This window comes from Oncorhynchus clarkii, chromosome 21 (assembly GCF_045791955.1).
Source record: "Oncorhynchus clarkii lewisi isolate Uvic-CL-2024 chromosome 21, UVic_Ocla_1.0, whole genome shotgun sequence".
NCBI classification, from domain to species: domain Eukaryota; kingdom Metazoa; phylum Chordata; class Actinopteri; order Salmoniformes; family Salmonidae; genus Oncorhynchus; species Oncorhynchus clarkii.
Window position 1 is genome coordinate 26664350 of NC_092167.1, and position 138189 is coordinate 26802538.

Here is a 138189-nt window from a genome sequence, read left to right on the forward strand (position 1 = left end):
CTATGGGGACAGCCGGAGAACCCTTTTAAGTAAATAGTACCATTCTTTCTAAGAGTGGAGTTGGCCTGGGCTACAGTTTATTGATATAGTCATAGACTGAATTGTATTGTTAATGATGGTTGATGAGTATTACAATTTAATTAATAGAGCATAATAAACTGTAATGCGGTAGCTATATGAGTAGATAGATAATGTGGGTGGAATTCAGGTTACATACACTATTGATCATTATTTCGAATTTTATTTCAGATTCTTGGCGACAGTGGACTCCTACAGGACCATAGGATTCAGCTTCCGAGTTGGACGGTCCACGTGGCAGGCATTGTCCCCTCTGTGCCACAAGCCATTTGGGACTGTCTGGTTGGTGAATACATGCCTGTCCCCAAGGAGGAAGACTGGAGGACCATCGCTGCCGAGATCCTGGAGAGGTGGAATTTCCAACTGTCTTGGCTCTATTGACAGGAAACATGTAGTAATCCAGGCTCCACTGTGCTCAGGTTCGCAATTCTACAACTACAAGGGTACATATTCAGTTGTACTCTTGGCTATAGTAGATGCCATCTATTGTTTCCGTGTTGTTGGTGCTTACAGCAAGGGAAGTGATGGCGGGACCCTCCGGGACTCTGCCTTCAGCCAGGCACTTCAGGATGGCACCCTGGAGATTCCACCACCTGCATCACTCCCTGGGGCTGAAGACCCTGGACCTGTTCCCCATGTCTTCATCGGCGACGAGGCATTTCCTTTAAGACCCAACCTCATGAGGCCCTACGCTGGATGTCAGCTGCCATTGCCAAAGCCTGTAAGAGTCTTTAACAAACGACTGTCCAGGGCAAGGTTAGTTGTTGATGCGCCTTTGGGATTCTGTCAGCCCGGTGGAGAATGCTTGGTCTCAGCCCCTCAAATGTCGATGCCTGCTTGAAGGCCACATGTGTTTTCAAAAACTACCTGCGGAGGTCATTCCAGGAGCCGCTCCGGATGGAGATGGGTACGCCAAGTGGTCACCTACCTGATGTCACCAGGGCAGGTGCCAACGATGCCCCCAGACAGGCACTCCAGGTGAGGGAGAAGCTGACCACCTACTTCATCGCCAGCAGGTGAAGTCCCATGGCAGTATGCCGTGGAGTGAAACAGATCTTTTAAGTGCCCAATAAAAGGTTATTTTAAGAACCATCCACCATTGCCTATAAAATTGCATTTCTTCCCCATCAATGTCTCTCTTTGTTTGGAAGCTATATTTAAGTGACATTTGGGAGTAAAGACCAGACTTTAACCACTTCCCTCTACCATTAACATCAGTATTATACACACCTGGCATGGTACATCAGGTGAGCGGGAGCACTAATTAAAGTGATACGACATACAGTTAATATGATGAAAGGGTAACCTAGGGTCCATACAAATAGTACAGTTTACCACCATGTTCACTGGCATGACAAAATACAAGTGGGAAAAAAACGAGTTGGGAAGGGAATGTTTTTACTTTCATCTTGTCTTTAGATCTGTAAAGGTGTAGGGAAGAAATAAGCAGATTAAGTCTAAATTAGATTAATAAACAACCGACTATGAAAACATAAGTATTCAAGTACAGGAAAGAACATGATAGGTATGTGTGTTGTAAAAATTTTAAAAAAAATAAAACTCTCTCTGTTTCTCTCCACGGCCAAATTCTGTTCAAGGTCCTCTGGTCACTTCCGTGAGGTTCATAATCTCAGGTGGTCCTAGATTCAGAGGTGCTTTCTCCATTTCATTTTCCATGGCTGCACCGGTCATACTTGTGGATGATGTTGTAGAGGGTCTCGCTGCACCGATTGTCACACTTGTAGATGACGTTGAGGGCCTTGAGGCACCAGTGGGGACAATACTTGTGGATGGTGTAGTAGAGGGTCTGGCTGTGAAATTGCCACTTGTTGCCATAGGCACAATAAATGGATCCAGAAAAGAAATAATGTAGCAGAAGCTCCAAGGCTGCTGGCCTAAAGGTGCTGACCCAGACCTCTTCTCTTTCTCTGCCCTTCTCTCTCTGATGCCTGTCCCTGAGTCCTCTCCACTTCTTAAAATCTTCTTCTACATAGACATGAACATAAGCCAAACCATTTATGCCAGCAGCATACCACCCTGCATACCACTGCTGGCTTGCTTCTGAAGCAAAGCAGGATTGGTCCTAGTCAGTCCCTGGATGGGAGACCAGATGCTGCTGGAAGTGGTGTTGGAGGGCCAGTAGGAGGCACTCTTTCCTCAGGTCTAAAAAAAATATCCCAATGCCCCAGGGCAGTGATTGGGGACATTGCCCTGTGTAGGGTGCCGTCTTTCGGATGGGACGTTAAAACAGGTGTCAATAAAGATCCCATGGCACTTATCGTAAGAGTAGGGGTGTTAACCCCGGTGTCCTGGCTAAATTCCCAATCTGACCCTAAAACCATCATGGTCACCTAATAATCCCCAGTTTACAATTGGCTCATTCATCCCCCTCCTCTCCCCTGTAACTATTCCCCAGGTCGTTGCTGCAAATGAGAATGTGTTCTCAGTCAACTTATCTGGTAAAATAACGGATAAAATAAATAAATTACCTAGCATAACTATAGTTATTAGACAGCTATCATGAACATGTCACCTACTGTACACACACGGTTATCTGACCAAATTATCAGGGGTACAGTATTATCTACCATTACTATTTATCTGACATTCACACTCTTTCAAACATGATTATTTGGTGAAGTTATCAGGGGTAGTAACTAGCAATTTATGACTATTCCTTTCACACACACACACACACACCTCATAAGCTAGGTTAGCTAGCTAACATCTAGCACAAGCTCACTACTAAACTGACCTGGCAATCCCACTATCGTGGACACTTGTCTCCAAGCAGCATTTTTGGGGTGTTTATGTCCCTGTAGCTGTCAGCAGTGTAATATTCATATATGTAAACAAATGACCTCACAGCGTCTCAGAACTCTGGAACCATCGTGATGAACTATCACAGATCAACGGAATAATTTTCAAAGGAGAGAAGTCATTATTCCTTCCCTGTCTCAGAGAAGAGATTTTGACAAAGATCCATGCTGGACACATGGGCATGGAAAAGTGTAAACGGAGAGAACGGGACATTTTGTTTTGGCCCAGAATGTGCAAACAAATAGAGGACATTGTTGGTAAATGCGCCATATGTCTTGAACGACGCCCCTTAAACACCAAAGAGCCAATGTTACCTCACTGTATCCCAGACCGACCCTGGCAGGTCATGGCAACCGATCTGTTCACCTGGAACAATGACGACTACATTGTAACTGTGGACTACTACAGCAAATACTTAGAACTCGACAAGCTTCACAGCACCACATCTGCAGCTGTGATACACAAGCAGAAAGCAACCTTTGCCAGGCATGGCATTGTAGAGACTTTAATATCTGACAATGGGCCCTGTTACAAATCAAATGAGTTTGAATCCTTCACAAAAGCATGGGGGTATACACGTCACCACAAGCCCGCATTACCCTGAAAGTAATGGCATTGCTGAAAAATCTGTGCAGATTGCTAAATCACTCATGGACAAAGCAAAAGCAGACAAGAGAGACCCCTACCTCAGTCTCCTTGAATACCGCAACACTCCAGTTGACAACTTTAAATCACCAGCCCAGATGTTGATGAGCCGCAGAATTCGCTCAATCCTTCCCAGCACCAACCAGCAGCTGCAACCTGAGGTTGTCAGCTACAAGGAAATGCATAAAATATTTGCACAGAGACAACAACAACAAAAGCGATACTACGACAGGTCAGCTAGACCACTGCCACCACTGATCGACGGAGAGTCAGTTAGAATCCAGGAGCATGGCCTCTGGAAGCCAGCAGTCGTCATCCAGCCAGCTGACACTGAGCGTTCATATCACATCCGCACCGCAGAAGGAGCGGTGTACCGCCGCAATCGTCGTCACCTACTGAACACAAAAGAACAACACACTGATGAGATGAACTGTTCCCCTGAAAGAGAACGTGATGGACTCACACACACATCACAACATACTTACCTGCAACACCACAAGAACTGTTGACTGACACAGAAGCATGCTCAGCATCATATCGCACAAGGTCAGGAAGAGAGGTCAAGGCCAGAGCTGTCCTAGACTTGTGAAATGTCAAAGGGTGTAGGCGGATTGCTGCCCTAAAAGAGTTCCAGACTGTAAACTTGTTATTGAAAGTTCACTTGAAATGCTTAGGTATTGTATTTGTTTGAAATGTGAAGATGTTATTTCTACAGTGAAAGCTGAGTTGCTGAGAATCCCTTGTTTGAAAAGTAACATCATTGTTTCAGAGTCTGTTGATTCAGTTGGTGTAGTCTGTAATATAAATGGTTACTTACCTTGAGTTCAAACTACAGAGCATGTATCAAAAGAAACCCTTAGAATATGTAAACATTTATTTTGTTTTAAAGAAGGGGGATGTAATATTCACGTGTAAACATACTGAATTGTAATTGGATGCATTTTACCGCCGTATCATACTGTGCTATGATTGGTTAAGACCACCCAAATGGTTAGGTCATGGGCAGTTTGATCCTGGTTGGCGATACGTGAACATGCCAGTTATAGCTAGCTAATAAAGAGCTACGTTAAGAAATATCCTGTAGTACTGCATTTTATTATTTTGTACAAAGTGTGCAAAACAAGACAAGCAGTTGTGTCGAAAAGACACGGTTTTGAGGATACTGCGAAAATTATGCCTGCATCAGTATAGTTGGCTAGCTGCGCAAAATGTTATGCAGCATTGATGTATCGACGCAGTCGGTGTATTCAAAGCGTAAGCGGCACTTTACCGCTATCTAGTGTACATTCACTGTTACAGTGAAATGCTTACTTACAAGCCCTAAACCAACAATGCAGATAAAATACCTTTAAATTAAAAAAAAATAATAATAATAATTAAAGAGCAGCAGTAAAATAACAATAGCGAGGCTATATACAAGGGGTACCGGTAAAGAGGGGGCACCGGTTAGTTGAGGTCATATGTACATGTAGGTAGAGTTATTAAAGTGACTATGCATAGATAGCAGCGTAAAGGGGAGGGGGGGCAATGCAAATAGTCTGGGTAGCCATTTGATTAGATGTTCAGGAGTCTTATGGCTTGCGCGTAGAAGATGTTTAGAGGCCTCTTGGAGCTAGACTTGGCGCTCTGGTACCGCTTGCCATGCGATAGCAGAGAGAACAATATGATTAGGGCCTTCCTCTGACACGTCAGCATGCTCTCGATGGTGCAGCTGTAAAACCTTCTGAGGATCTGAGGACCCAAGCCAAATCTTTTCAGCCTCCTGAGGGGGAATGGGTTTTGTCGTGCCCTCTTCATGAATGTCTTGGTGTGCTTGGACCATGTTAGTTTGTTGGTGATGTGGACACCAAGGAACTTGAAGCTCTCAACCTGTTCCACTACAGCCATGTCGATAAGATTGCATGCGATAAGATTGCATGTTCTGTCTGTAGTCTTTTTATTCCTCACAAATATCGTCATTAATTCAGCAGAATTTGTTACGTCTTCATCCCATAAGTATTGAAAGTAGCGTGATGTTACAGCTATGTTTAGACATGTGCAGTTCCACCACTGAGGTATATAATTATAACCCACCAAGCTAGAATACCAGGTAGCCTGTTGTGGCAAAGATGCGTCCGTAGCAGATTGCTAAACAGTACATTTATATGGATAGCCTAATAGTCCAGTCTCAAGTCGTCACATTTGTGACTTGTCAGACTCAAGTCCAAGTCATGTGACTCGAGTCCACAAATCTGCATGAAGTGCCTAATTTGGAAATCATAATTTATTTGAACAGTTTCCATCAATTTGTCACAAAGTGACAAAATAAAAATCCTGTCCAACTAATAAAAATGTTGATCTTAAACATTTCTCCTATATCTGCCCTTCATTACAAATGTCACAATGATAATTTTTTTGACATTGCTTTTATCGAATAAACCTGACGGGTATCCTTTCTGATAGAAAACAGAACACTGAATGCCTCTTCGTCTTGCCAGTAACAGAGCTGGAGAGGTCAGGAGGACCATCGTTCTAAATTGTGGTTGTTGGTTTTAGCAACAGCTGTGCTAGACTGGTCGACATGGATGATAGTATGGATGGGGATGATGAAAGTCGTGGACCTGGATGATCTGTGCTGAAAGGAAAAGTAAAAAGAAAGGCCATGATTTTAGCGCTGTTGACAGCAGTGGCACTTCTAGTGTTGAGAACGTGAACAGGGTGAAGGTAGTGAAAAACAAAAGTACTGTGTTCGATAGGACCACGGAGTCTCATCTACACCCTATTCGTTAAGAGATTGGTGCAGTCACATTAGCCTGGTTCATTCCCAGCTCTCAACAAGGAATTGGCCCAGAAGCTGCCCTGTTCCAGGGGGCTGGAACTGATTGAATCTGCCCAGAATCGGACTTTGCTGGCATCTTACCAGAATCTTCCAAGAAGCAGCCCGATGCAAATGTAAATAAATGTATACAAAGTTACCAGATTTAGTCATTTTAAATATTACTATTTAAAAGGTGCAGAGAGTGAAAGCCTGTCAGTACTATTAATGTTTGAGAAGGTTAACTAAGAAAGTACCGATGGGCTTTCACTGTTAGTTTGTCCCATCTCCATTAAAGGTTTTTTAAACGCCAAAGCATGGGACATGTAGCAGCTCTGTGCAAAGAGAGGAAGGAAACATGATTATGGTGAATGTGGGACAGTGCAGAATTTGGTGGACGCCAATCACAGAGAGACTAGAAATCTAAAAAATAACTCTTAATGTCTTATGCAGAGGCTGCAAGGCAGATTGGTGGAATTATTAGGCAGTGTTATGTACGCCTCTTGGAGAGAACACGCTACACTCAACTCCCCCTGGAGTGAAAGAGGTATGTGATTGTAGGTGCGGGTAAGGATGACAGAGGTAGAGAATATTACCATTTACAGGGAACTTATTTCCTTAACACAGTAATGTGGGGAAAGGGGCTGGACTAAAGCAAAGAAAGTAAAAGTTAGAGCCCCCCTCACCTGCCTACCCACTACTTACCTAACCTTTAAGCACCTCCTGGCACGCTAACCAAAATACAGGGGGTGGTCTGCCCAGGTCTTACCTACTGTGCATAGACAGTAAATACTACAGGTTATGCATGTCCACAGGCCTTTTGCTTAAGCACTCCCAAGATGCCTAACCCCTTCCTCCCTGGGAACAAAAACAGAATAATTACTAACATAAAGTGAATAATTACAATTATCAAAAACACAGTGCTTTTGCCATACACATAACTCAGAAGTAGTGGCTACAAAAGACTTTCAACAAAACTGTCACTCGCCTACAACCAACACAGGACATCAAAGAAGCTCAATCTTCTCCTGACAAAGGAACACTGGCTTTTATCCAGCTGGAGAAGGAGTTGGTAATTGAAAACAGCTGTTTCCCCTGACGAGAGGGTGGGTTCAGAGCGCCAATCTTCGATGGGGCCGACCAATCAGCTGCTTTGTATCCAGGACGCCATTTCCTGAAATACACACATACAAACCCAAAACAACACAGAAACTGGGGAGCATAACAGGCAGAATGATGGAGATAATAGTCTCCTGGAATAAGTGAAACTACTGTAGAAAATGTTGCTTAGGTCTAGACACAGATACGATACCTGTTCAGAAATCTTGCTCTAACAAATGTGTCATGTCAAAGGACACCTTAATAGGTCATCTTATTGACTTCATAGCCTTCATTGGAATGGATTTCAACCTGACTGCGTTTGTGGAAAAACTAACTGCCAATTTGAAGATCATTGTGGAAGCAGTAACAGAGTTTGTAGGCAGTGCAGAATTTGGCAGATGTTACTGTCACCAAGATTGTTGATATGTTGACTCCAAATAATACTAATTATGGATTGTCTCAGTATGATGACAAGAGCTTTGGTTTTTGTTATCCTTCCGTGGAATGCCAGTAGCCTTATTGCTAACGGTCAGAAGTTTAATATGTAATTGATTTAGAGATCAAACTTGACGTGATATGTGTTCAAGAAACATGGCTTAGACCACTTCTTGATTTTTTTATTCCTGGTTATTGCTCAATCAGATCGGTCAACTAGACAGGGTGGTGGGTGTGCTACGTTCATAAGGGAAGGTCTTGCATATCGTAATATACCTGTCCCATCTGAATATTGTAACGATGTGCTCTGAGAGTCGGGAAGCAAGTTCAGGGAGTGAGTGTTTTAATAAATAAACACAACATAATACAAAATAAAAAACACGGACAATGCACAGATATGACACAGGAACAGAAACATTAACGCCTGGTAAGGAACTAAGGAGTGACATATACAGGGAAGGTAATCAGGGAGGTGGAGTCCAAGTGAGTCTGATGACGCGCAGGTGCGCGTAACGATGGTGACAAGTGTGCTCCATAACAAGTGGCCTGGTGACCAAGAGGCCAGGCCCGTCGATCCTGCGGAGGCAGGGGAGCCCGTCGATCCTGGAGGCAGGGGAGCCTGACGATCTGGCTGAGACATGAAAGTCTGTAGCAGCTCTCGAACCCCACGTCATTCCACCTGACACAAAAAAAACACTCCCTGATCCTTCCTTTAGGTGAGGCGTTATTCTGAATCGATGTGCGCTGAGAGTCAGGAAGCAAGTTCAGGGAGTGAGTGTTTTAATAAATAAACACAACCTACTACAAACTAAGCAACACAGAAACATTAACGCCTAGGGAAGGAAGCAAAGGGAGTGACATATATATATATATATATATATATATATATATATAGGGAAGGTAATCAGGGAGGTGATGGAGTGATGACGCGCAGGTCTGCGTAATGATGGTGACAGACGAGCAGCCTGGTGACCAAGAGGCCGGAGAGGAAGTACACGTGACAAATATGAATGTGTGATCTTGGAAATCTACAGTGCAGGTAGTAATATTAAGTTACAACATTTTTACAACCCTTGTCGTCAACTATCTGTTGTGATGTTTGATGAAATACAGTGGGGCAAAACAGTATTTAGTCAGCCACCAATTGTGCAAGTCCTCCCACTTAAAAATATGAGAGAGGCCTGTAATTTTCATCATAGGTACACTTCAACTATGACAGACAAAATGAGAAAAAAAAATCCAGAAAATCACATTGTAGGATTTTTAATGAATTGATTTGCAAATTATGGTGGAAAATAAGTATTTGGTCAATAACAAAAGTTTATCTCAATACTTTGTTATATACCCTTTGTTGGCAATGACAGAGGTCAAACGTTTTCTGTAAGTCTTCACAAGGTTTTCACACACTGTTGCTGGTATTTTGGCCCATTCCTCCATGCAGATCTCCAATAGAGCAGTGATGTTTTGGGGCTGTTGCTGGGCAACACAGACTTTCAACTCCCTCCAAAGATTTTCTATGGGGTTGAGATCTGGAGACTGGCTAGGCCACTCCAGGACCTTGAAATGCTTCTTACGAAGCCACTCCTTCGTTGCCCGGGCGGTGTGTTTGGGATCATTGTCACGCTGAAAGACCCAGCCAAGTTTAATCTTCAATGCCCTTGCTGATGGAAGGAGGTTTTCACTCAAAATCTCACGATACATGGCCCCATTCATTCTTTCCTTTACACGGATCAGTCGTCCTGGTCCCTTTGCAGAAAAACAGCCCCAAAACTTGCACAATTGGTGGCTGACTAAATACTTTTTTGCCCCACTGTATATGGAGAATTGGGCTCTATGGAGCGATGGTGGGGTGACCATTCTACTGTTGGAAGTGAAGATTTCCCGATTTCGTGTACCATGACCTTTGATGTTACTATTCCAGATAGGGTATCATTCAGAAGATGGTGCTTTCATAAAGCAGACTGGGAAAAGTTTTGCGTTCATTACGTAAAGTCTGTAGGAGAGGCTGGTTGATGTACAGTATGTGCTGCCTCTGTGAGCTCTGATTTTGAGTGCTGTGAATTTATATGTACCAGTGAGTGAAGTGGGTGAGAAAATGATGGTGGCTCCAAGAGTGAAGAGTGAACTTAAGAGTGAACTCCAGCTATTCGAGTAAGATATAGGGCTTACAGAGTGTTGCGTAGGAATATGACTACTGAGAATCTACTTGATTTCCAAAGGATGAGAGCTTCAGTACGTAGGGCGTACTAAAAGAGAAATGCATCGAGACAGTTCTGCTCTACAATAGGCAGGGATACTGAGCTAGGGGATGTATGGTCTATTTTGAAGAAGATGACTGAAAGAAGCAAGTCCACTCAAATTGCAATTTTGGTTGTGGGTCAAAAAATGAAACAAAAATGAAAGAAAAGGCTAACTTGTTGGGGAAGACATTTTCTAGGGTACATAATAGATACATATAAGCGATGCAGGTATGATATTTTAAATGTGCATGTTAATGTGTATAAGAAAAGGGATACTGTTGACGTCTTTGGATGCTGGGTTTACCATTCATGAGATGCGTTCAGCCTAAATAGGCTGTGGGTATACAGCCCCAGGTCATGATCAGTTATGCTATGTAATGTTTAAGCATCTACCTGATGAGGTCATGCATGTTCCCCTGGGATTATTTAATACTATTTGGAGGGGGTTATACCTCCTGGTTGGAAACGTGCAGTAATATGGCCTTTTGTAAAGCTTGGTAAGGTCCCTTCATGTGCTGATAGTTATGGACCAATAGCACTGACTTCTAACTGATGGAAAAGATGATTGTCATATTTCCTGGAACATAGAGGTTTATTGAGTCAATGTCAAAGTGGATTCCGTAAAGCTAGATCTACTTTAGATGCATTTGTAAAAGTAAGAAATTGTCAGAAAGAGCCTTGTTTATTCTCTATTTGGTTAGATCGGGGTGTGACTTGGGTGGGCAAATCTGTGTTTCTATTTCTTTGTTGGCCTGGTATGGTTCCCAATCAGAGGCAACTGTTTATCGTTGTCTCTGATTGGGGATCATACTTAGGCAGGCCTTTTTCCCACCTTAGATTGTGGGATCTTGTTTTTGCATAGTTGCTGTCCAGCCCTGCAGAACGTTACGTTTGGTTTTGTATTTTATTGTATTGTCGGAGTTCAGTATTAAAAATCATGAACACTTTCCACGCTGCGCTTTGGTCTCATTCATCTAACGACGGACGTAACAGAAGATCCCACCACAAACGGACCAAGCAGCCTGGTCAGGAGGAGAGGACACGACGGAAACCCGAGAGGCAGCCCCGGGGGCAGATGACGTGGGCGTCGGTGCTGAGGGGTGAGTCCGAGACAGAGGAAGAATTCTTGGACCGTTTGAGCGAGGAGTGGTGAACAGTGGAGAGGGACGAAAGAGTTTGGAGGGGTTGGAGTCTGGAGCAAGGCAGTCGCTTTGAGGAGCGTGTGACCCTTCAGGCACCATGCTTTGCGGTTACACGTACTGTGTCTCCGGTACGCATCCACAGCCCGGTGCGCTGTGTACCAGCTCCCCGCATTTGCCATGCTAGAGTGGGCACTCTGCGCTCCAGACCTCTGGTGCGTCTCCACGGCCCAGTATATCCTGTGCCAGCTCCACGCACCTGGTCTCCTGTGCGTCTGCTCAGCTTGGTAAGCCCTGTGCCAGTTCCACGCACCAGGCCTCCAGTGCGCCTCTCCAGCCCGGTGCATCATGTGCCAGCTCTACGCAACCGGCCTCCAGTGATGATCCATGGCACGAAGCCTCCAGTGATGATCCATGGCACGAAGCCTCCAGTGGTGATCCATGGCCCGAAGCCTCCAGTGGTAATCCATGGCCCGAAGCCTCCAGTGGTGATCCATGGCCCGAAGCCTCCAGTGGTGATCCATGGCCCGAAGCCTCCAGTGGTGATCCATGGCCCGAAGCCTCCAGTGGTGATCCATGGCCCGAAGCCTCCAGTGGTGATCCATGGCCCGAAGCCTCCAGTGGTGATCCATGGCCCGAAGCCTCCAGTGGTGATCCATGGCACGAAGCCTCCAGTGATGATCTATGGCACGAAGCCTCCAGGGACGGTCTGCAGTCCAGAGCCTCCAGCGACGGTCTGCAGTCCAGAGCCTTCAGCGACAGTCTGCAGCCTAAAGCCTTCAGCGGGGGTCCCCAGTCCAGAGCCGCCTGCGAGGGTCCCCAGTCCGGAGCCTCCAGCGACGGTCCCCAGTCCGGAGCTTCCAGAGACAGTTCCCAGTCCGGAGTCCGCGACGACGATCTACGGTCCGGAGTCCCCGGCGACGATCTCAGCACCAGAGGCGCCACCAAAGTGGGGGGAGCCTCAAGTGGAGCGAGGTCTGCATCCCGCACCGCAACCTCCACCGAGAGGAGATGTTCACACGGACCCTCCCCTATAGGTTCAGGTTTGCTGCCGGAGTCCGCACCTTTGGGGGTGTACTGTCACGCCCTCACCTTAGGGAGCGTTGTTTATTATCTATTTGGTTAGGTCAGGGTGTGACTTGGGTGGGCAAATCTATGTTTCTCATTTTTTGTTGGCCTAGTATGGTTCCCAATCAGAGGCAGCTGTTTATCGTTGTCTCTGATTGGGGATCATACTTAGGCAGCCCTTTTTCCCACCTTAGATTGTGGGATCTTGTTTTTGCATAGTTGCTGTCTAGCCCTGCAGAACGTTACGTTCGGTTTTGTGTTTTATTGTATTGTCGGAGTTCAGTATTAAAAATCATGAACACTTTCCACGCTACGCTTTGGTCTCATTCATCTAACGACAGACAAATGGCTACTGTCTTTTTTGACATTGAAAAGGCTTATGACTCTATGTGGAGAGAAGGCCTACTAATTAAGATGGAAAGACTTGGTATTGGTGGGAGATGATATAACTGTTTTCTTTCTTTTTCTAGCTAAAATAGGATCCATTTTATCTGATGCCTATTGAGTTGACAATGTTATTCCTCAAGACAGTGGTATCACTATTTTACATCGCTGCTACTCTCTGTTATTATAAGTGATGCACCGATATTACATTTTTGGCCGATACCGATATCTGATATTTTCCTTGCCAAAAAAAAACTATACCGATAGCCGATATTAAAAATTTTAGCGGCCTTTAAGCATTCTAGTACAGTTAAATAGTTAACACGCAAACATGGACACAGCGGTCTAAGGCACTGCATCTCAGTGCAAGAGGCGTCATTACAGTCCCTGTTTCGAATCCAGGCTGTATCACATCCGGCAGTGATTGGGAATCCCATAGGGCGCTGCACAATTGGCCCAGCGTCGTCTGGGCCATCATTAGAAATAAGAATTTGTTCCTAACTGACTTGCCTAGTTAAATAAAAGGTTAAACACACACCACACTGACCAAAAACATATTGTTGGCATTTACATATGTCCCCATTACCAGTAAAACATAATCAAAACCTATTTATTTCACTTACTTGCTTGGTAAAGACTGCCACTCCCCCACCTTTGGAAGATCTGTCTTGCCGAAAAATGTTATAACCAGAAAGGTTAACATCAGTATTCAAAACATTTTTCCTTAACCACGTCCCAGTAATGACCAACACATCTGCATTGGAGTTGTGAACCCACACTTCCAATTGATCCAGTTTAGGTAATAAGCTTCTTGTGTCAACGTGCAGAAACCCAGGCTTTTACGAGAGCAGAAATCAGTGAAGCAGATATCAGAGCACTAGTCAGAATTGGGGCTAGCAACAGTAGATGGGCCAGGGTGTACATGCACATTTCCAGATATCATCAACAGTAATACAATCAAGGCACGGCATAGTACAGGGAGAGCTCTGCAGAGCTGATTTATGACATCTGCATGTGCATCAGATGGCAACAAGATCATATTGTACAGCATTTCCATCAGGTAACATGAATACAAAGCCGGCGAGTGGTGGTTAGAATAGGATTCGGAGGCCTAAAGTCTGTGTAACCAATAGAGAGTCAGAGTCCCGAATATGGGAACAAACAGTCTGTCCCACAGTTGGGTAAAGAAAGTTAGTAGTCAACAAAGTATGCAGGATTCATGAGGCAAATAGCAAAATGCACAATAAAAAATATATATATAATGACTTGGGCCTAGCTATAGAGTCACCCACCCCAACAGCGGGTGTGTGCTGGAGCCGAGCAAAAGCTCAGGAAAGGGGGGTGAGTGTAGTGGGGGTACCTGTACCAGACGGGGAGACAAGCCAGGGCAGACGGTGAACAGATCGCCGGGTGGAATCCAAATAGCAGTGCAGCAGGCAACAGAAGTAGGTGTCACACCCACTTGGGAGAAGCTTTTATTTCTGGAGGCAGATTTCTTGTAGAAAATGCCAGTGAATGGTCTTTGCAGGAAGGGGCTTCAGAGGATGCTTCAGAGGATGCTTCAAAGACTCCTGCCACTTGTTGGGCCCAAAGGCTTCAACACCTTTTACGTCACACCTTAGTGCTAATTGAAGTTATGTCTGGTCTGTCCTTTCAGTCCCCGTAAAATATATAATTGTAATGTACTTTATTTTTCTTTTTTTTTTTTTTCTTTTTGGATTTCAAAATAGCATCAGACCAAACACTACTCACAGTTCCAGGTTGGATGGTGTCCTCAGGTCTCTGCTGTTGTAGAGCACCCTCCGTATAGCTTGGAAAAAGGAAACCTTGGAAGCAGTAATCTCTCCTGTTAATTTTGGTTCAACAAAGGCAAACATGTCATATTCCCCTCAAGCCAGATGAAGTAGTTCTTGCTAAACATTACCTCTCAAAAAAATAAAGATGCTATGCCACTACTGACACGTCCTGTGTGGATAAACTGTTAGACCATGATATGTTCCCGTTACTGAAAGCAATCGTTCAGGATGCACTGACCATCCGAGTTAGCAGCTGTGAGAGATCTTTCAGTGCATTAAGACGTCTACATATCTGGTTAAGAGCCCAATGACTCAAGACAGAATGCATCATGACAATTGCCAAAGATATACAGTTGAAGTCAGAAGTTTACATACACTTCTGACCCACTGGGAATGTGATGAAATAAATAAAAGCTGAAATAAATCATTCGCTCTACTATTATTCTGACATTTCGCATTCTTAAAATAAAGTGGTGATCCTAACTGACCTAAGTCAGGGAATCTTTACTAGGATTAAATGTCAGCAATTGTGAAAAACTGAGTTTAAAAGTATTTGGCTAAGGTGTATTTAAACTTCCGACTTCAACTGTATATACTAACACACTTGGGAAAGAGTCATTGACAGGTTTGCACCGACAGTTTCATTTTGTTTCATTTCTAATCTTCATGGATGGACTAACATCCTAGTGTTGTGTAATATAACTCGCAAACATTGTGACTATTTAGTTGGAAAAAGGATAATATGAATGTGAAAGGATTGTATGTGTGTAAAATTGTGAAGTGTTGTTACTGCAGTGGGGTCGGAGGGGGTGTTTTTGTGTAATTAAATAGGTAGAAATATTGTCCTGTAGCTATATGACCTTGGAAACTGTGATGTGTTACCACAAATAGTACAAAATCATGATTTGTAAGAGTGTTCGGTGCCTGCGTTTGTACACATTATCTGCAAGAGTTATCTTCATGGAAAATTACGATATAGTTATGCACTTGTAATTTGTACTTGCTAATAGAATTTTTAGGAATGTTATTAACACCATATTCCATGCGTTTACTCACCACAATCCATTTAATTAATATTGAGAAGTGTTCATTATTTGGCATCATGAGAGCACAGTGCATGGAAGAAAGCAGTGAGATATGCAACATTGCATTATAGTGGAGATTTTAGCATGTAAATCTTGGAGGGGCAAAAAAAATAGTGGGATGCATGCCAGGAAAGCCACTACCAACACAACACTAAACACTACATAAATTGCACTATAACGGTGACAAATGGTGCCCACAAACTGTTAGGGCCTACATAAAGCTGTCTCAACAGCAGTCCCAACATTTTACCACTGCTACACCTGGCTATCATCGGAGCCTTGTCTGGCAGAGAAAAAGTTCATTCAGCCTCATTTAGTGCCTTTAAAAAAACAGCTGATATGGCTGACTTGCTTAAAACAAATGTGGTTTCTACTGACAATTGCGATGTACAAACTATGGCATAAGGGGACGAAAAGTGGATAAGAGGCAATCTGTCATTTCAATTAAGACAATGAGCGAGCTAGGACGGACGTAGTCAATGTAACTATTTGTTTAGCACTTTTGAAATGTACAGCGACAGAATTCAGAACATGGGCCATTCTTACAGTGTTCTCCCTGTACACCAAGTCAGAACTGTAAATAAAGGGGGCATATAAGCAGACAAAGAAAGCTCTTACAATATTCAATGATTACATTTCTCTAAAACAGGTTATAGGATACATGTGCACCACCAAGTCAGAACAGTAGGTGAAATTAAGAGGGGTAAATAGACCACAGTATTAGGGTGAGGCATATGGGCTCCTAACAAATCATGCTTCATTGACAGCATGGCCAATGTTGAATGTTTGTCATTTTAAACTTGGAAAGAGCCCCTTAATCCCAGATTTGGGACCATACAGCCACTCCATTGAATAGTAGGCTAGTGATTGCTTTGCAATGCTTGCAGTTAGCCACTGTCACTGATTCCTTCCAAACCACTGTTGTGACGTCACTATCATTAATGTGATGACTGCTATTTATCGAATAATTGCTTACTACGTTTAATTAATAATGTAACAATTAACTCATTAGGAATTTGGGGCACCACAGGAAAAGTTGTTTACAGAGTTACTATCTCCCGACTTAAACTCTAAAGATCTATAAATATCTCTTACATTTAATAACAGTCAATTATGAAGTATTACCTCATCAGTCTCATTCTGAACATCGCAGTATTCCTGGATCCGCAAGAACCCTAACCTAAGTGATGAATCAGCAATACACAAATTGGCTTATTTATTTACTAACTAAATAACCACAGAAATGCATAAACACACACACACACAGTATAGGTTATTGATTATTAACATAATGCAATGAAAACAGGTCCCTAGTGGACTAACAAAAGCATGACCATTTGGTTACCCAATGGAAAGGGAGGGGTGGTAAGGAGAGAGGGAGAGACAAAGAGAGTCAACTTACCATACATACATTTGGAAGCTACGCTCATGGGTATATGAATATAAGCACTGTAACAACCGCTCATTCGGATTAGAAATGCAATATATATTTATGCATAGATGTCTTTCTCTGTCGTCTCTGTTGAAACCTTTATCAGTCTATGGGGAGTAGTTCGATGTAAGTCTCTGGTTGTCCACCAGGGGTCACAATGTCCTTCTTAGTTGTAGGTTTCTTTGTCTTGGAGTGTTATTAGGATGGATACTTCAGGTGTCCCACATAGTGGTGAGAGGGAAACTTTTCTTCCCTCTCGTCTCTGGTCAAATTTTCCCAGACTACTTTACATAACCAGCTGCAGACTGTGAATGTTTGGTCTAGTCTTTACCTTCTTCACTCCTCGAGAGTTTCAGAGGGTCTTACCAATGAGGAGAGATGGGAGAGGCAGGACTTGCAGCACGATCTGCGTCAGAAATATAACTGACTTACATTTTAGCCCATGGCAACCCAGACGCTCATTGGCGCATGTGAGTAGTGTGGGTGCACTAATTGAATAATATAGATTTCTAAATTTATTTTGCAATGGAGCGTTGTAGTCAGCCTGTTACTCAAGAAAACAAAAAAGAGAACACGTTTGTATGCAGCTTTATTAACTCAATTATATATATATTTTTTGTTTTTACATTGTTTGCAAACTGATATGTTACACGAATTAATGTACTGAAATAAGTAGGACATGTGACATAGAGAGTTGTCTATTCATAGTATGAGGCTAGTTTAACGTCTCTCTCCATTGAAACATACGGTTGATGTCAACAAACCTACTTCCAAAATAGATTACAGTAATGAGATGTATCCACCAATCCAAAGAAATGGTAGGTTAGAGCTCGACAGCCCGTCGTGCCACTTTGTGGAGAACGACTCTCATTGTTAGGGCGGAGAGACATGTATATTGTCAGTATATCCATAATCTTTGGTTTAATGAAGCTCTAATTATTATTATTTTTTTACATAAGTTCCGGGTAGCACGGTTTCCGTTTTGTCCGGGGAATGTTGATAGTGGGACACCATCTGCATTTGTGCAGAAACTAGCTGTCTCATACACATGTTTATTTATTTCAAGCGTTTTATCCACAGAAGTACACTAACTAACATAAATGAGTTGTAAAGGAGACTCAAATGACTCTCCTTCCAAACGCAAAGTTGTGTATGTCTATAGTCCTCAATACACCGAGACATGCGACTCGCTATCAAAAGTCCCCAACCGGGTGAGTTGAATGGGAACGCTAGCTAGCTATGGATGCTCGCCAGAGAGGCAATACTTTGGTCATTATTTACAAGTACTGAACGATTTTTTTTACTCCGTGTCTCTAGGCAAGTATGGTGCATTCACTCATAGAAGCTTATGGTTTACTTCAACACATGAGGTAAGTTTACTTTGCATGTTTGTCAAAAATAAGGGATTGAGCTAGCTAACGTTAGCTCTGGCAGGGCGTTGTTCTGTTGCCCTCTACTCTCGCACTGGGTAAGTTTGTTAAATTATTGACTAGACTGTAGAATGCTGTATGGAGTGCACCTGGTGTCATTTTTCCAAAATAGGAAACGAACAACTTTTACCCCCAGTCTAGCGCTGGCCAACGCGCATTATATTAGCATGCAGCTCGAAGTGCAGAACGCATGCGTATGGACCAGAGCTAGTGCGCTGTCTAACTATGTTGGCTAACGTTAGCTAAGCCATTTCCTTTGTTTAACCAACTGAACTTGGTACTTGTTTTACCTACATTATATGGACGTTTGAGAAGTTATTGCTATTATTTTTCGGTTAGAATAAACCAACTAGTTAAATAGCTAACCTTACCATCCTGCTCCAATGCCAGTACCACATTCTGAACTCTATCAACAGTTCTCGAACAATATGGATTAGAATCCTGTGAAGTAACTAAATACAAACTCAAGAACAGTCCTTAAGTATCTATGGTCCGTTCATTCTTTCAGTGTTGTGAAGCCCCGTGTTGCGACCATTGAGGAGATGGCCAAGTTCCACACAGACGCCTACCTGGAGCACCTCCACAAAATCAGCCAGGATGGAGACAATGATGACCCCCAGTCTGGGGACTTTGGCCTGGGTAAGAGGAGAGGGGAGAGCAGGATTTCTTTTACTTACGTTGACACACATCAATCCAATGTATTTATAAAGCCCCCTTTTTTATATAAACAATTGACACAAAGTGCTTATACAGAAACCCAGCCTAAAATGCCAAAGAGCAAGCAATGCAGAAGTAGAACCACGGAGGCTAGGATAAACTCACTAGAAAGGCAGAAACCTAGAGGAAACAGGCTCTGAGGGGTGGCCAGTCCTTTTCACGGCTGTGTTGAGTGGAGATTGGAAGAGTACATGGCTATAAAGGCTATATAGTTTTTCAAGATGTTCAAATATTAATAGATAACCAGCAGGCTCAAGAGATGAGGGGAGGGGATTGAGAGAAGGGGGGGATGAGGGGGAGAGAGTTATGTACATAGTCAATGGTAGGCTTCGAGGGGACTTCTACAGTAGATTAACCTATAGCTCATCTCTTGGCAGTAGTACTGTAGACTACTTTACCACTGACCTCAACCGAGAGTTTCTGAGCATTCAGTCAGCCCACTGACACCCTTAACAGATCACAGCAAAAATCAGTCTACTTAAACAGAACAATACTCAATCATGAGGCATCAACGCCAAAGGAACGGAATAATATTAATAAATTCTATAGATGGAAGGAAAGTAGTGTAGAAACTTACTAAGAAACGATTAGGCAACAACAAATTCAATCCCTTCTAGACAATTTGCTGGACAAAATGTTACACTGTAAGAGTGAAGGTGTAGACCTTGCAGTATAAAACAACTCCCGAGTGGCGCGTTGGTCTAAGGCACTGCATCACAGTGTTAGCTGTGCCACAAGAGATTCTGGGTTTTGGGTCCAGGCTCTTATTTGAAATGTTTCTAAAAAAAATCCCCTATGGGGAAAAATAAATGGTAGAAAAACAATTGGAACCATTTCCCTGTTTGACCCCCCTAGGTTTTATGGGTATTATGACACCTCCACTGTGGGGGTCTGTAAGGAGGCCTGCGTCTTGTGACCGTAGTGTACCTGTAGGTATGAATGACGGGACCAAATTGGAGAGAGATGTAGGAATATGTCCATGTAATGCTTTGTAGGTTAACAGTAAAACTTTGAAATCAATGACTGAGAGGGAAGTGGGAGAGTACATTCATGCAATAGTCTCATGCTAGCAGTAGAGGGTGCTCTAAATCTGGAAAAGAAAACGACACACCACCAGGCGAAAGGTTTACACAGCTGTTTTTGGCAACACAATATGGTTACATAATCAATTTACATTAGAAAACCTCCATTGATGGTTAAATATATACAAATGACAGATTGGCATTCCTACTGACAGAAGACACTTCACAAATTTACCCCATATGTGTCTTTCAGAATTAAGATTTTGGGTGAATCTCAATAGTAAATATCAACCAAGGGTGAATCTCAATTGTTTTTCCTTTATTGTATTGGTTCCCTGTGTCCTCTCCTTGTCTCCTCAAAGCCCATTGGCGCAGAAGATCTTATGTGTTTTGAGAGGGAGGTGAGGAATCAAGGAAATTAATATAATTTAGATTCTCCCTAGGTCAGCATGTTATCAACACTCTAGGGCTGTGGGTGGGAGACAGGAAAGATGCAACCCCTTTCTGTTGTTATTTAATGGGTTAACACTCCTCTTCTGCTAACCTTTCTATTCTAAAAACGTCTTAATCTCACCTTATCTCCATCTTTCCATTGATCCCTCCCTTCACCACCTTTCCTTTTCATTGTCTCTATCTTCTGCTTCCTCCCTTTGTTTCTTCTCCACAGCTCTGTCTGGTTCTCTCTCTCGCTCGCTCTCTCCATATTATGTCAATATACAGTGTTTAACGATGTGCAAATAGTTAAGTACAAAAGCAAAAATAAATATGGGTTCTATTTGCAATGATGTTTGTTCTTCACTGGTTGCCCTTTTCTTGTGGTGGCAGTTCACAAATATTTCTGCGGTGATGGTACACTGTGGTATTTCACCCAGTAGGTATGGGAGTTTGTCATAATTGGGTTTGTTTTCAAATTCCTTGCGGGTCTGTGTAATCTGAGGGAGATGTCTCTCTAATATGGTCAAACATTTGGCAGGAGGTTAGGGAGTGCAGCTCAGTTTCCACCTCATTTTGTGGGCAGTATGCACATAGCCTGTCTTCTCTTGAGAGCCAGGTCTGCCTACGGCGGCCTTTCTCAATAGCAAGGCTATGCTCACGGAGTCTGTACATAGTAAAAGCTTTCCTTAAGTTTGGGTCAGTCACAGTGGTCAGGTATTCTGCCACGGTGTACTTTCTGTTTAGGGCCAAATAGCATTCTAGTTTGATCTGTTTTTTGTTGTTGATTCTTTCCAATGTGTCAAGTAATTATCTTTTTGTACCTCATGATTTGGTTAGGTCTAATTGTTGCTGTCCTGGGGCTCTGTGCGGTCTGTTTGTGAACAGAGCCCCAGGACCAGCTTGTTTAGGGGACTTTTCTCCAGGTTCATCTCTCTGTAGGTGATGGCTTTGTTATAGAACGTTTGGGAATCACTTTCTTTTAGGTGGTTGTAGAATTTAACAGCTCTTTTCTGGTTTTTGATAATTACCGTGATCGCCCTAATTCTGCTCTACATGCTTTATTTGATGTTTTATGTTGTATACGGAGGATATCTTTGCAGAAGTCTGCATGCAGACTCTCAATTCGGTGTTTCTCCCATTTTTTTTGTGAGTTCTTGATTGGTGAGCGGACCCCAGACCTCACAACTATAAAAGGCAATGGGTTCTATAACGGATTAAAGTATTTTTAGCCAGATCCTAATTGGTATGTCAGATTTTGTTCCTTTTGATGGCATAGAAGGCCCTTCTTACCTTGTCTCTCAGCTCGTTCACAGCGTTGTGGAAGTTACCTGTGGCGCTGATGTTTAGGCCGAGGTATGTATCTTTTTTTTTTTGTGTGTGCTCTAGGGCAGTGGTTCCCAAACGTTTAATGTCCCGTACCCATTCAAACATTCAACCTCCAGCTGCATACCCCCTCTAGCACCAGGGTCAGTGCCCTCTCAAATGTTGTTTTTTGCCATCATTGTAAGCCTGCCACACACACACACGCCTGCCACACACACACACTTTATTTAGCCATCTTACATAAACTTACATTGAATATTAACTCACCACAAGTTAATGAGAAGGGTGTGCTTGAAAGGATGCACATAACTTGCAATGTTGGGTTGTATTGGTGAGAGTCTGTCTTTAAATAATTTTCCACACAATCTGTGCCTATATTTAGTTTTCATGCGAGTGAGGGCCAGGAATCCACTCTCACATAGGTACGTTTTTGCAAAGGACGTCAGTGTCTTAACAGCGCGATTTGCCAAGGCAGGATACTCTGAGCTCAGCCCAATCCAGAAATCTGTCAGTGGCTTCTGATTTAAATTCAATTTTCACAGGACCGCTTGTTGCAATTTCGATGAGGCTCTCTTGTTCAGATATCGGTAAGTCTTGCACTGTCAGGGCAATTATGAAAAAAAAAAAAAAGATATGGAACAGTTGAAAACCTCACGGGTAGAGGACGCAAATGCATTTTGCCCCCCAGGATAGGGGAGGAGGATGGTGAGAAGCAACAAAATCCCCAAGAATCACTGAAATAATTGCAGGCCTTGGTGGCGTCTTTTGGAAGGGCTGCCACCTCCACAACCACAGGCTCTTTGGAAGGGCTGCCAGAAGAAAGTTGCTTCTGACCCCAAGACACAGAAGCAAGCGCTTGGAGTTTGCCAAGTGTTTTTTAAATTATGACTGGAAGAAGGCGCTCTGGTCAGATACAGCATCGGCACGTTTCACGTCGAAACAGAGCTGCATACAAGAAGAGGCACCTCATACACACGGTGAAATATTGAAATATGGTGGTGGGTCAGTGACGTTTTGGGGCTGTTTTAATTCCAGAGGTCCAGGGGCACTGGTTAAGATTGATGGCATAATGAATTCCAACAAGTATCGGGAAATTTTGGCTGACAATCTTTTTAACTTTTAAAAATGTATTTAACAAGGTAGGCTAGCCTTGTGTTACCTAGCCTCAGTGCAGTGGGCAGCTGGGAGGAGGTGCTCTTGTTCTCCATGGACTTTACAGTGTCCCAGAACTTTTTGGAGTTAGAGCTACAGGATGCAAATTTCTTCTTGAAAAAGCTGGCCTTTGCTTTCCTGACTGACTGCGTGTATTGGTTCTAGTTGGTTCCTGACTTCCCTGAACAGTTGCATATCGCGGGGACTATTCAATGCTATTGCAGTCCGCCACAGGATGTTTTTGTGCTGGTCGAGGGTAGTCAGGTCTGGAGTGAACCAGGGGCTATATCTGTTCTTAGTTCTGCATTTTTTGAACGGAGCATGCTTATCTAAGATGGTGAGGAAGTTACTTTTAAAGAATGACCAGGCATCCTCAACTGACGGGATGAGGTCAATATCCTTCCAGGATCCCCGGGCCAGGTCGATTAGAAAGGCCTGCTCGCAGAAGTGTTTTAGTGAGCGTTTGACAGTAATTCGGGGTGGTCGTTTGACTGCGGACCCGACTCTACCAGATACTGGCAGAAGCAGTGATCGCTAAGATCCTGATTGAAGACAGTGGAGGTGTATTTGGAGGGCCAGTTGGTCAGGATAACGTCTATGAGGGTGACCTTGTTTACAGATTTAGGGTTGTACCTGGTGGGTTCCTTGATGATTTGTGTGAGATTGAGGGCATCTACCTTAGATTTTTAGGACTGCCGGGGTGTTAAGCATATCTGGTTGCCTCTGCCAGAATGCTGGGACTTGGCCATAGGTGGACTTTCCAACAAGACAATGACCCAAAACATACCTCAAAATACACACAAAAATGGTTCAGTGACAACAAAATCAATGTTCTGCCATCTCAGTCGCCGGATCTCAATCCAATCGATAATCTGTGGGCTGAGTTGAAGAGGGCAGTTGATAAGCGCAAACCCAAGAATGTGAAGGATCTGCATAGAGGAATGGTCCAAAGTCCCTCCAAATGTGTTCCTTAATCTTGTAAAAAAGACTCCATGCTGTTATCCATGCCAGAGGTGGTTGCTCTAAGTACTAAATGAGGAGTACCAATAATTATGAAAGCTAAATTTTGGTGAAATGTGTTTTGTATTAAATATTTGTATGATTTTGGTTGGTTCCATTGAAACATTAATAAAGTATAGTATTTCTCATGTGCATATTGAGTTTCTCTCTAATTATATTGTTTATTTTTTAAATTATTGTTTGTGCTTTGCCAGTCAGGGGTGGCAGTACTTTTGGAGCCCACTGTAAATGGACTGTTTGAAAATTGTGAAAATTATTTAAAAAACTAAATGTGACTCGCATTGTTATTTGGCATACCTACGACGGGGGTACGTGTACCCCATTTTGGGAATTACTGCTCTAGGGCAGCGGTGTCTAAATGGAATTTGTATTTGTGGTCCTGGGAAGTGGACCTTTTTTTGGAACATCTGGGGTAGAGGTCGACCGATTATGATTTTTCAGAACCGATACCGATTATTGGAGGACCAAAAAAGCCGATATCAATTTAAATCGGCTGATTCAATACTGAAATAACACTTATTTTAACTTAATATAATACATCAATAAAATCAATTTAGCCTCAAATAAATAATGAAACATGTTCAATTTGGTTTAAATAATGCAAAAACAAAGTGTTGGAGAAGAAAGTAAAAGTGCAATATGTGCTATGTAAGAAAGCTAACGTTTCAGTTCCTTGCTTAGAACATATGAAAGCTGGTGGTTCCTTTTAACATGAGTCTTCAATATTCCCAGGTAAGAAGTTTTAGGTTGTAGTTATTATAGGAAATATAGGACTATTTCCCTCTACACCATTTGTATTTCATTAACCTTTGACTGTTGGATGTTCTTATAGGCACTTTAGTATTGCCAGTGTAACAGTATAGCTTCCGTCCCTCTCCTCGCTCCTCCCTGGGCTCGAACCAGGAACACATCGACAACAGCCACCCTCAAAGCAGCGTTACCCATGCAGAGCAAGGGAAACAACCACAGGCTCAGAGCGAGTGATGTTTAAAACGCTATTAGCGCTCGCTAACTAGCTAGCCATTTCACTTCGGTTACACCAGCCTCATCTCGGGAGTTGATAGGCTTGAAGTCATAAACAGTGCAATGCTTGAAGCACAACGAAGAGCTGCTGGCAAAACGCACGAAAGTGCTGTTTGAATGAATGTTTACGCGGCTGCTTCTGCCTACCACCGCTCAGTCAGATACTTAGATGCTTGTATGCTCAGTCAGATTATATGCAACGCAGGACACGCTAGATAATATCTAGTAATATCATCAACCATGTGATTCTAGTGATTCTGATTGTTTTTATACGATAAGTTTAATGCTAGCTAGCAACTTACCTTGGCCTGCTGCATTCGCGTAACAGGCAGTCTCCTTGTGGAGTGAGCAAGGACAAGTTACCTGTAAGCTTGCAAGATTGGATCCCCCGAGCTGACAAGGTGAAGGAAGATCTGTCGTTTTGCCCCTGAACGAGGCAGTTAACCCACCATTCCTATGCCGTCATTGAAAATAAGACTGTGTTCTTAACTGACTTGCCTAGTAAAATAAAGATTAAATAATGGTGTAATTTTTTTTAATGAAAACTTGAAATCGGCCCTAATTAATCAGTCGACCTCTAATCTGGGGCTATATGCTGCTGTAGGCTCTCCTTGGTTGGTGGCAGAAGCACCAGATCATCAGTAAACAGTATACATTTGACTTCAGATTCTACTAGGGTGAGGCCGGGTGCTGCGCACTGTTCTAGTGCCCTCACCAATTCGTTGATGTATATGTTGAAGAGGGTGGGGCTTAAGCTGCATCCCTGTCTCACCCTCCGGGCCTGTGGAAAGAGAGATGTGTGTGTTTTGCCAATTTTAACCACACACTTGTTTTCCCAGAAGTGGTTAGTCTATGGATTCTTAAATTACTTTGAGCTGATTTCTGATGTGCTGTTCATTTTTCCATAGTGTATTTCTCTCTCTCCTCTCATGTTTCCACTTCTTTTGCTTATTTACTTTTCTGTCATTTGCTTCTCTCTCCTCCTTTCATCAGGTTATGACTGCCCGGTGGTGGAGGGTATCTATGACTATGCTGCAGCGGTCGGTGGTGCCACCTTGACTGCTGCCCAGTGCCTGCTGGATAAGAGGGGTGAGGTGGCGATCAACTGGGCAGGAGGCTGGCACCACGCCAAGAAGTAAGGTTAAACTGTGTGTGAGGTGACCGGACAAGGACCAGGGTGACATGTTGATGAATGTGTTACCAAACCGTTCCTAACATTAGGACACACTGAATTATGTTAGACATATTTGATCGTCTACACAGAAGGCCTCTAAGTCATTGAAAAGACAGCAATGCTTTAAGTATTTTCTGCGTCTCTCTCCTCTCTTTCCCCGCTCTCTCTCGCAGGGATGAGGCATCAGGCTTCTGTTATGTGAATGATGCTGTGCTGGGGATTCTCAAGCTGAGAGAGAAATATGAGAGAGTTCTTTATGTGGATGTGGACCTTCATCATGGAGATGGTACACACACCCCTTTATCCTTTACCTGAATTCTTGCATCTAAATGTGCATTGATATTGTGTAAATATTATCGCCATATGAGTACTGTATGTGGATACAAATGTTTTGCTACGGTTAATTGTTTTGGTCTGTCAAGGAACAAAATCATTGTGTTTTTAGAGAACAATGTAATGTTTCTCAGGTGTGGAAGATGCCTTCAGTTTTACCTCCAAAGTGATGACTGTGTCTCTGCACAAGTTCTCCCCCGGATTCTTCCCAGGTCAGTGGCTACATCTAATACAGTACTAATGACCTTTCTACTACAGTTGGAAATCTTCTGTGTGCGGGCCTCTCATTACTTTATTTCAGTATTATTGTTTAGCTTAGCACTGGTATTCTCAAGTTTGGGATGTGCATACCACCCTCCATTTCATCATAAGCTTCCTTTACCTGTGGTCCTTACTCACTGGGGAACCGCTTGCATTAAAACTTAAAACTGTACAACTAAAATCAGTGTGAAATCTGCTAACAATCTGAAATCAACCAACTAGTTTGAGAAACATTGATACATTATACTCCCACTCTCTCTCTGTCATAGTAACCCTACCATCCTGTTTTAGGTACAGGGGATCTGTGTGACACAGGGATGGGCAAAGGAAGATGGTACGCTGTCAACGTCCCTCTGGATGACGGCATCAAAGACGACAGATATTTCCACGTCTTCACCAGGTTGTTAAAGCTAGTTACTTTTTATTTACGCTGGTTATGACATAAGATACAAGTCATCTTTTAATGGTTAACACTATCAGCAACATCAGAGACATGCTGCATGTCCTCTGCTTTCTCAGTAACGGAGATTTACAGACCTAATAAGCTAGAATTGCATGTTAGTAGTTTTGTTGATACTCTGCAACCGTTTTTCTTGTTGCAGAACCGTGATATCGTCTTTATATCTTGTATGCTATGGAAACAACCATTTTCAGAGTCAAATGAAAACATTGTGTTCAGTACATAGTCTTAACTGTAACCGTCTTCTATTATAATTGTTGTGTTAATATTTAACCTCTGTTTTGATGATTGTTGTACCCATCAGTGTGATGCAGGAAGTGCAGGCGTTGTTTAACCCAGAAGCAGTAGTGATGCAGCTGGGAGCTGACACCATGGCTGGGGACCCCATGTGCTCCTTCAATATGACCCCTGTAGGGGTGGCCCAGTGTCTTTGCCACGTACTAGACTGGCACCTACCCACACTGCTGTTGGGAGGAGGTGGGTCTGACAACACACACACACCAGGGTTTCTGTTAGCTGGTAATTGTCGGCTTTGGGCTGAAAAAATACATTTTAAAGAGGGAGAGATTGAGAGAGGGGCCTTGGGCTACTGTTGATTGCGATGATGGAAGCCTTTTTCATTAAAGTAAAACAAGTTAGAGAGTAGTCCCTTAGTGAAAAGCCTCCAACGGGACACGTTTTAATATTGAATTGGACAAAGATGATGAGAATGTTGGCGCTGCCAACATCATGCTACTGTGCAACTTGCTATTCAGGTAGGATGCCTTTTTCCCTCCGTTATTATTATTTTATACCATTGTTGTTATTGTAGGCCTATTTATTAATTTAATCCAGGTTTTTAAATGTACCAAACGTATTTTGTTTAGACTTCTTCTTTGGCTGAATTAAGTTCGATCTGTCTTTTTAATCATGCTCCCTAGGTTAGAAGTAGGCCTGTTGTAAAATAAATATTACCATATTGCTGTTGGGTAAGGTAGGCACTAGCCTTTCTTGGTAATTGCTGCAATATAGCCTGTTCAAAACTTTTGTGAAGGTTTAAGCCAGTTATCATGCGTTTTGTTTTATTCTGTTGAGACATTTTCTTTGGCCAAATTAAGTTCCAACTGTAATATTGTGATTGCCGCAATATAATATCCTGCTCATATTTCCCCAATGAACAATTGCTTGACTTTTGATATTAACGTAATAAAGTTTAAACTTTTGCAAAGGTGTGACTATTAGCCTATTATACTGCAGGCCTATTATATGAAGGCAGTGTGCCCAGCGCACTGAGGTGAGGATTTCTTTTTAAGTCTACCAAAATTAGTCCTGTAATCTAACAATATAATGCTTCTATTTTATTGGAAAAAATATTCTGAAAGAAAAATGAATGGCTCCTGTACGCCTATATCTGTATAACAGACGCAGTAGCCTATCTGACAAGGATAAATAAATGCATGTCGATGTCGTAGCATGCTGCTGGCATATGTTGAACTCTCTCTCTCTCTCTGAGGCTAGTCCTAAGCTTCTTTTTTATATTTAAAATGTTTATATCATACAGTGGATGCCTAAGCGTGTAGGCTTATGCATGCAATGCCCTGATGCATTTAGTGCTCAAATCTCCAACAGCTGACCGTGAGGTGGACAATTATTGTTTAAGGAAAGTAAAATCAAGAAAACAATAGGCTATAAAGGGCCGGCGGCCATCTTTTATTAGAGGAAATTACTCTATGCTACACTTCAAAAACAGTGTTTTTGTCATTTATTATAGGCTGTTTTTGAGGACACGTAAATGTAATTAATTTGGCCGATATCCTCGTTTATTGATGGCGCTGGCTGTGTGGGTGGACGCCCTTAATGGATTACGCACCCAAGGCATATATGTATGACCGATCTCAAATATCCGATAAATAAGAATCGCAATCCTAACGGAAACCCTGACACACGCACAGCCCCACACACACCACCTGAAACCACAGCCCAGTGTCTACGCCACGTACTAGACTAGCACCTACCCACACTGCTGCTGGGAGGAGGCGGGTCTCATATCAGCTCGTACACACCGACACAAGCACACTTACACAAAGACAACGGCACACACACATCTGAAACCACAGCCCAAGCTCCAGACCCCTCCGCCCTGTACCAGATGATACCTGTTAATTACACGAGTACAATGAAGCCTTTTTACTCACTACAATCCCTCTTTTTCCTCCCTCCCTCTTTCTCTCTTTCCTCTTCTCTCTCTTTAGGTGGGTATAACCTAGCCAACACAGCCCGTTGTTGGACCTACCTGACTGGGGCCGTACTGAGACAAACACTGGCCTCTGAGATACCTGACCATGAGGTGAGAGTAAACACACACACCATACATAGCCCCAAACACACACAGCTCCTCACACAGACATGCACGCACAACCTCAAATACGCTGACACACACACCTTTCAGTCAGTCTTCGCTGAGTCATTCCCTCTAATAAAAGATGGCCGCCGGCCCTCAAAGGGCTTGTTTCCAGGTGAATCAGGAGGGATGGAGGGAGTAGGAGAGGAGAGAGGGGACAATGCCACTCTGTCCCCTCCAGACCTGACAGAGAGGGTCTCTGTGCTTCTCTCCATCTCCATCCCTCTCTTTCTCTATGCTTCTCTATCAATCTCTGCCCTCATCTTTTTTTCGTCTTCTTAGAAGGACCTTGTGTGTTTTATTCCGGGGGGGGGGCTGGTTTCTTTTGGCGGAAAGGTTGGCGAATTCCCATATAATTACATCAGTAGAAAAAGGGAGCAAATGAGGGATAGAGCTACAAAGAGAGAGATTTGTGTTCCATGTACAGTGAGGGGTAGTTATCTTACTCTCCTGAGACAAAGAGGGTCTTTCTGTAGTGTGTGTGCGCGCGTGCGTGGGCCATGATAAAGGCACCTTTTGTTTCTCCTCCACCAGGTCGGGCTGTTACATCATGTGACCTTTAACCTCATTAAGAAGGGGCTTACAGCAAACAAGTCTAACCAGCTGCTACAACACACACAGCCACACAAAATCAAATACCCCCAAAAGTCTCCCCTATTTTGACCCTCTTGCTCTGGCCATCAAAGAGTGGTATCCCTTTTCCGTCAAACACATACTCTCCACAGCCAGCTACCTCCTGTTATTGTGTGTCTCCACTACTACCCAAACAAAACACTATTTAACTCTGGCCTGCTGTGGTCTGGAGAGGATGAGGTAGAGAAAAGGATGGAGAGGGTGAGCAGGAGAGAGAGCGAAAAATGGCCAGAGAGAGACTTGTAGTAGTATCGCCGTGTGTGTGCGTGCGCCGGAGAGGAATATTTATCCACAATGACCAAGCAAAGTGAGTTTCTGAGAAGGGAAAACAAAAAGCACTTTGTTGTACCTGAGGCCAGAGCTCCCCTCTCCTTCCCCAATAGGCTGCAGCTTTTTTGGGCTGCCAGTACAGCTCCTAACTAGAGGTCGACCGATTATGATTTTTCAAAGCCGATACCTATACCGATTTATTGGAGGACCAAAAAAAGCCGATACAGATTACTTGGCCGATTTTTAATTACGTTTTTTTATTTTTTATTAATTTTTAAAAATATTATATGAAATGTTTTTATTTTATTTATAGTATTGACAAATAGAACAATACTGAATGAACAATAATATTTTAACTTAATATAATGCCTCAAATAAATAATGAAACATGTTCAATTTGGTTTAAATAATTCAAAAACAAAGTTTTGGAGAAGAAAGTAAAAGTGCAATATGTGCCATGTAAAAAAAGCTAACGTTTAAGTTCCTTGTTCAAAACATGAGAACATATGAAAGCTGGTCGTTCCTTTTAACATGAGTCTTCAATATTCCCAGGTAAGAAGTTTTAGGTTGTAGTTATTATAGGAATTATAGGACTATTTCCCTCTATACCCTTTGTATTTCATTAACCTTTGACTATTGGATGTTCTTATAGGCACTTCAGTATTGCCAATGTAACAGTATAGCTTCCGTCCCTCTCCTCTCTCCTACCTGGGCTCGAACCAGGAACACATCAGACAACAGCCATCCTCGAAGCATCGCTACCCATCGTTCTGCAAAAGCCGCGGCCCTTGCAGAGCAAGGGGAACAACTACTTCAAGGTCTCAGAGCGAGTTACGTCACCGATTGAAACGCTATTAGCACACACCCCGCTAACTAGCTAGCCAATTCACATCGGTTACACCAGCCTAATCTCGGGAGTTAATAGCCTTGAAGTCATAAACAGCGCAATGCTTGAAGCACAGCGAAGGGCTGCTGGCAAACGCACGAAAGTACTGTTTGAATGAATGCTTACGAGCCTGCTGCTCAGACTGCCGTATCAAAGGTCAAATCATAGACTTAATTATAATATAATAAAACACACAGAAATATGAGCCTTAGGTCAAATCCGGAAACTATAATTTCAAAAACAAAACGTTTATTCTTTCAGTGAAATACAAAACCGTTACGTATTTTATCTAACGGGTGGCATCCATAAGTCTAAATATTCCTGTTACATTGCACAACCTTCAATATTATGTCATAATTACTTAAAATTCTGGCCAATTAGTTCGCAACGAGCCAGGCGGCCCAAACTGTTACTCTGACTCTGCGTGCAATGAACGCAAGAGAAGTGACACAATTTCCCTAGTCTAATATTGCCTGCTAACCTGGATTTATTTTAACTAAATATGCAGGTTTAAAAATATATACTTCTGTGTATAGATTTTTTAAAAGGCATTGATGTTTATGGTTAGGTACATTAGTGCAACGATTGTGCTTTTTTCGCAAATGCACTTTTAAGTCATCCCCCGTTTGGCGAAGTTGGTCTTCACACAGTTTGCAACGAGCCAGGCTGCCCAAACTACTGCATATAGCCTGACTCTGTTGCACAGAACACAAGAGAAGTGACACAATTTCCCTAGTTAAAATAAATTCATGTTAGCAGGCAATATTAACTAAATATGCAGGTTAAAAAATCTATACTTGTGTATTGATTTTAAGAAAGGCGTTGTTAATGGTTAGGTACACATTGGTGCAACGACAGTGCTTTTTTTCCGCAAATGCGCTTGTTAAATCACCCGTTTGGCAAAGTAGGCTATGATTCAATTATAAATTAACAGGCACCGCATCGATTATATGCAACGCAGGACAGGCTAGATAAACTGGTAATATCATCAACCATGTGTAGTTAACTAGTGATTATGTTAAGATTGATTGTTTTTTTTATAAGATACGTTTAATGCTAGCTAGCACCTTACCATGGCTCCTTGCTGCACTCTCATAACAGGTAGTCAGCCTGCCACGCAGTCTCCTCGTGGAGTGCGATGTAATCGGTGCCCAAAAATGCCTATTACCGATTGTTATGAAAACTTGAAATCAGCCTCTAATTAATCGGCCATTCCGATTAATTGGTCGACCTCTACCCCTAACCCCCCTGGAACAATGGAGTTTGTGCCAGGGCTAGGGGCTATTGGCCAGACACACAAGGACCTCCATTCAGACCATCACACACACACACAGGCAGAGAGAGACATATACACACACATACAAACAGTGACATTGCAGAACCTCCAGAGTCACCACCATATCTGAAAGTGTGGGAAGGGTGGTTGTTGAAGAGCGTAGAAGAGATAGCGGACCCGATTAAACTTAACTGTGAATACATGGTGAGTCCGATTATCAAATGTTACTGTCTTCTCCTTAGTCTATTCTCTTTTCATCAATGGAGGGAGAGTTAAAAATAAAAAAAGACATTGAAAAATCGTATACATGCATGGCTGTAAGTCGCTTTGGATAAAAGCGGCTGCTAAATGTCTTTTATTAATAGATGCCCATAGCTTTGGGTGCCCGTCTGTTTCTGCTCTTTTGCCAAGTCCTTATGGAAATGTCATGCAATGTTTGGCTTGACAATGGAGTAGGCAAAAGCACAAATCGGTCTGGGACCTGGCTACAGGGACAAGACTAGGTGACCTGTATTGTCTGTTAACCCCGATGTCCTAATCTCTGACTGAGTCTTTAACACCTAAAAATACTAATTAGGGTCGAAGGTCATCTAGCCGAGATTAGCTGAGTCGGTTGTTTTTGAAGGCTGTGGGTTTCTCCCTAAATGGCACCCTATTCCCTATGTAATGCACTACTTTTGACCAGGTCCCATAGGGTGCCATTTGGGACATGGCCTGTGGGTTTGTTCACATTCAGTTCTTATCTTAGATTGAGGAAACGGTTTATTTTGGACCCAACCCACTCTAGGGGTTCTATAGGCCTGAACTTGCCTCAGTGTGTGTGTGGAACCGGCCTGTCTCCAGCCATTCAACATCTTTATTTCCTCTCTTTTTCTCTTTAGTCTGTTTTTTCAGATTTACACTGAGTGATTCCCAGCACAGCCCCATGCAAAAACAAACACAGAACTCAGACTCCCCTCTTATACCCCTCCCTCTCACCCTCTGTCCCTCCCATCCTCCTCCTCCACCCTTCCCTCTCTCACCGCAGCAAGACTGTGTATGACCAAGGCCCCTCCGTGATACCCAAAACAGAGTTCAGTAGAAAATAAATGAAATGGGTAAGAAGTAGAAGGTATGGCTATTAGGCCAAAAAAAAATCCCAAGGTTTTTGGTATTTCTAGTACAGCGTTCTCCAACCCTGCTGTTCCTGGAGAGCTACCGTCTTGTAGGTTTCCACTCCAAACCTAATCCAGCGCACCTGATTCTAGCAATTAACTGATTGATAAGATGAATCAGGTTAGTTACAACTGGGGTTGGAAAGCCCTGCTGTAGTGAATAGGCTGTGTTCCATTATCCACACTAACAACATACTACTTAGTATGAAACCATGTATTGAGCATGCATTAGTAGTATTCTAGTATGTACATTTGAACATAGGATAAGTACTATAGGCTTAGCCTGTCCCCGCCCCTGTACTTCCTGTTTTCAGCCTTGGTACTTCCTGTCCTCTCTGGCGCGTGTCTCTTCCGTCTGCTCGTGGGGAAGTACTAGGCTCCCGGAATACTGGCCTCAATCACCGGAAAACTGAGCTGGGATGAGGATGTGAGTGTGAGAGAGAAACAGCCTGTTCTAAATAGAACAGAAGAGGTACATCACAAATGTAGTGCACTATAAAGGAAATGGGGTCCCATTTAGGATGGGCCGCCAAGGACAATGAGGATCAGTGGGCCCTGACCTGGTGACTGACTGACTATTTTCTCTGTTGTATTACCTTTTTGTAGAAGTTCAGGCCACTTGAGAAAGGGGTGGTTGGATTGGGGGGGTCATTTAGGAAGGACAGTGAGAGAATGGGGATAGGTAGAGAGAGACACAATGACTACAGAGAGAGCTTGACATTAGTTTCAGGACTGCGGAGAGGGGGAGGTGGGAGAAGGAAAGATGGATATTGAGACAGCGAGGGAGATACCTCCGTTGTAGGGTTGAAAGATAGACAAGCCTACGTGCGCTATGTGACTGGGTTGACATTTTATTTAGGAACTCTCTCGATTTTGTTTCCCCAGAGCTTTTTCCACAACATTGACTCTTTATATCTGGAATTGTAGTCATTTCTGAGATGTAGAGGAGAACAGGAACAATAAACAAGGGTTGGATTCCTTTTCTATTCTGGCCGAGGCTAGTCTCTCCAAACCACCAAACACAGAAAGATGGGAAGGGAGACAGAGGGAGGGAGAGACATACAGGGGAGAGAGTGTGGTGGGGGGGATTTAGTTACAGTATGGTACATTTATCTGGGCTATGATATGACATTTGAGCATGTTGGGTATTTTGACATGGAGCCTATAGGGTTTGGGCTCTCAGCCCATTCGTATTACCCTATCCCCTTATATACTTGTATCTCTTCACCCCATCTTTCTGCCCATCTTTTTGGTCTCTCGTCACCCTCATTCAATCCCTTTCCCCCTATCCCGATCTGTGGGTTATGATCCGTTCCAAACTGTCTGTCAGTCAGTCCCCTTTTCTGTCTTCCTTGACCCCCCCCCGCGCTCCAGTCTCCCCCAGTTCTTCTCCTCCAGTTTCCCTCTTAATCTCTCTCCTCTGTCCCCCCTCATCTCAGTACTGTAGTTCCATTCCAACCCAAATATCCTGACAGCAGGAGACACACACAGCAGGAGACAGGACTGTACTACTATGGGAGCGTTAGGTTCATGGGAAAATTGGTCATCTTTGTTTCCTGTTTTTAGTAATCCCTTGCATGTTGAGTTGCGTCAGGACTGGGGGGAGGTGTACCGGAGAAACTCAATGGGGCTAATTGGGAACAGACACACACACAAGGGTCTGCTAAATTACTAAAATGTAAACACAGACACAAACACACTGATACACACACACTCTGCCTGAACCACTATGAAACAGCTATTTGACAGAGACAAAGCACCCAGTGTGTTTCAAATGAGCAGGAACACACACACACAGCTGTGGGAGTGTGTGTGCGTGAGCTTGTGTTAAGGTGTGTGTACACTCCATGTCTCCTGGCGTTCCTAATGTTCCTTTAGCCATTATGTATTGTTCATTTTTTCCACCAGTGCTATGCCGGATTTACATGATACTTCACACGGGGGGGGCTAGGTGGCTAGCCAGGGTCTTATCGAGACTTTACACTGATGTTTGTCTCAATAAGATAGCATCTGTTTGAAATGAAATAATGTCTTGCTGCTTCATCACGTCTTTCACTTGCAAAGTTCCCTCAAAGTGACTCTGTTGTGGTTAATTCTGGCTCTGTGTTTGCTTCCGTTTTTGTCTTTCCTGAATCAGTTCTTAACTTAACATGTAACATTTTACTCCCTTCAGTTGTTTTGAAGTGGTGTTTGTAGTGTTTGGCTTCTGTTCCTAGACCAGATCTTCACAACTCAATGCGTGTTTGTGGATGTTTGATTCCTAGACCAGTTCTGCACTGTGGCTAATGCATCTCTTGTTTGTTCATTTCCTGGACCAGTTCTTACTAGAGGTCGACCGATTATGATTTTTCACCGCCGATACCGATTTAAAATGTACATTATTTTTTACATTTGTAATAATGACAATTACAACAATACTGAATGAACACGGATTTTAACTTAATATAATACATCAATAAAATCAATTTAGCCTCAAGTAAATAATGAAACCTGTTCAATTTGGTTTAAATAATGCAAAAACAAAGTGTTGGAGAAGAAAGTGAAAGTGCAATATGTGCCATGTAAGAAAGCTAAGGTTTCAGTTCCTTGCTCAGAACATGAGAACACATGAAAGTTGGTGGTTCCTTTTAACATGAGTCTTCAATATTCCCAGGTAAGAAGTTTTAGGTTGTAGTTATTATACGATTTATAGGACTATTTCCCTCTATACCATTTGTATTTCATTAACCTTTGACTATTGGATGTTCTTATAGGCACTTTAGTATTGCCAGTGTAACAGTATAGCTTCCGTCCCTCTCCTCGCTCCTCCCTGGGCTCGAACCAGCAACACTACGACAACATCCACCATCGAAGCAGCGTTACCCATGCAGAGCAAGGGGAACAACTACTAGAAGGCTCAGAGCGAGTGACGTTTGAAACGCTATTAGTGCGCGCTAACTAGCTAGCCATTTCACTTCGGTTACACCAGCCTCATCTCGGGAGTTGGTAGGCTTGAAGTCATAAACAGCGCAATGCTTGACGCACAACAAAGAGCTGTTGGCAAAACGCACGAAAGTGCTGTTTGAATGAATGTTTACGCGCCTGCTTCTGCCTACCACCGCTAAGTCAGATACTTAGATGCTTGTATGCTCAGTCAGATTATATAGCAGGACACGCTAGATAATATCTAGTAATATCATCAACCATGTGTAGTTAGTTAACTAGTGATTATGATTGATTGTTTTTTATAAGATAAGTTTAATGCTAGCTAGCAACTTACCGTGGCTTACTGCATTCGCGTCTCCTTGTGGAGAGCAACGATAGAGAGGCAGGTTGTTAATGCGTTGGACTAGTTAACTGTAAGGTTGCAAGATTGGATCCCCCGAGCTGACAAGGTGAAAATCTGTCGTTCTGCCCCTGAATGAGACCGTTAACCCACCGTACCTAGGCCATCATTGAAAATAAGAATGTGTTCTTAACTGACCCAGTTAAATAAAGGTATAAAAATATACAAAAATCGGCGCCCGAAAATACAGATTTCCGGTTGTTATGAAAACTTGAAATCGGCCATTCCGATTAATCGGTCGACCTCTAGTTCTTACACGTTAACTCTCCTCTCTCTGCAGTTGGACGTTTGGTTCCTAGATCAGTTCTAATCATTGATTTAGCACCATCTCTCTTTGTTTCCCCATACCAGTTCTTACATTTGAACCAAAGTCTTGTTGTATTTGATTTAAATCTGTTCTACATTGTGGTTAACACACTACTCTCACTGTTTTTGTTTATGTTGTTGTTTACTTCAGTTCTTCACAGAGTACGGTCCTGATTACTCTCTGGAGATCAGTCCCAGCTGTCGACCGGACCGCAATGAGACCAAACAGCTGGACAAGGTCATCTCCACCATCAAAGGTATTAGACGGCGTAACCACACTCTAAACTCACACACTCTAGCGTTAGCAATTATGTCACAACCACTACCAAAAAACATAACGGTCAGACACTTAGAGAAACCACTCGCAAGCAACAAATGGTCAAACTTTGACCACTCTCTCACACATACACCAAATGGTGTCTTTTGTTGACTGTTGAGTCCAGATGGGACTGCTTTAGTTTAAGGACAGGGTTCTTTTTATTTAAACGTCCAGGCCATCAGTTTATTTAGACACATTAAAAGACCAGAGCGCTGTGTGTGTGTTAGTGTTGCACAGTATACCAAAACCTCACTTATTTTTATACTAGAACATGAAAACGGTTCAGTACTAGAATTTTTTACTTTCAGTACTTCTGTCAAATGTCTCATATCTACTGATAGAGATGATCAACTATTTCTTATAGCGCAGCTGTCCTCTTATTGCGCTGTGCCTGCTCCACTTACTCATTGCTAGCTCTAGCCTGTCCTGAGGAACCACTGCACTCACTGGGAGTCTAGACTGCATCATGTTGGCTCCCCACTCATGCTGCTCAGAAGTAAACACCCTAGAATAATGCAATACGGCATGTATAAACTTTGCAACTATTAATTAGTTTGCAAAACAATGTCCATTACAGGCTAGGACACTTTACAATGCAAGAAGATACTGGTAGCTTCCAGCGTTGTAGGCTAAATTTCCTTGCTAGCTTACAGCTGAAGCTAGCTTCAGTTCACTACCCTCATACTTTGTAATTAAGTTGCAAAATAAGCTGATTTGAAAGCTGATTGTCACCAAAAACCAAATGTATTGCCGAAAACGTTATTAATTTACTTCTTCTCTCCTGTCTCTCTCACTGTGTGTGAATGATGTCATTAGGTCTTAGAGACAGTGCACACTTTAACAAAAGAAGAGATTGCTTCTATGCAAGTGTTGATCAGTACAATACAATGAGTCCCAAATGGAAGGAAAACAGATTGTTTTTAATCTGTAGCCCCATGAAAACAGCCAAAACAAGCTCAATAATTCAGTGCCTGCAAACACTCCTAGTGAATTGGTTTAGTCTGTCTTGATTTACCTAGTTTATCAATAAAGATTTACAATTGTGTAGTTAGATTGGTAAAAATTCAAATTGATTGTATTATTGATTGATTAATGCATACCTGGCTCTTTTGAAAAATTGACATCAAACATTTAAAATATAATTATATTGAACTCAAAAGATGTCTGGATCAAATAAAGGCACTTTAATTAATTATAAGATTGCATTGGTCCTCCTTTATGATGACCGATCTGTGACATTGGCTTTTTTCCCCCCATGAAATCGTGATGATATAGAGTGTCATGATACTCAACCTGGTATCGAAGTAAAAATGTGGTTTTCGTGACAAATTTTTGTGTGCCCTCATATGGCCCCCACATTTAAAACAGCAGGGGGTGTTGTCAGCACCCCAAGGAGACAAATATACCCCTCACCTAAAACTCGTCACCCGACCTCCAGATATACACACACTCCCTGACCCCCCTCTTCTTTGGGAGGGCACAGGCCCAACATTTGTCAGCCTGCTGGCCTGGTGTGTTCTGTTCTGGCTGTGGTGAAAACACGGATGTGTGTTTTAATGTTTCCGGTTAATCAGAATGTCAAACACTACTCTCTTTGTTACGACTGGAAAAGTGGGGGGTGATATGTTAGACAAATTCATCATACAGTCAAACGTACTCAATACTCAGATTGTCCAATTTTGATAGTACATCTGTATGTGGATGAACAAGTTTTGATGTACACACATTTGCACACGTGTTAGGGATTTGTCTGTGTATATGTGTGCTGGAGTGTTGACCCCTGTCTCACCCCCTACCCTGTCGTTCACTCTGGATAGGGGGTGTGTGTGGTGGTCTCTTGGTGTATATGTTGCTGACAGCCACACTACACTACTCCAGGGGGACCAGCAGTGGTTTGGTTGGGATAGACTATGGGCTAGGGAGTAGAAGCAGGGTGATTAGTGGAGGTATGGGGGTGTCTCTGTCTTCAGGGCTGGCTAGGGAGTAGGAGGCTGGGGAGTAGGAGCTAGCGTATGGGGTCTACGGACCCAAATGGAACCAGACCACTGACCTGTTGAAAACAACGCGGATCCATCGTGGATTGACTGAGGGATGGAGCGGTAAAATGAAAGGCAGACTGTGCGGTCGGTCTAGTGTCACATCTGCTCCTTCAGTTCAGAGATCCCTTGTTTCCTTTCCTCCTATTCTGATGGGATTTCAATCCATACATTTAAATGAAGGTGATGTCCTTCCTTCCCTGTGTTCCTTTCTTTTCTCTCCGCTCTTCCTAATTTTTTTCTGTGACTGGGGGTTCAGGTGCTCTTGGTTTTACCAAGTGTATGTGACGACAAAACACACCCCTTCAACCATGTTGTGTGAGAGAAACATACCACATACAGACAACTGTGGTACTAGTTGAGAGCAGGATGTGGTTGCTAGACAGCTGTGCCAGAGTGCAGACTGGAAGCTAATGTTTACCGCAGTTTCCAATCTAGGGAAACCAATGATTACAACCATTGGTCCCAAACAAGGGAAACCATTTGAACTGTGTCAGGCCTGGAAACAGACGCACAGCACCACACAGGCTTAGGTTATCACGCCATGAGCCGGGAGCTTGAGTCTTGACACACGAATGCACACTATGGCCTAACAATGTGGTCTACTGCCCTGGCATGGCATGCCAGCCGTGGCATGCCAGCATCTATCACCACCACTGCACAGCTGTAGTTAACACAGCATCAACAGAGACCATGTCTTGCCGTTTAGGTTGATTTGTTTTAATAGCTTTTATGTGGAGCGACCAGGGGCAGTTATGAGCCCCGTGGGGAGTCTGAATTAAAATGACTTGTTTGTGTGTGTGAGACTGACTGTCTCGCAGAAGTTTCCTTCTGAAGATGATTACCAAACTTTAAATCACACTTTTAAGTCTGTCCAATGTCCTTGGTGGCCATTTTGGAAAGATTTCAACAATCAGGAGGGAATAAAACCGTTTCCTTTGCCGTCTCTATTGGGCGCACTGCCAAATTACCGACTGAGATTATTTAATTAATTAGCGTTTTCATTAGAGTTCTACCGCATGACGGCAGCGGCAGGAGCCGTCTCTCCGATGTTTATCGGTTTATTTACCACATAGTCATGTTTATGAGCCTTCAAATTAGTGGATTCGGCTATTTCAGCCACACCCATTGCTGACGGGTGTATAAGATTGTACGTCTGTTCAATCTATGTAGGCAAACATTGGCAGTAGAATGGCCCTTACCAAAGAGCTCCGTGACTTGCAACAGGGCACTGTTAGAGGATGTCACCTTTCCAACAAGTCAGTTGGTCAATTTTCTGTCATGCTAGAGCTGCCCCGGTCAACTGTGTGTAAGTGCTGTTATTGTGAAGTGGAAACGTCTAGGAGCAACAGTGGCTACGGCGTCAAGTGGTAGCAGAATGGGACCGCTGAAGTGCATAGTGCATAAAAATTCTGTCCGAGCAGCTGCACACAAGCCTAAGATCATCATGTGCAATGCCAAGCGTCCGTGGTGGTGTAAAGCTCCCTCCATTGGACTCTGGAGCAGTGGAAATGCATTCTCTGGAGTGATGAATCACGCTTCACCATCTGGTAGTCCGACGGATGAATCTGGATTTGGTGGGTGCCAGGAGAACACTACCTGCCCCAATCCATAGTGTCAACTGTAGAGTTTTGTGGGAGAGGAACAATGCTCTGGTGCTGTTTTTCATGGTTAGGCCCCTTAGTGAAAAGTGAAGGGAAATCTTAATGACATTCTAGACAATTCTATTTTTCCAACTTTGCGGCAACAGTTTGAGAAACGCCCTTTCCTGTTTGATAAAGCGGGGTCCATACAGAAATGGTTTGCCAAGATTGGTGTGGAAGAACTTGACTAGCCTGCACAGAGCCCTGACCTCAACCCCATCGAATACCTTTGGGATGAATTGCAACGCCGACTGCACGCCAGGCCTAATCGCCCATTATCAGTGCCCAACCTCACTAATGCTCTTGTGGCTGAATGGAAGCAAGTCCCCGCAGCAATGTTCCAACATCTAGTGGAAAGCCTTCCCAGAAGAGTGGAGGCTGTTACAGTAGCAAAAGGGGGACCAACTCCATAAATGCCAATGAGGGGCGGCAGGTAGGCTTTCCACTAGATGTTAGAGCGTTGGACCAGTAACTGAAAGGTTGCTGGATCGAAACCCCGAGCTTACAAGGTACAAATCTGTCATTCTGCCCCTGAACAAGGCAGTTAACCCAGTGTTCCTAGGTCGTCATTGTAAGTGCCTAAATAAAGGTAAAATAAAAATATTTGTACAAATGATTTTGTAATAACATGTTCGACAAGCGGGTGTCTACATACTTTTGGTCATGTAGTGTATTTCCCAAGGCACGGATAAACCAATCCACCCTTTTCCCTATGTAGTGCACCACTTTTGACTATTGCCCTTAGCTCTGGTCAAAAGGAGTGCACCATATAAAGGATAGGGTGTATTTGGGATGCAGACATGTAGCCTACATTGGGGAGACTGGCAGGCAGTAGTGATGGTGGAAATAATCGATACAGATACATAGTAGTATGTTATTTTTTGACTATCTTTTTGACAATATCACAATATTATTTTGTCGCTAGTTGACTGAACCTGCACCAGAACTTGTTTTTCCTTCATAGCTTGTTCTCCATCTTTTTAAACAGGAGCCAATTTGGTTTTCAGCATTTTAATTTATAACTGATCAAAACTCATTTTCTCATGGCTCTCATCCCTCTGCAGCAGACATACAGTGCATTTGGAAAGTATTCAGACACCTTTGACTTTTTCCAAATTTTGTTACCTTACAGCCTTATTCTAAAAATTGATTAAAAAATTCACTCTTCAATCTACACACAATACCCCATAATGACAAAGCGAAAACAGGGTTTTAGAAATGTTTGCATATTTATTAAAAGTAAAAACGGATACCTAATTTATATACGTATTCAGACCCTTTGCTATGAGACTCGAAATTGAGCTCGGCTGCATTCTGTTTCCATTGATCATCCTTGAGATATTTCTGCAATTTCATTTGGAGTCCACCTGTGGTAAATTCACTTGATTGGACCTGATTTAGAAAAGCACACACCTGTCTATGTAAGATTCCACAGTTGACAATGTATGTCAGAGGAAGAAACGAGATCAAAGGAATTGTCCGTAGAGCTCCGAGACATGATTGTTTCGAGGCACAGATCTGGGGAACAGTACCAAGAACTTTCTGCAGCATTGAAGGTCCCCAAGAACACAGTGGACTCCATCATTCTTAAATGGAAGAAGTTTGGAACCACCAAGACTCGTCCTAGAGCTGGTCACCTGTTGTTCATCCTGATCAGTCAGGTTTTTTACATGGACAATACACTGGAGATTATGTACGACAACTACTAGAAATAATAGAACATCATGAAACGTATAAGATGCCTGGAATGGTATTTATAGCGGATTTTGAAAAGGCATTTCATAAAGACTGGATTTTATTTATAAATTCATGGATTTTTTTCAATTTCACTAATTCTCTTATGAAATGGGTTAAAATAATGTATAGCAACCCCTGGTGTAAAATGGTAAACGGCTACTTCTGAGTTTTGAATTGTCAAGAGGAGTTAAACAAGGGTGTCCACTGTCACCATATCTATTCGTAATGGCCATCGAAATGCTAGCTATTAAAATCAGATCCAATAACAACATTTAGAAGATTAGAAATCCAAGGCTTAAAAACAAAGGTATGCCGATGACTCAAGTTTTATATTAAGTCCGCATGCTAGATCCCTGCAATGTCTCGTTAAAGATCTAGATAACTTTTCTGTGCTCTCTGTGTACAATATTGCGTGAATAAGTGTACAATATTGCGTATTGGATCTTTAAAAAAATACAACTTTTACATTACCCTGCAGTTTACCTATAAAATGGGCTGATGGTGAAGTAGACATACTCAGCGTTCATATCACAAAAGAGATAAATAAATCATTTTAATTGAAAACTTGTAAAAATAGACAAGATCCTGCAACCATGGAGCGGTAAATATCTGTCTATTTATGGCACAATTGCCCTGATTTAACTCCTTAGTCCTATCAGTTTACTCACTTGCTTATGGTGCTGCCTACTCCTGATGATTCATTTTTCAAATCATATGAGCAAAAAATATTTAGCTTTATCTGGGACACTAAACCAGGCACGTTTTATTTTGTCTATCTATATAATGAATATGAATTTGGTGGGTTGAGATGATTAAATATAAAAGCACTTAACCTCTCTTTAAAAGCCTCACTCATTCAAAACTTTTATTTGAACCCTAAATGGTTCTCAAGTAGAAGGTTGCAAGTTCAAACCCCTGAGCTGACACGGTACAAATCTGTCGTTCTGCCCCTGAACAGGCAGTTAACCCACTGTTCCTAGGCCGTCATTGAAAATAAGAATTTGTTCTAAACTGACTTGCCTAGTTAAAAAAGGTTTAAAATTTTTGGGGGAAATTTGCCTTTGTGCAGATTGCCATGTCTCATTTTCGATTAATTGAAAAGGATACTTTTAATATTATGGCAGAACTGAAGTGTGTTGGTTGATAAAATACCTGTATTTATGGGAAAGATGTTTGAAAAGGGTATTTTGTTTGTAAATTAAATTGTAAATTGGAATGGTAGAGTTATGTCCTTCATGGAGTTATCAGAATTGTACGGGAAGGTCTGCTCAATCCAAGAGTACAACCAATTGATTACAGTATTTCCCCAAAAATGGAGGAGGCAGGTGGCAGCGGGAGGAGGTAGGGAACTGGTCTGTCTGCCCAATACAAAAGATAAAAATTGGCGGAGGAATAAAAATAGCATAAATAGGGAAGTATACCAGTTTCATTTGAGGACCAGGATGTTGACAACTGTGCCATACAGATTGCAAAATAGTTGGGAAGAGATTTTTGATGTACCAATTCCATGGTATAAGTTGATTATATAAAACTATGCAAGATTCATGACTTTGTGCTTTTCAGCTAAAATTACTATATAGAATTCTTGCCTCCAACAAAATGTTGAATATTTGGGGCATAAAGTCATCGAAGCTCTGCAGATTTTGAGGATACAGAATCAATAGACCCATTTATTTTGGTATTGCCCTCGGGTAGCCTGTTTCTGGTCTCCGGTTCAGGAATGGCTGAAAATGCATAGCATTGATCTAAAATTGACCTAAGAAATAGTACTGTTAGGACATCTGGAGAGATGTCAGTCAATTACTAATACTCTTAGTAAAAATATTTATCTTCAACTCGCAATCTGTGGATTAGATAGATTGAAATTGTACGTTAAACATCACGGCATAGTTGAAAGATATGTGTTGCGTAGAAACCTGAAGTGGGTGGCCAGCAGAGATGGATGGAATGGGCTGAGGGTTGGTATGTGGAACTGGAGACAAGTGGGAGTGATTCTGGTCAGATCCAGCTTGCGCTGTTCTGTGAAGGGAGTAGTAAACAGCGTTGTACGAGATCTTCAGTTTCTTGGCAATTTCTCTTATGGAATAGCCTTCATTTCTCAGAACAAGAATAGACTGACGAGTTTCAGAAGAAAGTTCTTTGTTTCGGGCCATTTTGAGCCTGTAATCGAACCCACAAATTCTGATGCTCCAGATACTCAACTAGTCTAAAGAAGGCCAGTTTTATTACTTCTTTAATAAGCACAGCAGTTTTCAGCTGTGCTAACATAATTGCAAAAGGGTTTTCTAATGATCAGTTAGCATTTTAAAATGTTAAACTTGGATTAGCTAACACAGCGTGCCATTGGAACACAGGAGTGATGGTTGCTGATAATGGGCCTCTGTATGCCTATGTAGATATTCCATTTAAAAAATCTGCTGTTTCCAGCTACCATAGTCATTTACAATATTAACAATGTCTACACTATATTTGTGATCAATTTGATGTTATTTTAATGGACAAAAACAATAACATTTCTAAGTGACCCCAAACTTTTGAACGGTAGTGTATATTTTAATGTTGTGAGAGCTCCAACCGCTTTCTCATTAATGTTGCAGGAGATGATAAACGTGTGTGAGATAACATGACAAACACTTTGCTCCCAGAGAGTTGTCGAATACGAGCTGCGATTGATTAACACACAAGTAGTAAATACCTCTGCTCAATGCTCGTCACTTTACCGGAATTTCCAAACAACATCTGGGGGACATTTACGAGACTCTGAGCTCTGTTTAAAAATAGAGAGGGATAGAAAACATGGTTGCTTTTTGCCAGGCGCTGATTGGAATGGATGCTTGGGTAGTGCAAGTGTGTGTGTGTGTGTGTGTGTGTGTGTGTGTGTGTATGCGCGCACACACACACTGCTATGCAAACCCCCTAGTCTGTTAGCTCAGGCTGGCTTTTAAGCATATGCAACAGGACGTGCTATAATGATGGGTTTACCACACACACACACACTACAATGCAAACAAATAGGAAACCAAACCATGCCTCTATAAAACGATTGTTTGTCAAAAAACAATCTATACGGTGCCTTCAGAAAGTATTCACACCCCTGAACTTTTTCCACGTATTGGTACATCCTGCATTTAACATTGATTAAATTGAGATTTTGTGTCACTGACCTACACACAATACCCTATAATGTCAAAGTGGAATTATGTTTTTAGATTTTTATTTACTTATTAATAAAAAATGAAAAGCTTTGTCTTTTGTCAGTAAGTATTCAACCCCTTTGTTATCCCAAACCATAAATACATCCACGAGTAAAGATTTGCTTACATGGACTCTGTGCAATAATAGTGATTAACATGATTTTTGAATAACTACACCACACACACAATTATCAGTATGGTCCCTCAGCCGAGCAGTGAATTTCAAGCACAGATTCACCACAAAACCCGGGAGGTTTTCAAGTGCCTCACAAAGAACGGCACATATTGGTAGACCGGTAAAAATAAAATAAAGCTTACATTTGAATATCCCTTGGAGCATGGTGAAGTTACAAATTACACCTTTGGAGGGTGTATCAATTCACCCAGTAAGTACAAAGACGCAGGCGTCCTTCTGAACTAAATTGCTGGAGAGGAAAGAAACCACAAGGATTTCACCATGAGGCCAATGGTGACTTTGAAACAGAGTTTAATGGCTATGATAGGACAACTGAGGATAGATCAACAACATTAGTTACTCCAATACTAACCTAAATGACAGAAAAAAATAAAAGGAATCCTGTACAGAATAAAAAATATTCTAAAACATACATCCTGTTTTGCAATAAGGCACTGAAGTAAAACTGAAAAATGTGGCAAAGAAATGGACTTTATGTCCAGATTACAAAACACTATGTTTGGGGCAAATACAACACATCACTTTTCATATTTTCAAGCATGGTGGTGGCTGCATCATGTTATGGGTATGCTTGTCATCGGCAAGGACTAGGGAGTTTTTAAGGATGAAAAGAAACAGAATAGAGCAAACACAAGAAAAATCCTAGAGGAAAACCTGATTGTCTGCTTTCCAAGAGACACTGGGGGACAAATTCACCTTTCAGCAGGACAATAACCTAAAAACACAAGGCCAAATATAAATATATACTGGAGTTAACTAGTGGACTAGTTTTCACTTAAATCGGCTTAAATCTTTGGCAATACTTATATTGCTGTCTAGCAATGATCAATAACCAACTTGTCCGTTTTTAAATAATTTTAATAATAATGTGCAATCCAGGTGTGCAAAGTGCTTAGGGACTCACAGCTGTGATCGCTTCCTAAGGTGACTAACGTGTATTGACTCAGGGGTGTGAATATTTATGTAAATTCGATTTCTGTATTTAGTTTTCAATAAATGTGCTAACATTTCTAAACCATGTTTTCACTTTGGGATATTGTGTAGATGGGTGAGAATCTATTTAATCCATTTTGAATTCAGGCTCTAACACAACAAAATGTAGATTAAGAAGAGGGGTATGAATACTTTCTGAAGGCACTGTATGAGTGTATGATTGTCATTCTCACAGCTTTTGTTGGTTAAACGTGAAACAGCCTGTTAATAATAGGAAATCAAAGCAGCATTGTCTGTATAGACACTGACGTGTTTGACCAGCCCCTTCTATTCAACACATATTCACCATCGCTATGCATTCACAGTGTTTACCTAACCATATTCAGACATGCATCGCTCTGAAACATGATATTGAAAGCTACAGATGGAGACCCAGGACAAAGGTTGTAAAGTGTGTGGCTGGTTATTCATTGGTTGGAAATAAGCTCTCTATCACCATGTTATGCAAGTGAAGTGTTACCTTTGCGTATTTACCTTTTCTGTTTCCTCATTTGCATATCTGCTCTTGCTGAGGAAGTACATCACTTATGCGTTTTGCATTTTGAATAACTGTCCGTCTGGGGAACTGCTGCAGTGTACACGTGCACACACATCACAGAGAGAGAATGCAGTGTAGACAGACAACACAAATCATTTGTTGCATCTGGAATGTAGTTTTTTCAACCCTGGTACTGGATGCTCACAGTCTCCACATATACTGATTTTTATTTTATTTTTATAAACGCAACATGTAAAGTGTTGGTCCCATGTTTTAATGAGCTAAAATTAAATATCCTAGATATTTTCCATACACCCAAAAAGCGTATTTCTCTAATTTTGTTCACACATTTTTTACATACCTGTTATTGAGCATTTATTGTCAAGATAATCCGCCCACCTAACAGGTGTGGCATATTTAGAAGTTGATTAAACACCATGATCATTACACAGGTGCACCTTGTGCTGGGAACAATAAAAGGCCACTCTAAACTGTGCAGTTTTGTCACACAACACAATGCCACAGATGTCTGAAGTTCTTAGGGTGCATGCAATTGGCATGCTGACTGCAGGAATGTCCACCAGAGCTGTTGCCAGAATTGAATGTTAATTTATCTACAATAAGCTGCCTCCAATGTTGTTTTAGAGAATTTGGCAGTACGTCCAACCGGCCTCAACTGCAGACCACGTACAGTACATTCAGGAGGTATTCTGAACCCTGGTCTTTTTCCACATTCTGTGACATTACAGCCTTAATCTAAAATGGATTTTTTTAAATGATAAAATCCTTATTCTATACACCATGCCACATAATGACAAGGCAAAACATTTTTTTTTATAAATTTTTGCAAATGTATTAAAAATAAACTAATCATATTTACCTAAGTATTCAGACCCTTTACTCAGTACTTTGTTGAAGCAACTTTGGCAGCAATTACAGCCTTGAGTCTTCTTTGGTATGATGCTACAAACTTGGCACACCTGTATTTGGGGAGTTTTTCCCCTTCTCTGCAGATCCTCTCAAGCTTTGTGAGGTTGGATGGGGAGTGTCGCTGCACAGCTATTTTCAGGTCTCTCTAGAGATGTCCGAGCTCTGGCTGGGCCACTCAAGGACATTCAGAGACTTGTCCCTAAGCCACTCCTGCATTGTCTTGGCCGTGTGCTTAGGGTCGTTGTACTGTTGGAAGGTGAATCTTCGCCCCAGTCTGAGGTCCTGAGCGCTCTCGAGCAGGTTTTCATCAAGGATCTCTCCATACTTTGCTCCGTTCATCTTTCCCTCAATCCTGACTAGTCTCCCAGACCCTGCAACTGAAAACATCCCCCAGCATTTTGCTTCCACCACCATGCTTCACCGTAGGGATGGTGCCAGGTTTCCTCCAGACATGATGCTTGGCATTCAGGCTAAAGAGTTCAATCTTGGTTTCATCAAACCAGAATCTTGTTTCTCATGGTCAGTCCTTTTAGGTGCCTTTTGGCAAACTCCAAGCAGGCTGTCATGTGCCTCTTACTGAGGACTTGCTTCCGTCTGGCCACTACCATAAAGGCCTGATTGGTGGAGTGCTGCAGAGATGGTTGTCCTTCTGGAAGGTTCTCCCATCTCCACATAGGAACTCTGGAGCTCTGTCTGTGATCATTGGGTTCTTGGTCACCTCCATGATCAAGGCCCTTCTCCCCCAATTGCTCAGTTTGGCAAAGTTTCTGAATACTTACGCAGATAACGTATTCCTGTTTTCCCTTTGTCATTATGGGGTATTGTGTGTAGATTGAGGGGAAACATGTGGAAGAAGTCTTAATACTTTGCGAATGCACTGTATAACCACGCCAGCTCAGGACCTCCACATCCGGGATCGTTGGAGACCAGCTACCCGGACAGCTAATTAAACTGTGGGTTTGCACAACCAAAGAATTTCTGCACAAACTGACAGAAACTGTCTCAGAGGAAACTCATCTGCGTGCTTGTCGTCCTCACCAGGGTCGTAACTGACTTCAGTGGCCAATGCTCACCTTTGATGGCCACTGGCACATTGGAGAAATGTGATCTTCACGGATGAATCCCGGTTTCAGCTGTACCGGGCAGATGGCAGACGGCGTGTACAGCGTTGTGTGGGTCAGCGGTTTATTGACGTGAACAGAGTGCCCCATGGTGGTGGGGTTATGGTATGGGCAGGCATAAGCTACGGACAATGAAAACAATTGCATTTTGTCAATGGCAATTTGAATGCACTTAATGCCATTCATCTGCCGCCATCACCTCATGTTTCAGCATGACTAATGCACAGCCCCATGTCACAGGATCTGTACTCAATTCCTAGAAGCTGAAAATGTCCCAGTTCTTCCATGGCCTGCATACTCACCAGACATGTCACCCATTGAGCATGTTTGGGATGCTCTGGATCAATGTGTAAGACAGCGTGTTCCAGTTCCCGCCAGTATCCAGCAACTTCACACATCCATTGAAGAGGAGTGGGACAACATTCCACAGACCACAATCAACAGCCTGATCAACTCTATGCAATGGAGATGTCGTAGTTAACGACGAAATGGTGGTCACACCAGATACTGGCTGGTTTTCTGATCTACGCCCCTACCTTTTATCTGTGACCAACAAATGCCTATCTGTATTCCCAGTCATGTAAAATCCATAGATTAGGGCCTAATTAATTTATTTCAATTGACTTATTTTGTTATATGAACTGTAACTGAGTAAAATCTTTGAAATTGTTGCATGTTGCATCCACATTCTCTTTCTTCCTCGTTACGACAGACAATGAATCGCTGAACGAACAAACTCAGCAAAAAAAGAAACATCCCTTTTTCACGACCCTGTCTTTCAAAGATCATTTGTATAAAACAAATAACTTCAGTGTGAAGGGTTTATACACGGTTTCCCATGCTTTTAATGCAATTAAGGTCACAGTTATGAGAAGTTAGGACACTAAAGAATCCTTTCTACTGACTCTGAAAAACACCAAAAGAAAGATACCCAGGGTCCCTGCTCATCTGCGTGAACATGCCTTAGGCATTCTGCAAGGACGCAAGAGGACTGCAGATGTGGCCAGGGCAATAAATTGCAATGTCCTTACTGTGAGACGCCGAAGACTGCGCTACAGGGAGACAGGACGGACAGCTGATCGTCCTCGCAGTGGCAGACCACGCATAACGACACCAGCACAGGATCGGTACATCTGAACATCACACCTTTGGGGCAAGGTACAGGATGGCATCAACAACTGCCCGAGTTACACCAGGAACGCACAATCCCTCCGTCAGTGCTCAGACTGTCCGCAATAGGCTGAGGCTGGACTGCAGGCTTGTAGGCCTGTTGTTAGGCAGGTCCTCACCAGACATCACCGGCAACAACGTTGCCTATGGGCACAAACCAGACAGGACTGGCAAAAAGTGCTCTTCACTGACGAGTCACGGTTTTGTCTCACAAGGGGTGGTGGTCAGATTCACATTTATCGTCAAAGGAATGAGTGCTACACCAAGGCCTGTACTCTGGAGCGGGATCGATTTGGAGGTGGAGGGTCCGTCATGGTCTGGGGCGGTGTGTCACAGCATCATCGGACTTGTCATTGCAGGCAATCTCAACGCTGTGCTTTGCATGGTACCCTTCTTGCAGGCTCATCCTGACATGAACCTCCAGCATGACAATGACACCAGCCATACTGCTTGTTCTGTGCGCAATTTCATATAAGAAAGGAATGTCAGTGTTCTGCCATGGCCAGTGAAGAGCCCAGATCTCAATCCCATTGAGCACGTCCGGGACCTGTTGGATCGGAGGGTGAGGGCTAGGGCCATTCCCCCCCCAGAAATGTCCGGGAACCTGCCGGTGACTTGGTGGAAGAGTGGGGTAACATCTCACAGCAGGAACTGGCAAATCTACTACAGTCCATGAGGAGGAGATGCACTGCAGTACTTAATGCAACTGGTGGCCACACCAGATGCTGAATGTTAATTTTGATTTTGACACCCCCCCCCCCCCCCCCCCCCATTTGTTGAGGGACACATTATTCCATTTGTTAGTCACATGTCTGGAAGTTGTTCAGTTTGTCTGTTGTTGAATCTTATGTTCATACAATTATGTACACGTTAAGTTTGCTGAAAATAAACACAGTTTACAGTGAGAGGACGTTTCTTTTTTTGTTGAGGTTACATTACATTTAGACAAGTGAACTCTTAGTCACCGCTAGGCTACTCCTCCCGCACACACATACCTCTTATCTAAACCAGGCTAACAGGAGGTTACATCTCCTTTCATCTACAGATAAATCTGAATTATCACTGACAGCACTTCTGTCCACACTTAGCGGCATGCTTAACGCTGTCACTGATGACGATGCTGAGGTGTGTGTGTGCGGGTACATGCTCTGTATGGACACTGAGAGAAATTAATGCATTTTTTCTGTGTGTTTTGACTTTGTGTCATGAGTGTTTTCATTGTGCTTATTTCTAAGTATCTATGATTAATTTAACCCTGTTTTTCCCTCCCTCCATTCCTCCCCTCTGTTGTTTACAGGGAATTTGAAGAATGTGGTTTAAGAGCGGAGTCTCATGTTTCCAATCAGGGCCTCCTGGGGTAATGAACACACACACCAGGCTGATGAAGACCGTATGTTGGAGCTCCATCCTTTGCCAGCGGGGAGGAGAGGGAGATGTTGGATTGTGAGGGGGGGGGGGGGGGGGGGGGGGCAAGAGAAGTGTGGAAAAACATGACTTGAATGTTTCCAGGGGGATGTTTTATTGTAGGGGACGAGGAGGAGGGTAGGGTGCTGATGTTGCCGGTTTGCTGTTTCCGTTTTGTCTTTGTATAGTTTTTTTTTCTAACTGTGGGGAGGAGATTCTGGTTCGACTAGCCATGGACCAGACTGAGAATATCTGCTCTAAAAATGGCTTCCAGGGCCCGTATACCCAAAGGGTCTGAGTATGAATGCTGATCTAGGATCAGAATTTGAAGATGATTTTAACCTTTTAGATCATAATGAATAAGATTGCATGGCCCAGAATTCCTACCTTTGTTATATTTTGCTTCTAAATTTTCAGTTTAGAACCTGGGCTATTGGTGGGTTGTAATATTAGACTTAAATGTGTACATATTTAGGCGAGGGAAACATTTAGGATGGGCTATGTTAAGATTTGTGCTAAACGAGTAAAGCAGACATGTCGGGGGCTCGTGTTACCTCTTTAGCTGCTTCCCTGGTGCTGTATGTTCATGCCTCCCTGGGGTGAGTTTCCCAAAAACAAAGATAATCTTACACCCCACCCCATATAGAGTATCCTGACAAGAACTTTGATGTTTTATGATCTTAGTGCTACAGGTGATCTTCACTACATGAGTGCAGTACTTTTCGAGAGCTTTATATGGGCATTTTTCTTAACTGAACAAAAATATAAGCGCAACTATTTCAAAGATTTTACTGAGATACAGTTCATATAAGGAAATCAGTCAATTTAAATAAATTGGACCCTAATCTATGGATTTCACATGACTGAGCAGGGGCGCAGCCATGGGAGGGCATTGGCCCACCCTTCTTGGGAGCCTGGTCCACCCACTGGGGAGCCAGGCCCTGCCAATCAGAATGAGTTTTTCCCCACAAAAGGGCTTTATTACAGACAGAAATAATCCTCAATTTCATCAGCTGTCTGGTTGGCTGGTGTCAGATGCTGAAGAAGTCTTATGTGGAGGTCCTGGGCTGGCATGGTTACAAGGTCTGCGGTTGTGAGGCAGGTTGGCTCTACTGCCAAATTCTCTAAATTGACGGAGGTCGGCTTATGGTAGAGAAATGAACATACAATTCTCTGACAACAGCTCTGGTGGACATTCCTGCAGCCAGCATGCCAATTGCATGCTCCCTCAACTTGAGACATCTGTGGCATTGTTGCGTGACAAAACTGCACATTTTGGTGGCCTTTTATTTTCCCCAGCACAAGGTGAACCTGTGTAATGATCATGCGGTTTAATTAGCTTCTATGCCACACCTGTCAGGTGGATGGAATATTTTGGCTAAGTAGAAATGCTCAGTAACAGGGATGTAAACAAATTTGTACACAAAATCTGAGAGAAAAGCTTTTTGTGCGTATGGATCATTTCTGGGACCTTTTATATCAGCTCATGAAACATGGGACCAACACATGTTTATTTTTGTTCAGTATATATTGTACAGACTAGACTGTGTGTTTTTAAGTGGCATGTCAATGATCTGATCTCTTGTCTAATGAAATCTTTTACGCAAAAGCATCGGGCAAATTTGATTTCAGTTCTGTTCAAACCGCATGTTTTACTTTCAACTGTAAGCACATTAGGAGTGTAGAACAGTTTTTTATAATTTTGCTTTTGGTTTCACAAAAGTACAACTTTTTTTATGGTTCACCTGTCTTTGCCTTCTATATGGTGTAAATAAATTTTTTTTTATTTTATACAAACTGATTAAAACATGAGCTTCAATCACATCCAGTATAGGAAACTCACCAAATGTATGTCTGTGTCCCAAATGACACTTCGCTATAGTGCACTACTTTTACTTTTGACTGGAGCCCTATGGGAATATAGTGCCATTTTGGGTGCAGCCTAGAGGTGGGGAATCAAAGTGGGTTCCATGTGTGGAACAGAAGTTCTGTGTGATCTTTATGGATTTCATTTAAACATTATGACCACAACCAGAACACACACACAGAGTACGCACACTCACCGACAAACACACACACTTTATGGATTCTGTGGTCAGAGTTGTGGTTTTCCTCAGAGTGCATGTGAAACTCATTAGTCTGTTTATGGGTTCGGAGGAAAGACGAAACTGATTGAAACTCCTATCTTGTAAACAGCTCTGTGACAGCCTATTGCGCAAAGACTCAGTAAAAACGGATGAATTTATACAGAGTAGGGTAGTTCTGTCTTCCACCTCCTCCCCCAAACTTCCCATATGACATTGCATGGAGACCAGAACAAGACAACTTCAGGGCCTAGGGAGCTGGATTCCCAAAAATATTTTAAGACATACTGTTTCTCTATTTAAAACATTGATAATTCCTCAGATTTCTTAAAGACAATTTTGAACATTTGGCATAGAGCTGTTGCATGGCATATCACTTTATTTTTGGATTGGCAATATGGCCAAATTATCAGTCCTTTGCCAAACAAAAATGTTTCTCAATCCACTTTATTTATTGGGCCTTTAATCATTTGAAGAAGAGCCCGTCCTCCACACCTCTCTCTCTCCCTCCCATGACCCAGAAACCGATAAGTGGTCAGGTGGTGATGACAATTCGTTAGTAGGCGACGGATGAGTGTCTTTCCCTCCTTGATAGCCACCTTTCAAGTTGTCATTTGTGTAAGAGTTTTGAAATCTGCCACAGCCCCTTTGATTTAGCTTCTTTTTTTTTTTGAAAAGCATACACACGTTTAAAAACAATATGGAACTTATTGTGCCTTTAAAATGTCCCACACAACTAATTTAATTTCTTTTTAATCACTTTTCACTTATTTTGGGCTCCACCACTGTAAATGTAATTCAACAGATGAAGCGCGGTCATGTCTAGAAGGGATGCCGCTAATGTGAAAGTGATGTCAGTTTACATATTCAAGTCAAGTCGGAAATCATTTTAGCTAACCCTAACACTTTTCCTAACCTACTACCTTAATTATCCTAACCAGCTGCTTAAGTTTTGCTGACTTAGGAAAAGGGAGGCAAGAGAGGGCAAGAGTAAAGAGGACGCAGGAGTTGCGCAAATCCAATTGAGAAAAAGCATGGCTTCCATACATTAACCATACACATCCTATCTGCCTGACGGCTTCACTAAAGAAACTCAGAGCCTTGTGAAGCCTTAAGAACGTTTACTCTCCTCCCCAGCCTGAAATCAAACTCCCAACTCTATTCATGCTGTTGAATAGCACACCTGCCTGCCATGTCCTGTATGACGACTAGACTGACTGCATCAGGCCTTCCCAACGACATTTTATGCAAAACATCATGTTTCCCTCCATAGGATGTCATCATTTGATTTGAATACGACATCAGTTGACCTTTTTAGATTATGAATTGTTTTGTCATAAGATACGTGTTTGCTTTAGGGCTCAGTCTATAAAATAACTAGGCTTGCAAAAAAAATGTATCAAAGGAGAGTTGTTGGACATTACAAGCTGACGTTAATTTGCGTTTATGTGGGTCGGTCTGTTTTTACCCGTTTTTTTCTAGTTTTACATTCAAGAGGGAAATTGAAAACCGTTCGTCTCATTTGCATAACGTTTTCTCACCGGGGAGAAAGAGGACTCCCCGTACTTCCATACATCATGCTCGAGCCTCATCTACATGAGAACTGTCCCCGCGCACTGACGGGACTTGACCACAATAAAGACAGATGCTCGCAAGCCTTTATGTGGTTAACTGAAAAGGAATTAAGGCGCGTGGTGTTTTAAAAGAAGGTGCCTTGGCATGTTTTCTTTTCTCTCTCTGACAATATTGAGACGAATTGTTAAAAATCAATGCATGAATGAACAGAGGATCTGAAAAAAAGGCTGTGTTATCAATGGGTCTGGGTTGATAGGACAACCTCGAATTTTGGGAAATGTTTAGGTCTGTCATTTTATTTCACGATGGCATGAGTTATTTGACCTATAGTTGTAACAGAGGACTTTAAAATATTAAATAGGCCTACCTAATTGATGACAGCATCCACGGTGTCTGTCTAAGTAGGCTAGTGCGAGTGTGTTGGCCTACACTGTTTTTCATTTTGGTGTCACATTTTATGTTGTGCAAATCATCAGTTATTGTTTCAAGTGCATTGAGGGGTGTTGGGGCTATACGTTCCCTCATGAATGATAATCAGTGAGATGGCTGTTGAGAATAGAATAGAACACTATTTGATCTGTGATTGTAGAGAAAGGCGCTCGCTCTTGAGAATAAAGAACATCTGCCTCAGTTGAGCGCTTTCATGACGGGCACACGGAAACTATGGAAACTGGAACACTAAGGTACTGGAATTAACCGAACCGTTTGTTGGGCGATAGCCCTTGTGCGTCTGTCCGATTCTCTTCATACTCTTGGCCGGGATTTTGATGCTGTCCAGCCACAAACGCACTTCGCCCGCCGCTTCTTGAGGGTCGAGTGTGTGTGCGAGTGAGTGAGCGAGCGAATGAATAATCCTTTAGATTCAGTAACAACACCATTGAGGGAACTCTGCCCGAGTCGTCCAGTCTAGAGAGAAATTGAGAGTGAAGGCGAGACGCTGCACGGGGACAATGTCCTGATCCACAACCGTTTACTTTATGGCTACAGTTTAACAGGACCTAACGGATGACTTGCTAAATATAGACAACTATTAACAAACGTTTTAGTTGATGACAACATTTACTTACTGGTGTGGTTTTGCGAATTGATTTGGGTTCATTAGACATCTCACCAATCCTCTCCACACACGGACCTTCTCTGCTGTGCTGAACGTTTTTTCTAAAAGGTTTGTTATACATTTTCTGTTAATGCTATTTGTAAGTTATGCGTTAGGCTAATGTTTATTTGACATTGCCCATGGTTTGCTTTAATATTTGTTTTCTTTCGCAGAGCAATAAGGCAGAGTGTGCACTTGTATTCGCCAAACACTTGTTTTTTTCATGTTTCAGTTTCCCGAATCTGCATTCTGAAGTTTGCCTACACCCTGAAATGAAATACATTTTACGCGCTATTTGAACGATTTATGACACTACTCAATAACATTCATCTCCTAAAAGCCTGGTTTTGAATAAGCTATTTAGTCAATTTGACCAAATTTGCAAATGGGGTCAAAAAATATTTGTCACAAACATGAGTTAGCCTATATGTGTTATGCAAAGTAGGCTGGCTATACGTTAATGGCATTTTGTAGGGTGATTAAATATCCTTTCTGCGTTGTTTCCTCCACCCCATAGTTAAATGTGTTGATTCAATTAAAACAAGTGGTCATGCTAAGCCTCAGCATATGGTGAAGGTGTGTGTGCAGATTGACGTTTCAATTTGTTCGTCACGCATGGTAATTGACACCGCCGTTGTTGGGAGAGATGAGACGCGTTTTATGCTCTTTCAGGTCTGACACTCAAGTCCACCGGGAGACCGATATGATTAACCATATTACTGAAAACCTGTTCCAAGTAACTTCTATAGTGATTGTCTGACATAATGTGATTAGTTTATATAGGCTAAATATACTAGCCTTGCTAATTGACAAAGGTAGGCTATTCAATCAACAGTTTGTATTCTTGGCAATAGGTTTTAATGAAGCAGTTTAGTGAGACACATAACACTTCAATAGGCTCTGTTGGAATACTTTCAAAACGCATTCTCCTTCCTTGAGGAAGGCATAATCACGGATATAAATGGAAGGATATTTGACAGTGGTTTAAAGTACTTAAGTAAAAAGACTTTAAAGTACTGCTTAAGTAGTTTTTTGGGTTGTCTTTACTATTTAGAATTTTTATAACTTTTACTGCACTACGTTCCTGAAGAAAATAATGTACTTTTTACTCCATACATTTTCCCTGTCACCCAGAAGTACTTGTTACATTTTGACAGAAATGGTCAAATCCACACACTTATCTAGAGAACATCCCTGGTCCTCCCTACTGCCTCTGATCTGGCGGACTCACTAAACACAAATGCTTTGTTGAAGTGTTCCCCTGGCTATCCGCCAATAAAAAAGACTACATTGTACCGTCTGGTTTAAAACCAAATACTTTGACTTTTACACCAGTAGTAGTAAACTTTTACTTCAGCCATTTTCTATTAAGGTATCTTTTTACTTTTACTCAAGTATGACAATTGGGTACTTGTTCCACCACTGATATTTGAACATGACCCAGTGTCTCTCCTTCCTCCTATTGGTCTGTCTGTCTTCCCGTCAGCATCATCAGTGTAATAGAAAGCTGTTGTGTTGAGGAACCATGTGCAGTCAGTCTGCCTCTGACAGTAATCATCCAATGAATAATGAACACAAAGGACCAGAGAACACACACAAAGTGGTGAATACCAAACAGCTGTCAATGGCAGGCCACAGAAGATGACGGGTGTGTGTGTTCTATAGGCCCAGTGCAGCTGCATGCATGCCTGTAGCAATTATCCTCTCCCTAAATATGGGCTGGGGCAGGAAGGGGGTTGGATGAGTGTGTGTCTCGGGAAGGGGGTTCCAGTGGATCAGCACATACAATTAAGCGATTAACTGCCTAAAATGACAGCCTCATGACTGGACGTGTGTGTCCCTCTTTCACGCAAACATGCACGCACCCACATACACACTCCTTTTCTCAGGGCGATATGTATGTATGTTATCATGTGACTCAGACCTCAATGGGTCTGTTGTCTTTTAACCCTATTATGAACCCCAGACATCTAACCAGACAGTCAATCAGTCCCCTCTCTCTGAGCCTATGGTATTTTCATGGTTAATTGACTTAATTGACTTAGTCTGTATCCCAAGTTCCCAAACCTTGGTTGGTTCTGGTCAAAAGTAGTGCACTATAAAGGGAAGGGGGTGCCATTTGGGATACAGACCTTTCTCTTTGCAATGTAAAAAGCAAAAACATTTTTTTTTTTGTTTGTTCGTGTGACCCACCAATTAAATTAGACAATGATTTTTAGCTGGGACAGTCTCCAGTCTCAACTTAGTGGGTAGTAAAACAATTGACTTCAGGCTGTTAAAGCAAAGAAAATGAGTCTTATCATCACTGTGATCCAGCCGCTATGATGTCATATCTCTTATCAGAACCTTGTATGTTTTTAGTACTCTCTGTTATCGCTTCCGCCTTGTGTAGTGTCCCTGTTTGATGACGTCATCGTAACATCTTTTCCTCTTCCTTATTCCCAGGCATCCCCAGGTGATGACCTCACTACTGTTCTCCAACCCCACCCACGTTGTCATGAAGGACCGCGAGCTGCCGTCATCCTCCCTCACCCTCCTCCACTACACCGGGACGGCAGTGCCTGTCAAGACACCCGGGGGTGGCCCCTTACCCTCCTCCTCCACCACCCTCCACACCTCCACCTCTCCATCCCTCTCCAAATCTCAGCCATTCTGCCTGCAGACCCTCCAGACCGGCCCTCACCTCCTCGCCAGCATGCAGCTCCAGAAACTCAACTCCCACTACCAGAGTCTGGCTGGCGGTATAAGTGGGGGCGTAGCCTCTGGGCCCACGTCAGGACCTCAGAGGGGGTTTGGGGCCTCAACGCTGGGCTCGGCGGGGCAGCTGGTGGGGGGTACCCCTGGAGGTGTTGGAGGGAGGAATCAGGGCTGTGGGGGGATTATTGACTCTGACCCGGTGGACGAGGAGGTTCTGATGTCGTTGGTCGTAGAGCTGGGGTTGGACCAGGCTAACGAGCTGCCTGAACTCTGGCTAGGACAGAACGAGTTTGACTTCATAGCGGATGTACCTGCCGGATGCTGACCCACCCAAATGGAGGGATGAAAGGAGGGGATCTGTGCTCTCTCATTCTTTCCTTTTCATTATTCTCTAGGTTGGATTGACATAAACTCTAATGTCCCGGCTGGTTGCTCACCCAAACACACGAAATTAGACATTTTTTGGGGGGGGGGGTCACCCTCTGTTTTTCTCTAAAGGACAAGTTATGGACACAACCTGACGCAAAAAGAGCATGCTGTTCTCTTGTTTTTCCTCTGTATCCCATTCTAAATTTAAAGGAGAAAGGATAGACAGACACAGGGTCTAATGTTTTTGTGTGTCTCACTGAAAATACTATGTTACTGAGGGAACCTGAGCCTCGGGCCTGTCTGTCAATTTCACTCTACTTCCCAAGGGCCCCCTACACACACACCGGCAGAAGGAGGGATGGATGGTATTACGATCCGGTAATGGAAGTAGCAGCCATGAAACAGGCACTTGTCACTTATTCAGTTACCCCAACATTCAGGAGAGTTCAGCAGGTTTGATGGAACACCAGGGTGTGTGTGTGTGTGTGTGTGTGTGTGCGTGTGTGTGTGTGTGTGTGTGTGTGTGTGTGTGTGTGTGTGTGTGTGTGTGTGTGTGTGTGTGTGTGTGTGTGTGGGATTGTTCAGGTCCCTGTGACATAAGACAGACATGACAGGAGGCATCAGAAGCCTGTGTAGTCTCAGTGGACCGGTGTAACCTGACCTGTATGGTGCTGTCAGTGTCTGTATCTAAATAAATGAATGAGTCTTAACGTCCGTGGTCTTCGTGTACCTGGTAACTCTGTAGGTGAAATGAATCATAGTTCCTCCCCCCTGCCCCATCATTCTCTCTGTCTATTATAAGTCCCCCCCCCCATCTCTGTCCCCTGTGGTCCTAGAGCCAAGATGCTCCATTACTACCTACTCTGCTGTTGTACCGTCAATGTGTATGTCCAAAATGGCACCCAATTCCTTATATAGCACACTACTTTTGACCAGGGCCCATGTACTACTTTTGACCAGAGCCCTGTGTGTCCTGTTCAAAAGTAGTGCTGTGTGTTTTTATATGTATATATGAGAGAATAGGGTGCAATATAGGACATGTACAATAGTTCCTGAGGGTTACAGGTAATGAGGCGGTTAAAGAAGGGTGACTTTAAAAAACATTATTTTTTTTGGAGAGGGGTTGACTTGTGAGAGCTGAAGGCTAATTAATTATAAACTAATGATTGCGTACATTAATTATTTTTTTGAACAGTACCTGTTCAGAAGACTACAGAAACAAGATTACCTCTTAATAAAGAGGAAAAGTTCCAATTGACTAAGTTCCCATGTTCCAAGTGTGAGTCACTTGGCATCATCATGCTTCTTTCACCATGTGATACGTTGGTGTTTTTACCTTTTCGAGTTAGTCAGTCAGTAGGCCGGAAGTAGACCAAAGCAGGAGTAGGCTACATATCTAAACAGGGTCCTTATTGTTTTGTAGTTTTAGTTGCTGGATCACTTGATCGTAAGAGAGCACGAGTGTGTGTGTGACTGCTTGCATGGGAAAGTATTCCTGTAAGTTTCCCTTTAAGTTTTGACTCCAAGGAAATGCAAGATAACTACACCAACTTATTTCCTAATCAGAAACCCTTTGAGCTTCCAGACTAGCAAGAACATTTACTTTTCAGTTTGTTTTACTTTCCTTATGACATATCTGATATTTTTGTGGTCATTTTCTTTTTGTTTTAGCTTGAGAAACACTTCTTGCTATTGATTTTGTAAAGGAAAAAAAATGTTGGAGAAAAAAAAAAGAATCACTTGTCTAGCTACTGCACTGATTGTATGGTCCTAAGTTTCTCTCTTTAAATCACACCTTTTTTTAAATTGAGGCCTTATTTTAGAAAGGGGGAGGGACCCATTTCTTTTTTCTCTTTTTTGTTTTTGAAATGACAGATGGAATCATAACTGATGTTGATTTTTGTTTTAGCACTTTCTCCGTTTGCATCTCATTTGTATCTTTATGAAAATATGTACTAGATCATATTTAAATGCTTGTATTTTTGTTACTTCTCTGCATTTGGGGGAAAATAAAGAATACCAACCTGACTCGTATTTGTCATTACGCCGACCAGATGCAACATTTGTACATATTATTTTAGTAAATTCATTCATAAACCCTTGATTGCTGAGAACTGTTAACATTTTATAACATGTCGCCATCTAGTGGTGACTTGTCAAATCAACAGGTCACGCAAGTCCTATAATGAAAGGAAAATGGACTGTTGGCCTATACAGAACAGAATATTCGTAGGCATGATTTTTAGAAAGATTTGTCAAACATATAAAAACACACCATTGATAGGCTACAACAGACACACTGTTGCATGTTTATTGAGGGCCAGGGGTCAAGCATAATGCGGTGCCTTTGTGTAAGTCTTTAACTTCTGTAACTATGAGAAGATAAATAGAGCATACACTTAAAGCATATGAAAGCAAGCTGCCAGAAAGAAGGACGTCACTAGTGACATTTGTCATGGGAATTGGAAACACATGCGCCTCAGAACAGCTTTATTATCTCGCGCAGCATAAACTGAAAAGCCCGCTGGCATTTCCTGAGAGATATGGACAATTTACATTTGAGAGGCTCGGAGAAGACAAAAACACATAGGCTACAGTACATACCAATATATATATATTTATTAGGATGAAGACATGTAGGCTAGACTTGCGAATCAGTATATTCATTTTAGGAAAATAAGTTAACCTGTATGTGCGTTGCTTAGGCATATTACAATTTGAGAATATAGTAATGAATGTAGGGCGCGGGAAGCAAACCCAGACCTCTGGCGTGTTAGGCAAACATCCTACACATCACGCCAATAGTGTTAATACACTTGGTGAGAATTGTAACATGGCTCATACACTGTAATTTATTTGAAATATAGAAAATATTTACAATTATATAAGAATCAGTGAGAGCCATATCAGTATTTGTACCATTCAATACAATACAAATACTGACGTATGTGTACCTGGCCTGCTAAAATAACCATCTTCCATATTTCTAACAAGTTCAAGGAACATCCAGTTGCAGTTACTCTCCGCGACACTAGAGAGCGGACCATATAAACTCCGCTCTGTTTGTCCCTCGTCAGCACAATACTTGGTCTTATTTTCTAAGGCCTGAAAGTGGGAGGTCCTTTTCCCCGCAGACTCCAACATGGTGAGCTGTGTTTCCGAACGATTCTCGCCAGAATCATCGTCAAACATCACTTTTTCTGAATATAATATCCCACATATAACTGTGATAATTTGAAAAGACAAACATTTGGCGATGGCTCGTCCCTGTATTGAAATAAGGACTTAAGTTTTGGTCTATGAAACGATATTCGAAAAAACGAATTATTTCACCATCGGCTAGCTAGCTAGTGTCAATTCTGCCCATTTGAACCACATTTTTCTGTTACCAATACTTTTACGTTCAAAAGTCTATTTCAAAAGTGTTTACCTGAGCACAAACTTTTTGCAGAGAGAATTGGGTCAACATAAACCCTGTTGTGTTTTTATTGAGTAGGCCACGGTCGGAATTGTCATTCAAGGACCGTGTAGGAAATGAATATATTGTACGCCGAACTCTGCTAGCCAGACAGGTCGCATTGTGTTTCGAATTAAACTGAGTTGTCTGTTGTTAGGCTGGAAGTTTAACTACATTAGTTGGGTTGACAAGTTATTTTTCTGGTTGCTAGGCACGAGGACCGAAGAAGCACCTGAAGCGCGTTGCAGCGCCCAAGCATTGGATGCTTGACAAGCTCACCGGAGTGTTCGTAAGTACATGATACTTCATACCTAAATTATAAAACCACAATGTTACTTGTTAGTTGCAGACTATCATGCCGATTATTAGCTAAATTGAGGGGCATATCTATGGCCGCGTCGCATAGGAACGACTAGTTCCTGCAAAGATGTTGGGAAATGCAAGATGTCAACAAGCTAAAATGGTGGGGTGACTTAACTCTCTTTCTTAATATTCTCTGGTGTATGGCGAACCACCTGCAACTGAACAGACCTTTATAAGACACACAAAGAAAGTATAGGCAATAACATGTTTGTTGAAAATTACTTGACACATTGATGTTTTAATTTTTATGTCTTCCTGTGTATACTTGTCTGCTGAACCAACGTGGTCTATAGCTGTCATTGTTTACTGCTCATATAGTAGTTAAAATAGCACATCCAATTTTATCTATGTAGGCGCCTCGTCCCTCCACCGGTCCCCACAAGCTGAGGGAGTGCCTGCCCCTCATCATCTTCCTCAGGAACCGTCTGAAGTACGCCCTGACCGGAGACGAGGTCAAAAAGATTTGCATGCAGAGGTTCATCAAGATCGATGGCAAGGTCCGCACCGACATCACCTACCCCACTGGCTTCATGGGTGAGTTGGGTTTAATGAGTGAGGAAGGGAAGGGATGAGTATGTTCTGAGGAAGGGAGAGGAGTATAGTTTGCAGTGATGTGACCTTCCCTTATTGACTTCATAGGGGAGAGGGGTGGAAGATGATAGGTGTGGGTGAAGGGAAATGAGAATGAAGTGAAGGACTAGAGGGAAGAAGGGGGAGGGTACTGTTCCACTCATTCACTCATTTCACCTAGCCCGTGACTAGAGCTGGAAACAAGAGCAATGAAGACAATATTTGGTTTTGATCAATGAGCTGAAAAAAATCTCACCAATACCTCTAAGAAGTTCTGAGCTCTGACTTAAAGTAGGGATGCATTTTGTAGTATTTGAGCAGGTTATATGACGTGTATCTCCTCGTTGCTGTGAAATTGCATATGTAAATGTTTCTCGTTGTGTGTCCCAGTCTAAGGATGGGATGTTGTTGTGATGAGCATATCACGTTGGATGCAAGGCACTGAACTGACCGAAGACTTCTTCTTTAAATATCTAAAGAGTTTTTCACTTAGCCTGATTTGGTAGATGGCACGCTTAGTGTTTGGGGTGAGTTTCATTTAGTTGTAGCTAGTCTGGGCTTTGGTGGTGTCTTGATCACGCTTGTCAAATTATTCCTCACTTGTTTTCTCATTTGGTCTTCATGGCTTCTGGTTAGATAAGTGCACAACACACCTCACATCAGATGGAGGGACATCTGTGGACCCACTTAAAGGAATTTAATCTCTTTTTGGATCTTCACCCATATCCTCCTAGGGGCTCAAGCAAACTTGTACACACACCAGTAGACATTCACTCTCATATTCACACGGTTTCTCAGGCACACATCTTCACATGTACCCCATTAGACTTTCATGCACACACCATCTTGCACGCACACACCATCTTGCACGCACACACACTTCTGTACGACTTTTATTCCTGCCAAGAGAGCTATGATTGTGTTGTGATTCATTTCCCGGGCTAGGTGAAACCTCACATTATGTAAATGCAGACCATGTAACACGTCTCCTTTAAGGCTAGCTCACACACTGCTGTTAGAACATACAGTGGGATTTTAGCCGAGCCATCTAATGTACAATGGAGTGGATTTGTCGCTGGACCATGCCCTCCCGCATTGGTGCACCACAAGGCTAGATCACATGCTTTGATGGAAAAACGGTGTGAGATGTTTTCCTCTGATACACAATTGAGTCTAGAGGATTTGTATAGTGCCCCTCTAGTAGTCTGATATTTTGCCTAGCTAACTGGTGTACAATGGAATGGGTTGTGTTGTGCTTTTTGTTAGTATCTGACCTGGGTGGTAGATGGGCCAGTAACCAAAAGGTTGCTGGTTCGAATCCCGAGCCGACAAGGTGAAAAGGAGAACTTGACCTTAATTGCTCTGTTGATAATGGCAGACCTTGGCCATGACCCCACTCTCCGGGGGTGTCGCAGGAGTGAGATATGCAAAAACAAATTTCCAGTTCACCTGTATTAATACACACTTGTACCTGTGTGAAATATGACGAATGTAAGCACCAACCTAATTATTACTATTATGAACGGACTAAATATTGTTGGGTTGACTGTCATTCAGTTGGTTTGACTGTCATTCTAACTACTGGTATCTGAAATGCGCAGTGTCATTTTGTTCCCAGTTATGAGAATTTGATCCTGACTGACTTTATTGAATTTGGTCTGATGCGTCCTATTTTGGTGTTGGCCTGTTCTGGATTTGATCATTGATATGAATGCGTGATGTCTGTCTGTAGATGTGATCAGCATTGAGAAAACTGGAGAGCATTTCCGTCTGATCTATGACGTGAAGGGACGTTTCACTGTTCACCGCATCACCGCTGAGGAGGCCCAGGTATGCCACGTTGTCACACATGGTTGCGAGTCTAGTTATTCACAGCTCAAGCCTGTCTTTTTAAACCAAGCAGTACAAGTACAATATGATCTTCTGTATGGAGGGAGCGATGAAGACAGTCTTTGGTTTTGATCAACGAGCTGAAAAAACCCTCACCTATACCTCTAAGAAGTTCTGAGCTCCAACCAAAATAATTGGATGAATCCTAATGTGAAAGGGTTACAAATTCAACCTTTTGTGTAAACGCCTGTCTGGCCTGGTTTCATTTGGAGTAGTTATGCCTGTTTATCACATTAGGATTTAGACTTCAAAACCAAGTGGGTAATCCATTTTTTAAAGTCATATCTTACATTTTACGTGTCAGCAGTAAAATGTTTTTGTACTATCAGCAGTTGACTAATGAAACATTCTAGTGGAGTTTCCCTTTTAATTAAGCATTTACACTTCCGAGTCTAGGTTTGGGAAGCCATGCCATAACAATCACTCACTCTCCCCCTCTCCTTCCCTCTAGTACAAACTGTGCAAGGTGAAGAAGAACCTCATCGGCACTAAAGGAGTCCCCCACCTGGTGACCCACGACGCACGCACCATCCGCTACCCCGACCCCCTCATCAAGGTCAACGACACAGTCCGCATCGACCTCGCCACCGGCAAGATCACAGAACACATCAAGTTCGACACAGGTAACATCACGGTTAAAAATATATACTTTTAAAGTGATTGAAAGGGAAATGTATACATGTGGGGAAAGGGGTCTTTAAGGTTTGCCTGATAGATTTTTGAAGTGTTACATATCAAATCTATTAAGTGTGCGGGGTGGTAGTAATGTTTGGCTTGTCTTGAATTTAGTCAAATTGAAAAATTGTTATAAAAGCAGGATAAGTTACAGTGCAGCTTGTTCAGTGCTGCCTGCACACATCAGCTAGTTTCCTACTATCCCTGTCTATCTTGCATCCCACGGCTGGCAGGGACCGTTGATCTCAGACACTTACACGGGCAGAGTAATTAAATTAAGATTTTGTGTAGTCTTGCTTATCCCATGGTAGAGGCGTTACATTTTCTTCAATGGTGAATGTAGAACTGGATTGTTGACTCATTTTGACACTTTGTAGGAAAAATAAATTGTGAAAAATGGTGGTCTGTTCATACAGCCCCTTGGATCCACTAAGCACCACCGTTGAAACTTTTTGCAGACTTGACTGATGCAAAGCAAAAATACTACCCAATCAAATTTGGCATACTTTTGAAGTACTGTCTTTACCCTCATCGCTCTCTCCCCTTTTGTCTCCCCTCTCTTTTCCCTGTAGGTAACCTGTGCATGGTGACCGGTGGTGCCAATTTGGGGCGTATTGGTATCATCACCAACAGGGAGAGGCATCCCGGCTCGTTTGACGTTGTACACGTCAAGGATAGCGCTGGAAACATCTTCGCCACCAGGCTTGGAAACATCTTCATCATTGGCAAGGTAAGTAGAGAAGACTCATACACGCGCACTCAAACACATACCTGCACATCCACACACACCTTCGCATACAAACATGAGCTATACTACACCCTGACGACACTGCTCATCCCCTCCATTTCTTGACACTCATGTAGTTGATCAGTACTCATGTGTGATTGTACGGAGGTAGAACAAAGCCAATGCTATGTCTTCGGTACCAGCGTGTTATTGTCTGCTGGTTCTATCCTCAATCGCTGGCACACTTGACAATGATGAACAGTAGCTTTACCAACCATCCCAAAACGACACTACTTCAGATTTGATAGGAAGTATGTTCTATAGACAGACCCGTTCAAGGGACAGTTCACCCAAATTACACAATTGGTCCTTACCATGTAAGCAGTCTATGGACAAGTTATGACAGCAATCCATGCTTTGGTTTAGTTTCCCTGGCACTGTTTCTACATGCTAATGTTTCAGCATTTGTGGCACAAATCCCATTTAATGTTAGCATTTTTGCACCTTTTCAAATCATCTGTAAGTGACTTTGAGCTTCACAATACATTTTAGTTCATCTATAAGTGACTTTGAGCTTCACAATACATTTTAGATCATCTATAAGTGACGTTGAGCTTCACAATACATTTTAGATCAATGGTCTCCAACCTTTCCTGGCATGAGAGCTCCTTTAAAAAATGAAACATGTTGAGTGTTGTTTTTCTAGCTTTCAAATGTTCATGTTCTCTTCCCTGTGTCTGTAATATACTGTGAGCTACTCCTAGGTGGGCTATGAGCTCGCGATCTACCTGTTGGAGACCCATGCTTTTAGATATTGACAGACGATTTGGACATAAGCGAAAAATGCTAATATCGGTCCTGCTAGCATTTGGAAACTGTGCCATGACAACTAAACCAAAGCATGGATTGCAGTCATACCTTTTCCATAGACTGCTGACAGGGTAAGAAAACATGTCATTTGGGTGAACTATCCCTTTAACACAAGTAAATACTACAGCCTGATCAATGTATCGGTCCCAAGCGTTATAGACAGGTTTTGGTTGTTTTTCATTTTTAATCCCCTCCCCAATTTTCAATCTTGTCTCATCGCTGCAACTCCAACAAGCTCGGGAAAGGTGAAGGTCAAGTCATGCGTCCCCCAAAACATGACCCGCCTACTCATGCTCTTAACACTCGCCAGCTTAACCCGGAAGCCAGCCCCACCAATGTGTTGGAGGAAACACGGTTCAGCTGGTGACCGGGGTCAGCCTACCGGCACCCACTTGCCACAAGGAGTCTCTAGAGCGCCATGAGCCAATTTAAGCCCTACCGGTCTAACCCGGACGACGCTGGGCCAATTGTGTGCTGTGCTATGGGACTCCCACAGCCCGAGAAATTAACCCGGGTCTGTAGTAATACCTATAGCACTGCATGCGATGCATTGCCTTAGACCGCTGTGCCACTCGCAAGGATGGTTTTGGTCTTTTTAGACTAACATCAGTATTTGTTACAGCTAAGATGAAATGTTCCTTTTTCCTAAGAATCAGCATTCACTTTAAATTGCATCATATTTTGCCCACTTACTTTTGACCACTTCCTGTGCCATGTCTGTAGATTCCCTCTTTACCGGCATTCTTTTGTAATATCTTCCGTTTACTCTCTCCCTCCCCCATCTCCAGGGCAACAAGCCGTGGGTGTCCCTGCCCCGTGGAAAGGGTATTCGTCTCACAATCGCTGAGGAGAGAGACAAGAGAATCGCTGCCAAGGCCGGCAGCAGCTAAGTCCTATATGTAGTTCTAGGCATCCTGGCTTTGAAATAAAAACAATGTTATTTACAACAAAATCCAACCCCTGACTTGACTATTGTTTTCCATGTTGTTGATTAGTGAATTATCGGGGTTGTAAAATTATTTGAAAGGGAAATGTATTTTGATGAAATGTTTATGTAGGTTTCTTGTCAACTAGTGAGAGGTGGATGAGTATTTTGTTACAATTAGGCCTGTTATTTACACAGGCTAGTGCTTATATGATCATCTCACTGAACATTACAGTATGTGCTAAGCATGTTGTGATAATTGCCATTTAACACTTCACATTCACTTAAACCAGTATTCGGGTCATTGTGTATATTGGCACTCAGTCTTTTATGAACATTGTCATGCACTGGAAGGTGTGGTTTGGGTGATGTGGTATGTTATTGCTGCTGGTCATTAGGGGGATGTCTTCCGTTTTTCACCTTGCAGAAGACCATGGAGAAGAGGGCTGCAAGCAGCAATGGTAGGGTTCAAGCTACGGCCCCACAGTGCCACCATCAGGACACATTGCCCTAGGGCACGCTACACAACAAAAATGTAAACGCAACAATTTAAAAGATCCTACTGCGTTAGTTAATATAGACACTGGTCAATTGAAAGAGGTATATTAGGGCCTAGTCTATGGATTTCACATACCTTAAAGAAGTAGGGGTTGTGGATCAGAAAAGCAGTCGGTATCTGGTGTTGCCGTCTGCCTCATACTGCACAACACGTCTCCTTCGTATAGTTGATCAGATTGTTGATTGTAGCCTGGAATGTTGACTCACTCCAATCGCTGGGCTGTTGCTGGAAATTGGCAGGAACTAGAACGCTGTTGTGCGCGTCAATCCAGAGCATCCCAAACATGCTCAATTGGTGACATGTCTGAGTTTGAAGGTCATAGAAAAACTAGGGACAGTTTCAGCTTTCAGGAATTGAGTACAGATCCTTGCGACATGGGGCTGCGCATTATGTTGAAACATGAGGTGATGGTGGCAGATGAATGGTGCGACAATGGCCCTGAGGGTCTCGTTACCTTTGTACATTTAAATTACCGTTCATGATTGTGTTTGTTGTCTGTAGTTTATGGGGCACTCTGTTCACAACATTGACATGTCCACACAATGCCATCTGCCCGGTACAGTTGAAACCGGAATTCATCTGTGAAGAGCGCACTTCTCCAGTGGCCATCGAAGGTGAGCATTTGTCCACTGAAGTTGACCCTGGTGAGGAGGATGAGCACACAGATGAACTTTGGTGAGATGGTTTCTGCCGGTTCAGACATTTTTCAGATGAACAAACCTGCAGTTACTTCAGCTGTGCCTTAGTGCCTGGTCTCCAACTATCTCCCAGCTGAAGAAGCCGAATGTGGAGGTCCTGGGCTGGCGTGGTTACACGTGGTCTGCGGTTGTGAGGCAGGATGGACTACTGCCAAATTCTCTAAAAGGACATTACAGGCGGCTTATGGTAGTCACAATTAACATTCAATTCTCTGGAAAGAGCTCTTGGATATTCCTGCAGGCAGCATGCCAAATTAACACTCCCACAAATCTTGAAATGGCTGTGGTGTGTGACGAAACTGCACATTTTAGAGTGGACTTTTGTCCTCAGCACAAGGTCCATCTGTGTAATGATCATGCTACACCTGTCAGGTGGACGGATTATCTTGACGAAGGAGAAATGCACACTAATAGGGATGTAAACAAATGTGTGCACAACATTTGAGAGAAATAAGCTTTCTGTGTGTATGGATCATTTCTCAGGAACTTTTATTTCAGCTCATAAAACATGGGACCAATACTTCACATGTTGCTAATGGTCAAACTCAAAATCGAACAGATTGAGCGATATGCTTTGATCTATTATGGACCCTTTTAACCCTAAGTGTCAATAAATACATTTTGACCCCAACTGGTCAAAAATGTCCATGTCCAAATATTATTTTGATCCTTCTGTAATTTTAGGAGTTTGTCAAGCAACTACTTACTGGACAAAAAACTATATACCATGATTTCTGTGTTAATATGGAAGAATTAAAAAATAATCTCTTGTATACTTAACTGAAAATGTAGACAACAGTAAATTTGTGATAAAAGCACCAAATTTGGCACCCTTACACTTTTCTTAAAGGGTCACTGTGTTAATGGGGTTTTTATTATATGTCCACACTACGGCATCGAAATAACACTGAAATAATGAAAATGATAGTGCCCTTTTTGTGTAAGAACTGGAATTTCCGCCTGTTCAGGAGTTTCTGCGCCAGATCATGACGTCACCATCTGATTTGATTATAATAGGCCAGTGACTGTTCATCTTGGTAAGGGGGTGGGCTCTAGACCATCCTATCAGCCAATCAAGGCTGTGCATGTACATTTATTTCCTAACTCCCACACAATCAGACAGCATTTCAATGTTCAAAGGAGGCTCAGGGAAATAAATGGTAAAAAAAAGGGAGTTTTTTTCATTAGCTCACAAAAAACTTTCAACATTGCAGAACCAATTTTGTTTTTTAAAAACTTTTTTTGTTGTTGAATTTTACCCCTTTTTTTTCTCCCCAATTCCGTGGTATCCAATTGTTAGTAGCTACCATCTTGTCTCATCGCTACAACTCCCGTATGGGCTCGGGAGAGACAAAGGTTGAAAGTCATGCGTCCTCCGATACACAATTCAACCAAGCTTCTTAACACAGCGCGCATCCAACCCGGAAGCCAGCCGCACTAATGTGTCGGAGGAAACACCGTGCACCTGGCAGCCTTGGTTAGCGTGCACTGCGCCCGGCACGCCACAGGAGTCGCTGGTGCGCGATGAGACAAGGTGTTTATTTACATAGTGAATCCAGAAGAAAAACAACAGTACTGCCATCCAAAGTATCCATTATGGGACAGCTCAAAACAATGCTGCCGCATCAACAGCTCAATCCAAAATGGTTCCCCCTCTTGAACTCTAAGAGAGGCTCCTTTTGTAGGGTAAGCCCCTCCCATTAGAACATAATAATGGGTTTCTCATGATACAATATACCAATATAACATTTACAAAATCACATCACTACTGACATGGTGTCTTTCAATATGCACATTTACATGAACGAGCCATTCGGGACAGGCACTACAAAGTCAGCCCAATTACCGTAGCTTGGTCCTTATCCCAGCATACCCGGAAGCAACAGAGATGAAGAGAGAGGAACAGAACCAAACAACGCGCTCATCCATAACATTGATAGGTACAATAAACGTTGCTTAAATTAAACATGAACGCTTGTCTGTAAATTCTTTATACCATAAACTGTTACAGACTGGAGGTAAGAATAAAGTGTGAAATGTATGTATTAAGATAGAGAAGTTAACTTGTGTGTCGACCCACATTGTTAATGTAGCTGATATGGCCAGTGACGGACTTCTCCGTCACAGGGAGCGTTTGACAGTGATAAGGGGTGGCATTTGACCGCAGACCCATTATGGACGCAGGCAATGAGGCAGTGATCGCTGAGATCCTGGTTGAAGACAGTAAGAGGTGTATTTGGAGGGCAGGTTGGTTAGGATAATATCTATGCGGGTGCCCGTGTTTACGTATTTTGGGTGGTACCTGGTAGGTTCATTGATCATTTGTGTGAGATTGAGGGCATCTAGTTTAGATTGTAGGATGGCCGGGGTGTTAAGCATGTCCCAGTTTAGGTCACCTAACAGCACGAGCTCTGAAGATAGATGGGGGGAAATCAAAGTTTACCGTTTAAACTCAGCTTCCCACAATAAGTTGGGTGAATTTTGGCCCATTCCTCCTGACAGAGCTGGTGTAACTGAATCAGGTTTGTAGGCCTCCTTGCTCGCACATGCTTTTTCAGTTTTCTATAGGATTGCCCACAAATTTTCTATAGGATTGAGGTCAGGGCTTTGTGATGGTCACTCCAATACCCTGACTTTGTTGTCCTTAAGCCATTTTGCCACAACTTTGGAAGTATGCTTGGGGTCATTGTCCATTTGGAAGACCTACTTGCGACCAAGCTTTAACTTCCTGACTAATGTCTTGAGATGTTGCTTCAATATATCCACATAATTTTCCTCCCTCATGACGCCATCTATTTTATGAAGTGCACCAGTCCCTCCTGCAGCAAAGCAGCCCCCGTGTGGGGGTCTTGCAGCCCCCGTGCCACCCCCGTGCTTCACGGTTGGGATAGTGTTCTTCAGCTTGCAAGCATCCCCCTTTTTCCTCCAAACATAATGGTCATTATGGCCAAACAGTTCTATTTTTGTTTCATCAGACCAGAGGACATTTCTTCAAAAAGTACAATCTTTGTCCCCATGTGCACATGCTTAGTGGCCATTCAGGTTATGTCAATATAGAACTCGTTTTACTGTGGATATAGATACTTTTGTACCTGTTTCCTCCAGCATCTTCACAAGGTCCTTTGCTGTCGTTCTGGGATTGATTTGCACTTTTCACACCAAAATTACCTTAATCTCCAGGAGACAGAACGCATCTCCTTCCTGAGCGGTATGACGGCTGCGTGGTGTTTATACTTGCGTACTATTGTTTGTACAGATGAACGTGGAACTTTCAGGTGTTTGGAAATTGCCCCCAAGGATGAACCAGACTTGTAGAGGTCTACAAAAAAAAAATTCTGAGGTCTTGGCTGATTCCTTTTCATTTTCCCATGATGTCATGCAAAGATTCACTGAGTTTGAAGATAGGCCTTGAACTTCATCCACAGGTACAAGTCCTAATTGACTCACATTATGTCAATTAGCCTATCAGAAGCTTCTAAAGCCATTACATAATTTTCTGGAATTTTCCAAGCTGTTGAAAGGCACAGTCAACTTAGTGTATGTAAACTTCTGACCCATTGGAATTGTGATACAGTGAGTACAAGTGAAATAATCTGTCTGCAAACAATTGTTGGAAAATGTACTTGTATCATGCACAAAGTCGATGTCCTAACCAATTTGCCAAAACTATAGTTTGTTATTAACAAGAAATGTGTGGAGTGGTTGAAAAACGAGTTTTAATGACTCCAACCTAGGTGTATGTAAATTTATGACTTTAACTCTTATCTGTTTTTTTAGCATTGGATGCATCGCAATCCACTGCATCAGCCAGTGTCGCACTTCCGCATCTGCGGTGAAAGGTTGCAGAGCTACATAGGTAATTGTCAGACCACAAGACGTCCCGAAAAGAAAGTAAACTTCCATAGCGTCCGAATGGTTTGACCTACAAACTATTATGACTCTGTTTTGCTCTATGACCCCCACAATTGTCACGGGAATCTTCTGAAGGTAACCGGTACCGTTTATTTTAAATGAATAGAAGTATGAAGTTAGTTTTGTGCCTACCCCCCAAAATGGTGTTAAATATGTTTAAATACAAATATATATTTCCTGAGTTTTTTTATCTCCTAGATTTAGGGCAGACACTTCAAAACCTTTTTTCTTGTGATTTATTTATTGACTCTCCTTTTTGCCATTTGTGAATGTGTTATTCATTGCTTTTCAATGGGCTTTAGTAGTAAAGGCCAAAATCTATATTTGATCAAATTATAATTTTTAGTATGTATCTAAAGGGTCCTAAAAGTCCAAATAAAATAGCTAAATGATCCATAGTTTGACAAAACAAAATACGCTATATAAGGTATGATTTCTTCTAAAAGAACCATCAGCAAATTTGAAAATGTGATGGAAACCAATTTGTATTTTTATTCGGTTCATGGAAATTTAACAGCAGTTATTTTTATGTGCACAATTTCATCAAGCACAGACTTTTATCCACAACAAGTCAATTTGATGGAAACATCTTTGGTGGGAACATGTGCATATTGTTTTTATGCAGGTTTTAGAATATTCGCATGAAAATCTGGGTCAGTGGAAACCTAGATATTAACTCAACAAAAATATTTATCTTGCAGTCAATATGCAGGTTTCCACTGACCCAGGTTTATTCAACAACAAAAAATGCTGCCAAAACAAACATTGTAACGTGTAATGGAAACGGCAGCTATAGGAGAAATGTTCTTAAGATCAACAACCTTTTATCCATTTGACAGGGGTGGATTTATCTTTTACATAACTTTCTTTATTGCGAAAAAAAAAAATGTATGACGGAAAGGTATTTTTTAAAAATAAGTTATGATTGCCGAATCATTTTGAAGGTTCACGGGGCACCTGATGTCATCACTTAACTATAAAGCTACACTCCACATTTTATTCTAATTATAAACTGTGTGGTTCCAGCCCTGAATGCTGATTGTCTGACAGCTGTGGTATATCAGATCGTATACCAGGGGTATTACAAAACATTTATTTTTACTGTTCTAATTACATTGGTAACCAGTTTATAATAGCAATAAGGCACCTCTGGGGTTTGTGGTATATGGTTAATATACCACGGCTAAGGGCTGTTTCCAGGCACGTCGTGCACAAGAACATCTCTTAGCCATGGTATATTGGCCATATATAATACCCCCTTGTGCCTTATTGCTTAATTATACCTATTCCTGAATGCTGATTGGTTAAAACCGCATTCCAGCCAGGGGTTCTATTGCACAAGTTACCACCGGCTAAATCTATGACATTAAAATGCCTATTTACTCTGTTCCATCTGACTTGTATTTTATTTCATCTTTATTTAACGAGGTCGGCTAGTTGAGAACAAGTTCTCATTTACAACTGCGACCTGGCCAAGAATAAAGCAAAGCAGTTAGACACATACAACAACACAGACTTACACATGAAATAAACAAACATACAGTCGATAATACAGTAGAAAAAGTCTATATATAGTGTGTGCAAATGAGGTAAGATAGAGAGGAGAGGCAATAAATAGGCCATGGTGGTGAAGTAATTACAATATACCATTTAAACACTGAAATTATTGATGTGCAGAAGATGAATGTGCAGGTAGAGATACTGGGGTGCAAAGGAGCAAGATAAATAAATAAATTCGACATGGGGATCAGGTAGTTGGATAGGATATTTACAGATGGGCTATGTACAGGTGCAGTGATCTGTGAGTTGCTCTGACAGCTGGTGCTTAAAGCTAGTGAGGGAGATATGAGTCTCCAGCTTCAGTGATTTTTGCAATTCGTTCCAGTCATTGGCAGCAGAGAACTGGAAGGAAAGGCGGAATCCACTGAGCGCAATCCCCTGTCTCATCAGCCCAGCCAAGCAATTTATAGACTTCATCTCCACTATAAAAAGCATCTAGACATTATCTCACATTTCTATTTGACTAACATTTAGTTTTCAACAGCGGATATTTGTAATATCCTTGCTCTCGGTCTTTCCGACATTTGCAACATTGTTTCAATATTCAAATTCGATCTCCAGCTGTCACATAGTGATGAACATGTCGGGAGTCGGAATGAGACAGACAGGCAGGCAGCTTTTCTCAGCCAGTCGAAATCATGAATCAGCATACATTTTTATGGATATTTACGAAGACATATCAATAGAAAACAGGTCAAATAAAACGATGTGCAGCCAGTTTGCAGTCTTTCCAGCTTCAGTTTGAAGTTATTGTTTTAGCTGTGTTGTTGGCTAGCTGTTCTGAACAACAGTGTTCTGACAAGAGAGCACATTTTCTGTACCAGGTGAAAACGCTCATCGTTAGCTCATTGTTATGGATGTATCCAAATAATTATCACTAGGAAACAGCTTAAACAAATGCATATGATGATACTTTGTTGTTATTCTGGCTGCACTGTTTGACGTGACTGTAAATTTGCTGTAGTTGGCTAGCTAGCTAGCAAGGGATAAGAACATTGCCAGCCAGTATGGCAATAGAATATTTAGAATGAACGACTGGGTCCCGTTCATAGATACAGAACAAAAATACTTCATGACTGGGTCGCATCTCTGGCAACCGAACCGATAGAATGAATGACCAGTTGGCTTGGGTAGCAACCCTATATATATGTACAGTGCCTTGCGAAAGTATTCGGCCCCCTTGAACTTTGCGACCTTTTGCCACATTTCAGGCTTCAAACATAAAGATATAAAACTGTATTTTTTTGTGAAGAATCAACAACAAGTGGGACACAATCATGAAGTGGAACGACATTTATTGGATATTTCAAACTTTTTTAACAAATCAAAAACTGAAAAATTGGGCGTGCAAAATTATTCAGCCCCCTTAAGTTAATACTTTGTAGCGCCACCTTTTGCTGCGATTACAGCTGTAAGTCGCTTGGGGTATGTCTCTATCAGTTTTGCACATCGAGAGACTGACATTTTTTCCCATTCCTCCTTGCAAAACAGCTCGAGCTCAGTGAGGTTGGATGGAGAGCATTTGTGAACAGCAGTTTTCAGTTCTTTCCACAGATTCTCGATTGGATTCAGGTCTGGACTTTGACTTGGCCATTCTAACACCTGGATATGTTTATTTTTGAACCACTCCATTGTAGATTTTGCTTTATGTTTTGGATCATTGTCTTGTTGGAAGACAAATCTCCGTCCCAGTCTCAGGTCTTTTGCAGACTCCATCAGGTTTTCTTCCAGAATGGTCCTGTATTTGGCTCCATCCATCTTCCCATCAATTTTAACCATCTTCCCTGGTCTGCTGAAGAAAAGCAGGCCCAAACCATGATGCTGCCACCACCATGTTTGACAGTGGGGATGGTGTGTTAAGGGTGATGAGCTGTGTTGCTTTTACGCCAAACATAACGTTTTGCATTGTTGCCAGAAAGTTCAATTTTGGTTTCATCTGACCAGAGCACCTTCTTCCACATGTTTGGTGTGTCTCCCAGGTGGCTTGTGGCAAACTTTAAACAACACTTTTTATGGATATCTTTAAGAAATGGCTTTCTTCTTGCCACTCTTCCATAAAGGCCAGATTTGTGCAATATACGACTGATTGTTGTCCTATGGACAGAGTCTCCCACCTCAGCTGTAGATCTCTGCAGTTCATCCAGAGTGATCATGGGCCTCTTGGCTGCATCTCTGATCAGTCTTCTCCTTGTATGAGCTGAAAGTTTAGAGGGACGGCCAGGTCTTGGTAGATTTGCAGTGGTCTGATACTCCTTCCATTTCAATATTATCGCTTGCACAGTGCTCCTTGGGATGTTTAAAGCTTGGGAAATCTTTTTGTATCCAAATCCGGCTTTAAACTTCTTCACAACAGTATCTCGGACCTGCCTGGTGTGTTCCTTGTTCTTCATGATGCTCTCTGCGCTTTTAACGGACCTCTGAGACTATCACAGTGCAGGTGCATTTATACGGAGACTTGATTACACACAGGTGGATTGTATTTATCATCATTAGTCATTTAGGTCAACATTAGATCATTCAGAGATCCTCACTGAACTTCTGGAGAGAGTTTGCTGCACTGAAAGTAAAGGGGCTGAATAATTTTGCACGCCCAATTTTTCAGTTTTTGATTTGTTAAAAAAGTTTGAAATATCCAATAAATGTCGTTCCACTTCATGATTGTATCCCACTTGTTGTTGATTCTTCACAAAAAAAATCAGTTTTATATCTTTATGTTTGAAGCCTGAAATGTGGCAAAAGGTCGCAAAGTTCAAGGGGGCCGAATACTTTCGCAAGGCACTGTATATATACACTGCTCAAAAAAATAAAGGGAACACTAAAATAACACATCCTAGATCTGAATGAATGAAATATTCTTATTAAATACTTTTTTCTTTACATAGTTGAATGTGCTGACAACAAAATCACACAAAAATTATTAATGGAAATCACATTTATCAACCCATGGAGGTCTGGATTTGGAGTCACACTCAAAATTAAAGTGGAAAACCACACTACAAGCTGATCCAACTTTGATGTAATGTCCTTAAAACAAGTCAAAATGAGGCTCAGTAGTGACTGCCAGGCTACTTCTGGCGAGCACATGGAGTGCTGTGCGGCCCCTCAAAGAAATGCCACCCCACACCATGACTGACCCACCACCAAACCGGTCATGCTGGAGGATGTTGCAGGCAGCAGAACGTTCTCCATGGCGTCTCCAGACTGTCACGTCTGTCACATGTGCTCAGTGTGAACCTGCTTTCATCTGTGAAGAGCACAGGGCGCCAGTGGCGAATTTGCCAATCTTGGTGTTCTCTGGCAAATGAAAAACGTCCTGCACGGGGTTGGGCTGTAAGCACAACCCCCACCTGTGGACGTCGTGCCCTCATACCACCCTCATGGAGTCTGTTTCTGACCATTTGAGCAAACACATGCACATTTGTGGCCTGCTGGAGGTCATTTTGCAGGGCTCTGGCAGTGCTCCTCCTGCTCCTCCTTGCACAAAGGCGGAGGTAGCGGTCCTGCTGCTGGGTTGTTGCCCTCCTACGGCCTCCTCCACGTCTCCTGATGTACTGGCCTGTCTCCTGGTAGCGCCTCCATGCTCTGGACACTACGCTGACAGACACAGCAAACCTTCTTGCCACAGCTCGCATTGATGTGCCATCCTGGATGAGCTGCACTACCTGAGCCACTTGTGTGGGTTGTAGACTCCGTCTCATGCTACCACTAGAGTGAAAGCACCGCCAGCATTCAAAAGTGACCAAAACATCAGCCAGGAAGCATAGGAACTGAGAAGTGGTCTGTGGTCACCACCTGCAGAACCACTCCTTTATTGGGGGTGTCTTGCTAATTGCCTATAATTTCCACCTGTTGTCTATTCAATTTGCACAACAGCATGTGAAATTTATTGTCAAACAGTGTTGCTTCCTAAGTGGACAGTTTGATTTCACAGAAGTGTGATTGACTTGGAGTTATATTGTGTTGTTTAAGTGTTCCCTTTATTTTTTTGAGCAGTGTATATATATATATTTTTTTATTTAAATATATTTTCCTTTATCTTTTTCCCCTAACCCTACCACTCCTCCCCTAATTGGAGTAAACTAATGGAGAACAACACTTAGGCTTCTACTTCCAGCAGAGGCGTACTATATACATTTTACGGACACAGTATATTTTACAATAGTTATCTTTTTAAATTATTTTTTATCCTTCAGCTACCCTCAACCCCTCCCATCTATCTCTGAAGACCATTCAGTTTTGATATTTACTTGCCATATATTTTATAGAGTTCCGAGACTGGATTGTGTTGAGGCACAATCTGGGGAAGGGTACCAAAAAAAATATGCAGCATTGATGGTCCCCAAGAACACAGTGGCCTCCATCATTCTTAAATGGAAGAAGTTTTGAACCACCAAGACTCTTCCTAGAGCTGGCCGCCCGGCCAAACTGAGCAATTGGAGGAGAAGGGCGTTGGTCAGAGAGGTGACCAAGAACCCGATGGTCACTCTGACAGAGTTCTAGACTTCCTCTGTGGAGATGGGAGAACCTTCCAGAAGGACAACCATCTCTGCAGCAATCCACCAATCAGGCCTTTATGGTAGAATGGCCAGACAGAAGCCACTCCTCAGTAAAAGGAACATGACAGCCCGCTTGAAGTTTGCCAAAAGGCACCTAAAGACTCTCAGACCATGAGGAACAAGATTCTTTGGTCTGATGAAACCAAGATTTGGCCTGAATGCCAAGCGTCACATCTGGAGGAAACCTGGCACCATCCCTACGGTGAAGAATGGTGGTGGCAGCATCATACTGTGGGGATATTTTTCAGCAGCAGGGACTGGGAGACTAGTCAGGATCGAGACAAAGATGAACTTAGCAAAGTACAGAGAGATCCTTTATGAAAACCTGCTCCAGATCACTCAGAACCTCAGAAAAGGGAAAAGGTTCCCCTTCCAACAGGACAATGACCCTAAGCACACAGCCAAGACAACGCAGGAGTGGCTTCGGGACAAGACTCTGAATGTCCTTGAGTGGCCCAACCAGAGCCCGGACTTGAACCCGATCGAACATCTCTGGAGAGACCTGAAAATAGCTGTGCAGCAACGCTCCCCATCCAACCTGAAAGAGCTTGAGAGGATCTACAAAGAACAATAGGAGAAACTCTCCAAATACAGCTGTGCCAAGCTTGTGGCACCATACCCAAGAAGATTCGATGCTGTAATCGCTACTAAAGGTGCTTCAACAAAGTGCTGAGTAAAGTGTCTGAATACTTATGTAAATAACATATTCCACATATTTTTTTCAAATAAATTAGCCAACATTTTTAAAAACCTGCTTTTGCTTTGTCATTATGGGGTATTGTGTTTAGATGGATGAGGAATTGAATCAATTTTAGAATAGTGCTGTAATGTAACAAAATGTGGAAAAAGTCAAGGGGTTTGAATAGTTTCCAGATGCACTGTACATCTTGTTATTTTTAGTCCCATCCTTCAGCTCCACTTAACCCATCACATCTTCCATATATTTTCTGAACCTTTCTATCTATTCTCATCGTTTCTAAAGATTGTAAAATACATGTTTTTGTTGTTGTTGGTAAGAGTATTATTATATTAGGGATCGATTGACTATGACTTTTCAAATCACCCAGCAGTGCTATTTACAGAGTTAGCTCCAGGTAAATGTTGCCATTCTTCAACTATTCCTGAACCTGTGACCAAAAACAAGCTACATATGGACAGTACAAAAACAAATTAAATAATGATTCTGTCTCTTTGCAGCAAAATCTGCAGAGCTGGGATGGTTGTATCCCCCATATATATTTTTAATTATTAATTTTATTTCACCTTTATTTAACCAGGTAGGCTAGTTGAGAACAAGTTCTCATTTGCAACTGCGACCTGGCCTAGATAAAGCAAAGCAGTGTGACACAGACAACAACACAGAGTTACACATGGAGTAAACAATAAACAAGCCAATGACACAGTAGAAAAAAGAAAGTCTATATACAGTGTGTGCAGAAGGCATGAGGAGGTAGGCAATAAATAGGCCATAGGAGCAAATAGTTACAATTTAGCAGATTAACACTGGAGTGATAAATGAGCAGATGATGATGTGCAAGTAGAGATACTGGTGTGCAAAAGAGCAGAAAAGTAAATAAAATAAAAAGAGTATGGGGATGAGGTAGATAGATTGGTTGGGCTATTTACAGATGGGCTATGCCCAGCTGCAGCGATCGCTTAGCTGCTCCGATAGTTGATGTTTAAAGTTGGTGAGGGAAATAAAAGTCTCCAACTTCAGCGATTTTTGCAAATCGTTCCAGTCACTGGCAGCAGAGAACGGGAAGGAAAGGCGGGCAAATGAGGTGTTGGCTTTGGGGATGATCAGTGAGATATACCTGCTGGAACGTGTGCTACGGGTGGATGTTGTTATCGTGACCAGTTAGCTGAGATAAGGCGGAGCTTTACCTAGCATAGACTTATAGATGACCTGGAGCCAGTGGGTCTGGCGACGAATATGTAGCGAGGGCCAGCCGACTAGAGCATACAGGTCGCAGTGGTGGGTGGTATAAGGTGATTTGGTACAAAACAGATGGCACTGTGATAGACTGCATCCAGTTTGCTGAGTAGAGTGTTGGAAGCTATTTTGTCGATGACCAAAGTCGAGGATCGGTAGGATAGTCAGTTTTGCTAGGCTAAGTTTGGTGGCATGATTGAAGGAGGCTTTGTTTGCGAAATAGAAAGCCGATTCTAGATTTGATTTTTGATTGGAGATGATTAATATGAGTCTGGAAGGAGAGTTTACAGTCTAGCCAGACACCTAGGTATTTATAGTTGTCCACATATTCTAGGTCGGAACCGTCCAGGGTGGTGATGCTAGTCGGGCGGGCAGGTGCGGGCAGCGAATGGTTGAAAAGCATGCATTTGGTTTTACTAGCGGTTAAGAGTAGTTGGAGGCCACGGAAGGAGTGTTGTATGGCATTGAAGCTCGTTTGGAGGTTAGTTAGCACAGTATCCAAGGAAGGGCCAGAAGTATACAGAATGATGTCGTCTGCGTAGAGGTGGATAAGGGATTTGCACGCAGCAAGAGCAACATCATTGATATATACAGAGAAAAGAGTCGGCCCTAGAATTTAACCCTGTGGTACCCCCATAGGGACTGCCAGAGGTCCGGACAACATGCCCTCCGATTTGACACACTGAACTCTGTCTGCAAAGGAGTTGGTGAACCAGACAAGGCAGTCATTAGAAAAACCAAGGCTATTGAGTCTGCCGATAAGAATACGATGATTGACAGAGTCGAAGACTTGGCCAGGTCGATGAGGACGGCTGCACAGTACTGTCTTTTATCGATGGCGGTTATGATATTGTTTAGTACCTTGAGCGTGGTTGAGGTGCACCCGTGACCGGCTCGGAAGCCGGATTGCACAGCAGAGAAGGTACGGTGGGATTCAAAATGGTCAGTCATCTGTTTATTAACTTGGCTTTCGAAGACTTTAGATAGGCAGAGCAGGATGGATATAGGTCTGTAACAGTTTGGGTCTAGGGTGTCACCCCCTTTGAAGAGGGGGATGACCGCGGCAGCTTTCCAATCTTTAGGGATCTCGGACGATACAAAAGAGAGGTTGAGCAGACTGGTAATAGGGGTTGCAACATTGGCAGCGGATAGTTTTAGAAAAAGAGGGTCCAGATTGTCTAGCCCAGCTGATTTGTACGGGTCCAGGTTTTGCAGCTCTTTCAGAACATCTGCTGGGGGGGGGGGGGGGGGGCTGTTGGCCGGGGTTGGAGTAGCCAGGAGGAAGGCATGGCTTTTTGACCGGGGAATGCTTATCTAAGATGGTGAGGAAATTACTTTTAAAGAATGACCAGGCATCCTCGACTGACGGGATGAGGTCAATATCCTTCAAGGATACCAGGGCCAGGTCGATTAGAAAGGCCTGCTCGCAGAAGTGTTTTAGGGAGCGTTTGACAGTGATGAGGAGTGGTCATTTGACCACGGACCCATAGCGGATACAGGTAATGAGGCAGTGATCGCTGAGATCCTGATTGAAAACAGCGGAGGTGTATTTGGAGGGCAAGTTGGTCAGGATAATGTCTATGAGGGTGCCCATGTTAACGGATTTAGGGTTGTACCTGGTGCGTTTCTTGATGATTTGTGTGAGATTGAGGGCATCTAGCTTGGATTGTAGGACTGCCGGGGTGTTAAGCATATCCCAGTTTAGTTCACCTAACAGAACGAACTCTGAAGCTAGATGGGGGGCGATCAATAAAAAAATGGTGTCCAGGGCACAGCTGCGAGCGGAGGGGGGTCGATAGCAGGCGGCAACAGTGAGAGACTTATTTCTGGAGAGGTTAATTTTTAAAATTAGAAGTTCAAACTGTTTGGGTATAGACCTGGAAAGTATGACAGATCTTTGCAGGCTATCTCTGCAGTAGATTGCAAATCCTCCCCCTTTGGCAGTTCTATCTTGACGGAAAATGTTGTAGCTGGGTATGGAAATCTCAGAATTGTTGGTGAACTTCCTAAGCCAGGACTCAGACACGGCAAGGACATCAGGGTTGGCAGAGTGTGCTAAAGCAGTGAGTGAAACAAACTTAGGAAGGAGGCTTCTGATGTTGACATGCATGAAACCAAGGCTTTTTTGATCACAGAAGTCAACAAATGAGGGTGCCTGGGGACACGCAGGGCCTGGGTTTACCTCCACATCACCCAGGGAACAGAGGAGTAGAATGAGGGTACGGCTAAAGGCTATCAAAACTGGTCGCCTAGAGTGTTGTGGACAAAGAATAAAAGGAGCAGATTTCTGGGCGTGGTAGAATAGATTCAGGGCATAATGTGCAGACAGGGGTATGGTGGGGTGCGGGTACAGCGGAGGTAAGCCCAGGCACTGAGTGATGATAAGAGAGGTTGTATCTCTGTATAAGCTGGTTATAATGGGTGAGGTCACCGCGTGTGTGGGAGGTGGGACAAAGGAGGTATGAGTGGAACTAGGGGCTCTGCAGTAAACTAAAACAATGATAACTAACCTAAACAACAGTATACAAGGCATATTGACATATGAGAGAGACATACAGCGAGGCATAAAGTAATCACAGGTGTTGATTTGGAGAGCTAACTAAGACAACAACGGGTGAGACAACAACAGCAAATCAGCTAAAACAACAAGTAAAATGGCGATGACTGGGCAGAGAGGGTGAGAGCCTGAGTTCGCGGCTAGGGCCGACAGATATTAAATAAATAAATAAACAGAATGGAGTACTGTGATTAATGGACAGCCCAGTGGGCATCAGCTATGTAGCCAAGTGATCATAGGGTCCAGCGGCAGCAATAGAAGGAACAGGGGAGCCGCGGAGTAGTCGCTACCACGCTATCACATGGGCAACACGGAGTTTAAAGTTAGTAGCCCGGGGCTAGTAGAAGCGTCTGCTCCGACGTCCGACAGGGGCCGGTGGAAGGCAGTATTTGTCGGCAGACCTGTCGTGGTGGTGCGGCGGGGCGTCGTGTCGAATAAGGATCCAAGCCAGATGGCGAAAGAGGTATTGTAGTTGTAGTAATTTAGTTTTCTATCCGGGAGATGTGCCTGGCTCACAGCTAACTGCTGCTAACTTTGGTGCAGGGGCGTTAGCCACAATAGCCACTCGGTAGCAGCGGTGATCCGGTGTCAAGGTCCAGAGCTTACGGCAAGGATCCGGTGGAGTAGTGTGTTCTAGCCGTGTTTGGGTGGAGTCCGGGTGAATAACTGAGTAGGCCGGGAGATGGGCCTCAGGGATAGCTTCGGTACTGGGTAACTCGGTGGGTGCTAGCTAGCTGTGAAGATCAGGAGAATGGTCCAGGGATTACGGCAGGAATTCGGCGTTGTAGTGGAGAGACAGTCCGTTACTGGTAGGCTGGCGAGTATTATCCAAGCTAAAAAAGGGCTGGTACCTGTGCAGAAGGTAAAGGCCGCTAGCAGTGGCTAAATAGCTTGTAGCTAATTAGCTGGTTAGCTTCTGATGGCTAGGTGGTTCTTGCTATAAGGTTTAAAAATTAAAAATAATAGCGGTTCCATATCACATTGGGTGAGGCAGGTTACCGGAAGGTATAATTGAACTAAAATGGAGGAGAGATTGAAAATACAATTTTAATATATACAAAAAAACACGAAAAAATACAAAAGTACACGAGAGGACGAACAAAACACGTCTGCACTGCTACGCCATCTTGGATATACAGTACCAGCCAAAAGTTTGGACACACCTACTCATTCAAGGGGTTTTCTTTATTTTAGCTATTTTCTACATTATAGAATAATAGTGAAGACATCAAAGCTATGACATAACAAATATGGAATAATGTGGTAACCAGAAAATTGTTAAACAAATCAAAATATATTTTGGATTCTTCAAAGTAGCCACCCTTTGCCTTGATGACAGATTTACATACCTTTGGAATTCTCTCAACCAGCTTCATGAGGTAGTCATCTGGAATGCATTTCAATCAACAGGTGTGCTTTGTTAAACATTAATTTGTGGAATTTCTTTCCTTCTTAATGCGTTTGAGCCAATCATTTGTGTTGTGAGAAGGTAGGGGTGGTATACAGAATATTTGGTAAAAGACCAAGTCCATATCATGGCAAGAACAGCTCAAATAGGCAAAGAGAAACGAAAGTCCATCATTACTTTAAGGCATGAATGTCAGTCAATCCGGAACATTTAAAAAACGTTGAAAGTTTCTTCAAGTGCAGTCGCAAAAACCATCAAGTGCTATGACGAAACTGGCTCTCATGAGGAAAGGAAGACCCAGAGTTTCCTCTGCTGCAGAGGATAAGTTCATTAGAGGTACCAGACTCAGAAATTGCAACCAAAATAAATGCTTCACCGAGTTCAAGTAACAGACACATCTCAACATCAAGGAGGTTCAGAGGAGACTGTTTGAATCAGGCCTTCATGGTTGAATTTCTGCAAAGAACACTACGAGTCCAAATTTGAGATTTTTGATTCCAACCGCTGTGTCTTTGTGAGACTCAGAGTAGGTCAATGGATGATCTCTGCATGTGTGAAGGAGGTGTGATGGTGTGGGTGCTTTGCTGGTGACACTGTCTGGGATTCTTTTAGAATTCAAGGCACACTTAACCAGCATGGCTGACATCCCATCTGGTTTGCGCTTAGTGGGACTATCATTTGTTTTTCAACAGGACAATGACTTAACACACCTCCAAGCTGTGTAGGGCTATTTGATCATGCAGGAGAGTGATGGAGTGCTGCATCAAATGACCTGGCCTCCACAATCACCCAACCTCAACCCAATTGAGATGGTTTAGGCTGAGTTGGACCGCAGAGTGAAGGAAAAGCAGCCAACAAGTGCTCAGCATATGTGGGAACTCCCTCAAGACTGTTGGATAAGCATTCCAGGTGAAGCTGCTTGAGAGAATGCCAAGAGTGTGTAAAGGTGTCATCAAGGCAAAGGGTGGCTACTTTCAACAATCTCAAATATAAAATGTATTTTTAATTTGTTTAATACTTTTTTGGTTACTATATGATTCCATGTGTGTTATTTTATAGTTTTGATGTCTTCACTATTATTCTACAATGTAGAAAAGAGTAAAAATAAAGAAAACCCCTTGAATGAGTACGTGTGCCCAAACTTTTGACTGGTACTGTATAACATTCTATTGGTTGCAAGAATTCTATATCATAATTTAAATTGAAAAACTCTAAGTTTTGAATCCAGCGTCATTTTGTGTATCAGTTCATAAACCATATGTCAGGGAATCAGTACATCGAAAATCTCTTCCCAACTATTTTGCAATCTATATGGCACAGCTGTCATTTTTTGGTCCTTAAATGAAACTGGTATATTTTTTTACTTACCGCTATTTTCTTGGGCTAATTTTGGTCTTTAATGTAGGGCCGACAGGCAAACTCCTTACTTTCTCTCTCTTCCACTTGCCTCTTCCTTCCATTTTTGCGGTAATGCTGCAATTAGTTGGTTGTAATGAATCCTGGAACATATTCCAGTCTGTGCTAGTGAAACAGTCCTGTAGTTTAGCATCCGCTTCATCAGACCACTTCTGTATTGGGCGCGTCACTGGTACTTCCTGTAAGAGTTTTTGCTTATAAGCAGGAATCAGGAAGATAGAGTTATGGTCAGATTTGCCATATGGAGGGTGTGGGAGAGCTTTGTGTGCATTTCTGTGTGTGGAGTATAAGTGATCAAGAGTTTTTTCGCCTCTAGTTGCACAGGTGTCATGCTAATAGAAATTAGCTAAGGTGGATTTCAGTTTCCCTGCATTAAAATCACTGGCCACTAGGAGTGCCACCTCTGAATAGCTTTTTCTCGTTTGCTTATGGCATTATACAGCTCGTTGAGTGCGGTCTTAGCGCCCGTTTGTGTTGGCAATTATACAGCTATGAAAAATAAAGATAAAAAGTCCACAGCTTATCATGAGGTATTCTAACTCAGGCGAGTAGAACCTTGAGACTTTGTTAATTTTAGAGATCGCGCTCTGAGATCGCACACCACTGGGCACAGATGTCAGTTCAACATCTACTTTTGATTTACATTTTGTTGAGTTGTCAACTAATGTGAATTCAACGTGAAATCAACAAAAAGATTTCACCATGTCATTGGATTTAGGTTAAAGATTGGGTGAGAAAAATACCAAATGCCCTCACGTTGATGACTTTTAGCAAATCCAATCAGTTTTCCACACTGATTCAACATCATTGCATAGAGTTTTGGGTCGAAATGACCAGTTTTTGCCCAGTGGGTATCAATACACGGTAATCTATACAAAAGATTGAGAGGAAACAAAGAGAGGATCCCACTTTGAGATGCACACACACTAACAGTTGGAGAGCGGGAAGGGCTCGGTGGAGAGTGAAGTATGCAGGAATGAGGTGGGCGACTCATGGTCCTCACGCACATAGGCGGGAAGGCAGGGCTGAGAGAAACCCCTAGAACTCTGAAATTAAATGACGGATCCCCAACCCTCAGCATCACTGCTGAACCATGGCCAGCAAGCTGGGTGAAACCCTATTGTATTTATTGGCGTTCGTTATTATTCCAGTTCTACATGGATTTGGTGAAAAAAATGCAAATTCCCGTGAAATAGTAAGACCAAGGAGGATGCAACCTTGCATGATGGTAAAGGGACAAATTATATGAGCAAAAAATATTCAATTTGATTTGGAACGATAAGCCAGACCAAAATTAAACGGGCCTATTCATATAATGAATATGAATTCGGAGGGCAGAAATGATGAAGTATTAAAGCAGTAGATGTCTCACTAAAGGCTTCAGTCATACAAAAGTTATACTTAGTAAGAATGTCTCACCCCATGTTTAAGAAGGGCATTTTTCTCTTTTATTCAGATTACAACCTCTCACTTTCGGTTAATTTAAAATGAAATAATCTCCAAAATATTGCTATTTTTAAAACAAGCCATAGAATGTTGGTTGCAATTTCAGTTTAATGCACCAGAAAAAACTAAACAAATATGACAACAAATAAACTCAAATATACAAATTGATAAAGCATTTTCTTTTTGACTTTGAAATGAAATCTTTGTAAATTATATAATAAATAGGACTGGTAGAGTTATGTCACACATGCAGCTAACAAAAATATGTACATATCCCAACCAGAAGCCATGGATTACAGAAAGCATCCGCACTGAGCTAAAGGCTAGCACTGCAGCTTTCAAGGAGCAGGAGACTAATCCCGACGCTTATAAGAAATCCCTCTATGACCCCCGACAAGCCATCAAACAGGCAAAGCCTCAATACAGGACTAAGATCGAATTCTACTACACCAACTCTAATGCTTGTCGGATGTGGCAGGGCTTGCAAACTATCATTGATTACAAAGGGAAACCCAGCCGTGAGCTTCCCAGTGATGCGAGCCTCCCAGATGAGCTAAATGCCTTCTACGCTCACTTCGAGGTAAGCAACACTTAACCATACATGAGAGCACCAACTGTTCCGGACAACTGTGTGATCATACTCTCCTGAGCCGTGACTAAAACCTTTAAACAGGTTTACATTCTCAAGGCCGCAAGTCCAGACAGATTACCAGGACACGTACTCAGAGCATGCGCTAACCAGCTGACAAGTGTCTTCACTGACATTTTCAATCTCTCCCTGACCGTCTGCAATACCTACGTTTTTCAAGCAGACCACCATTGTCCCTGTGCCCAGGAATGCCAAGGTAACATGTCTAAATGTCTATCGCCCCGTAAAACTCTGTAGTGTTGAAATGCTTTGAAAGTCATGGCTCACATCAACACCATCATCCCAGTCAACCTGGACCCCCTGCACCCCTGGACCCACAAGACAGCTGATCGTCGACTACACGAAACTGAGGGCCGAGCACGCTCCCATTCATATCAACGGGGCTGTTGTGGAGCGGGTCAAGAGCTTCAAGTTCTTCAGTGTCCACATCACTAAGGATCTATCATGGTCCATACACACCAACACAGTTGTGAAGAGTGCACGACATTGCCTCTTCCTCCTCAGGAGGCTGAAAGATTTGGCATGGGAACTCAGATCCTCAAAAAGTTATACAGCTGCACCATTGAGATCATCCTGACTGGTTGCATCACCGCTTGGTATGGCAACTGCTTGGCATCTGACGCAAAGCGCTACAGAGGGTAGAGTGCATACAGCCCAGTACATCACTGGGGCCGAGCTCCCTGCCATCCAGGACCTCTATACCAAGCGGTTTCAGAGGAAGGGCCCCAAATAATTCTAAGACTCTAGCCACCCAAGTCATAGACTGTTCTCTCTGCTACCACACGGCAAGCTGTACCAATGCACCACGTCTGGAACCAACAGGACCCTGAACAGTTTGTACCCTCAAGCCGTAAGACTGCTAAATAGTTAGTTAAATAGTTAACCCAATAGCTACCCTTTTTGCACAAACTTTTTTTGACTCATCACATACGCTGCTACTGTTCATTATCTATCCTGTTGCCTAGTCACTTTATTCTTAGTTACATGTGCATATGTACCTCAATTACCTCGTAACCCTGCACATCGACTCGGTACTGGTACCCCATGTATATAGCCATGTTATTCGTTACTCATTCTTTATTTATTATTACTTTGAATACTTTTCTATTATTTTTTTAGTTTGGTCACCTCATCCCTCCCTCCCTCTCTCGCTCTCTTTCCTTCCCTCTAACTCTCCCTCCATCTCCTGTTCAGGTGGCTGGTCACCTCATCCCTCCCTCCATCCCCTGTTCCTGACGCCTCCAGAAGACCATATGGGCACTGCTGAGATACGGCCTGTTCCTCCCACTGTACTTGGCCTGCCCTGTACACTCACCTAGAGAGGCAAGTGTGTGTGTGTCACTGTGTGTGTCTGTGTGAGTGTTTGTGTCACGGTCTGTGTGTGTGTGTGAGAGAGAGTGTGGCGCCATGTTTCTCCCACAGTACTTAGCCTGTAGACTCACCTCGCCACCGCGCACCACAGCAACACACCCTGCAGTAGAAAAATAGTGTGTGTGTGTGTGTGTATGTGTGTGAGAGAGATTGTGTGTGTGTGAGAGAGTGTGTATGTGGTGTGTGGTGGTGATGGGGAGGGGGACATGGATGGGAGGACAGGACACAACATGACTGTGACTGTATGCTCTCTGAGACACCGCTACAGCAATGTCCTTGGCTGGTTTATGTTAGGGACAAGAATTGTGTGTGTGTGTGTGTGGCTAGATTTGAGAGGGAATGAATATCTTCAGGCTTGTAGATTGATGTTTACGAGGTTGTTTGGAGGAATATGTGTGTGCATTTGTTTGAATAAAATCTATTTTTCTTAACTTTGTCTAGTCAGAACTGTATTCCTGTGAGTGACTTATCATTCAACTCCAGCATTCTTTTACCTGACACCTACTTCCTTTTACTGACAGTTGAACCATTTGAATGTTCTTATCACAGGTTCGGATCTGCTTTCAATCATTCCAAAACTTTATTGACATTTGTTTTCCTGGGACGAGCATGTTTCATGAAGGATAAGTGATACACGGAAATCTCCTTCTCTCTTTTGAGATGCAGACCTGTACACAGTCACACACACACACACACACACACACACACACACACACACACACACACACACACACACACACACACACACAGTTGAACTGTGTAATGTGAGCTTGGCCAGGCTCCTGCGTGGTTCTGGTCCTGGCTGCATCCCCCTTTTGAGCAGAAAGAAAACAATCACTTTGACGTGAACAGAACAGAACTAGGCTACACCAGAGACCCAGTTGGCTTTAGACCAGACCTGGGTTCAAATGCCATTTGAAATCTAGCAGATAATTTTGAGCATTTTTCCTCTTGCTTGCCTGGAATGCCAGGTGGGTGGGGTTCACAGGCTTGATACTATTCTATCGGTCCATTAAGCCAGGCAAGCTCAATCGAGCACAGATAAAGTATTTGAAATGATTTCAAATAGTATTTGAACCCAGGTCTACTTAAGAGCGGTATATTTGGCAGAACGTAATGCTAGGAATAATGAGCCATGAAAAAAACAAGGAAATAACTTGCACTAAAAGCAAAATTATACTTTGAATGAGAGAGAGGAAGGGGAAGAAAACGAGGAGGGGATGGAGGGATTCTGGAAGAGTGTTTGAATTCATGTTTGATCAGTGTTTCCTAACTCTGGTCCTTCAGTACTCCCAACAGTACATATTTTTGATGTGGCCTCGGACAAGCACACCTGATTCTACCTGTCAACTAATCATCAAGCCCTGACGTGCATTCAGTTCGCTCGAACGACACATTTCCCCAAAACATTCTTGTACATTCTTGAACAGACTTTGAGGTACGTTTGCTCCTGTTTGGTGGGTTTGGCGAGGTGTGGCTTGAAGCAATGAGTGGTGTATTTAAAGGGCAGTGGCCATGCTGAAAGCATTCCCCAACCCACAACTCAACCCCTCCCCGTTTTTCAACTGGTCGTTCAGTACAGCGCCGTTTCCGTTCAATCAGTGAAGTGGGTTGGGCGGGCCGCGAAACAATGAGGGGATTCTATTAAGCTGGCCCGGGTAGGCGTAGTTTGCAAAGGGTGAAAAGTGATTGCATTCATTTTGGAAGCGTGCTGCCTCCCGTGTATGAGCCGGCAACCCCATTCTGTCCGGCAGTGAAGTCTGCTCAAAACCAAAGTGAAGTAGGTTAGCGTGTGGAGTAATAAGTAGGATTCTGTGTGCAAAAGTGATTGCTTTGGGGGGAAAAACGCTTTATCTGCCTACCCAATGGAAATCATATTGGAAATTCAAACATCTATTTTATATTTCTGAACTATGGATCATGCTGCCTTGTTGACAACATAACCGGAGCGGCGCAGATTGTTGTTCGTTTTCGGCAGAGCGCTCCTCCCTCACTGGCTTCAGCTGGTCACGTGACGGGCCACAGGCTGGTTCAACCCGGGCCATCTTAATAGAATGCTGCCAACGGACACAATCATGGAAGGAGGGAGAGAGAGAGAGGGGGTGGAGGAAAGAAAGGAGGGGAGGAGTTGGTGACAGATGTTTCCAATCAATTGCTTCCATCATGTGATGGACGGATGAACGGACTGTGTGTGTGTAACTCAAATCAGCAGCCACGAAAAACATCCCCCCGATAAGATTAGTGTACATGACATGGTGCTGTATCAGTTAGCCTACCTTCTCTTTCCAAGAACGATCTCTTTCCCTCTCCACCTCTCTCACTCTCTTACCTACCTCTCTCTCTCTCTCTCCACCTCTTTACCTCTCTCTCTCTTCCTCTTTCTCCCTCCTTTTTTCTGAGTCATCTCTATCTCCCTCCCCACCCCCGTTCCTCCCTCTCTCTCTCTCTCCCCACCCCTTTCCTCGCGCTCTCTCCCCCCCTTTCCCCTCTCTCTCTCTCTCCCCCCCTTTCCTCGCTCTCTCTCTCTCTCCCTCTCCCTCTCTCCCTCAATCCCTTCTAACCAAGACACAGACAGACTGCACTAGTGGGCCAAGTCCATGGTTGGGTGGGGTGGCTATGGCTGTGGGAGGCTGGGACTGGGGGGGGGGGGTGTTGAGGGGGACCAGATGTGCTCCTTTAGTATAGGAGGGGTGTGTTCACAGTTGACATGGAGAGGAAAAGGGAGTAGAGAATTGAGAGTTGGCGTTGAGAGAAAGCGTGTTGGTCAGAGCGAGAGAGGGGAGAGAAAGAGAGGGGAGGAGGGGGGTGACATAGAGAGAAAGGTTCTCTCCGTGGACAGTTGCTGCAGTGTGTGCCCTAAACATGGGTGTATTATTTCCAACTTCTCTCTGTGCTTGTCCAACTACAGTTGTGAAAACTCCCCTCTGCCCCATCCTGCTTATTATTCTGTCACACAGAGAGAGAGAGAGAGAGAGAGAGAGAGTCAGAGAGAGTCCGAGAGAGCGAGAGAGTCAGAGACTCAGAGAGAGTCAAAGAGAGAGAGAGTCAGAGAGAGACAGTCAGAGAGTCAGAGAGAGAAATAGTCAGAGGGAGAGAGGGGGAGCGAAAAGGAGAGTTGGAGAGAGAGAGTCAGAGAGAGGGGGAACGAAAAGCAGAGAGAGTTGGAGCGAGAGAGTCACAGAGAGAGGGAGCGAAAAGGAGAGAGAGTCAGATTGAGAGAGACTGGGGTTATATTGGTCTTTGGGTCAGTATTTTCCCTGAATAGGGACAAGTGTGTGTTCATGCATGTCTGTGGACAGAAATGTGATAAGAATGACAAGATGGTGAAACAGCATCCTCAGAGCAACAAAAAAGTGGTCCAATGCAGGTCACGTGGCAAGATAGATAGATAGGATGCCTCTCTTTATAATCGGCCCAAGTTAAAATGGAATAAAACATGTTTCTAGAATCACAGGAGGCTGGTGAGGGGAGGATGGCTCATAATAGTGAATAGAATGGTATCAAACACATGGTAACCATGATGTGTTTGATACTATTCCATGCACTTTGTTCCAGCCATTACTATGAGCCCATCCTCCCAAATTAAGGTGCCACCAGCCACTTGTGCCAGTCAAATAGGCTAACCTACAAGTTCCAGAGTATCTGTGCAAAGTGCAAGTTGGGGTGAAGTCTTGACCGATGTCTTCAGAACAGAACAAAACAGAGGGGTTGAGGTTTGATTCCTCCTCCTCCCCGCAGCAGGTTTCGCTTTGGGAAGACCAGAGACAAGCCTATTGCCAGCCAGCCTACTGTTGCGCCGATGCGGAGAGCACCGCGCGGTGGACAGTCAATCGCAATGCAAAATATGAACGCACTGTAGGCTTCTACGGTTCTTCTTCAACAACAACAACATAGTTTTCCGCACGGAGAGCACGCTTCCTTACTGCTATAGGAGGATTTTTTTCCGGTTGGGTTTGCGCGTTTGGAGTGAAAATGCCCTTCTGCAAGCGCACAATAGTTCCCAAGGATGTCTGTAAAAACGACGCGAAGAGGCAAACTGCGATTTTCGGGGACTTGGTGGACGTTTGCGGGTTCACTCTATGTTCGGTGCTCCGACAGCTCTCGGATTTATCCCGGCACTCCGTCAGCATCTTGGAAGAGCTCGAGGGCGAGCTCGTGTCTATCTGTCACCGGTCGGGCACGCTCGAGGGCAAAGTGATCCGTTTACAGCGACACATCGCTGCGCTCGCCAGTAAGCCACCGCCAAAGAGTAAGAAAAAGCACACTGTATAATTTTCTATGCAACTCACTTGTGTGGTGTGGTCCGTGTGAGACTTGCAACTCACTGAGGTCAACTTGAAGTTGAATGTGTGGGAGAGGTATTCAAAATCGACAGTTCGAGGTAACTTGGGGTGGGAGAATAGAGGAATGTCAATTTATTGTGAAAAGGTGGATCACGTCAATGCGTGCGTTCCTTATGGCTGCTTATGACCTACCATTCTGCAGATTTCAATGGCTGTTTGCAAAGTAGGCCTTAGGACTAGTGCGTTGTGAACAACATTAGCGTGAGCAACAATGTGGAATTGGCGGTTCGCCTTTAAAATAAAAGTTCCCAATTGAAACGGATGCAAACGGATAAAAATTGTGGAATCATGTCACAATTGAGAAGGTAGAGAAGGTTGGAGTGTTATTATATAAATGAAACAAAGGACAATCAGCACATTTTACACAAAAAGTAAAAATCAGTGTAAATCGCAGTGTGGCTGTATAGACTTCAGAAATGCAACGGGGGTATGTTTGTTGCATTGTACAGCCTTACCTATGGATATTTGGGTCCATGAAATAGGGTATCTGCTTACTCCGTGACATCCACAGATTACAATTCTAAAGAGTTTACACAAATATTAGCCTCATAGTTCTTATTACGGGACTCTGAAACCACTGTGAAATGAGCAACATTGAACTCACCAGTCAACCTATGTGTATTGAACATTCATATTGCAATATCCATGAATGGATTTATCAGCCTACTCAGTGACAACCACAGAACACAGCTATGTAGAGTGTACACAAGTGTTAGCGTCATAGTCCTTATTGAAGGAATTGAAATGAATATACCGCTTGTTGTGTTGAATATCAGTGTGAAAGACAAAACACCTTAAAAACATTTATTTGCTTACCCTGTTTGCTTCAAATGAAATGAAATGAAATGCCTTTCCGTACTAGACTTCAGTTGAAAAGTCAACTCTTTCAAAGACTAATGTAAACAATGATTGACTGGCATAAAGATCATCCCAAGGCCTGCGTGTACTTGTGCCAAAATATGCATACACACACTAAACGGTAAAAAAATATATATATGTTTGAAGCAAAATAGTGTTTTTTTTAGACAGAACTGCAAACTTCAAGGAGTAGACCAGGCCATTCAAGGAGTTGGTCTGATGGTGCCCGCTGATGTCATCGTACTCCCCCTTGCCTCCCCCTTGTCCCACTGAATTTTGTGGCGATTTCCCACAGTTAAAGAGCTTCGATGCTAATGTTTGTGTAAGCTCTTTAGAATTGTAATCTGTGTGTGTCACTGAGTAGGCTAATACTCCATTTCATGGACCCAAGAGCCATAGGTAAGGATGTACATTGAAATAGAAGTATGCCATCAATGCAATTCTGAAGTCTATCATATTTTGTTTAACATTATCTAGTCCAATTGTGGCCTGATTCCACTATTTTCATCCGTTTGCATCAGTTTCAATAGGGGACTTTTATTATGAAGTCGAATCGCCGATTCCACTGTTCTTGATCACACTAATGTTGTTCCCTCCTTCCTTGACGGTACTTGTATTTTTAACCATCTACTCCAATTCCATTCATGTTACAAAACAGCATTGACTTTGTTTGTAAAGATATGGATAGAAAAGGTATGGATGTAAAGGTGTGGATAGAGTATCCCAGTATCCCACAATGTTATGTCCCAGTAAAAACGGGCTACTTTGTCGCCAACTCACTGGAGCGCGACACACGCTACATGCCTAGTTACGAACATCGAGTGCATGATTACAGATTTAGATTTCACACCGGATAATGATGTCTTCGAAAACGTGACAAGGACAGAGTCACTGATAGACGGTACGCTGATTCAAATAGAGAGAGGCGTACGCGTATGTTTGGAGGCGAGGTGAAGATGAACACGAGATAAAGCGTCCCAAATGCCACTCCACGGGCCCAGGTCAAAAGTAGTGCACTATGGGGAATAGGTTGACATTTGGGATGAAACGCTTTGCAGCTGTTCTGCCCGGAAGTTGAGAAACATGTTTTTGTCTCTGCCCTCTTGGCTTGAGGACAACCAAACCAAAGTGAGGTGACAGGCAGCTCCTAGAGACTAGAGAGACAGAACACATTGTCCAGAACATGACAAAATATTTCCTGTGAGAAATATATTGGAAGTTCAACAGCTCTCTCTAGAAACGACCCGTTTGAATGTTATGCGGTTGTAATGACATGACACAACAATGAACATGACACGATAAAGGAAAAAAAAATGTTGTTTCCTGTGAGAAAGCCATTGTAAGTTCAGCAGCCCTCAGTTGGAGAGTGGAACCTCAGTAATGATGGAGTCTGAGAGAAACTCAGGCTACAGTTTTTATGTGATGCTTCCGGTTGTAATAACAGTACTACCACAGTTCAGAAGTACCATGGCAAATCAATGGCGGCACACTTATGACTCACTTAGTTGTTATGTCAGTTGTTATGGCAGACAAACGTTGTGCTGAAGACCCAAATTTGCAACATTGACTGGAGGTCTGCAACATACTTTTGTGTATGTAGTGTCTGTGGGCACCCCTTCAAATGAGTGGATTCAGCTATTTCAGCCACACCGTTGCTGATGGGTGTATAAAACCGAGCACACAGCCATGCAATCCCCATATACAAACATTGGCAGTAGAATGGCCTTAATGAAGAGCTCAGTGACTTTCAACGTGGCACTGTCATAGGAGACCACCTTTCCAACAAGTCAGTTCATCAAATTTCGGCCCTACTAGAGCTGCCCCGGTCAACTGTAAGTGCTGTTATTGTGAAGTGGAAACGTCTAGGAACAACAGCGACTCAGTCGCTAAGTTGTAGGCCACACAAGCTCACAGAACACATGACACGCAAAAATTGTCTGACCTCGGTTGTGAAACTCACTACTGAGTTCCAAACTGCAGCTGGAAGCAACGTCAGCCCAATAACCGTTCGTTGGCAGCTCCAGGAAATGGGTTTCCATGGCCGAGCAGCTGCACACAAGCCTAAGAACGTCATGTACAATGCCAAGCGTCAGCTGCAGTGGTGTAAAGCTCGCTCCATTAGACTCTGGAGCAGTGGAAATGCATTCTCTGGAGTGATGAATCACGCTTCACTATTTGGCAGTCCGACAGACAAATCTGGGTTTGGCGGATGCCAGGAGAACACAACCTGCCCGAATGCATAGTGCCAACTTTAAAGTTTGGTGGAGGAGGAATAATGGTCTGGTGCTGTTTTTCATGGTCCGGGCTAGGCCTCTTAGTTCCAGTGAAGGTAAGTCTTAACACTGCAGCATACAATGACACGATTCTGTGCTTTTGTGGCAACAGTTTGGGGAAGGCCCTTTCCTGTTTCAGCATGACACTGTCCCTGTGCACAAAAAGCTAGGTCCATACAGAAATGGTTTGTCGAGATCGGTGCGGAAGACCTTGACTGGCCTGCACAGAGCCCTGACATCAACCCCATCGAGCACCTTTGGGATGAATTAGAACGCAGACTGCGAGCCAGACCTAATCGCCCAACATCAGTTCCCGACCTCACTAATGCTCGTGGCTGAATGGAAGCAAGTCCCTGTAGCAATGTTCCAACGTCTAGTGGAACGTCTTCCCAGAAGAGTGGAAGCTGTTAATTAAAGCAGCAAAGGGGGGGGGGGGACCAAGTCCATAATAATGCCCATGATTTTGGAATGAGATGTTTGACGAGCAGGTGTCCACATATTTTTGGTCATGTAGTGTACATTGAAGAATCTTAAGGGGCATTCCCATTGAAAAGGACCCATGAAGGGCCTCCCGGGTGGCGCAGTGGTTAAGGGAGCTGTACTGCAGCGCCAGCTGTGCCATCAGAGTCCCTGGGTTCGCGCCCAGGCTCTGTCGTAACCGGCCGCGACCGGGAGGTCCGTGGGGCGACGCACAATTGGCCTAGCGTCGTCCGGGTTAGGGAGGGTTTGGTCAGTAGGGATGTCCTTGTCTCATCGCGCACCAGCGACTCCTGTGGCGGGCTGGGCGCAGTGCGCGCTAACCAAGGTTGCCAGGTGCACGGTGTAGCCTCCGACACATTGGTGCGGCTGGCTTCCGGGTTGGATGCGCGCTGTGTTATGAAGCAGTGCGGCTGGTTGGGTTGTGTATCGGAGGACGCATGACTTTCAACCTTCGTCTCTCCCGAGCCCGTACGGGAGTTGTAGCGATGAGACAAGATAGTAGCTACTACAACAATTGGATACCACGAAATTGGGGAGAAAAAGGGGTAAAAATTTAAAAAATAATGATAATAGGACCCATGAGCACCAACATGTGAAGTTCATAGGAGCATGTACAACTGTCATGTCAAATGAAAGCTAAGATGCTATGTATTTGGGAAATGAAGGCATAGATACATTTTTCAACCATTTTCAAAACTAGGCATATGTAAAGGCTTTGATTTCTGGATAAACAGATAGAAAAGGGGTCTTAGAAAACATTACCAGAAAAAGTATTAAAAAGTATTAGACATACACTTCTATTTAGTTTAGGAGAAATTGCTTACCTTTCTGTAAGTTTAAGAAATATTGCCTTGTGCCTTGTAATTCAGTTACCAAAATCCCACATATCTTTAAGATATTTCCTAAATTCTCTCCCTCATGAGGTAATGGTAGATCTATCAAATAGTTATAGTTATTTTACTGATATCAATTTTGTTTATGAATTGTTGAGTGATTAAAACTCATAATTCCGTAACAAAATTGGTAACGGAATTACCCAAAAATCAGTAACGGAATAACTGCAACTGAATTGGCTACAATGGGAAATGATAATTGTCACAAACCACAGTTACCGTCCGCTGGCATACTGTTATGTTCAGCTCAAACATTTTTCCGTTGTCTTTCTGTCATCTGGTGGTCAAACCAAGTGTTAAAAACAGTCTTATGTCAGAACAACTACCTACCTCTCTTATTCCCTATCTCTCTGTCTGGTTCTCACTCTCTAGTTTAATGTCACCTCTCCCAGCTCTTACTGACACCTACCCATGAGCCCCCTCTCTTTCCATTTACTGTAACCAGCCTCCTCACCCACGGAGCACCGACCGACACCGGACGTCCACGCACGTTGAAAAGTAGTTGACATTTGGTCAGTCCACCCTGGACTTAATGTTAACGTCCACAGACGGACCGAATTGGACCAAATCTGAACCTTTGATAGACGTTTGTTTGACAAATTTGGATAGTACAGTAAAGAATAATATATTACAGTAGAGTACAGTATATTGTAATATACAGTACTGAACTATACTCTTCTTTACTGTACTGAATTATACTGTACTATACAGTACTCTACTGTACTCTACTGCACTCTACTCTCTCCTACTCTGCTCTGCTGTGCTGTATTGTATTGTACTGCACTGTACTGTGCTTTGCTGAGCTGCGTTGTGATGTCCAAACTTGTGAAACATGAGGAGAAGTACATTCATATCCATAATTATGCATTTCTGTGGAGTACAGATCAGGGACCAATGATGTAATAACGTTACCGGGTGTAAATCCACTTAACTTATTGCAGTTCAATAACCAAAATATATTTTTTCAAACTCAAGGGTGCCATGTCATAGCTGACACCCTATTCTTTCTGCAGATATCTTCGAATCTTAAGACAGAGCAGATACTTAACAGAGTTTTTGGAAAGCGTGGTCGCATAAAAATCGGAGGAAGATTTTAACGTAATTCCGTGATCAAAGTTTGCATCTGCACAGTTTTTCCACTAAAATTGTTTTTATAAATGTTTTAGTGGAAATTGTTAGAAGTAGTCCTTGTGTGTTTTGTTAAACTTTGAAATCACTGGTTTTTGTTTGGCATACATTGTAAAGTCAGCGCGTAATTCTGTTATGGTGGAATTGCCCTTAAAGCTACATGGCATGATGTCACTAGATCTCCATGGAGATAAAACCATGTATTATAGCCTGTCTATGGTTAGGGTATCTCTTCCTTCATGCTGTTATTGCTCACAACAGTAAAACAGTCCTACACACAATTCACTCAGGTTTTTGGGGGGCTTAGTTTTTTTCTGTAGTGAATGTTTTACCAAATGCGTGTGAGCCCTACTATTGTCAATGTTTTGCATATATGCCTAGAAACTGCTCAGTCCACTGTCTTACACTGAGCATAGAGTGAGAGAGGAAGGAGGGAGAGAGCAGAGAGAGAAGGGGGAGAGGAGGGAGAGAGTAGCAGTTTCCTTTATCAGTTTCCTTTTCCTTATCTTAGTAGTTCCCTGCTCTGTCGCTCTTTGACCTCAGTGTGTTTGTGCTGTGTTTTATCCCTGGAAGCTGTCAGTCAGTCGTCAATTGTGATAGTGTGAACCAAAGAGCTTGTCCTTCCTGTGGAATTCTCAGACCACTCTCTCTCTCTCTTTATCTTCTCTCTCTAGAGCAGAAAGTCAGAGTGAGTTTAAGTCAGGAGACCCAGGCAGACCCTTTAGTGGAGCTAAGAACTAACCCACCCTGATCTCCCTCTCCTCCCTCTATCCTCTTCTTCTCTCCCTCTCCCCTCCCTGTTTTCTTTCAGGGAGAAGACCCACCTTTGTGTTCTGCCCCCTCTCTGTTGTCCTCTTCTCCTCCTCCTCTGTCTTTCCCAGAAATTCCCAACCAGGCAGGACCTGGAACCTCAGAGAGTAATCCTCTGCCTCTCTGTGATTATTTGGATGGTCAGATAGAATGGTGATCAGATCAACCTACCTGTGTCTCTGTTCTGTGTGGTCCCAATGAGTCAGTGTTGGAAACAGCAGCAGCAGCTCGCTAACTACCGTGAAGACCTGGCCAAACATAGCCATGTTGCTTTTGGAGGCTTCGGAATGTTTTTTTTTTCTTCTCTCTTGATGATTTAATGGGAGCCTTTTTGGGTTGCTGTCTCATTGTGAAGTGTAATTTGGCACTCAATGGACTTATGATTCTTAAAGAGAGAAAGGAGGATTGTGGGTGTAGTAGAGAGGGGGCGTTGGGGGGTAAGGAGAGAGAGAAAGGGGGAGATGGGATGGGGAAGAGTGAGATAGGGGATACAGGGTGAGATGGGGAATAGAAAGAAAGCGAGGGAGGGAGAATTTGAGTGTTTGAGGTTCGAGAGGGGAGAAAGGAGAGGAAGAAAGATGGAGAGAGGGAGTGTTGGGATAGAGAGAGAGGGAAAAGGAAAAGGATAAAGAGAGCGGGAGTGAGTGTAGGAGGGGAATCATGAGGGGGAGATAAATTCAGGTGAAAAACGCAGAAGAAAAACTATGAACAACTTCCTGTCTTGGCTGCAAGCCTTTTCTCTCTAGCTACGTAACTTCAACTTTCCTCTTTCTTTTAAATCATGTTATTTTCCCCCCTCTGTTGCACTTTGAGGCTCGGCCCGTTGCCCTGGCGACAGTCCAGCTGTGGACAACGCCAAAACAAAGCCAGAGCAAGTGTCCTGTGGAGCAAACTTCTGCCAGAGTTCCCGCGTGGGTGTCTCTCTGTCTCTCTGTTTCTGTTCTACAGTACACTGTTCTGTGTTCTGTTTTCACCAGATACTGTTGCGCGAGACACACGCACACACACACACACACACACACACACACACACACACACACACACACACACACACACACACACACACACACACACACACACACACACACACACACACACACACACTGAGCTTGCTTGTTGCAATAATCTTACTCACAAAGATCAGGTAGAAAAGGAGCCGAAAGGAGAGCAGGAAAGCAATTTGTCAGCCTGTGTGAAAAGCAGCTGTGCAATAAGTTGGAAGTGTTGCTGACTGTCATCCTAATGCTTCCCTAGAGCCAGTCTCTGCTGGGTGTGCGTGTTCGTGCGCGCGTGCATCCCATCCCATTCCCATGGAAAGATATTCATGTCTGAGAATACAACAGAAAGAGAAGCAGGACGCAACCAAGGCTGCATCCTAAATATGGCACCCTATTTCCTACTATCTACCCTGGTAAAAAAAATAGTGCACTGTGTAAGGAGTAGGGTGCCATTTGGGTCGAAAAAAATACTTAGGATCGAATGGAATTAGAGCTCATTGTGAGGTCAGCAGTTCCCTGGAGTAGGAGGGAGGAGACAATTTACAAATTCCTTGGGAGGAGAGGGGAAGGGGTGAGGAGGGAGAGAGGGAGGGGGGAGATCAGAGGGAAGGGGAGGAGAGGAGAGGATTCCAAAGAAATTCAATTTACATTTCAATGGTGATTCATCATCAGATTGTAGCTAAGGGTGTGTCTGAAATGGATTCATATTCCTTATGAATTGCATTCAACTGAAATAGTTGTAAATGAGAACTTAACATACCTGGCACACCTGGTCAAATATAGAAATTGAATGAACGAATGGTTGAGCGAAAGAGAGGAAGAATGAGAGAAAGCCTGTTCTGTTATGTTCCCGTGTGTGTAATGGTGTACTGTAGGCTGGGCTACATGTGCTGAACAGCACTGGAGTTTCCGGACAGTTGAGCTGTTGGCCCCAAACTCATCTCTCTGGGCCGATCTTCTCAGGCAGGAAACCAGCAGCCATGCAGCTCTTGAGGACTGCAGTTATCCTCTATGCACCTATCCTCTGTTATTCTCTGTTATTCTCTTTTAGCTGTCCCCCAGTCCACCAGTTCACTGTAGCGCTGCTTACTTCTCCTCCACTCCTCCACTCGTTTCTGCTTACACTGCACAGGGCATCTGTACACTCTGTTTATTCTACCATCAGAGCTCAGATTCCTATCGAATGCAGAGAGAAAGGGAGAGAGAGAGACACTCACAGATAAGATAGAAGTCAGAAAGAGAGAGGGGGGAGTGGAGAGGGAGAGAGAGAGAACGAGGGAGAGAGGAGGGGGCTCACTTCCGTTTGGTCTTGCAGGGTTGGTTTCCAGAGATAGACAGACTGTAATCATTAAAGGGATACTTCGGGATTTTGGCAACGAGGCCCTTTAACCACTTTCCCAGAGTCAGATGAACTCCTGGATATAATTGTTGTGTCTCTGTGTCCAGTCTGAAGGAAGTTAGAGGTGGTTTTGCGAGCCAATGCTAAGTGGCGCATGCTAGCAGATACCCATAGACTTCCAGTCATTGTGCTAACGCTAGTTAGCAATTGCGCTTCAACTTCCTTCAAACTGCATGCAGAGGCATTGCCAAAATCCCAAAGTATCCCTTTAGCATGTAACTGTCCCAACATTCCATCCTACAGTAAACAAGCATGTGACAAATGCAAATCATTCTCTCTTTTTCTCTCCAAAGGTACACGTTTATTATTAATATCATGAATTTGGCATGCTATTTCTAGTGCTAATGCTAGCTACTTCTAAACTTCCAAAGATCCAATCGACGATGGACAAATGATGGTATACATAGCTTCACGTTGAAATTACGGTGTCCTTTGGGCAACATAAACCCAACCTCACTCTGAAGTTACTTTCACATGCAGCCTGTGTAAGAGAAGTGTGTTGCTTTCAACTCGTCGACGTCATTCAGGTAGTCTACGCAAAAGGAGTACGGAAGCTGATCAACGTCTAAAGGTGTTGACGCGACAGCTCCGCTGAATCGAACACATCTGGATGGTAGACCTGTTCTCACTTTTTCCTCTCTTCTCGTCTTTTAGATCTGCGACTCCTCACATTATCAACAGATTGTCGATAAAATGTTCAAAAACCTCTAAAGCAAACCTTGCGTGTGTGTGTGTGTGCGCATGTGTGTGTGTGTGTGTGTGTGTGTGTGTGTGTGTGTGTGTGTGTGTGTGTGTGTGTGTGTGTGTGTGTGTGTGTGTGTGTGTGTGTGTGTGTGTGTGTGTGTGTGTGTGTGTGTGAGAGAGAGAGAGAGGTCTGAGAATGATGCATTTGCCTCATGCTTGTTCACTGTAAGATGGAATGTTTGGACAGACACATGCTAAAGGGACACTTTGGGATTTTGGCAATGCCTCTGCGTGCAGTTTGAAGGAAGTTGAAGCGCAATCGCTAACTAGCGTTAGCACAATGACTGGAAGTCTATGGGTATCTGCTGTGATGTAGTTTGGGGGCAGGCTAAATCCGACTTACTGACACTGAACTCCCATTGCTCGCCCTCGTTGCCTCTCCTCCTGCCTCCTCACTCCGGTTTCCATGGAGATGGATACAATGGTTATAGAGATGGATTATGGTGTATTGTGGGAGCGCCCATAGGAAGTTAGTACTCCTGACCTCCCAAAGGGACTGACTACATCCCCCATGCTGCTCGGCTGCTCTTCCTCTCCTTCCTCCTCATCCTAGTTGTCCTCCTTTCACTCTTTGTCTATCCCCTCCTCCACTTGCTCTTCCCACTCCTCCTGTTCTCCTCCTGTTCTCCTCCGATCCTCCCATCCCCATCTTCTCTCCTCTCCCCTACTTTTTCTTCTCCTTTTCTTCCTTCCTTTCTCCTCTGTCTATGGTAATAGTGGTGTATTTTATGGGAATATGGTTTCATTTTAGACTCTTTTGAAGGACAGAGCTGTATCTATGGTATTTCTCTCTAACACCCTCTTGTTTGTGGTGAGGCGTTTCTATCGATATTTGGCGGCGAATGGACCATTCTAATTGGACAATGGCCTGATGTCAAGATCCACAAACTGGCCTGGGCTCTGAGGTGCCGTAATGGTGGACCGATCACTTCCAGATGGAGGAAGAGAGAAAGGGAACAGATACAATTCATTACGAGAAACATAGGAAGTGGCTCAAAATCCAAATTGTTGTCTAGGTTTCTACTTGTTTTTTTAATTGTTCTAATTTTTAAAAAAATTCTGCTTTAAATACAGAGAGATAAAATGAAATGACTCACAGAAATGAAAGTAAAAAGGAGACAAGGAAAGGACGGTAGGAAAGGATGCTATTTTAGTGTATTGGGACGTAGCCCATGCCTCAGAGTAAGCTGCTGGGCACTGTGGGAAAAACTAAAGTATGTGTTGGCAGCAGGGGCAGGTTGTTGTGATGAGGGGATTGTGTGGGTGGGTGTGTGTGTCGGCAGGGGGCTATACGCTAGGACACAATAACAGAACAAACAGTTCTGCCACCCGCTGCATGCATGCTGGCGCTTTGATGAGCTCTGTGTGTCTGTGTGTGTGTGTTCGGTGCCCTGCCCCTCCCCTGCCCTCCCCTGCCAAGTTTAAGTTTGGCAGGTGCGTGACTCTGAAGTGTGCAGGCGTGGTGTTAGTAAACATAGGGTATGTGTGTATCAGAGTATGTGTCTATATGCCTGTGTGTGTATGTGTGTGTGTGTGTATCTGTGTAAGTGTGTGTGTGTGTGTTTGTTAACAGCTCAATGTACAACACGGGTCACATGGAATGTCTGTGCTTGCTATTCCTACTTTTGGTGGTGAATTAAGGATGCCTACTCCCACCTCTCATTAGTAGCCTAGCTATACGGTACAAAGGCAGATGCTATAAAACTTTGTAGGTGTGCCTTTTCTCCCTTATCGTTTGGCATGTGATCATTTGTGGCAACCTATAAAAGACTAACATGGCAGGCTTTTCTGAAAAATCAGTTTTTATAGAGAAAGAAAATCTGGGCCCTAGGTACATGTTATGACGTTTTTATGAAGGTAGTTAGACCGTTGATACTATTTTTTGTTATCTTCCGCATACAAATACAATCACTAGATTATGGAATTATTGACTTGAATAGGGATGGCCTCTCTAGTGATTGTATTTCTGTGTTTTTCCACCTACAACACTAGGAGAAGTAGAACAGGGACATACAGACAGCAGAGTTGGCAGACATCTGTCACTTTCTTATTGTGTGTGTGTGTGTGTGGAGCAAAATTTTCTTCACTTTTCTGTTAGGTAATTATATTGTTTCTAAATCATTCTATATTTCAATATGTATATTATTGACAATGTTGCACCTGCTGCTTCCACTGTGGACTGTAATTATAATGTAAAGCTTGACAGGTGTGGGTTTGGTGTTTCTGTTCGTAATTGTACAGTAAGTAATTTGTGAGTGTAAAGACTATATTGTGTGTGTGGCTCCCTGTTTCTGTGTTGGTAGGTACATAGCCCCAGCTGTGAATTATGTGTCACTGTGTGACTGTGTGTATGATGTGAGCCCTGGCTAGACTAGAGCGGTGTGCGTGTGTGTGTCAAGAGGGCTGAGGCAGCAGAATCCACTGCAGTCTGGAGGGATGTGATGATGATGATGAGAGGGAGGGGGTAAACACACACACACACACACATATACACACACACACACACTTAGAGACAGGCGCATGAGTGAATAAACACACATTTTAATGAGGTGGAAGTGGCACTCGTATAAATACACACACACACACAGACACACACACACACACCTCGTGGGTGTATGAATCGTCGCTGGAGCTGTCACTGTCACCTGATCCTAGGACGGAGAGGAAGAGAGGGGGAGAAAGGAGGAGTGCAAACAAGAGGAGAGAAGGAGATAAGAACAGGAGAAGAAAGGGAGAAAAAGAGAAGGAAAGATACAGATGAGGAAGAGAGGAATAGTGCAGATCGGAGGAGAAAGCTAAATAAAGACGGGAGAAAAGAGGAGTGTGGACGTAGCAGGTTGACATTTATTGTCTTGTCCTTGAGGCAGAACTGAACGATTTCTGCTAGACAGTCCAGCTGCAAAGTCAAAATTGTCAAAATGTAAAAATTCAAGGTTAGGTTATGGTTAGAATTAGGTTTAACATCTGATTTTATGACTTTGTGGCTGTGCCAGATAGTGGCCACTGCAGAGCTGCCTCCAGAACATGATTCATGAGGAAAAAACGCTAACTTGTGTGGACGAATAGAGATATTGATAGACACCGAGGAGAGAGGAACTGTGAACAGAGAGACTGATTGATAGAGCGAGGTCATAGCAGGAGTGTGGTTGGAGAAAGAGATTGATAGACAGAGCGAGGGAGGAGAGGAGTGATGCGGTGGAAGAGAAGGAGGTCTCCAGGACAGGGGAGGCCGGAGGAGGAGAAAGGCTCTGACACAACATTCACCATGCCCTTCTTTAGTAGAGGTAAGAACATGATTGTGTGTGTGTGTGTGTTTGAGCATGCTTATGAGTTTTCTATTCCCTTGTATATCTTTGTGTGTGTGTGTGTGTGTGTGTATACAGTGGGTCCATAATTATTGGCACCTTTTGATAAAGATGAGCAAAAAAGACTACAAAATAAATGATTCAAATATTGAGCTATGTTGTCTGCAAAAAAAGGGGGACATTATTTTACATGACTACAATTGCTCAAAGAGAGAGATTTTGTTGAACAAGTAAAATTATTGGCACCCCTCTTTTCAGTACTCCAGCACCCTACCCTTGCAAGCCTTTTTCTAAAATGTTTTATGAGATTGGAGAACACATTGGGCGAGATCTTGGACCATTCCTCCATACAGACTCTTTCCAGATTCTTGATATCCTTCGTATGTGCTTATGGACTTCCCTCTCCAATTCAAGCCACGGGTTTTCAATGATGTTGTGGCCAAATCATAATTTCTTCTTGCTTGGGGTTATTGTCTTGCTAAAGGATCCACTTGCGGCCAAGTGTCAGCCTCCTGGCAGAGGCAGCCAGGTTTTTGGCTAAAATGTCCCGGTACTTGGTAAAGTAAAGGATGCCTTTTACTTTAAAAGACTGCTGAATTTCTTGATTTTGCCAAATGTTTTGGCTTGCTCATTAACCAATGGCATTGGCCATGACTGCAGCCAAACGAGAGTTATTTTGGGGGGTGTGTTTTGATGTCAGCTTTTCTTGGGTGTGTCTTTGCCTGATTTTGCCTATGTTTTTTGGCTTGCTCATTAAGAAATGTTAACGGCCACGACTGAAGCCAAACTAGAGTTGTCTTGGGGTTGTGTTTTGATGTGGGATTTTCTTGGGCGTGTCTTTGCCATTCAATCACAACAAACAAGGGCAGTAGTGACAGCGAAGTAAGCTAAGCTAGTTTTGATAGGGAGAGAGGTTTTGAAGTTGAGGACTTCTCCCTTCCTGACTGCTCCCCTTTCTCTGTCAAATCACAATTATGACAAGATAGCAAGAACCAGCATCTGGAATGTGTTTCATGAGACACTCTTGCCTTGCAACAAAAGGACAGCTAGTTTCCATCCTTCTTCAATACAAAAACTAGGAGGCTCATGGTTCTCACCCCCTTTTCATAGACTTTTCACCCCCTTCCATAGACCTACACAGTAATTATGACAACTTCCGGAGGACGTCCTCCAACCTATCAGAGCTCTTGCAGCATGAACTGACATGTTGTCCACCCAATCAAAGGATTAGAAAATTAATATATTACTGAAAGCATAAGCTACAGCTAGCTAACACTGCATAAATATGTTGAGTAGTTGACTCAAAGAGAGAGAAAGACAATATTTGAACAGATTTGAAGAAATTAATTTATTCAAAAATGAAGGAGAAGCCAGAGAGAGACAGGGAGCTAGCTGTATTTAGTTGTATTTTTTTCACTTTCACTTACTCAAGTCCAGGTAAACTTTTGGTTTTATGAATTTATTGCAACCGGGGCTTGCCGGTGTAAATGCTTGTTACACTGTACTGCATAATTGTAGTGGGTTTACTAACTCGTTAGTTCTAGTAGCTATGTTGACTGACGTTAGCTAATATGGTGACAACGATGTAGGCTACGGTGTGTAGCGGTTAGCGGTTATGATATGAAGGTTTGACTTGGAAAGGTTTTTTCACCCGGTCACAGACAGCTAATGTGTTGTGCACTGAAGCCCACAAGCGAAGGGAAAGGTGTGAGGAGGAGAGTGCACAGAAGCAATAAGTAATTAACGAGCAAAGTAATCATGCTGTTTGTATATGCTATGAAAGTGAACTGTGTTTGCGTGTGATCAGGGGTGTATTCATTCCGCCGATTCTGTTGATAAACGTTTCTTAAATGGAACGAAACGGGATAAACATACCTGGATTTGTCCAAAAGAAACTCTTGTTTGCAACTGTTGGACTAATGATTACACCCTAGATCACCTAGATGCAGGAAATATTGTGCAAGGCAGTATTGAATGTGTCACTGTATGTAACCTTGATTAGGCTACGTTGTAAACTTTCATTCATAGGCTAGGCTGTAGCAGCCTCATGATGGGTATAGAGAAAATTCAAGAATCATGGATTAACCTAAACCTATCGATGTAACATTGGGCTGGGTGAATGGAATATGAATGACAGTCATCCAATATGCTGTAATAGAAAAAAAAAAATCATCCTCCCTCATCTTAAACGCTACTGGCTGCCACTGATCACGACCAACTTCAAATTCACCATGACTCATTTTTCTCTTTTTATCCAAGACAGTTGAGGCCCCACAACAAAGTGTCTCTTCAGATCATTCCCTCTAGCCTCAGGCAAGGAGAAGACTTACAGTACCCAGGCTCAAATGATCATCCAGTACCATAGAGTGGATCCCTGGTAGGGACACACAGACCGAGCCAGTCTGCAGAACAGACTATGTGAAGGAGAAGGATGTAGTTTATTATTAGAAGAGACAGAGGATCTGAGCAGCGTACAGGTAGTGTGTGTGGGTGTGTAGATAGTGTGTGTGTGGGTGTGTAGATAGTTTGTGCAGGAAATATGTATCTGTCTCTGATCTTTGATCTTAATGTCACTTGGAGCCTTTGAGAGAAGCCTGTTCACTAGTTATGAACTTGTTGAATTGATAAGATATTCAGAAGTCTATTTTTGAAGAAGGGAAGGGGGAGAAAGAGTGATGAAGGGAAACAGGAAGCGAGTGTGAGAAATAAATATATAGTAGAGTCTTGCAAGATCTGTCCAGAAGGCATTGCTCTGAAGTTAGTTGCATGACACAGATTTGTTTGATTTCTCTTTGGTCCAGATGACTGTTGAATAATGCTGGTGTACCTGCTGCTCCTGTCCCTGTGTGTGTGTATGGCATGCCAGAGATGACAGGGTGTGTGTGCTCATGCTGGGTACCTGGGCAAAAGGCCTCGATCCTGGGGTCTCATTTAGAAATGTTGCTACGCACAAAATATGCCCCAAACCATGCGTGCACCAGTTTTCACACAAAAATTGGAATTTATAAAAACTTGACCTGAAAATGTGCTTATCCTCCACAAACTTTAGACCATGCGTGCACACAGTTTCTAGTGGTTGAAGTATTGCATTGCAGGAAGGCTAAAGTAGCTTCGTAGCCTTGTGCATGAACATATGATGATACTCTTGTTCATAACAAAAAAACAGGTAGCTAAAATATAATAACAAGATGTAAGCATTTGTTGTTAGCGAGAAGAGGGAATTTGATCTTTGCATTCGAAAATAATTCGAAATAGGCATCTATTTCCTATTTTAAGATCATTGCAGAATACATTCCTCACCTTTTCTGACTGTGATGGTTTCATGCTCGCGAAATATTCTAAAGGCCTACAACGAGTTAGGATAGGCTACCATTCGTCCCGTCTCATTTAATTGGACCCACTTCACAGTAGTAAATACAGTGGCTTGCGAAAGTATTCACCCCCCTTGGCATTTTTCCTATTTTTTTGCCTTTCAACCTGGAACTAAAATAGATTTTTTGTGGGTTTGTATAATTTGATTTACACAACATGCCTACCACTTTGAAGATGCAAAATATTTTTTATTGTGAAACAAACAAGAAATAAGACAGCTGTACTTCAGCTGTAAGTCTCTTGGGGTACAAGTATGTCTCTATAAGCTTGGCACATCTAGCCACTGGGATTGTTGCCCATTCTTCAAGACAAAACTGCTCCAGCTCCTTCAAGTTCGAAGGGTTCCGCTGGTGTACAGCAATCTTTAAGTCATAACACAGATTCTCAATTGGATTGAGGTCTGGGCTTTGACTAGGCCATTCCAAGACATTTTAAATGTTTCCCCGTAAACCACTCGAGTGTTGCTTTAGCAGTATGCTTAAGGTCATTATCCTGCTGGAAGGTGAACCTCCATCCCAGTCTCAAATCTCTGGAAGACTGAAACAGGTTTCCCTCAAGAATTTCCCTGCATTTAGCACCATCTATCATTCCTTCAATTCTGACCAGTTTCTCAGTCCCTGCCAATGAAAAAAATCCCCACAGCATGATGCTGCCACCACCATGCTTCACTGTGGAGATGTACAAGTGTTCTTGGGGTGATGAGAGGTGTTGGGTTTGCACCAGACATAGCGTTTCCCTTGATGGCCAAAAAGCTACATTTTAGTCTCATCTGACCAGTACCTTCTTCCATATGGTTGAGGAGTCTCCCACATGCCCTTTGGCGAACACCAAACGTGTTTGCTTAGTTTTTCCTTTAAGCAATGGCTTTTCTCTGGCCACTCTTCCGTAATGCCCAGCTCTGTGGAGTGTATGGCTTAAAGTGGTCCTATGGACAGATACTCCAATCTCTGCTGTGGAGCTTTGCAGCTCCTTCAGGGTTATCTTTGGTCTCTTTGTTGCCTCTCTGATGAATGCCCTCCTTGCCTCTTGGAAGAAGGTACTGGTCAGGTTTGTAGTGGTCCAATATTCTTTCCATTTAAAAAAAAATGGATTTAATGTTACTCTGTGGAATGTTGAAAGTTTCTATTTTGTTTTTCTAACCCAATCCGGATCTGTACTTCTCTGCAACTATGTTCCCTGACCTGTTTGGAGCATGGTGCCGCTTGCTTGGTGGTGCCCCTTGTTTAGTGGTGTTGCAGACTCTGGGGCCTTTCAGAACAGGTGTATATATACTGAGATCATGTGACAGATCATGTGACACTTAAATAAAGTCCACCTGTGTGCAATCTAACTAATTAGGTAATTGGTTGCACCAGATCTTATTTAGAGGCTTCATAGCAAAGGAGGTGAATACATTTGCACGCACCACTTTTCCATTTGAATTTAAAAAAAACATTATTTTTTAAAATTTCACTTCACCAATTTGGACTATTTTGTGTATGTCCATTACATGAAATCCAAATATAAATACATTTAAATAACTGGTTGTAATGCAACAAAATAGGAAAAATGCCAAGGGGGATGAATACTTTTGCAAGGCACTGTAGATAAGCTATTTCAAGTATTTTGCTCTTTACGATCCTATCCGATGCAGAGTTTAACAGTAGAACAGACGATTCACTTTTTCCATTGATACCGTAATGACAATATTTCATTTATAAACATTCTATATATCTCATAACCATTACAGAATCAATTTCTCAACTTATCTGGCAATGATGAGTTCATAATCCCGAAGTAGCTATACAAGTTACCATGCACATCTCTAATTTAATTGGGCCTATTAGATAGTCTATTATAATATCATCCCGAAAGGTAGCGCGTTTTATAACGTACAGTAGAATTGAACAGGTGAACGGACAGTAAATATTTTGCATTGAAGTGTGCAGGCTACCACTACAAGTAAGCCTGCTGTAATTTTCATTTTTTTCCCGAGTAGACAATGTTTCAGAATTGATGGGATATTTAGGTTCAGGGAAAATGTAAATGCAAAACATTGAATTCAAACAAATCAAATCAAATCAAATGTATTTATATAGCCCTTCGTACATCAGCTGATATCTCAAAGTGCTGGACAGAAACCCAGCCTAAAACCCCAAACAGCAAGCAATGCAGGTGTAGAAGCACGGTGGCTAGGAAAAACCCCCTAGAAAGGCCAAAACCTAGGAAGAAACCTAGAGAGGAACCAGGCTATGTGGGGTGGCCAGTCCTCTTCTGGCTGTGCCGGGTGGAGATTATAACAGAACATGGCCAAGATGTTCAAATGTTCATAAATGACCAGCATGGTCCAATAATAATAAGGCAGAACAGTTGAAACTGGAGCAGCAGCACGGCCAGGTGGACTGGGGACAGCAAGGAGTCGTCATGTCAGGTAGTCCTGAGGCATGGTCCTAGGGCTCAGGTCCTCCGAGAGAGAGAAAGAAAGAGAGAAAGAGAGAATTAGAGAGAGCACACTTAAATTCACACAGGACACCGAATAGGACAGGAGAAGTACTCCAGATATAACAAACTGACCCTAGTCCCCCGACACATAAACTACTGCAGCATAAATACTGGAGGCTGAGACAGGAGGGGTCAGGAGACACTGTGGCCACATCCGAGGACACCCCGGACAGGGCCAAACAGGAAGGATATAACCCCACCCACTTTGCCAAAGCAGAGCCCCCACATCACTAGAGGGATATCTTCAACCACCAACTTACCATCCTGAGACAAGGCTGAGTATAGCCCACAAAGATCTCCTCCACGGCACAACCCAAGGGGGGGGGGGGGGGGGGGGGGGCGATCTGTTTACAGGTCCACAACAATTTGTCATTGTTTTTGTCGTTTAGAAATGGTCAGATAGGCTACAGCAAATGTCACGGCAAGGGAAAACATTCTGCCAAAACCTCCAAAGATATTTGATCAAGTTCGCCATTGCTATTTGCTTTAGATATACTGTCTTGGCTTAATTCCAATACTTCCAAAGTATATAGCAAATAAGGGTGTTATTGTCACCATAAAAGGTGACTGATGGGCATTTTTTATAATGCTTGTTCACACGTGCACAGTTTCATGACAAGTCTGATTTATAAAGGGAAACTTGCGCCGAGTTTATAAATCTCAATATTTATGTGAGTGCCCAGTCCTTTCAGAAATGACGCACACAGATATTTGGTGTAAAATGTCAAAGTTATAAATGAGACCCCTGGTGTCTTGTCCTCCGCCTCCACACAGTCAACCGTCACACACACACACACCTTCCCAGCTCAGTCACTGCTGCGACGCAGCAGAAAATAAGGAATCTGGAATGATATCTAGAATGTTGGTAGGTCTCCGTGTTCTGTTAAGTAAAGATGTGTGGGTGGGGGATGTAAAGTGGAAGGAAGGAATACAGTGGTGGATTCTGAGAGGAAAGGAAGAAAAGGGGGGTTGGGAGATATCGGGTGAGTGTTGGAGGAGAGGAGTGGCTGTGACGGGCCCCACGTTCCACAAATGAGCTCCGGCCTAGGCATGTGTGTGAGAGTGAGAGTGAGAGTGAGAGTGAGAGAGATGTGCGCAGGACCCCGAGCAGGAGCGAGACGAGAGTCAGAGGCATCCCCCTATGGGCTTGTAATGCACAGCAGATGTTTTCCACTTTCTCTCTCTCTTTTTGTTTCTCTCCTTCTCTCTCTTTCTTATTAAACTCCCAGTCATGTGACATAAGTGGGAATGGGGCCGGGGAAATAACTGACTCCTGACTTTCACCCCCTCCCACACACACACACACACACACACACACACACACACACACACACACACACACACACACACACACACACATATACACACACACACACACACACACACACACACACATATATACACACACACACACACACACACACACACACACACACACACACACACACACACACACACACACACACACAATTAAGAAGGGTTTGGAAAGATGTATCTATTTTATTCAACAAAGAACATCAACAGTAGATGAGAGTGCACTAAGAAGAACTGTTTAAATACAACCAAACATTATTTGCTGTTTATTACTGTACAAGTCCTACTGTATGAGTCCTGTTTGACCTGTGTGTTGATGTAGGCTACTGTATTATTATGTTGTTACCAAGAACGTATGAAACGCACAGGAAACACACTTGAAGCAAACATGAAGCAGCCATCATTGTACTGTGCCTTGCAAAAGTATTCAGAACCCTCATATTTCTTCACATTTGTGTTACAAAGTGGGATTTTGCAGAGCTTTGCACACCTGAATTGTTTGATATTTCCCCATTTATTCTTTTCAGAATTCTTCAAGCTCTGTCAAGATGTTGGGGATCATGGCTAGACAGCAATTTTCAAGTCTTGGCATAGATTTTCAAGCAGATTTAAGTTAAAACTGTAACTTGGCGACTCAGGACCATTCACTGTATTCTTGGTAAGGAACTTCAGTGTAGGCCTTGTGTTGTAGGTTATTGTCCTGCTAAAAGGTGAATTCTTCTCCCAGTCTCTGTTGTAAAGCGGACTGAAGCATGTTTGCCTGTGCTTAACTCCCTCCCGTTTCTTTTTATCCTGAAAAAATCCTCAGTATTTGCCCATGTCAATCATACCCATAACATGATGCAACCACCAACATGCTTGAAAATAAGGAGGTAGTTACTCAGTGATGTGTTGTGTTGGATTTGCCCCAAACAAAAGGCTTTGCATTTAGGCCAAAAAGTATACTCCTTTGCTGTTTTTTTTGCAGTATTACTTTAGTGCCTGTATAGAGTCTATTTGGAAAGTATTCAGACCCTATGATTTTTTCCACATTTTGTTACTTTACAGCCTTGTTCTAAAATAGATTAAATAGTTTTCCCCCTCATCATTCTACACACAATACCCCATAATGACAAAGCGAAAACAGGTTTTTAGATATTTATTTTATTTTATTGAAAATAAAAAACAAAAATATATTATTTACATAAGTATTTAGACCCTTGCTATAAAACTTAAAATTGAGATCAGGTGCATCCTGTTTTCATTGATTATCCTTGAGCTGTTTCTACAACTTGATTGGAGTCCACCTGTGGTAAATTCAGTTGATTGGACATGATTTGCAAAGGCACACACCTGTCAGAGCAAAAACAAAGCCATGAGATCAAAGGAATTGTCCGTAGAGCTCCGAGACAGGATTGTGTCGAGGCACAGATCTTGGGAAGGGTATCAAAACATTTCTGCAGAATTGAAGGTCTCCAAGAACATATTGGCCTCCATCATTCTTAATGGAAGAAGTTTGGAACCACCAAGACTCTTCCTAGAGATGGCCCGGCAAACTGAGCAATCAACGGAGAAGGCCTTGGTCAGGGAGGTGACCAAAACCCAATGGTCTCTCTGACAGAGCTCCAGAGTTCCTCTGTGGAGATGGGAGAAACTTCCAGAAGGACAACCATCTCTGCAGCACTCCACCAATCAGGCCTTTATTGTAGAGTGGCCAGACGAAAGCCACTTCTCAGTAAAAGGCGCATGACAGCCCACTTGGAGTTTGCCAAAAGGCAGCTAAAGGACTCTCAGACCATGAGAAACAAGATTCTCTGGGCTGATGAAGTGAATATTACTCTTTCGCCTAAATTCCAAGCGTCACGTCTGAAGGAACCGTGGTACCATCCCTACGGAGAAGCATGGTGGTGGCAGCATCATGCTGTGTAGATGTTTTTCAGCAGCAGGGACTGGGAGACTAGTCAGGATCGAGGCAAAGATCGAGCAAAGTACAGAGAGATCCTTGCTGAAAACCTGCTCCATAGCACTCATGACCTCAGCCTTGGGTGAAGAAGGTTCACCTTCCAACAGGGCAACGACCCTAAGCACACAGCCAAGACATTGAGGAGTGACTTCGGGACAAGCCTTTGAATATCCTTGAGTGGCCCAGCCAGAGCCCGGACTTGAACCTGATCGAACATCTCTGGAGAGACTTGAAAATAGCTATTCAGCGACGCTCCCCATCCAACCTGAGAGAGCTTGAGAGGGTCTGCAGAGGTAAATGGGAGAAACTTCCCAAATACACGTGTGCCACTCTTGTAGGGTCATACCCAAGAAGACTCGAGGCTGTAATCGCTGCAAAATATGCTTCAACAAGGTACTAAGGGTCTGAATACTTGTACATTTAAATGTGTTTTTAATTTCAATACATTTGAAAAAAAAATCACAACCTGTTTTTACTCATTATGGGGTTTTGTGTGTAGATTGATGAGGGGGGGGAAACGATTTAGTCAATTTTAGAATAAGGCTGTAATGCAACAAAATGTGGAAAAAGTCAAGGAGTCTGCTTTTATCTGCCAGTCTACACAATTTTTGTAACATTAAACATTAGTATCTTTGTAACATTAAAACTAGTGGCAACAGCTGCCAGCACCTTAAAGGAGACGAAACCTTAACTTTACTGGAGTATTGAAACACATGGTTGTGAGGGTATTGGGACAGATTTAAGGTGTACTGAAACATTCACCCTGTGGTGTTCTGAAGCATGACGTGGTGTGTTGTTACGCCACATAAATCAAGAGATGTGAAACACCTTGCCAGGGACCGCGAGCACTAACCCAGAAAAGCTTAAACACTATTATGGTGTTTCGAATCCTGTGTAGTGCAGAATTAGATCCCTTCTCTGAAGCTCCTAAACACGATGAAGGTGTTTATACTTGACCATAGAGTTTGCTAGAGGGCACACCTGCAACAAATGCCCTCTCTCCATGTCCATGCCTCAGATTGGGGGTATTCTGAACAGTATGGAAGCACAATGTTTGAAGTTCACATTTAGCCTTTATTCTAAACAGTTGTCTTCTGATATGGGGGCCCACGTTCCGCACGGTGGTGAACGGGGGTGAATGACTGTGTGGTTGAGTGGGTCAACTTCCAAATCAATTCGCCATCTTACTGCCCCAGCAGTTGGGTGTTCAATTCCCACATCCAACTTTCACTCCTTCTCTGTTTCTAATCTGTCTACACATGCTCAGTGTATCAAGGGTGGTTCAGCACAACAGTTTAATCTTGAGGACTGGCTGAGTGGACTAAGGCAGTCTTTTGACACCCTTGACCTGGGTTCACATCCCACCTTCTCACATGAATGCCCACTGTACATGCCACCTCTGCTATAATTTACGTAGCCCTAAACATTTTAAAAAAAAAACATTATTGATAATCTCACAATGGGCCTGGCCACTGTGCCAAAGTCTACCCTAGGAAAAGTATTTCATACCCAGTGTCTTCTTTAAAATGTTAATCGAAATATTGAGTGAAATCAACCATCAACCATTTGCAATTTAAAACCATTTGCTTGTATGAGCGACAGTCTGCCAAAACATTGTTTTTGAGTTTTGATGCTGCACTTTACATGCACTGAAACACCAAAAAGTGTTTTCACAACACTCTTAAAAGCACAATTATTCAGATCGAAGAACCTTTTGGGTGTTTCAGAATACTTCCATTCTTACATAGGGTTGGTTTTACTATGGTTTTACTATGGTTTTACTACACAATGATAGTGTTTTTGAGTCTTTCTATTTTTACAGTGTAGGGTCTGGTCTCTGGGATCCAATGGAAAACCTTTTTCCCACAACATTTATAGTTATTTCCAGGGGATTCGGGTTAGCATTAGTGTTATGTTAGTGTGTGTGTGTGTGTGTGTGTGTGTGTGTGTGTGTGTGTGTGTGTGTGTGTGTGTGTGTGTGTGTGTGTGTGTGTGTGTGTGTGTGTGTGTGTGTGTGTGTGTGTGTGTGTGTGTGTGTGTGTGTGCATTTACAGTACCAGTCAAAAGTTTGGACACACTCATTCCAGGATTTTTCTTTATTTTTACTATTTTCTACATTGTACAATAATAGTGACGACATCCAAACTATGTGGAATCATGTAGTAGCCAAAAAAGTGTTAAACAATATATTTTATAATTGAGATTCTTCAAAGTAGCCACCTTTTGCCTTGATGACAGCTTTGCACACTCTTGGCATTCTCTCAACCACCTTCATGAGGTAGTCACCTGGAATGCATTTCAATTAACAGGTGTGCCTTGTTAAATGTTAATTTGTGGAATTTCTTTCCTTCTTAATGCGTTTGAGCCAATCAGTTGTGTTGTGACAAGGTATACAGAAGATAGCCCTATTTGGTAAAAGACCAAGTCCATATTATGGCAAGAACAGCTCAAATAAGAAAAGAGGTCTTTGAAAGTTTCTTCAAATGCAGTCGCAAAAAACATCAAGCGCTATGATGAAACTGTCTCTCATCAGGACCGCCACAGGAAAAGAAGACCCAGAGTTACCTCTGCTGTAGAAGATAAATTAATTAGAGTTAACTGCATCTCAGATTGCAGCCCAAATAAATGCTTACAGAGATCAAGTAACAGATACATCTCAACATCAACTGTTCAGAGGAGACTGCGTGAATTAGGTCTTCATGGTCGAATTGCTGCAAAGAAACCACTACTAAAGGACACCGATAAGAAGAATAGACTTGCTTGGGCCAATGGACATTAGACCGGTGGAAATCTGTCCTTTGGTCTGATAAGTCCAAATTTGAGATTTTTGGTTCCAATTGCTGTGTGTTTGTGAGACGCAAAGTAGGTGAACGGATTATCTCGGCATTCCCACCGTGAAGAATGGAGGAGGAGGTGTGATGGTGCTTTGCTGGTGAGACTGTCTGTGATTTATTTAGAATTGAAGGCACACTTAACCAGCATGGCTACCATCCCATCTGGTTTGCGCTTAGTGGGACTATAATTTGTTTTTCAACAGGACAATGAATTAACACACCTCCAGGCTGTATAAGGGCTATTTGACCAAGAAGGAGAGTGATGGAGTGCTGTATCAGATGACCTGGCCTCCACAATCACCTGACTTCAACCTAATTGAGATGGTTTGGGCTGAGTTGGACCTCAGAGTGAAGGAAAAGCAGCCAAGAAGTGCTCAGCACATGTGGAAACTCCTTCAAAACTGTTGGAAAAGCATTCCATGTGAAGTTGGTGAAGAGAATGCCAAGAGTGTGCAAAGCTGTCATCAAGGCAAAGGGTTCCTAGTTTGAAGAAATATAAAATATATACTTTAAATTGTTTAACAATTTTTGGGTTACTACATGATTCCATGTGTGTTATTTTATAGTTTTGATGTCTTCACTATTATTCTACAATGTAGACAATAGTGAAAAAACCTTGCATGAGTAGCCCCCCCCCCCTCCCCCCCAGCTGGCCTATGGCTCAACCAAACCCACTGTACTGCACTGTTGGAGCTAAAAACACAAGCATTTCGCTGCACCTGCGATAACATCTGCAAATATGTGTATGATTTGTTTTCTGTTGGGCAACGGCTTGACTCTGATTGGTTAACAATGTGGTTCTATTCAGTTCAATTGAGTTCCATTAATTTCTATTGTGTTTTATTCAGTTCTATTCAGTTCCATTGGGTTCTATTCATTTTTGAGTACTTCCTGGCAAAAAAAAAGAAATATCTTGATCTGAGGCTTAACGCTGCAATATGTAACTTTTTGGGCGACCCGACCAAATCCATATAGAAATGTGAGTTATAGATCTGTCATTATCCTTGAAAGCCAGTCTAAGAAACGGTAGATTTGTTCTATATGTGTTATTTTTATGCTTCCCGTTCTTAAGTTTCGTTTTTGCGTCTTTTACTTTTGGTTTTGCACACCAGCTTCAAACAGCTAAAAATACAATATTTTAGGTTATGGAAAATATATTTCACAGTGGTTTAGATGGTACAATGATTCTCTATGCTATACTTGCTTCTTTTGTCACATAAACTCAAAATTAGGCAAACTATTCACATTTTTGCAACCAGGATATGTCGGAGCGATTTCTGCATAGTGTATCTTTAAATGCAAAAATCTAAATTATTTATTTGGTCATCATGATGCCAAAAGATAGCATTTTGCAAAAAGGTGCACTGCTACGAAACTTTTAATTTTTAAAATTGATTTATTTCTCACATTATCCCAGAGGCTGCTCCAAGACACCACCGGCAGAGAAGAGATATTTGGAGTGGACTTTTATTCCGACTCAGGATGCTTGCACACCATCCACCACTTCTGAGTATATTACTCGCTAATGTTCAGTCCCTGGGCAATAAAGTAGACAAGCTCAGGGCGAGGATCTCCTTCCAGAGAGACATCAGGGACTGTAACATGCTCTCTTTCATGGAATCATGGCTCTCTCCAGATATACTTTCCCTGTCCATACAGCCAGCTTGGTTCTCATTACATTCCACAGATAATAATACAGAACTATCTGGGAAGAAGAAAGGCGGAGGTGTATGTTTCATGATTAATTACTCATGGTGTGATTGTGGTAACGTACAGGAACTCAAGTCCTTTTGTTCACCCGACCTAAAATACCTCAATCAAATGCTGACCGCATTACCTCCCTAGAGAATGATCTTCGGTCATCGTCACAGCCGTATATATTCCCCCTCAAGCCCATACCACTACGGCTCTCAAGGAACTATGCTGGACTTTGTGCAAACTGGAAACCACATATTTGCTGATCCTCAATACAGGGACCCCAGAAGGGTGCAATCTCGGCTGCATCCTATACTCCCTGTTCACCCATGACTGCATGGCCATGCACACCTCCAACTCAATCATCAAGTTTGCAGACAACACAACAGTGGTAGGCCTGATTACCAAGAACAACGGGACAGCCTACAGGGAGGAGGTGAGGGCCCTCGGCAGAGTGGTGCAAATAAAATAACCTTTCCCTCTACATCAACAAAACAAAGGAGCTGATTGTGGACATCCGGAGACAGCAGAGGGAGCACGCCCCATCCACATTGACGGGGTCGCAGGGGAGAAGGTAAAAAGCTTAAAGGTCCTCAGCGTACACATCACTGACAATCTGAAATGGTCCTCCCACACCGACACAGTGTGGTGAAGAAGTAGCAACAGTGCCTCTTCAACCTCAAGAGGCTGAAGAAATTTGGCTTGGCCCCTAAAACCCTCACAAACTTTTACAGATGCACCATTGAGAGCATCCTGTCAGGCTGTATCACCACCTGGTACAGCAACTGCACCGTCTGCAACTACAGGGCTCTCTAGAGGTTGGTGTGGTCTGCCCAACGCATCACCGAAAGCACACTGCCTTCCCTCTAGTACACCTACAGCACCTGGTGTCACAGGAAGGCCAAGAAGATCATCATGGACATCCACTACCTGAGCCACGGCCTGTTCACCCCGCTATCATCCAGAAGGCAAGGTCAGTACAGGTGCATCAAAGCTGGGGCCAAGAGACAGAAAAAACACTTTCTATCTCAAAGCCATCACTGTTAAATTTCCATCACTAGCCGCTATACCCTGCCCTGAACTTAGTAACTGTCATTAGCCGGCTACCACCCAATTACTCAACCTTGCACCTCAGAGGCTGCTGCCCTGTCTACATAGACATGGAACACTGGTCACTTTAATAATGTTTACATACTGTTTTACCCATTTCATATGCATATACTGTTTTGTTTCACCTGTCTTTGTGCTTGTCTCCACCACCTCCAGGTGTCGCCAATCTTCCCCATTATCCCCAGTGTACTTATATCTGTGTTCTCTGTTTGTCTGTTGTCAGTTCATTTTGTTTCGTGAAACCTACCAGCGTTTTCCCCCTTGCTCATGTCTGTTCTAGTTGCTGTGTTCTAGTTTTTCCCGGTTTTGACCATTCTGCCTACCCTGAGCCTGGCTGCCATTCTGTATCTTGCCACACCACACTGGAATATTGACCCCTGCCTGCTCTGACCCTGAGACTGCTTGCCGGTCTGGACCTTTTGCATCCTATCTGGATTACTGACTGCCCTTGACCTGTCGTTTTGCCTGCCCCTGTGCTAATAATAAACTTTTGTTACTTCAGCACTGTCTGCATCTGGGTTTTACCTGAAACGTGATATATACTGTATTCTAGTCAAGGCCATCCTAATAAACGATTGCTGTACATTCTATCCTACATATTCTTCAGATATACCACATATTCTATCCACATACTGTTCATAATTTCTACACATCCCATTCCATACATGTATATACAGTTGAAGTCAGAAGTTCACATACACTTCGGTTGGAGTCATTAAAACTAGTTTTTCAACCACTCCACAAATTTCTTGTTAACAAACTATAGTTTTGGCAAGTCGGTTAGGACATCGACTTTGTGCATGACACAAGTAATTTTTCCAACAATTGTTTACAGACATATTATTTCACCTGCAATAACATCTGCTAAATATGTGTATGTGGCCAATAACATTTGATTTGATTTGAAAAAAAAGAAAGAAAGGTGAAAAACAACGTACAAACGTTTAGGCAGAAATCACGCAAATGTTCTGTGAAATCAGTGAATTTTCTCATGTGAAGTGTGATCTTATGTAAAGTTAATGTGATAACATGAAATGTGAAAACGTGATCACGTTTGAAGTGTTCCAAAAACACATTTTCAAATGATTTCACATTATGTGTGACATTCATGTGTATGTGTGCCATTCAGAGGGTAAATGGGCAAGACAAAAGATTGAAGTGCCTTTGAACCGGGGTATGGTAGTAGGTGCCAGACGCACCTGTTTGAGTGGGTCAAGAACTGCAACGCTGCTGGGTTTTTCACATGCAACAGTTCCCTGTGTGTATCAAGAATGGTCTACCACTCAAACGACATCCAGCCAATGGCAGGTTATTGGTCGAAAAGGGGTCATTGATGAAAGAGGACAAAGGAGGCTGACACAAATTGTGCAGAACAACAGATGGGCTACAGTTAGTGAACTGACTGTCCAGTACAACATTGGTGTCCAAAGGCCCATAAAAGAATGCACAACTCGTCGTACCTTGACATGAATGGGGTATGGCAGCCAACGACCTTACAGAGTTCCACTTCTTTCAGCAAAAAAACAAGAATCTGCAGTTGCAGTGGGCTAAGGAATGCAAATACTGGACACTGGAGAATTGTAAAAACATTGCCTGGTCTGATGAATCCCAGTTCCTGCTGTTTCACGCTGATGGGAGGACTAGGGTATGGACAAAACCACATGAGTACATTCATCCATCATGACGCATGTCAACATTGCAGGCTGGTGGTGGTGGTATCATGGTGTTGGGTGTGTTTTCCTGGCACATTGGGCCCCTTGCTAAAAGTGGAGCAACGTTTGAATGACACCGGATATCTGAACATCGTTGACAAATAGGTGCACCCCTTCATGGTATCCATTTACAAATATATTTTTTCAGCAGGATAATGCCCCATGCCACAAGGCTTGGATTGTCCAGGAATGGTTCCACAAACATGACAGTGAATTCAGCTCACTGCAGTGGCCTGCTATCCTTAAAAGGGCTATTCAACTAGATTGTGTCCTGCCCAGCCTGTGATCATCATAGGATCATCATAGAGGGAAACAGAATCGCCAGAAGCTTCTGTTTACCACAGAGAGCGTTTGATTCGATCTAATCTCCTCTACCCTTTCTGGCTGGCAAAGTACCAGGATGTTGTCTCTGGTTTTGAATCTGAATTTAGAGAACTGAATTTGAAAACTGAATCTGAATAAATGGAACTTTCATAAGTTTGAAATGATAGGTTGTAAACTTGATACACAGACAATGAATGCAATATATACCATATTGAAACGGAATATATATACTGAGTGTGCAAAACCTTAGGAACGAACACCTGCTCTTTCCATGACATAGACTGACCAGGTCAATCCATGTGAAAGCTACGAGCCGTTATTGTTTTCACATGTTAAATCGCCAATAAGTGTAGATTAAGGGGAAGATACAGGCTAAAGAAGGATGTTTAAGCCTTGAGACAATTGAGCCATAGATTGTGTATGTGTGCCATTCAGAGGGTGAATGGGCATAACAAAAGATTTAAGTGCCTTTGAGCGTGGTATGGTAGTTGGTGCCAGGCGCCCCGGTTTGAATGTATCAAGAACTGCATCGCTGCTTGGTTTTTCTCGCTCAACAGTTTCCTGTGTGTATCAAGAATGGTCCACCACTCAAACAACATCCAACCAACTTGACACAACCGTGGGAAGCACTGGAGTCAACATGGGCCAATATCTCTGTGGAACGCTGTAGCGGTATTTAGATGCATAATTATTTCGACACCTTGTAGAGTCCATGCCCCGATGAATTCAGGTGTTCCTAATGTTTTGTACACTCAGTATATGTTGCTCTGCTTTCTAACACACTTCTCTCCATTTCTGTCTCTCTTTGTGTTCCTCCCTTTCCCTCTTTCCCTCCATTCAAATTCCTGCACTCATTCAAACATTCCCTGTCATTGTGCACATCTTTCTCTTCCTCTGTCTTGTTCCTGTTCTCTCAATCCCGCTCTTTCTGTTTCACCCTCCTCTTTGTCTTTCTTTGTCCTCTTTCTTTTCTCTCTCTCTCTCTCTCTCTCTCTCTCTCTCTCTCTCTCTCTCTGTAGATTGTATAGTGGTGACAGAGTCCAGAGTGTAAGGCTGTAGGGGGCATGGCAGGGCAACTATCCATGCCGCTGGGCACTGGGGTGGGGTATGAGAAGGAAGGGGGGGAAAGAATGAGAGGAGATAGAGGGGAGAGAGATTAACTGTAGGCCTACTGTGGTACAATGGTGTCTTTGGAGCAGTGCAGGGCATCACTCACCACCCTCTCTATTAGCCTGTGTGTGGGTGAAAATACAGCAATAACCCAGCTACATACGAGACCAGTGTGTGTGTGTGTGTGTGTGTGTGTGTGTGTGTGTGTGTGTGTGTGTGTGTGTGTGTGCGTGTGCAACAAGCTCTCACAAGCTCACTGCAGAATACAAACCACCGTCCATAAAAATCACATTCTGAATGGTTAAGTTAAGGCACTCATTCTGAATGGTTAAGTTAAGGCACTCATTCTGAATGGTTAAGTTAAGGCACTCATTCTGAATGGTTAAGGCACTCATTCTGAATGGTTAAGTTAATGGTTAAGGTTTGTAATAGGGTTCAAACATCAACAACAAAATACAAGTGTCTAGTACTGGGATTGAACATGCGAACCTTGGAGCCGGAGCTCGCGGCAACGCCATAGCAAAACCCACGCCTACTCTCCTGACGTCCTGCTTACCCGGATGGACGTCTAATTGTGCACTGTAGATCTTGAGCGACCAGGGCCCGGTATCCCAATAGCAAAATAACTTAGGCTCTCACGTATCCCTGAGTGCCAGACTCCTGGTGAAGTCTCTCCTGCTCATGGTGTTGTTTATGCACTGCTTGAACAACACGTGTGCGTTGATAGCAGCCAAATCAAGCATGTTGTAGAACATAGCAACAGGCCGGCTTTCCCCCTTTCACGAGTACCGTGCCATCTGATTTGAAACATTATCTGACATTCGCTCACCTGCTACCAAACATGGATCCTTTCCCAGATATGGCAAGCCGTTCAGCATGAATCAGAATAATCATCATCAGAGCTGTCATGGTCCATTTATTCTCCGCCATCCGAGTCGTTTTCATTCAGATCTTGTAGCAACGCCAACGCAGCATGTGCAGCCATCCGTCATGGTCTTTCCATTGTAAATTACACACGCTCTCACTGTGTAGACTCCAAGTAGGCCTAGAGTAGACTAATAAGACTGCTTGGATTCGGTGGACTGATATAGGGTACACTGTTTTGACATTATAATTCCAACAGATGAATACAATAGAAGGGCACGCCCTGTTCTTCATTTTACAATGGTGATCACATAATTATGCATCTTTCACTTCCCCGTGCTCAATAACCCCCCCCCCCCCTCCTCCATCATATTTTTCTTCATTTATTTCATCTGTTGTTATGTGTGAAATTAGTTTCGGTTCAGTTTCATTTTAAATAAAGAAATTATGGAAAAATCTGAACGAGCAATGTCAGAGACTATATACTGTATATATAATGGTGTGGTATAGACAGTATGGACAGTGTATGTGAACTTTAATAACAACTCTTTGATTAAGACATTGAGTCATTTTCTCTGGAACTAAACAAACAGGTACAACAGAGACATTACTAGGAGTGCCAAATCGTTCTTGAGAAATGTCTGAGCATTTCAATGCAGTTTAATTTAAGAAAGCTTGACATTTTTCATATTCTTTACCCTCCTTCTCCCTCTTTTCTATAACCTGTGTGTCTCTGTCTACCCCTTTCTCTATTTGTATTTGTTTTTATCTTCTCTCTCTCCCTCTTTCTCACTCTTTCTCCCTCTTTCTCCCTCTTTCTCACTCTTTCTCCCTCTTTCTCCCTCTTTCTCCCTCTTTCTCACTCTTTCTCCCTCTTTCTCACTCTTTCTCCCTCTCTCTCCCTCTTTCTCCCTCTTTCTCCCTCTTTCTCACTCTTTCTCACTCTTTCTCCCTCTTTCTCCCTCTTTCTCACTCTTTCTCCCTCTTTCTCCCTCTTTCTCCCTCTTTCTCACTCTTTCTCCCTCTTTCTCACTCTTTCTCCCTCTCTCTCCCTCTTTCTCCCTCTTTCTCCCTCTTTCTCACTCTTTCTCACCCTTTCTCCCTCTTTCTCCCTCTCTCTCCCTCTTTCTCCCTCTTTCTCCCTCTTTCTCACTCTTTCTCCCTCTTTCTCCCTCTTTCTCCCTCTTTCTCCCTCTTTCTCCCTCTTTCTCCCTCTCTCTCCCTCTTTCTCTCTCTTTCTCCCTCTTTCTCCCTCTTTCTCCCTCTTTCTCTCTCTTTCTCACTCTTTCTCCCTCTCTCTCCCTCTTTCTCCCTCTTTCTCTCTCTTTCTCCCTCTTTCTCTCTCTTTCTCCCTCTCTCTCCCTCTTTCTCCCTCTTTCTCCCTCTTTCTCCCTCTTTCTCCCCCTTTCTCTCTCTTTCTCCCTCTTTCTCCCTCTCCCTCTCTCTTTCTCACTCTTTCTCCCTCTCTCTCCCTCTCTCTCCCTCTTTCTCCCTCTTTCTCCCTCTCTCTCCCTCTCTCTCCCTCTTTCTCCCTCTTTCTCCCTCTCTCTCCCTCTGACCAATGTTTCCTCCCCTCATCCTCTTTGTCCTTGTTTGTCTGGTCTGCTCTGGCCAGGGCTTATGTCACAATATGGTAGCGTCGCTGTGTGTGTGTGTGTGTGTGTGTGTGTCTGCCCTTTATGTCAAGTCATTTCTTAATTTGTTAACAGAAGAGAAGGTTGGATTTTCAACTCAAGGCTTGCTGGCTTGAAGTCGCCAGCACTGGTTTTTGATGTAAGTGTTGATGTATTTCACATGCAAATGACGTGACGGACAGATAGGACATCTTTACATATCACAGATAGTATAGAGAGCCTCAGTTCTCAAAGACGAGACAGCTGGGCAGCTTTGCAACGCACAGAGTCAATGGTGTGTTTGTGTGTGTATGAGAGCGAGAGAGAGGGTGTGTTTTTGATTCTGCAAGGTGACACACACACTCCTCCCCTTCTCGACTCTATACCTCTTCCTCGCCTCCCCCTCACCCCACCCCTCACTGTGGGTATCTGTCCCCCATGAATGAGTGATTGAATGAGTTAGATAGATCAGACCTCAGTTGTGTCTGTATGGGAACCCCCAGAGGAGCCTCTCTCTTCTTGTAAGTACTACACAGATTTTCAGACCGTCCTCGTAGCTGTGTTGTTTCTCATTGGAGAAGAATGTTGCGATTCGCATGTTAATATACTGGTTGAATATAAAGGTTGGATCTTTTAATGTATAGTTGTGGAGGCGTGAGTTTGGTTACATATGGTTAACAATATAGATTTGATTTTCGTAGACTTAATGTATGTGCATTAGCATATGTTATATTCATACTATAAATGCAAATAATGTTGGTTATGTACAGTTGAAGTCGGAAGTACACTTAGGTTGGAGTCATGAAAACCCGTTTTTTAAACCACTCCACAAATGTCTTGTTAACAAACTATAGTTTTGGCAAGTCGGTTAGGACATCTACTTTGTGCATGACGTAAATATTTTTTCCAACAATTGTTTTATAAACAGATCATTTCACTTATAATTCACTGTATCACAATTCCAGTGGGTCAGAAGTTTACATACACTAAGTTGACTGTGCCTTTAAACAGCTTGGAAAATTCCAGAAAAGGATGTCATGGCTTTAGAAGCTACTGACAGGCTAATTTATATAATTTGAGTCAATTGGAGGTGTACCTGTGGATGTATTTCAAGGCCTACCTTCAAACTCAGTGCCTCTTTGCTTGACATCATGGGAAAATCAAAAGAAATCTAACTAGATCTCAGAAAAAATTTGTAGACCTCCACAAGTCTGGTTCATCCTTGGGAGCAATTTCGAAACACCTGAAGGTACCACTTTCATCTGTACAACCAATAGTACACAAGTATAAACACCATGGGACCACACAGCCGTCATACCGCTCAGGAAGGAGACGCGTTCTGTCTCCTAGAGATTAAAGTACTTTGGTGCGAAAAGTGCAAAACAGTCCCAGAACAACAGCAAAGGACCTTGTGAAGATGCTGAAGGAAACAGGTACCAAAGTATCTATATCCACAGTAAAACGAGTCCTATATCGACATAACCTGAAAGGCCGCTCAGCAAAGAAGAAGCCACTGCTCCAAAACCACCATGAAAAAGCCAGACTACGGTTTGCAACTGCACATGGGGACAAAGATTGTACTTTTTGGAGAAATGTCCTCTGGTCTGATGAAACCAAAATAGAACTGTTTGGTCATAATGACCATCGTTATGTTTGGAGGAAAAAGGGGGAGGCTTGCAAGCCGAAGAACACCATCCCAACTGTGAAGCACGGGGGTGGCAGCATCCTGTTGTGGGGGTGCTTTGCTGCAGGAGGGACTGGTGCACTTCACAAAATAGATAGCTTCATGAGAGGGAGGAAAATTATGTGGATATATTGAAGCAACATCTCAAGTTAAAGCTTGGTTGCAAATGCGTCTTCCAAATGGACAATGACCCCAAGCATACTTACAAAGTTGTGGCAAAATGGCTCAAGGACAACAAAGTCAGGGTATTGGAGTGGCCATCACAAAGCCCTGACCTCAATCCTATAGAACATTTGTGGGCAGAACTGAAAAAGCGTTGCGAGGCCTACAAACCTGACTGGGTTACCCCAGCTCTGTCAGAAGGAATGGGCCAAAATTCACCCAACTTATTGTGGAAAGCTTGTGGAAGGCTACCCGAAATGTTTGACCCAGGTTAAACAATTTAAAGGCAATAATACCATATACTAATTGAGTGTATGTAAACTTCTGACCCACTAGGAATGTGATGAAAGAAATTAAAGCTGAAATAAATAATGATCTCTACTATTATTCTGACATTTCACATTCTTAAAGTAAAGTGGTGATCCTAACTGACCTAAGACAGGATTAAATGTCAGGATTTGTGAAAAACTGAGTTTAAATGTATTTGGCTAAGGTGTATGTAAACTTCCGACTTCAACTGTATATACTTTAAATACATTAACCTTAATGTAAAAGTACTTTAGTTGCTGTATATTTCACATGTTATTTACATGTGTTTGCATGTAACTCAAACCTTTTCAACTGCTACTGAAAGTCATGTAAGTAGGATTCCTTGCGCGTTTTAGTACTGTTTGTTTGACCAACTAGATGTGGTGTCAACGTGTGAAGTACTGAGCAGTAATTTTAATTTTAATTTATCCGTTATTTTACCAGGTAAGTTGACTGAGAACACATTCTAATTTGCAGCAACGACCTGGGGAATAGTTACAGGGGAGAGGAGGGGGATGAATGAGCCAATTGTAAACTGGGGATTATTAGGTGACCGTGATGGTTTGAGGGCCAGATTGGGAATTTAGCCAGGACACCGGGGTTAACACCCCTACTCTTACGATAAGTGCCATGGGATCTTTAATGACCTCAGAGAGTCATAGGGTCGGGCTCAGGTGGGATGATGATGGATGACACATTGAAGGAGGTGACGTGTGTGTTTGTGTGTGTGTGTGTGTGTGTGTGTGTGTGTGTGTGTGTGTGTGTGTGTGTGTGTGTGTGTGTGTGAGCATGTGCATGTGTATGTGTATGCATTCTGTCACTCTCCTCCTTTTTTCTCTCCCCCCCCACCCCCTCTCTCTTTCCTCTATCGATAAATAACAGAGCATGTTATTAAAGGCAAACTGTCTGTGGCCATTTATGAATAACTCCTTTAGTGGTATTGAAGGACAACTTTATTCTTTAATCTATCTGTAGATCTGCTATAATATTAGTAAAAGAGCTTATTTTGGACCACACAAGAGAGGGGTTGTGTGAATACAGACACACGCACGCACGCACGCACGCACGCACGCACGCACGCACGCACGCACGCACACACACACACACACACACACACACACACACACACACACACACACACACACACACACACACACACACACACACACACACACACTAAAGAGTTTGTACACAGAGAAATAGATGCTTCAGTTGTATTTTTTGTTTGTGGGTTTATGATTGATTCACTACCAGATGTGGGTTTAGCTATTAGTTCTGTTAGTTCCTCTCTCCGGTTGTGTGGACTTCCTGTTCACAAAAACCCATTTTCAGTCTTCAGCTCACAAAACCTAACTTCTGTTCTAATGATGATAACTAGGGCCGGGAATTGCCAGGAACCTCACAATGCGATATTATCACGATACTTAGGTGCCAATATGATGTGTATTTTGAATCTCACGATTCTCACAATTCTATATGTATTGCGATTCAATATTGCGATTAAATGTGATTTGAAGTTTCAAACTTATTGCTCACTATATGTCATATTGCTCACTAAAACTATTAATATATATTTTTTGTAATCAATACTTTGAGTCAAATATCTATACAATATTGACCTCTTAAGCCTACCCCCTCCTTTTTCGAACATTCTGTTAAAAATCGTGCAACTTTTCAGCGTCCTGCTACTCATGCCAGGAATATAGTATATGCATATGATTAGTATGTGTGGATAGAAAACACTCTGAAGTTTCTAAAACTGGTTAAATCACGGCTGTGACTATAACAAATCGTGTGTTTCATCGAAAAGCGCAAGAAAAACTGCTCTCTGAAAGCTAAAAATAATTTCCATGCGTCACTTTCATGGGTTGTTAAAAGGGCACAAAATTAATTATGGACCTGCATGCAATTCCTACAGATTCCACACGATGTCGCCATTGTCGTCATTTTCCAGGGACTTTTTTATTGGTAAATCCAACTAACTGGATTCAATTTCTTCCGGTCTCCGCCAGGATGTTGTGAGGTGCACATTTTCAGCCATTGATTTGAAGACGAGGAGCTATTGAATATACATCGCCCTGTAATCATTTTGCTAGATTATAAACGTTTACTAATACCTAAAGTTGGATTACAAAAGTATTTCGAAGTGTTTTGTGAAAGTTTATCGTCGACTTTTTTAATTTTAAAAAATGACGCTGCGTTTTAAAACAATGTTTTTTTCTGAATTACACAGCTTCCATAGAAAGCTATTTTGGGTATATATGGACCGATTTAAACGAAAAAAAGACCCAATAGTGATGTTTATGGGGCATATAGGAGTGCCAAGAAAGAAGCTCGTCAAAGGTAATGAATGTTTTATATTTTATTTCTGCGTTTTGTGTAGTGCCGGCTACGCTAAATCTTTGTTTACGTCGCATTCAGGCATTTTGGGATGTTGCATGCTATCAGATAATAGCTTCTCATGCTTTCGCCGAAAAGCATTTTAAAAATCTGACTTGTTGGCTAGGTTCACAACGAGTGTAGCTTTAATTCAATACATACATGTGCATTTTGATGAACGTTTGAGTTTTAACGAGTACATTTAGCATTTAGCGAAGCGCATTTGCATTTCCAGGTGTCTACTTGAGACATCTGCGTCTCAAGTAGGAGCAAGAAGTTAAAAAAGAATATTACGATATGTAACTGTATTGATTTTCATCCCCCATCACTAATGATAATGTTATATTATCTATATGTTCATATATCAATCAAATGAATCCTAAAGACGAACCACTGGGCACAGAAGTCAGTTCAATGTCATGTTTTGATTGACATAACGTGAATTCAACCTGAAATCAACAATAGAAAAAATACTAAATTCCCTTAAAAAATAAATAATTGTGAACAACTTTTCATTCAGTTGACATGTTTCTTTTTCAGAAGGTTACAGGTAAAATAAGTGAATAAATGCATAAAAAAATATAACCCAACTCATTCCACCCCTCAGTCCCAATCCACCCACTCGCATCCTCCCTCCCTACCTGGAAACCATGTTTCTTACCCTGCCTAATTTACCCCTCCACCCCCGAACCCGAAGAAAGCATGCCTCCCACCCCTTCCCATCCCACCAAGCAACTGAGGTTGTTTATCAGTCCGATTCCCACCCTTCCATCCCCTGATTCTACCCTTTTCCATATTCTGTTCCAGTTAAAAGGTGGTTCAGATTCAATTAGATCTGTGGACCATACTTTTTTAATGACTAGCTCAGAATATGAACTTTTTTAAATGTATTTTTAACCTTTTATTTAACTAGGCAAGTCAGTTAAGATCAAATTCTTATTTTCAATGACGGCCTAGGAACAGTGGGTTAACTACCTTGTTCAGGGGCAGAACGACAGATTTTTTACCAAAAGTTTCTTATATATTATAGAAATCATTCATTTTTGGGAGCCCAGATAACTTAAATCCCATCATTAAATGTTTCAGTAGCTTGGATTTCCCAAGGGACTGCGTAGGCCAGCATCAGCGGAGGCTGTTGAGAGGAGGACGGCTCATAATAATGTCTGGAACGGCGCAAACACATCTTTCAGAAAGGACTTAGTCTGGCTTGGTGTGGATTTACAATCAGAGGTGTATAGTTCTTTATAGAAGTGGGAAAATCTTTCATTTGTTAATTTGGGTTCTGATAGTAATGTTTCCCCTGTTTCTGATTCAATAGTTGCCATATCAGCTAATTCATCATTACTGCTTAGGTTGTAGGCCAGTAAACGACTGGGACGATTACCATGAAAGTAATCGTTGAGTCTTACTCGATGGATGGCAAATTCTGCTCTCTGTCTTGTCAATAAATTAAGTGCTGTCTGGACTGGAAAGAGTTATTTTTTTGTTTGTTTTTTATTTCACCTTTATTTAACCAGGTAGGCTAGTTGAGAACAAGTTCTCATTTACAACTGCGACCTGGCCAAGATAAAGCAAAGCAGTGCGACACAAACAACAACACAGAGTTACACATGGAATAAACAAACATACAGTCAATAACACAATAGGAAAAAAGTCTATATACTGTGTGTGCAAATGAGGTAAGGGAGGTAAGGCAATACATCGGCCATAGTGGCGAAATAATTACAATTTAGCAAATAAACACCGGAGTGATCGATGTGCAGGAGATGAATGTGCAAGTAGAGACACTGGGCTGCAAATGAGAAAAAAAATAACAGTATGGGGATGAGTTAGTTGGGTGGGCTATTTACAGATGGGCTATGTACAGGTGCAGTTATCTCTGAGCTGCTCTGACAGCTGGTGCTTAAAGTTAGTGAGGGAGATATGAGTCTCCAGCTTCAGTGATTTTTGCTATTCGTTCCAGTCATTGGCAGCAGAGAACTGTAAGGAAAGGCGGCCAAAAGAGGAGTTGACTTTGGGGGTGACCAGTGAAATATACCTGCTGTAGCGCGTGCTACTGGTGGGTGCTGCTATGGTGACCATTGAGCTGAGATAAGGCGGGACTTTAACTAGCAAAGACTTATAGATGACCTGAAGCCAGTGGGTTTGGCGACAAATATGAAGTGAGGGCCAGCCAACGAGAGCATACAGGTCGCAGTGGTGAGTAGTATATGGGGCTTTGGTGACAAAACGGATGGCACTGTGAAAGACCGCATCCAATTTGCTGAGTAGAGTTTTGGAGCCTATTTTGTAAATGACATCGCCAAAGTCAAGGATCGGTATGATAGTCAGTTTTACGATGGTATGTTTGCATAAGTGAAGGATGCTTTGTTGCGAAATAGGAAGCCGATTCTAGATTTAATTTTGGATTGGAGATGCTTAATGTGAGTCTGGAAGGAGAGTTTACAGTCTAACCAGACACCCAGGTATTTGTTGATGTCCACATATTCTAAGTCAGAACCGTCCAGAGTAGTAATGTTGGAAGGGCCGGCAGGTGCTGGTAGCGATCGGTTGAAGACCTTGCATTTAGTTTTACTTGCATTTAAGAGCAGTCAGAGGCCACGGAAGGAGAGTTGTATGGCATTGAAGCTCATCTGGAGGTTAGTTAACACAGTGTCCAAAGAAGGGCCAGAAGTACACAGAATGGTGTCGTCTGCGTAGAGGTGGATCAGAGAATCACCTGCAGCAACAGTTACATAATTGATGTATACAGAGAAAAAATAGCTACTTATAGCTATTTTAACTGAAATGAGTGTCTGTTGAGAATGCTCTAACATAGTTTACAACATTTCCAATTCTGATATATTTTTTAAAGTGATTTATTTAACCCAGATGTAAATGCTGTTGCATTGTTTCCATAAAACCTTTGGTGGCATCCCATAGAATCTGGGGGTCATTGACTTTATTTGTATTGGTCCTTCTGAATTAATTTAGTTCAATTTCAAATTGATCACAGAATGTAGGATTTTGTAGTAATGACACATTGAAAGGCCATCTTGTGGCTGTTTTAGGAGATTATGAAATGTGAAGTTGGCAGTCGTAGTTGTGGTGGTCAGACAAACTCAGATGTTGAATTGCTATTTTCTCGATGAAAGAAAATAGAGGCGTAGATAATGGTATGAAATCAATTTGTGAGAATGTTGTATGCCAGCTTGAGTAGAACGTGTACTCGTTTGCTTAAGGATTATGTGCTCTCCAGGCATCAATGAGGTTGTAATCAGAGAGTATATGCTGGAGAGCCTTGGTTGTGTGTGGATTGTAGTTATACCATGCGTATCCTGTACATATGACTAATAAAATGTGAAACTTGATGAGAGGCTTGGGGTGTCTGGGTGCTGGCTCCTCATCTCGGGAACGCACTCGGAAAAATGGTCTAAGAAAATAAGTTTCCATCTCATCGATCATCATGTCACCAGAATAAGGCCCTCGATATTTATTGGAAAGGAGCATCAAGCTCATCACTGCACTTTTCATCATCATTTATTTTATCTGTAGCCTAATAAACTGCATGATTCCCGAGTCGTAGTGGGAGGACCACACACCATATCATCGTGTGACTCCAAATGTACTTTAATATGATGGTTATTATATCAATATTTGCGCATTAAGGTGTTTCCACCGCCATTTCCCACATAATATATTTTACAGACAAAAAAATATGCCACCATGTCGAATGAACAAATGATCTGTCGGCATTTAACACCGAAATTCCTGTTTGCATCCCAGCTGTCGTTTTTTTTTCTTTACACGATAAAACTGTGGATGGAAACGTGGTTACTGAGTGCAGTCTGACGTCACGTGAATAAAAAGGTTATACATTTTTTCCAAATCCA

General features: G+C 42.8%; 4 protein-coding genes and 3 non-coding genes across 8 annotated transcripts in view; all 7 read left to right on the forward strand.

The window, feature by feature from the left end:
• The first annotated feature begins 18001 nt into the window (after positions 1-18001).
• Positions 18002-54642, forward strand: LOC139378806 (histone deacetylase 8). The gene is made up of 11 exons (XM_071121324.1): positions 18002-18228; positions 18335-18387; positions 18956-19086; positions 26133-26274; positions 26487-26599; positions 26781-26858; positions 27199-27307; positions 27672-27844; positions 29599-29693; positions 37749-37854; positions 52712-54642. Exons 1-11 carry the CDS (start codon positions 18118-18120, stop codon positions 52732-52734), a joined length of 1134 nt encoding a protein of 377 aa, XP_070977425.1. The 5' UTR covers positions 18002-18117; the 3' UTR covers positions 52735-54642.
• Positions 54643-57098: 2456 nt separating this feature from the next.
• LOC139378807 (cbp/p300-interacting transactivator 1-like) lies at positions 57099-62667 on the forward strand. Of its 2 annotated transcripts, none has more exons than XM_071121325.1 (2): positions 57099-57160; positions 60019-60801. In XM_071121325.1, the coding sequence occupies exons 1-2, from the start codon at positions 57141-57143 to the stop codon at positions 60593-60595; spliced, it is 597 nt and encodes a 198-aa protein (XP_070977426.1). In that variant the 5' UTR covers positions 57099-57140; the 3' UTR covers positions 60596-60801. The 2 variants fall into 2 exon arrangements, with proteins under 2 accessions (XP_070977426.1, XP_070977427.1); XM_071121326.1 differs by lacking the exon at positions 57099-57160 and adding an exon at positions 57381-57642 and having other exon boundaries at positions 60019-62667.
• A 1482-nt stretch (positions 62668-64149) lies between these two features.
• On the forward strand, positions 64150-70148 carry LOC139378809 (small ribosomal subunit protein eS4). The gene is made up of 6 exons (XM_071121327.1): positions 64150-64385; positions 64813-64993; positions 66762-66859; positions 67371-67542; positions 68167-68324; positions 69980-70148. Exons 1-6 carry the CDS (start codon positions 64359-64361, stop codon positions 70079-70081), a joined length of 738 nt encoding a protein of 245 aa, XP_070977428.1. The 5' UTR covers positions 64150-64358; the 3' UTR covers positions 70082-70148.
• Positions 65236-65311, forward strand: LOC139379671 (small nucleolar RNA SNORD61). The gene has a single exon (XR_011628412.1). It is a non-coding gene; the product is annotated as a small nucleolar RNA SNORD61 (small nucleolar RNA).
• LOC139379672 (small nucleolar RNA SNORD61) lies at positions 66966-67041 on the forward strand. Its single transcript, XR_011628413.1, has one exon. It is a non-coding gene; the product is annotated as a small nucleolar RNA SNORD61 (small nucleolar RNA).
• On the forward strand, positions 68434-68568 carry LOC139379669 (small nucleolar RNA SNORA57). The gene has a single exon (XR_011628410.1). It is a non-coding gene; the product is annotated as a small nucleolar RNA SNORA57 (small nucleolar RNA).
• A 25881-nt stretch (positions 70149-96029) lies between the features above and the next one.
• LOC139378810 (NHS-like 2) overlaps positions 96030-138189 on the forward strand; it is a 137964-nt gene continuing 95804 nt past the window's right edge. The window contains exon 1 of the mRNA XM_071121328.1: positions 96030-96430. Coding sequence (XP_070977429.1) covers positions 96154-96430 — 277 coding nt within the window. The 5' untranslated portion in view covers positions 96030-96153. The remainder of the gene's footprint in view (positions 96431-138189) is intronic.

Coding starts and splice junctions, on each gene's coding strand:
- LOC139378809 (XM_071121327.1), top strand. CDS start 64,359: ATGCTTGACAAGCTCACCGGAGTGTTC. Junction 64,994..66,761: donor CTACCCCACTGGCTTCATGG/GTGAGTTGGGTT, acceptor GTCTGTCTGTAG/ATGTGATCAGCATTGAGAAA. Junction 68,325..69,979: donor ACATCTTCATCATTGGCAAG/GTAAGTAGAGAA, acceptor CCCCATCTCCAG/GGCAACAAGCCGTGGGTGTC.
- LOC139378806 (XM_071121324.1), top strand. CDS start 18,118: ATGAGTTGTAAAGGAGACTCAAATGACTCTCCTTCCAAACGCAAAGTT. Junction 19,087..26,132: donor GTCTGGGGACTTTGGCCTGG/GTAAGAGGAGAG, acceptor TCCTTTCATCAG/GTTATGACTGCCCGGTGGTG. Junction 26,859..27,198: donor CTCCCCCGGATTCTTCCCAG/GTCAGTGGCTAC, acceptor ATCCTGTTTTAG/GTACAGGGGATCTGTGTGAC.
- LOC139378807 (XM_071121325.1), top strand. CDS start 57,141: ATGGAAACTGGAACACTAAG. Junction 57,161..60,018: donor ATGGAAACTGGAACACTAAG/GTACTGGAATTA, acceptor CCTTATTCCCAG/GCATCCCCAGGTGATGACCT.